Here is a 144,179-nt window from a genome sequence, read left to right on the forward strand (position 1 = left end):
TAGCAATAAGTCGTAACTCACAATAACAATGTTTACTCTATAGGTGCATACCTTTTAAAATAGTAAATGAGCAACATAGCAATGATAAATGACACGAATATACACCAATTTGTTAACATCTGACACTGGAAGATGAACTCACAAAAGTAAATAAATTAAAACAATACAACAAATACTTTGAGTTCGATATGATATGAATAAACTAAATTAAGGAAATGTTTACAACCAGTCAAAACAACCTTACCGAGTAAGAGCACTCTCTCTTCCTCAAGTTAATTTGAAAGTTTGTTTTTTCTTAAAACGTATATAAAAACCGCTTTCAACTCTACAAATCTTACTGTTTTAAAACATTGGTCTGAAAGACAAAATCAGAAAATTATTGACAAATATATTGCAAATTTCTTGCAAAATCAGCATTTCGGTTAGAGCTAATATTTTTTTTGGATGTTTTGAATTTAGATTTTCCAAGATTAAATCAGGTTAAAGATATGACAATGATATAATTATATTTTGTTTGCGGGGAAATATTGTCCACAGTTAATTTCGCTCTCATGCAAAATAAGTCTTGTTATATTTTTGTGAAATGTGTTTTGTCTTTTGTCCATTGCTTAAACATGAAAATTAAGACCCGATAGTCCTTTCGTCCTAATTGTAAAATACATGCAAGTATTGGAAAATAATAATTTTGCCAAACCTTTCACGAATATAGCATAACGTCATTTGCACGAATTTTTATCTAAAATGGACATATATTGTTTAAATCATGTATTTCATCCAATGGTGATCGAAAGATAAAAGACTAAAGGTGAATGGAAAATTACTTCCTTTGTGATAGCAATACGTTTGTTTTCACTATTGAATGAAAAACATATTCCCAGGACATGTACTATCAATTTCGTACTATAATGTATTATGATGTGATTACGTATTGAAGACGAACATCAAACCAGTACTATCTATCTTACGTAGATGCTGTGATATCTAAAAGCATGTTTCCTCTGTTGAATATATACATATCTACCACACTGTAAACTAGTATTATGATGCGGTGTTTCAACATGAAATTAGAACATTGACAGACGGTTAATTGGTTTTACTGACCGAGTCATCAAACTTTCAGTCTTTATTACACAATTATCCTACAACACTTGTGTAAAAGCATCGTTCTACAACAGCTTTATCTGCAGTACTTATTTCATGATAAAAACGTTATTAAGTATCCTGTCCATCAATGAAAAGAGTTTCAGAGAGATGAACACCGTCATATGAGTCGAATCTCTCTGTCGGTTTCAGTGTCAAACAAAAATATGTTATTGCACATTTCCATCAGACTGCGATCAATTTCAATATTTTATTTCCCTAGTAACAATTATCATTCATTGGAATACGGTATATGAAGAATATGACGTAAATGTATTTTTTTTGGTCTACGGCATCCAATTCATACTGTACAAAGATGGCGTTTATCTTAGTTACTGGTTTACAACCCACACTTGGAAAACAACACACAAAACCATTCCTTTGTCTTACAAAGTGTGAGGTTTTGGTATATAAACATGTCTATATCTATATAATGTGTTCTATTTCGTAACCAGAGTTGAATCAACAATCGACTTAAAGACCCTTTAAAAGGAACGAGTATATACAGCATGGGTGAGAAGATCCAACGCTCAGAAGTTCAAACGAACCATCAAATCACTTTCTAACATCTCCTTTTTTAACATAAGAAATATATAAGTCTTCCGCAAGTTTGTAAGGTATAGTAAAAATGTTTTCGCACGTTATGGTTCCAAAAGTGCATCATTTTCATTTCTTTATTTCTCGTGCTATTAATAGAAGTAGTGTTTCTGACTTGCAGTTATTCCCACAGCGCTAACCTCACGCTTCTCGTAACTATAGGTGCCTTTTTCTCCATTCAAAAGATGCTGTAGTAGAGAACCAGTTATGTTCTAAGGAAACGAGTTACCTTAGATGTCAATAGCTTTATAAACGACTCTGGCATCATCGTACGAGATGCGTTGGCGTATTTGAAATAGTGATAAGGTTGTGCGATCACTTCCATTAGCACGCTGAGCATCTTCCTGTCCTGTTAACAAATAGGACAACATATATTATGTAGAAGTCTATTGAAATCAAACCTTAGACACAAATAATGTTACAATGGATTATAAAAGTGCAAGTTCTTCTGAAAAAATGCAAAATATAATATGGAAAAATACTCTCAAATGTATGTATCGTCAACCCACAATGGTCTTACGCTTGAAAATTTACATATAAATTACGAATCTACCTTACCGAAACATGCATAGTTTCCCCTGACTATCGCTTGTCCCCAATCAATCTTAAATTAAATAATTATTGTTCTCATTATGATGAATAAGATTAAATTTATATTTAGAATATTTCACAGTTAAATTGATATTTTTAATGTATACACTTTTTAATTTATATGATATATATATATTACTGATGCGTAAATTGTTACACTTCCAAAAGCAACACATATTAGTCTAAAGCAGAACTTATAGTTATTTCCTAAAAGTTAGTTTAACTCGAATTTACACTTGTTTTCCCAAAACTGGATTGATATCATGATGATGATGATGATTCTATTTTAGTGTTGCAAACAACAACATTATGATGATAAATGTTCACAATACTGTTAACCAGCTTCAATTTTGTCATTAATGAATACATATTGCAGCTGGTGCTGCCATTGTCAGAACACCAATTCCTCATATATTTTGGCTATATAAGGCAGTGACGGAACACAACTGCATATTAGATCATGCATCAATTCGACAGAATTACTTTCTGAATTTACTGAAATATAATGTTTACCAATATAGATAACTGTTGAAAAAAGATTTTTTTTGTATCTTGTAATGAACAATGTTATTTACGAACATTCATATACTAGCTGTCATATCCGTTGAAGTTGGCAACTATATTACTGCGCGAAGCAATTATTTTGGGGTATATCATCAAACAAAATTCAGCGTAATGTCAACATCAGTTTAACAAAGATTGAACAACAAAACTATTGAAGTTTTGATGGTTTCATTTGCAATCAGTGTTACAGGATAAATAGAATACATGGTTAGTGTTTTTAGATATAAGCTGCATGACTCGCCAGATGCTCGCTTCTTTTTATTTCTTTACTGTCGCCAATATACAGCTTATATCTTTTAGAAAATGACCATGTATTCTCTATATATAGCCTTCCTAACTCCGATAGGTATTGTAGGTGAAATAAAAAGAAATAACTACCTAATCGATGCTCGGTAAATTTAATGAAAGACAACAGTGTAAGTCTAACAATAACAAACATTTTAGAAATAACCTTATTTGAGCGTTTTCCGCTAAAATATTATTGTTCTTCCTTCACGAGCAGCAACAACCTTGACCTATGATGGCTGTTTTATCAATAAGATAGTTAAGTGTATAACTGACCTTCAGGATTGACTGGTGCTGATAAGAATCGTAAAGTCGACCATCTCTGACAATGTCTTCTATTAACTGCTGATAATCCTCTGCAGAAAACAAAAGAGCATTTTACATTTTCACTTGTAAAAAAAAATACATATATTTAATACATAAAGTGTCCCATGTGGAACACCCATGGAGGATAAATCTATCCCACATGACTGCACTCGGTGACCTCAGTCGGCTATCACAACTTACTCAAACCGACGAGTGGATGCTTTGTTTGCAGGTTCCGTAATGCGCGACTGTAACATCACAGTTAACATTAACTATATCAATCCTTGTCCAGTGAACACAAATAACCGTCGGAGGATCATCTATGACTCTGATTCTGAATGAACACACGCGTGACACTCGCACCATTGCAATTTTTCGCGCGCATAAACAATTGACGTTATTATAAACTGGGAAATCCCCTTTTTATCCATGACATCGTGGCAAGCCTACCCTACCTTAATAAATGATACGGAGTTAAATGTTGTTCAATACAAGTATTTCCATGTAACTATCTCTAATTAAAATATTTAATTTCCACAAAATTAATATTTCTAATTGTTATTCATATTGCGTTTGTAGTCTGTCATTTTTGCTCTCGCGGAAGAATGTAGAATTTTGGAAACGTGAATGGTGATATTCATGCGCCATTCAGACACTTGTACCGTGGGATTTTTTTTTTTTACGTCGTGGCAGAAATAACGGGGTGGGAGAAAAATAATCAACCCCTACCCTCAGAGGATGTGACAGAGAAATCTCCAACCCTCGGGGTGATTTTTTTGTAGTCTAACCCTCGGCAGAGCCTCGGGTTAGACAACAACCAAAAAAAACCCCTCGGGTTGGAGATTTCTCTATCACACCCTCAGGGTAGGGGAAGATTCTATTAATCTCACATAGTGCAGGGAAACACAACTTGCACACTCTATGACGCTAATTACAATATGTTAGCATCATCATTTTATGTAATGTAACCGTGTCGAGAACTGAAAACGTTATCAATTTCATTTCAAATTCATGGGGAAATGATGATGGTGCGATTAGTAGATTTCATGAAAACTGTCTAATTTTTACTATTTGTTTGAAGTACGTGATATAAAATGATTAATATTGTCTGACCTGATTGTTGATACAACATCCTCATATTTCTCCATTAAAACTGAAAATCATTTTACCACATAAGCAGTGCTATTATCAAGGAGAAAGATTTATTAGCGCCCTCTATATACCTACCGTTATATGTAACAAACGGAATGGAGAATCCACCCGCCGAGTTTTGTCCATCTGATTTAAACTTTATCCAAAGTCTGTGTGTCTGTGAAGTAAATGCTATCGGCTTCTCCGTGCTCTCACATGCTTCATATGTTGTGAGAGAAGACGCTTTCTCTGGAACAAAGGAGAATTTAAATATTGATACAATGGCATTGTATAAACATATATCAGTTCACTTGTTGCTAATTGCTATATTCTTTGTAATACTCGGTATTCATGTATTGGGGTTTTCGAGAAGATAATTTGATGCGCTTTCTTCTTCAGAGGGGCTTTGGTTATTTCTCGCATTTTTATATTGTATAAAGGACAACTTATTAGCACTATTCAATATGAATTAGATACAGTTAAGGCATAGAGTGGAGAAAACTGTCCCGTACAGCAATTTCCTGATGTGCAGAGAGTCTAAATTAATGAAACCTATGAGGCCTCTCAAATGCTAATTGGTCTACAAAGATGTCAAAATAAAGATGACGCCAACTAAATGCAGTTTAATGCTTAAGTGTTATGCTTAAGTGGTGACTTGATGACAGGGAAGCGGTGTAGTTCGGAGGAACATTTGGTGTTGCAGTGTTGATTTTTGAAAGGAAGAGAACGTTCGTGTGTTTGTAAGCCCCTTAATGCGTTGATTGCTTTGTATGAGCATTCTTAAGTGTTTTGTGGTTTAAATGAACATTGTGTACTACAGTTGTGACGAATACCGTGTTGTGGCGTGTTTTGTTATTGGTGAAAAGAAGCTGTATGTCACCGTTAGGATCATTGTGACTTTTATTACCGTATTCGTTCTTCATCGTGAAAATCGCAAGGTTTTTGACAAACTTTCAAAAATCAATTTTACATTTTGAATCATTATTAGACACTTACTTGACTTTCTCATAACAAGGCTATCTCCACATTGGTCTTCTCTAGGTAAAAACACTTCAGGGATAATCACAAGAATCCTCCGTTTTTTACTTGGTTTAATCCTCCAAACACACTCAATATTGTTTGGATAATTTCCGGGATAGTTAGGACTTTGTATGAACCCTTGCAACCGCCCAATCATTCCACCACAGGTAGCATCTGCAATATAGGATAGTATAGGTCATATACAACTTATACTTTTTACACTTAATTGTGAAAGGAAAATATATTTATAATGGCAAGAGGTGTGTGCTAAATTAGCGTAATAAAAGAAAGTTTGGTGATATATTCTGTATTGCTTTCAAGAATATCTGCCTGTGAATATATTGCAGCTGCTATCCAATAAATATATGTGAAGATTGTACAAAAGAAGCACAAATGAATAACATCATTTAGTACAAATTTGGATAAGATACAGTAGAGTCAAACAATGAATCAAACTTTATCACACAGGCGTTTTGTCCCAAGACTCGTCAGTGATGCCAAGAGAATAAATGTTTAACCAAGGAGGCGAATTAGAAAAATTGAAATTAATCGATAGAAATGTAAAAAGATGGGGAGGTGCACTATCCCAACAATTCAGTTGATTTTGTAATTTTCATATATCTGATGAATAACTGACAATACATACAGCAATTTTCACGAAAAATACATAAATTTATATTCAAAACTAAATATAGAAAACAAAATATAATCATCCAGATTAGAAATTTAATAGAATATTTGCAGTGATATGAAAACGAATACAGATTGTACAGCATTTTGATGTACCATTAATGACTTTGTTCTCAGAAAGAGAAGACATTAATTGTAAGACGGATTTTACCTTTGCATTCGGAACTGTTGATAGTTGCTGGCGAATCCGTTACGGTAGATCCCGGGCATGCGTAACAGAATGATTGGCCTGAATCAGGCTGATAGCTCGCAGTTGGACATTGCTGACACGTATGACTCTGGACATCATAGAAATGACCAGGAGAGCACGTCACTACAAATCAAAAAAGAAAATTCCAAGTCGAGATAGTTAGGTGCATCACTGGTCCCATCCTTCAATAAATTTCACTTTTTTTTCATATATACATAACTTTAATATTCGACAATAACATCTGTATGAATCAATACCAAGGTTACCACAAACCTCGGGAACTAAATGTCCACTAGCAGTGTACACCATTGTAAATCGCATTTGATGTGACTTTGTAAGACCTTTTTCTTACCTCTTGGAGAACATTCAGCGAACGTCCTGGCTCCATTGCTGTCAGTGGTCAATCCGCCTCCACAGGGAAAACAGGATGTGCGACCGTACTCCGGTCCGTATGTTCCCGCTTGGCATGGCGCGCACGGTTTTAGACCATCGTGTGAGAATGTCCCCGGTTCACATAATACTGAAATCACATTGTATTTATTTTAGGTGTGAGGCAATAATAAAGACCACAGTCGGTGTTTTGGCGTGGTGTGATTTTGCTTGATTTTAAATTCCATCCTGTCGTCAGTATGAAATGTATGAATTTTACAACGTTTCATAATTTTTATTCAACATGACACTAACAACATCTCGGTGTTTCACCAATGTCGCTTCATCAAAGTTTCCTAGTGCATTTATGTGAAATTTTACCTGTACATTCCATTTCAGTTTTAGCTCCTCGGATGCCCACACCCGGTATACGATTTGGACATTTTACACATGATGTCTGACCCTCCTGGTCTTGGTACGACCCTCTTGAGCAAAGAGAGCAAACAGCTAACTTCCGCTTAAAGTACGAACCAACACTACAGGCAACTACAACAGAATCAGTCTATAGTGAGTACGTATTTCAATACATGTCAGTACGTTCGTTATAAGTACAGTAACAGAATTATGTGGAACAATAGATTAATAATTAAAATGTATTATTTATGAAGTAGATCTAAATGTACTTACCACACTGGTCACCAGCCATTACTTTGCCTTCTGGACAGACATATCCTACAGTTTTTTTGTATTTGAAGGACTTTTTTACCACTACACGACCTTCGCCATCGTAGCTGAAATCATTGTTAAGTTCTCATTACAAAAAAAAACAAACAAACAAACAAGAAACAGATAAATACATATTTTATTGCCTCCGAAGAGTTAATTTACGTGTTTAGATAAAACATATATGAAGACAGGAGTTAGCTGATGAACGAACACCTAAGAATAACCTTATTATTGATTAACGACTTCAGTTGTCATGTTTCCGACTTCCGCATTTCAGATTTGAGTTGAACAAACAGAAGTTCTATCGAACGCGGTTTCGTCTGTTTCCAATGTAAAACATGAAAAGACAATTCTTATGCATTTACCTCACTACAAACTGAGATCTATTTATAAATTTCTTCATCCTCTTCAATAATTTTTTCATGCGTCTTTCAGTCCGCTTTTTTGTGCACTTAAAATCACATTTTTCTGAAATAGAAATTAGTAATGCAATCATTTTCAGGAAATGTTAAATCAAATCTTTAACTCTTGAAATTAGTAATAAAACACAGTTTTATTGAAATTTTGATGGAAGACTTCGTGCCTTGAATTACGCAAAAATCAGAGAAATAGTCATATGAATTTACTTTTTGTCTTGAGCGGCGCCACCTCTATCTCGATATCCGCAGCTACGAGCGCCCCCTTCAGGTCTTGAACCAGTCGACGTGACTTTCGGGTATCACAATCAATGTTGACAGAACTAACACTACACTTTCGGCGACAGCGATACTTTTTCAACTCTGTTTAAAAAATACGATATTATAACAGTATGAAACTAGAACGTTGAAATAATAATCAAAATCATCACATCATCCGCTTGTTTCTAATTAATTCGCTCGTGTATATTTTCACATATGTCACCAATGTAATATACACTGGAGTTTTTTATGCGCTGGTTGCTCCAGTCAGAAATCGATTGATGGCATAAATATTGTGATATTTAAAACGACGTTACATTATAAATCGAAAATGATGCAACAAAGTGGCTGCCTCTATTTCATATTGTCATCCACATTTTGAATTTGAAAATTATCCAAAAGTTATATAAAGCTCATCACGAATTTTTAATTTCTGCTCGCCAAGGCTCGCAAACATAAAATAAAATACTCGTTTAAGGAAATCTCCTAAAAAATTGAAAACTTATCTGAAATTCTACATATACATGTATATATGCGATAGAATACATACATAAGATGCTTAAACATAAATGAACATCATTAAGCTTTAAAAAAAAACAGTGTCTAGGAATATTGAAAAAATCGTACCTAACTGCGCAGTAATATTCCGTCGAACTTCCTCTCGAATACTTCGTCGGACTCGACATTTGCTGGCCACGAATAAAATTCTTGCAGACTTCCTTACAACAGGGACCTCAGCTGATTCTAATGTACAAAGCAAAAGGAATTAAATACGGTTCAAGCAGGGGTTGAATTAAAATTGACATATTTGTATTTAATGTGAAAACAAATAATTCATTGAAACGTTTGTACAACTTTGATTCCATACCTGAACACGACGATAAAGTTTGATTCAAGAGTCTATGTAACCATTCATAGCCCGTGCTTGCACCACATCTGTAGACATTCTCAGCTTTCGGGCTGGTGGAGTAAGTCCGTGGATTACATTTTACAGTGCATACTTGATCTCCATCCTGCTGGACACACGTCATGCTTGATTTGGCAGGTGTCCGCAGAGGCAGACATGTCTGGTCAGCTAAATCAGATAGGCAAAATATTGAAGAGCTATTTGTGTTTCCTTTAATTACACGTTTGGTCAATTACGTCTTGTACAGAAAAAAATAACTAAGTACTCCATTTTTAGAAGGCAGCATATTTTAACCTGTGTTTTTTTTAGGAAATGTCTGTAACATAAGTTATATTCGGTACGCTGCATCATTATATATCTCCAACCCAAAAAGATGCATGCATGATTTATCATCATAATGCTTTACTTGACATGTAACACTAATTTCAAGCACTGTCAAATCATTTATTTTCGTAGGAGATGTCTTTTCGCTTAAGGTGTAGGTACTCTAAATTCAAGAAAATATATGTCCACGAAAAAATAAAGGTTTGAAAGTTGACATGAATTATTGTACTAGCACATATTTCAATATTTACCAAGGAAATCAAAATCCAATGAAAAATGAACCCCGTGAAAAAACATGATTTTACAGTAAATGCTAAAAAAATGAACCCGACCTTATGTTCCTATATACTTACACACACAGTCCTTCCGGTTGGTGTGTAGTTTGAAGCCAGACGGGCAGTGACACATGAAACCTCCCTCAGTATTTTCACACGTGTGTTGACATCCGCCATTATTGTGAGCGCATTCGTTTGCATCTAGAAATAAAAAAAACATTATGTTATGATATACATATCATATACACAGTAAAACGACAATTAAATTAGTACCTTTTTGATGGAATTTAATACTTATTTACAACCATCATCCCATTTCATGTTGTGCCGTTTCTGAAAAGTAACGTATATTTCACATCAATGATAAGGGCACAATTACAAAACAAATGTTATATAAGTATATTTGGTGTATATCTAAAATTTTGGTTTAGTTACGTATCTTTATATAGAATCAAAAAACACGAATTCCTCTTATTTTTATCTGTATTTTCTCACATATATACCCTTAAAGTCCTTAGTTTGTTACTTTCTTACCACATTGTAATTGAGGAAGGGAATCCATCTATTATTTTTTTCAGTTAAACAAGTTACCTGCGCAATGCGTGAGTCCATATAACTGGTATCCTGATTTACACGTGCAGTGGAACGTGCCAGGAGTGTTCACACACCTTTGGTCACATGTAGTGTTTAATTCACATTCGTCTACATCTGAAACAGTGATCATTTTGATAGAGGATGAGTAGTGGTGAATGCCCTTTTACCCTAAATAGGTATGTCATCAATTGTTTTCAGCGATGTGAGATTTCCTGGCTGTGTCGAAGGAATTTTATAGTTCATAATCATGACGACACATCGACAATGCATTGGAATTTCACTAATAACTGATAAGAGAGATATAACCGTGTTTGCAAACTTAATTACGTCTTCCCTGTCATATCCTCTATCTCGCCGCCAAGTGGCTGAAAGATAATGTTACTCCATACAATATCCATTGTCTACATCAAGCTACAGTTCAGTTAAGGCCGGACTCTTTTTGTTGTTTATCCATTCATTATTTAAACATAAACCTCAGCCATTCTTTGAAACGATTACCAATATTTTAGTGTATAAGCAATGAGTCAATAAGATATTTAAAGAAAAAAATATATAGGTATATGTCCCACCATGTCATTGCTGTCTGGTTTGAATAATCATAAATATTTAGTTGTACCAATGTTAACAGCATATTTGTTTTTTAAAGCATTTTATAGTACATTGTGTGTATATCTACGTTAAATACATACACATCTACTTCAACAAGTTTGTTATTAACCCAAACGACACCATGTACCTGACCTCATCACATTTACATCAACTGTTGTACTAATTACATTTGATCTTACCTGTACAGGTGCGATGGTCCACTTGTACCTTGAAGCCTTTAGGACATACACATTCATATCCACCCTTGGTATTAACACACTTGTTACTACAACCTCCGTTGCCGATTTGACATTCGTCTATATCTGTTATACGATACATGATACATAATAAACAGTACAATTATTTCCCTGAACCAGGAAACATGACAAGTATATTTTTTTCTTTTGACTCGTTTATTGTTATCAGAATTTTTACTTCATTTCAAATATTGATTATTTGTATCTAAACTAAAATTAAAAACGGTTATCAAAGCTCAATTTCATTTCAATAAACTGTTTCAAAGGTTAACAATTAGACTGTTGTATCAGTTATACACAACGGCAAATTCTCCTCACAACGATTGTTCATAAAGATATATTATGAAAGAAACAAATAATTCATAATGGATTGTACAAGATAAGATACGTTTCTTAATACATTTATATATATATATATACATATACTTAGTATAAACTTGTTTTTTCGCCTTTTTATCTAAGTTTTAATGCGAAAATTATGTGTCTCAATTGATTTTTAATGAATCAATTTATCGCAATATTTATTTACCCTCAAAATAATTAAATTCGCAAAAAAATTCATCCCTCTTATCCGTATATAGCTGTAAGTAACCTATCTTACCTAGACACGTCCTGTCATCCTGGTGTAGTTTGAAACCACGAGGACAGGAGCACTGAGGACCAGCCTTTGTGTCTATACATTTTCTGTCACAACCGCCGTTATTTACTTCACAAGATGCTGGGAAATACAATTACTCGATAATGAACCGATCCAAAAGAACACATGGCAAGACAGCAAATGCAAATGAATTGTACGGTTAAAGTTAGAGTTTTGTCCCTTTGACCACTATTAAGTAAACAGAAATCGCATGTATCTCGGAACGAAACGCAGTTTCAAACGCTTACAGTTTGAAATATGATATAAATGTTTCCTTATGTTCAATCTAATAAGATGTCTCACCTCACATGAAACAAAGCAACATGGGAGAAATGGTTAACAAAAACATAACAAAACATAAATATTAAGATGATTTATTTGTAATAACTTTAGATGATTTATTTCTCATAACTTTAAATTATTTATTTGTAATAACTTAAGATGATGTATTTGTAATAACACCGTGTTACTAACTATCTAAGAGAGGTAATTTATTTGCTTCGGACATTATTTTTCGTTTCCTTACTTAAAACCTTATCGTTATTTATCAGAAAACTCAACCATGATCACTTTCACTCCAAGTTTGTAAGACCATCTTAAAATTTATGTTTGATCTCTAATTCTCTATGAACCTAGACAAAATAAAGTGATTTGAATTGCATGTTTTGCTGATATTGATAAGAAATAGAATTAAATTTTAAATCCTATATCATGTTAATATTACTCGTGTACATGGATGTGATGAAATACATTTGAAGATAATCCCTGATATGTTTGAAGATATCGTCACCATGTAATACATCCTTAGTTGCTATCAGTACCGCTGTCGGACAGCAGTTATAACACTTACCAATACATGTATGGTTGTCGTCCCTCAGAATGTATTTAGGAGCGCAAGAACATATCGGGCCCAGCGGGCCATCCGTACAGTTATGTTGACATCCACCATTACCTGCTGCGCACGTCTCTGCGGTAGAAAAACAGTACAATGATACCCACAGTACAACAGTCAACATGTCGCCTTAACAATCAGGCGAGTACAAATTTACCCAGAATACCACAGTCAACATGTCGCCTTAAAGCCAGATGACACATCCCTCCCCACAGTATGCCATTCCACATGCAGGCACGGTCATATGTTTAGGATTTTTTCATAGTTTTTCCTCGAGAAAATTTTGTTTATACTTGTGTACTTGAAAAATAATCTGGGGTTTGGGTTTTGAAATGGTGCGGTCGTAAGTCTCGTCTCCAATAAAACACTTTTATTATGGCACGTCAGTGAAAAGGTTGATAAAAAGCAAGAACGAAATTGCTTGGCAAAGAAACAAAGGTTTTTTAAATGTGCACGTTTACTTAGAAGTCATGACAATTAAAGTGCCTATCCCATAAACACACATTCGCAGTTTAATAGGTGCGGAGAGTTAACTTCCCACACTGGTAACAAGTGTTTAAACTACACAGGACATGAACAAGTCTATTTCAAGTACAGTACAGTAAAGACATGTAACACCAAGAAGAAGGTTCAATCAATTTACGTTAAAACGACGTGACTTATCCATTCGATGCTTGCATATGCCACATTATAACATATGACAACAACAATACGAGTTCCAGTGGTTGGTACACCTCCCAATTTAGAGTTTTATATTTTTTGATCAAGTTTTCTTTTCATCAATCTCCTACAAGGTTTCATCACTGACGAGTCCGTGAGCTAAAAAACAGCGGTCTGATACAATTTATTACTTAATTATACAGTAATTAATTATAATTTTGTGTTGAAAGGTGGTATTTATAACTGTTGTACAACCTTCAAAGCATAACACAGCAAACCAACATATCTACCAAGGAATGCATTCGTTACTTATTCAAAGAAAAACAAGATTATACATAAAACTTTGCCACAACGATGATATGTCATCAGTTAAAGTGCCCAATATATGACAATCCAACATCTGTCAATTTCCACAAATACAAAACAACAGAGGTAAGAGAAAAAAAACCACCACTGTGAAGAGATTGTTGAACAATCGAACTGTGCTGAAGAGTTGTGACATCATCAACGAAATTTCCTATAAAGAGTAAAACAAGACGAGGACACAATAATCTACATACAAAGGTATGAAGTCAAATCCACTTAAAATCACAAAACAGAAAATTCCAATGTGTGAATAAAACCATTATAGCAACACGAAATGGATAAAACAAGAAAATTTCGGCAAAAATGACTGAGTTTGAGGCGAAATACAAAGAAAGGGGAAACGTAAGAAAGTCGCCTGCTTTATCGGGAACGTCTTCAATGTAAATTTCGGTAAAAATACTAGTAGTGTTACGCTCTCAAAATAAGAACTGGTGTAGTGATACATGACCGCAGCAACATAAACGACTAAGGCACTCTCTCAAATCTCGTATCGAAAAAAAGGTGCATGACTTTTCCTTGGTTCATTAGAATTTCTCAGAGAAATCTTCAACGTTTTAAATTTGTCAACGAATAGTCGACATGTACTATGTTAATCGTAATATTTAAAGGAAACCAAATTTACATTATGACAAGAGACCCCCAATGGGCCTGCAGCGCTCACCTGGTATATAAATACCAGCCTAATAGCATGCCTCTCGGTCTTTAGTTCATAGGGAATAGTCATTTAAATGTTTTCAAAAATTTGACTCCTGTGACCTTGAACACAGGTCAAGGTTATTTCTTTTTTCATCCCTAGGAACATATCAGCCAAATATCATGCTTCGAGACCTAATAGCTTCTGAAAAGAACTAGTTGAAAGGATTTAACACATTTGGCCCCTGTTACGTTGAATATCAGTCAAGGTCATTTCTAATCGCACACTTTGTCGCGCTTCATCCTGGGAACACACCAGCCAAATATCGTGCCTCTAGCAAATCTGACCTCTGTGAACTTGAATATAAGGCAAGGTTAATTCTTTTCGCAATCTTTGTGTAGGGTTTCATCCTCGGAACATGCCAGCCAAATATTCTTCTAAGCCTTGTAGTTCATGAGAATATGTCGTTTAAAGATTTTAACAAATTTTATCCCTGTGACCTTGAATATAGGACAAGGTCATTTAATTTTTAAAACCTTTTCATGCTCTATCTTAGGAACATACCAGCCAAATATCAATACATTTGGTCCATTGGTTATTGAATTTTTAGTTATTTAAAGGAAAATGTTGCGACGGACGGACGACGGACGCCGCGCCACAGTATAAGCGCACTTGGCCCTTTGTGGTAAGTGAGCTAAAAAACCATAAGATTAATGGACTAATTGTCAATAACGCTTTTCTAAAAGAATATTTTACATTACAGCAATTGTCGATGTTCAAGTATAGAACAATAAAGAGAGGTTCCATGCAGGTGAGGAAAAACAGTGAATATGGATCCAAGCACGTTAACATTCATGGAGAATTTCACAGAAACTATTTGTGAAATACGTTTATCGATGGTTGAAGCATCGACTGACCCTAGAAAGATCGAAACCTACGTACGAATACAGTCGAGGGCATTGTTATGTAATCTGTAGCCTTCCCGACATCCACAAACCAGTTTCCCAGCAGGGGTGTGACAGAAATGTTGACACTGGAAATTCTCCTGACAGTAAGTTCCATCTGAAAAATACATAACACAAATGGAAACATCTATTTAAAACATCAGTTAAAGAATTAATATATTTCACTGAGAATCTGATTTTACCACCTTTCATACTGAAATATTAGTCGAAGACATAACTGTGTTTTTTGTAATATCTGTTTTTTTTTCCAATTACTTAAGATATAGAAATTCATCGTTATGATCAGCTACAAAAAGTGACTATGCACTAAATTTCATACAGTCGCAGGAGGTTTAGACTTAAGATTTTATCACTCTTTATGATAATATCAATCTCTGTCTCTTTTTCCCGAGTTTCTAGGCACCAAAGATGTTTATGATAAAGTGTTTGTTTTATAACCTTTTTGTAAGGAAAACGTTAAATATTTGAATAGTATTATGTAATCTTACATAATTGCATTGTTAAGACGCTTTCACAATTTACTAACCTAGTCATCAAGTACTGTATAACTTTCGTTCTTTTCGACAGAAAATGAAAACACAATTAATCAAATAAGATCTTCAGATGAAGGAATTATGCAGAGCTACTATAGTACCCGTTGCCTGTATCAACAGTATTAAGCATGACCAGATGGTTCGGTGCATACTGTATGCTACACGAACAACCGTGGTGACAGTCGTAGATAATGTTGTTACTCTCTTAAGAAAAGAACTTATTCTCGAGACACTATTTCATTATGAAAAATGCATGATAACATTAACTAAGAGTTAAAATAAGCCTATTATATAAATATATCATTGAATTCCTTCATGCTTAGTCAACTATGTTGACCGCAGACGAGATGTAGCGATCCAGGCTATTTTGGGTGTTTCGTACCCTATATTTGTACTTTGAGGTCTTGAGTTAACCTCTGTGGACTTCTATTTTCAGCATATTTACAATTATTTAGTCGAGATTGCCTAGTGAGGTGTAATACTGTAGCCCTTTATCGATGGTGAGTAACGACGGGTATGTATGTGTTAAGTCTCCAAATTAATTCGCCGTGAAATTGATTACGATCCGACACCTGTACATACGAAGTGGTACGGCCTTGGTTTAACGATACCTTTAAAATATGTCGGTTATGTACAAGTCAATCCTAATTCAAGTATGTCTTTCTTGCTTAAACACTATAACTAATGTGAAGTAATTTTCAATAAAACACGAAGTCATTACTTACATCATGCATCCAAATAGCCATACTTAGTGACCTTTACCAGACCGGTAGACTTGTACAGTATACAGAACAATCGGCATTGGATGTCTGTCCGGGTCCAGGACAGCCGGTTGTAATTATTCACATCGCCCTATTTAACCAGCCTACTTCCCTATACTCTGTGTTTTTAGCACGCATTTCAAATCAAAATTGCATTAATTTTTACTTGTATATATGTTACCTTTAAAAAGTAACATTGCATAATTTTGCAAACAAGAATACAGCCTTGTATTGGCTTTACATTTTAATCATCATGATCCCACCACATTTTCCGGCATACAGGTAAATGAAAAATATGGAACTGACGAATTCTTGAAACTGTTCTTTTATTTGAAAGTAGTCTAGTGTTTTAGAATAAGGTACGGTTTCTTTGACATAGATTTTCACAGTAGGGACACGGTAGCAGCTTTCTTCTGACTGGGAAATAGTATATTTTCTATAGCATAATAAGGTTGCTTTGGCATGAATTTTCGCAGCAGGAATACAATGCTGCAATTTTCTTTTGGTAGAAAAACAACCTATTTTCTTTGGAATAATGTCACTTTGACAGATTTTGCGCAGTAAGCACATTGGCGTAGCTTTCTTTTGATTTTGGAAATAACCTTTTTCCTTGGGAAAAGAAGGTCAGTGCGCATGGATTTCTATTGCAGGCACAATCGATGTAGCAGAAGACATATATTTTTCCTATGTAAAATACTGCCGGTGTTTATATTTTATTGGTATTGCAGCAGTTTCAAGTTCGATAATGATTTTTTTTCTGTCGTTCGTTTGGATATCATTTTGTACCCTTACAGGATCGTATTGCCTTTTTTATCTGTGAATATTGCTTCTCACCTTTCATAAGATTTCACAATAGCGACGTTTAATCGGGCGATTGCATTGACGTTCATTTAACACTATAATTGTTTTCTAATGGTTTGAACTGAACAATAAGGAAGCGAAGATTAAATAAGTCCTCTTTGTAGCTTAAATGTTCCTAGACACATTCATCAGCCAAAATATAATTCAACCTATCTACATAACACGCCTTCATATATATACTTACACTGGCAAGATCGGCCATCTGGAGCCAACGAATACCCTTGATTACACCTACATTCATAGCTCCCTAGGGTATTCACACACTGAGCTGCACATCCGCCCAGATTTTCTAAACACTCATTTTTATCTGAAATAGAATCATCAGTAGTAAAAATAAAATCAAAGTTTCTTAACTAGACATACAGTTGTAGGTACATGAATTCATATTACCGAACATCCAATGAAATGTATCAGTCATCAAACCATTGACGTCACTTTTGATGACATCACCATTGTAGTATTAAATAGCAAAGTGCGAACTCTCAAAAGGGTGTTTGTTTTATTAAAAATTAATTTAGTCACCATAGCAATGTTCATAAAAACATAGATATAATGTACCGAACCGTTGACATTCGTATCCGACATGGTTTATCAACTGACAGTAGTTTACTGTTGAAATGATTGCAATCTCACTGCACAATATGATTGCTACCTCCCTTCCTCCCAACCCGAACATATATATCCCTCCCCATTGGAAATAAAGAGCGACCACGTAGGTTTTCCCCGGGTACTCCGGTTTCCTCCCACAATAAGACCCCTTGTTTCGCAACTGTTGTAAAATGAATAAAGTTTATATAAAGAGCGATATGGATATTTCGTAGTCTAGTGTCGGCACAACCAGTCTTAACAACGAAAATTTACTGGAATCACATGTCTCGCCTTTCCCGTTTTGGATTCTTGTAAATGCCGTTGATTCAAATATAAGTCCGACATTTGTCATAAAAAAGAAGCAGTGTTCATAATTTCTGTTACCGCTCTAATCATGATCTTAGTTACACATTCATTGATATATTTTAATAGGAAAGTGGTTGCTGAAAGCATTTTTTAAGAAAGTGATGCAAATGAAATCAGTTGATGTGCACGCCAATGGAAAAGTAACACAATGGTCTTTCATCGACTACAGAGTTGTAATTAGAATAAAGTCCATCAACCAGTTTTTGATATCATTTAGACATATTCTTGATCTCAGTTGCCTCAAAGTTTTGACAACGCTGATGAGTCCTAAAATGGACGAAAGAGGCATATGAAGCATTTTAATTCATCATAGGCTCTACTTATATGATGTACAGAAAATTGTTATTAAAATATGTGCCTTTTGTAAAATCTTGATGTAAAAATGAACGCAGAAGTCTGCATATATTGGATGGAGGCCAAAATTGTTTCCTTTGTTGAAACATCTAGCTCTTTATGTCGAAAAAAATAGCTCGTTTCAGATTTGCATAAAACTAACTGAGTATTGAACAAGACATATTTAGAAAAAAGGTTAAAAAACATTGTGTATAATATAGGTGACATCTTCGTTCATTCTTGGATACATAAAGTATTACCACATACGTACTATCGAAACACTTATTTGAATCAACATTCCTGAGTCTACATGAATTAAAGGAGTGTTAGACGCCCCTTTATATCAATTAACGTCATTAAGGGACACCATACCACACATCTTTACATTAGATGATATCTATATCTGTGAAATGTACATTATGACCTGTGTTATGTATTAGCGGTGTCGAAGTGACAGTCCGACACTTCATTGTGTTGTTTATTTGAGTGCCTTATTGATTCAGTCTTATGATTGGATATAAGCCCATATAGATAAAATAATAAGTAACTAAAAAACAAATTGATAAAATAAATGCAATGTGTGAAAAGATATATAGATCAACACACACAACCATACTAACCAACATGTATTATATTTCATTCGAAAGCTACGCGAATGAATTCCCTGTTTTGAAACAAAACAGAAGGAATGTATTTACTCAATGACGCGTGGATAATTTTTTAAGGAAGCTTAAATGTCACTGGCCGTCACACTACCAAAAGTCATCGTCATGGCGCAAATAAAAAATATCCATTTTTTCTTGTGTTATCTAATCAAGTTTGATAGCGATGATATGTCTCGGGTAATTAATGTCAGATTGATTAAAAGTGAAAAAAATCTAAGCGTCTGTATTTAATGAACCCTTAGTACTGAGCGACATTTCTTAATGTCGGCATCAATGGCATTCTTGCTTGTTTCAAAATAAACTTGATACATTAATAAACTACTGTAAGACTGAGAAAATCAGTATAATACACAATCCATACTGTAACAGCGTACATCTATACCCAGAACAAAATCACTCTATTTGGATCAATTTTCAAAGCGAAATAAATTATAAGAATTGAAGAAATTTGCTACAATGATGTATGTGTACATGTTCGTGGTTGTGAGATATTACATAACGGTGTGAAACATGTATATGTATCGTATATACACACAATGTTATTGACCTCGTCTTATATTCCAGATGTATTGCCCCTTAATACCAAATTTCACGGATATCATTGCCTGCAATCAACTAGGATCGGGACCTCGAATGCACCCATTTAATCGACAATACAAACTCTTCTAAATAGACTATATCTTTTAAAAGTTTCATTCTATATAGTGGAAACTGTAACAGGTTCACAGCTACGGTGTTAACGATTGATAATAACAAGCGTTTTGTGTAAGAAAAAGTCATGTTAAATTCAGAAAAGAACAATTTTTTATCATTTGTGTTATATCGTAATAGTTAAATCATAGTGATTATGTTCATCAATAATACTTTTAATGTTTTGGAAACATATGGTAGCATTGGGCTGGAATAGAACTGCAACTTTGGAGGTTTTGGAACCACAATCAGCCAATTTGATTTACCTGACAGGTGTAAAGCCAATAATGCCAACCCAGGTACAAGATCTATCGTTTCTTTCAAAACAGATATGATTATTTATGACCAACTACTACCACCTGTCTTGCCTATACAATGAAGTTTCACCCGAGTCAAAACTAAGCCTCCCCGTAGTTGTCCATCCATGTCTAACACAAATCATCCTTTTCTATACATTTGTGTCAACATCCCTGTCCAACACAAATCCTTCCTTATCTATACAGCTGTGTCCCCATCCCTGTCCAACACAAATCCTTCCTTATCTATACAGTTGTGTCCCCCATCCCTGTCCAACACAAATTCTTCCTTATCTATACAGTTGTGCCCCCATCCCTGTCCAACACAAATCCTTCCTTATCTATACAGTTGTGTCCCCCATCCCTGTCCAACACAAATCCTTCCTTATCTATACAGTTGTGTCCCCATCTCTGTCCAACACAAATCCTTCTTTATCTATACAGTTGTGTCCCCCATCCCTGTCCAACACAAATCCTTCCTTATCTATACAGTTGTGTCCCCACCCCTGTCCAACACAAATCCTTCCTTATCTATACAGTTGTGTCCCCACCCCTGTCCAACACAAATCCTTCCTTATCTATACAGTTGTGTCCCCCATCCCTGTCCAACACAAATCCTTCTTTATCTATACAGTTGTGTCCCCATCCCTATCCAACACAAATCCTTCTTTATCTATACAGTTGTGTCCCCCATCCTTGTCCAACACAAATCCTTCCTTATCTATACAGTTGTGTCCCCCATCCCTGTCCAACACAAATCCTTCCTTATCTATACAGTTGTGTCCCCATCCCTGTCCAACACAAATCCTTCCTTATCTATACAGTTGTGTCCCCCATCCCTGTCCAACACAAATCCTTCCTTATCTATACAGTTGTGTCCCCATCCCTGTCCAACACAAATCCTTCCTTATCTATACAGTTGTGTCCCCCATCCCTGTCCAACACAAATCCTTCCTTATCTATACAGTTGTGTCCCCCATCCCTGTCCAACACAAATCCTTCCTTATCAGTTGTGTCCCCCATCCCTGTCCAACACAAATCCTTCCTTATCTATACAGTTGTGTCCCCCATCCTATACAGTTGTGTCCCAATCCACTGTCCAATCTATACAGTTGTGTCCCCCATCCCTGTCCAACACAAATCCTTCCTTATCTATACAGTTGTGTCCCCATCCCTGTCCAACACAAATCCTTCCTTATCTATACAGTTGTGTCCCCCATCCCTGTCCAACACAAATCCTTCCTTATCTATACAGTTGTGTCCCCATCCCTGTCCAACACAAACCTTTACTTACCCATATTTTGTATCCAATCCTGCCATTTAAAACCCTTCCTTACCTATACAGTTGTGTCCATCCCTGTCCAACACAAACCCTTCCTTACAGCTACACGTGTAATTACCACTCTGGTTCTGACAGAAATGAACACATCCTCCATTTTCGTAATCACATTCGTTTTCATCTAAAAATAAAAAACAAAATTCATGTATACGTCATAAAAAAGGCAAGTGATCATCACATGCAATTGGCTCAACCTCGGTTAGTGTCTGACCATGAGCGAGAGTATACTGTATGCCGATTTTTTCGCCCCGGGTTATTTTGGACCTTGTACCATTATGCACGAATTCGCCTCATGTTCATTTCGCCCTATGCGGGTTACATAAATGGTTAATAACATTTTTACTCCTATCTAAAATTTGCCTTCCCCATTCAGTGACGAAGAGGGCGAATATTAAACAGGGGCGAAAATAGCCCGGTATATTCATTATGTTACGAAGAATGACAATGATCGAGTGTTTTTTGCCAAACCATTCAGTGCCAATGTACAGTTCGACTGTACGCGATTTGACAGTCATCTGGTACATTTCGCGATTTGACTGTCATCTGATACATTTCGCGATTTGACTGTCATCTGATACATTTCGCGATTTGACTGTCATCTGGTACATTTCGCGATTTGACTGTCATCTGATACATTTCGTGATTTGACTGTCATCTGGTACATTCGCGATTTGAATCATCGAGCACATTTCGACAGTCATTGAGTCATTGAGTGTACACGCGCTGAAAATACACTCAACTGGTCTATTGTCAGGTGAAAGTAGGTAAGAATTCAAACATCAACTATATCAATCTTATATGTTATTCTATATCAGCTTGTATACAATAGATGGATCCTCTAAGGTTTCTTCTATAATGATCAACTGATTATTTCTGCGTTACATGAACGTTACACTCAATTAAGAAATAGATATTCCAAGGTGAACTAAATTACTTGGCTAGCGCGCTTTCCCATTTCCTAATAAAAACAATCACTTCTTTGCTACCAAATTCCAGCCTGGTTAGATTGAAGTTTTCTGCATCCCTTTACACATCGAAAATTTGATGACATATGTTAGAATTCATTAAAACGAAATGCATGTTATATAACAAAGCAACCGAAACTATAGATATTATTTTGTATTCTTAAATATTGTTCTGTATTGCACCCTTTCGATTTTATTTTATTACAGAAACTTTGAATTCAAATACCAGTACTGAACAATACATATATTAGTAGCAAGCCAAAATGAGATAAGTGAGTGTTTATAGCGCTCATGACTTTCAGTGCTTTTAAACGTTTTTCCCCCGGGATCAAAACTTTCTTGGTGGAGAGAGGATACACGCATGCATTAATGTTTAAATTGTGTCATCATGGATACAATAGTTTTGAGTAAGAAATAATAGTTTGATTTTAAATCATCTATGCTATTCTAGATATATAAAATTTCAAACTCGATTGCCGCTCTGATAGAATTAGATACTTCGACCAAAGGTCATTGTTTTTGTTCCAAGGTCATTCTTAAAAATAGTGTTTACTACATATACGATAAGAAGAGAAATTGGATTAGAGTGTAATTTTAATGATCATCTTATTTTTTATTGTGGGGCGCTGGAAAGAATGAAGAACCTTTTTAAAAAGTGAAAATTCTTGATAAACATTATTTGCTCTAATTGTCTAAAAAGTCTTATGTGTATGTTCGCTAAAATTTTTGACATGTGTGTTTTGTACGCAGGACTTATCGTGACATGTGTCAGTAGTGTTTTTCTGTCGGACGATTATAAAAACATTAAACTCTGTTTTCTGTTATTTTCTCTTTCATGTAACGTCATTTAATCGCCCATGTTGTTTCCAGGCCATGTAAATGTAAACACGACCAAAACTTTGCGGTTACATTTACACGATGTTAGCATCTTGTAAATATTTCTGAATCTTTATTCATAGGATAATTTGGCATTTAACAACTCACAAAAATGTATACATCTGGAGTTCCTTTTTACATGCAATAAGGCTGTCTTAATTGTCTTCACGTGTGTTGCTATTTTAGAAAGGTTCATAATAATTTAAAATCGCTTTGATTCAAAACATCAATTACGATTTTACATTTTAATACGAATTCATTGCAATATTTGTCACGATTTGACGTCATTTCTATAAGTATGTATTTGTAGATATGTAGATGTACTTCCATATTAACGATACTTGATTGTTGTATTTACGGAACTCCATATGGAGTAACGATAGCCTAATATTTCCACGGTGACCGTTGGTCACAAGGTTGAGAAGTTTCGCAAATTGATTCATATCTAGCCTTGCCAGAAAGAACATAGATCAAGTTACACCGGATATAGGGATAGAAATCAGAAGCGGAAATCTGTTACATAATGATAATATTTATCAGCTGTCGTTTATACAATTAACACATTACAAATGTATTCAAACTTAGCCTGAAGGTTTTCTGTTCATAGCAAAGACCGGTTTATATAGGTCACCGATTACTTCCTTAATGACTGAACCTCTATATTAAGGTCACCTGCCTAAAACGGTCATATTTCTTTCAAATTCTGTGTGGCATTTACTTATTGTCTCCTTATACAAGGCATAATTTACAGTTAATTGTTGTCACTGGGTACATTATGCGTAATAAATGTAATTGTCGTCTCCCATTTTCGAGTGTGTTACGTTTAAAAGGTGTCGACTACTAATACAAAATGAAAATTACGTATATTTAATGTATTCTGAACATACATCATTACGCAGCCAACTCTACATACACCTATAGCTGATGTTAAACAACGAAGACAACAAAGGTAATGTCTATGAATCAACAACTAAACACCAACATGTCAATATGATTATAATTCCAAGTCCAATTCAATAAAACTAGGACAAAATATGAACAAAAACAAAAGATTAACACGGAGACTAGCTAAAAGGTTCAAGGAGAATAAGGACAGTTTTTTTTCGAAAGAGTAAGCGTCTTCTGCCTCATCGACGACACCTGCCAGGTGAATTTTGGTCAATCCAAGTAAATAATGTAAGTTTCTAAATTAAGATACAACAACGAACCAACACGCAAACTAACGAGCATCAAAAATGTCTACCTTCCTGTCGCACAAATACAACATGTCTCAACGTGAGAGGACATACACTGCTTGTTTACACAGAAAGAACACACACTACTTGTTTACACAGAAAGACATACACTGCTTGTTTACACAGAAAGACATACACTGCTTGTTTACACAGAAAGACATACACTGCTTGTTTACACAGAAAGACATACACTGCTTGTTTACACAGAAAGACATACACTGCTTGTTTACACAGAAAGACATACACTGCTTGTTTACACAGAAAGACATACACTGCTTGTTTACACAGAAAGACATACACTGCTTGTTTACATAGAAAGACATACACTGCTTGTTTACACAGAAAGACATACACTGCTTGTTTACACAGAAAGATATACACTGCTTGTTTACACAGAAAGACATACAGTGCTTGTTTACACAGAAAGACATACACTGCTTGTTTACACAGAAAGACATACACTGCTTGTTTACATAGAAAGACATACACTGCTTGTTTACACAGAAAGACATACACTGCTTGTTTACACAGAAAGACATACACTGCTTGTTTACACAGAAAGACATACACTGCTTGTTTACACAGAAAGACATACACTGCTTGTTTACACAGAAAGACATACACTGATTGTTTACACAGAAAGACATACACTGCTTGTTTACACAGAAACACACTGCTTGTTTACAAGACATACACTGCTTGTTTACACAGAAATACATACACTGCTTGTTTACACAGAAAGACATACACTGCTTGTTTACAAAGAAAGACATACACTGCTTGTTTACACAGAAAGACATACACTGCTTGTTTACACAGAAAGACATACACTGCTTGTTTACACAGAAAGACATACACTGCTTGTTTACACAGAAAGACATACACTGCTTGTTTACACAGAAAGACATACACTGCTTGTTTACACAGAAAGACATACACTGCTTGTTTACACAGAAAGACATACACTGCTTGTTTACACAGAAAGACATACACTACTTGTTTACACAGAAAGACATACACTGCTTGTTTACACAGAAAGACATACACTGCTTGTTTACACAGAAAGACATACACTGCTTGTTTACACAGAAAGACATACACACTGCTTGTCTACATAGAAAGACATACACTGCTTGTTTACACAGAAAGACATACACTGCTTGTTTACATAGAAACACATACACTGCTTATTTACACAGAAAGACATACACTGCTTGTTTACACAGAAAGACCTACACTGCTTGTTTACACAGAAAGACATACACTGCTTGTCTACATAGAAAGACATACACTGCTTGTTTACAAAGACAGACATACACTGCTTGTTTACATAGAAAGACATACACTGCTTGTTTACACAGAAAGACATACACTGCTTGTTTACACAGAAAGACATACACTGCTTGTTTACATAGAAAGACATACACTGCTTGTTTACATAGAAAGACATACACTGCTTGTTTACACAGAAAGACATACACTGCTTGTTTACATAGAAAGACATACACTGCTTGTTTACACAGAAAGACATATACTGCTTGTTTACACAGAAAGACATACATTGCTTGTTTACATAGAAAGACATACACTGCTTGTTTACACAGAAAGACATACACTGCTTGTTTACACAGAAAGACATACACTGCTTGTTTACACAGAAAGACATACACTGCTTGTTTACACAGAAAGACATAGAAAGACATACACTGCTTGTTTACACAGAAAGACATACACTGCTTGTTTACACAGAAAGACATACACTGCTTGTTTACACAGAAAGACATACAGTGCTTGTTTACACAGAAAGACATACACTGCTTGTTTACACAGAAAGACATACACTGCTTGTTTACACAGAAAGACATACACTGCTTGTTTACACAGAAAGACATACACTGCTTGTTTACACAGAAAGACATACACTGCTTGTTTACACAGAAACACATACACTGCTTGTTTACACAGAAAGACATACACTGCTTGTTTACACAGAAAGACATACACTGCTTGTTTACACAGAAAGACATACACTGCTTGTTTACACAGAAAGACATACACTGCTTGTTTACACAGAAAGACATATACTGCTTGTTTACACAGAAAGACATACACTGCTTGTTTACACAGAAAGACATATACTGCTTGTTTACACAGAAAGACATACACTGCTTGTTTACACAGAAAGACATACACTGCTTGTTTACACAGAAAGACATACACTGCTTGTTTACACAGAAAGACATACACTGCTTGTTTACACAGAAAGACATACACTGCTTGTTTACACAGAAAGACATACACTGCTTGTTTACACAGAAAGACATACACTGCTTGTTTACACAGAAAGACATACCTGCTTATTTACACACAAAGACATACAATGCTTGTTTACATAGAAAGACATACACTGCTTGTTTACACAGAAAGACATACACTGCTTGTTTACACAGAAAGACATACACTGCTTGTTTACACAGAAAGACATACACTGCTTGTTTACACAGAAAGACATACACTGCTTGTTTACACAGAAAGACATACACTGCTTGTTTACACAGAAAGACATACACTGCTTGTTTACAAAGACAGACATACACTGCTTGTTTACACAGAAAGACATACACTGCTTGTTTACATAGAAAGACATACACTGCTTGTTTACACAGAAAGACATACACTGCTTGTTTACACAGAAATACATACACTGCTTGTTTACACAGTAATACATACACTGCTTGTTTACACAGAAATACATACACTGCTTGTTTACATAGAAACACATACACTGCTTGTTTACACAGAAAGACATACACTGCTTGTTTACACAGAAAGACATACACTGCTTGTTTACACAGAAAGACATACACTGCTTGTTTACATACACTGCTTGTTTACACAGAAAGACATACACTGCTTGTTTACACAGAAAGACATACACTGCTTGTTTACACAGAAAGACATACACTGCTTGTTTACACAGAAAGACATACACTGCTTGTTTACACAGAAAGACATACACTGCTTGTTTACATAGAAAGACATACACTGCTTGTTTACACAGAAACACATACACTGCTTGTTTACATAGAAAGATATACACTGCTTGTTTACATAGAAAGATATACACTGCTTGTTTACATAGAAAGACATACAATGCTTGTTTACACAGAAAGACATACACTGCTTGTTTACACAGAAACACATACACTGCTTGTTTACACTGCTTGTTTACATAGAAAGACATAGAAAGACATACAGTGCTTGTTTACACAGAAAGACATACACTGCTTGTTTACACAGAAAGACATAGAAAGACATACACTGCTTTTTTACATAGAAAGACATACACTGCTTGTTTACACAGAAAGACATACAGTGCTTGTTTACACAGAAACACATACACTGCTTGTTTACACAGAAAGACATACACTGCTTGTTTACACAGAAAGACATACACTGCTTGTTTACACAGAAAGACATACACTGCTTGTTTACACAGAAAGACATACACTGCTTGTTTACACAGAAAGACATACACTGCTTGTTTACACAGAAAGACATACACTGCTTGTTTACACAGAAAGACATACACTGCTTGTTTACACAGAAAGACATACACTGCTGGTTTACACAGAAACACATACACTGCTTGTTTACATAGAAAGACCTACAGTGCTTGTTTACACAGAAAGACATACACTGCTTGTTTACACAGAAAGACATACACTACTTGTTTACACAGAAATACCTACACTGACAGTTGATACAATAGATAAAGATTATTAGGTTACAAAGTGAATAACAAATCAGTTGATAATAATATTGGTCGCTCACCTACACATATTTTCCCTGTCCCATAAAAACCTGGTTTACATCGACATTTGTAGCGCCGCCTTGTGTTGATACAGATGGCGTCTCTGTCACATGTATGTGTTCCTGTTTCACATGCGTTACCTGTAAACAGAGAACAGGAAACAGTTAGGACACGCTTACAAAAAAAACAATCTTCATCATACTCCTACACTGTTTGTTCATATATCTTTTCTAATCTCGCACAAAATAAGATCTGAACATCCTGGCAGCCTGTCCAAACAGATCAATTTAATGTACACGAAATGTTGTGTGAATCGAAGTATTTCTCTCCTTTCTGTTACAGTGTTGTTACCTGGAAAGTATTATAAAGTATTGAAGCCTTAATCAAAACTTTAATTACTGGTCTTTGTTAAAGGTTGTCCTTGGCATCAGCTGACGAGTCCTAGAGGGCCGAAACAACTGTATGATGACTTTTGTACAGTCGTTGTAATTACAAAATATATAAAAATACCAAATTTATAGAGATATGAAACTAGAGCACCGATAAATCTCGATTTTGACCATTCTTGCCATCATTTTGGATTTTCTTTCTTACGTGTCATAATTTTTGCATTGTGAGTCCTAGAAGGGCGAAACAGCTTTATAATACAGTGGACTGTCATGTTTATAATTTCACTCTTTTGCTTATATCGTATATATTATATATAAGGATTTGTACAATAGTCGAATTGCTTGGTTGAACAAAATAGAAAAAATTCATAGAAACATGTCATATCTGACCCTATCCATTAATATTCGTTGACGTTGTAATTATTCCTTTTCCAGAAGACACTCCCTCAGAAACGAAAAAAGAGACATATCATTAAACACAGATAATCATTGAGATATATGGAACTACATGTCACACATGATGGAAAGAAAGGGCTTGACGGCCCGGAAACCCCGCATCACCTTTGTATTATTATTGTTTTTATACTTAGTGTCCCGTCAGGTCTACAGAAATACATTTTACAAAATATAGTTACAGTTTATATACATCTAAGAAATACCAATACATACACTGACGATGAATTCCGACACATCAACAGAATGTTAATTAAAAGTGAAATTCCATCAAATCGCGGCAAAATGTAATAAAAATGTACACGGAGACTTCTGAAAATCCAAAATGATAAACTCACATCAAAGGGACATTTTTGCAAATATGAAATATCATAACAAAAATGTTTTCAATGATTATGATCAATCCGGTCAGAAAACAATTATTTTTGTGCACGAAAATGAGAATCTCCAATATCACACTATTAATGAAATTCTTCATGAAGCAGATTTTTAAACATCTATTTAGAAATATCTCATAATTTGATATATGCAAATTTTTACAGGTATTCCAAAGTACATAATACGATTCTTCAAACCTTAATACAATACTCTCTTCTTAGTCTATTTCATTTCATTTTATTAATTTATTTTTCCAACATATACGATAATATAAAAACTTATCCCCAACTAATTGTTACAGAAATGTACAAATATACCGGAGGGTTGATGTCTACGTTGTCTCTGTATAGTATTCATCTCATAAAAATCTTATATAACCAGAGAAAAACAACTACATATTTCCCCGTTATGTAATAAAGCAACTTATCACGTATTTTGTTCCTTGAGCCGTGCTTTTAAAAAAATAAAGGATTATAAAGATTTGAATTATTTTCCGATTGTTACCAGGATCTCGATAGAGACATAAATTGGTTCGGTAATACCATACTGAATTTGTCTTACAGAGTATTAAATTGGACAGTTTTCACAAGTTTTGTCCTAACACTATGAAATAAATAATGCCTTAAAACTCGTTTTAAAAAAATGTGAAAAGATTCAGATACCTTTATCTTACTAACTTGGCAATTATGAAATAGTAACATACAAATATTCGAAAACTACGCCATGAAAATAGAAAAATCGCATGCATTTTCACGGTTTTCACACATAAATATTTCACAAGGCTAATAAACTTGATAACTACAGGTTACATAAAATAGGTTCTTTAAAAAAAGAGGAACAATTATTGTAAGATTTTAGGCAGTAAAACAGGTGCGAGAGATAGATTTTTAGAATGACTGATTTAACCACCATGAACCCCTTCCATCTGTACATATTGACCCATTATACTCATTAAACACACTGACCAGTGAAGGCCGGATGCACCTGGCCCCATGTGACCTTAGCCAACACAACTCTTACTGTCTAGACATACATTGTCCAGATTTAAGTACGACCGACCTTTCTTGCCTTAGTACAAATCATAGTATTATCAGATATTTGTTACATCACCGCTTTTTATGTATCTCATGTAATTCAGTTACAGCATCATTAATTAGAAGTCATATGCTTTTAATGAGTTTATAATTAAGTACATTCATAACATGAAACGCTTTAAGACGATCATAATACTCCATCGCATACTGTCAAAGTGGTTGCTTCGTGTGTTATGAAAGCAGTTAAAATTCCTAATATATATCTTAAAACTTTAAAAACAGGCGAAAAAAACCCCACAGAAATTCTTATGTTAAAATTTCGATCATGAAACGTAGAAAACTGTAAAATAAAAAATAGAGGTACAGACGAGAGTAACAGTATCAGTTAGAGTAAAAAAAAATGAAAGCCATGTTTCTGTAGAAAAAAATCCGTTTTGGTTAAGTTTGCCCCTCAAATGTTTCACAAAATTATACTTTCAGTTAAAGAATTTGCAGTATTGTTGTACTGTGTCATATATGCATTCTGAAAAAAAGTTTCCACATTTATTGAACTTATTACGAGATACCGGTAATCAATAATGTATCAAATAAGAGAAATAGCCATCAGGTATATACGTTCTTTATACATACGTTCTGTTAGACATATAAGGTCAACAATACTCTCCATAAATCAACCCTCGAAATCTACATTATCACGAACAAAGATATCGATTCATACTTTTTTTTTTAACTATTATATTAATTGAACAGGGCACTTATTTTACATTTGATAAGTGTTATGGGCGTTTACTATCCCTTCTTTGAAAAAAAATATATTGACTACCTAAATTGTGTTTAGTATTCTACTTAAATATAAGTTATCGATTTTTTTTATATTTAATGTATATATCTAAATATGAAAAACATTAAAATAGTATTTTACAACACAGATATGATGAATAATGTACCACATGGCTTCTGATTCAGAGAATGGAAATTTGGGCTATGTAAAGACCCCGTCATCCTCAACCATATCCAAAAATGATGTCATCCTTACAGACTCGTCACTTAAACGTTATTAGTACTGGCAGTGGAGATGGTTCTATCTATGTGTATCTACATATGTAGGAGACTCTTAACCCACAATATATTGTAGATAAACTTCCGGTAACAGAAAGGTCAATTTAATGTGAAATCCATGTTTATCATAAATAATTAAAAAAAATACGTTGTGAGCAAATTACGCACAGGATAATGTATCTGTGAAAAAAAAACGTTTACAATTTTTCAGTGAAAATTTCATTAAAAATCCTTCTTACATTTTCAGTTATTTTCCTTTATTAAAGAAATAGTACAACATGTTATTTTAATATTTTACTAAATTTGTCTAGAACAGATCTAAAAATAGATTTTTGAATAGCATCATTTCTCTACGGACTGTAGGCATATGCTATATTCATTCGTGTACGTATGATATCTTATAATTATTTAATTACTTAATTCCAGACTTACAGATCTCCTTGCTAGATACATTGCCGGTCTTTCCACAGTCGTATTCCTGTTCCCAAGTTGTAGCTAACCGTACGCACAACGCCATATTGAGAATAAGACCAAGATACCCAGGTTGCATTGTTAAAGCACTTTCACACTGTCGACACTAATACATCTCATTCATTGTTTGAAGAATTTTAACTAATTAAGCAGAAATCAAAATCTGTATCAATATAACTGATTTGTTCAATACATGGCGTTTGCAGCGTTTGTATTTGAACATATATGCTAATAATATGTTTGATTGACAGATATGCATACTGATTGTACAGTGGAACCTGCAAGTGCAAGTGCATCAGAGGGCACCTGTTTGTGTATTTTAAGATTTAGAATGAGTTCTTTTATGACCGATTGAAATTGAAGTCAAAAAAACGCAATCCCACGTGTGAAACAGTGTGGTGTAGAAAATATGCATAATACGTCACTGTTTATTGTCGAGGGTCACGTGACCTGCACAATCATCGCAATTTATGTTTGCATATGTACTAGAAGAAAAGAAATTGTTTCCAATTAGTAAGTGCATTTTTCAACTTAAACTCACTGTGTCGTAGCGAATTCCGTAAGTTTAAATACATAACTTTATAATTCAATATGAAGTGAACATAACAAATATTAGTTTGTTAACAAACTAGACAGAGGTGATTTATATAAGTTTATTGTACTTACTAATATAGTAAATGCATTGGATACAGTTCTGGGTCGTATGAAACTCAATCTCGGGATCGGATTTATATTACCAGACATTGCGCCCATAAGTTGGTATAAATGTACCGCTAGGATTTTCCCAGTGTATAAAGTATTCTATACGACATATTTACAAAATACATACAAGTAATAGTATCTTGCAATAAAAAAAATTAGATACAGCGTGACCACATAATGAATATAACTGTATCATACAGCTGTTTCGTCCTTCTAGGGCTGGTCAGTGACCTAAAAGGAATTGAGAAGAGGAAAATGCAAATAGGTCGAAATGAGTATAAAAAACAGACGAGGAGGTGCGCTAATCCCAAAAACTTAACGCAATCATATCTTTCAAAGAATGTATGTTTCAAGTATGTTATATACTGACATATAAATTTTTGAAAATCTTTTTCTCGCTTGTCTATTCTAAAGGGATCATTTTGCTTTGTTTTTGACATATATTTGCAGATATTAAGATCAAAAATACTTTCCTTACAACACAATAATGGCATTGCTAGTCTCCGGCTTCAGAAGTCAGCACCTTATGATGTCATTAGTTTTTGCCCATAGGATATACAACAAGACTTTGAATAGGGATTTTATAGCAGTTGCTACGTCTGTAGTATCACACAATTCATCATCAAAATGCACGTCCTTTGCACGATGTACACTAAATGATGAATCAAGGAATAGCTTGGTGTTCATGAATTACACGTCAAAATTTTAGCCAATACAAATATACCTTTTTTTCAAGATTTTCACGCTACTACCGTTACTATGGTAATAAGAATATTTACAACATCGATATAATTCGAATATTCCATGTCTCAGAGTTGTGTTCAGTTATACATATAGTTACAATACAATTCAAGAATTCCACTCTGAACAATCAACATTGTTATAAATACACCTACGAGACTGTACAAGAACATCAGGCGAAACAGTCAACATTGTTATAAGTACACCTACGAGACTGTACAAGAACACCAGGCGAAACAGTCAACATTGTTATAAGTACACCTACGAGACTGTACAAGAACACCAGGCGAAACAGTCAACATTGTTATAAGTACACCTACGAGACTGTACAAGAACACCAGGCGAAACAGTCAACATTGTTATAAATACACCTACGAGACTGTACAAGAACACCAGGCGAAACAGTCAACATTGTTATAAATACACCTACGAGACTGTACAAGAACACCAGGCGAAACAGTCAACATTGTTATAAATACACCTACGAGACTGTACAAGAACACCAGGCGAAACAGTCAACATTGTTATAAATACACCTACGAAACAGTCAACATTGTTATAAATACAAGAACACCAGGCGAAACAGTCAACATTGTTATAAATACACCTACGAGACTGTACAAGAACACCAGGCGAAACAGTCAACATTGTTATAAATACACCTACGAGACTGTATTTATCTCATGTCCAATACATTTCAGTTTAAACAATTTCCTATGCTGACATAATTTTTCGTTGTCTAGAGTTAAACATTCATGAAGAATATATTCGGCCATAACACTTTAAATACATGAGAAAGGAAAAAACCGAATCAGCGAAAAATGAATTTTTATTCGGAATTACGTGAAAAGTTGTATGCATTAGTGAAAACACATAGTGAATAACGCTTTGAAGTACTTTTCCCTATCATTAGGTTTTAATTAATATCTAAAGTATTGCTGTGTGTTCCCAGGCTTTCATAGAGATAAGATAACAATAATTTAAATTCTAAATAAATCTTATTATCGGCTCCTTTGGCCTGGACAAAGTCTAGCCGTATCTGAAGGTTAAGTTGGTCCTGATGTTATATACGCTAGGGATAGACATTGCCAAGCCATTATCTTCTGTACATAACACTGCAAAATCTGACAATATCTTACAATAAACCAACATACGTTTTTAAAGGAAATTTGATATAATTTATAGAGTCCCAGTCCCGACCTGTTGATATGCTATCCTGATTAAATCGTTCAAAACGACCCATTCGCTACCTGTGTACTATCTTTATGTCTATTTACACAGCGGTGTAAATAGACAAAATCTGCATCGGCACTTGACTATCACAGCGGCACGCGCCATAGCAGCAGAGGCTGAACGCCGAGCCAGTCATCGCGGGAATTAGTACAACTATATAAACTCTCAATGAAAAAACAAAGTCTCAGTCACGTGACCTGGTGGTCTGGTTGATGTATAGTGGCTACCTGTCAGACATTAGGTAATCGGGGAGCCGAGCACCAGGTCTGCCATGATGTACCACATCACGTGTGTAGTCTCTGTACTACAGCGGTCTTACGTTGTGATAATGGATGTTCGACTTCTGTTTTAAAGTAGCTCCTCCAAAACGACCGAGATAATGATAAGTTATGAAATAGCTACTTAGTTATCTCTGTTCTATAGTAAGATATAGTAAGTGGTAAGTACTCCCCCTACAATACCACAGTTCTCAAAAAAGTAAAGCCTTGAAATGCCGACGTGCCACAGTAAAGAACTCCGTACAGTACAACAGTACTATAATTTCATATAGGCTACAGAATTGTTTTAATATGATTCTGATAATGAGATCATGATGGCGTGGTGTAAATAAGTCCTATATGTTACAATAGTTCTATTGTACTTTAGTAATGATTTCTCCCCGACCACTGCGCTGGTCCCTGGCTTAAAGATGTTAACAAGAAATAAAAAAAATCAGATCTCTGACATAGTTCTGATTCTGAGGTTCACGGGAGATGTATTGATAGACAAATACAGCGAGGTATTTCTGGTAGTCATTCTATCTACATGACTACACTTCCATTGTTTAAATGGCGATTTCGACTTAAGGTCGAGTTCATCCTTCAGGTCACGGTGAAAGGTTTCCTTCTCTTTCACACTCAGTCTCAGCAACGCTCCTACACATCAATCAAGATTCTTTCCTTAACCTGATCATACTCCTAGATGTATATTCAACACAATAGATTCATTTGTCAAACGAAAATTATACCTTACCCGTTCATTGTGTCTTGTGTTAAATATCTAGGTGATTTTATAGAGAACATTGCATTTCTTGGTTATGACTCAGATTTATTCACTATTTTTCAGAGCAAAAATATTACCTTTTCGGAAATCTGGTTTGATTTTCCTTCATTATTGAGGTTCTAATAGAAATCTAGATATTTGTTATTATTATTTCATTAAGATTTCATTGAAACATTTCGTTTACACTCTTTATTGTCTTTCCAAAACAAGGAAATGCTGTTGTTGTTGTTGTTGTTGTCGTCGTCTTTGTTTTTATTGTTGACCGTTTTAATTTACACAAAGTAGAGACGACCGGTCCTGTAATTTTGCATCAAATATGTCATATGGTCATAAACAGCTATCAGCACGGAGGTTGATATCATACTTAAGTCATTTTAAAAGCCATCCAACTGCTCTATCAAATGATAAAGAAGAATTTCCTGAATAAATCAATATTCATTTTAGTATGAAGAGATTAATATCCATCCATTTATTACCGCGTATATATCACACTACTATAAGAGTGTACTGTATGCTCTCTGTGATACCGTACATTAATTAATTGATTTAAAGTAGGATAGGAAGAGGCAGTGACGAGACTACAGCACAGCGTTGCTCGAATTGATGTATAGCATTGAAAACAACAACGCTAGCATCGTTGATGAAACAAAATAAGAAATGGTAATTTTGATCAACCATATATCCATGTAAAAAAACCAAAGACGTATACGACACGTCAGTATCACATAAGATTTCACATTACTCACTTAGATTGACCATGATTTACAAGTAGGGTGTTGTCGAAGAAGCAGAAGACGCTTACTCTTCCGAAACACCTGGTCTTATTCTTATTGTACTTTTTTAACGAGTCATCGCGTAAATCTTTCTTTTCTTTGTTAATTGCCCTTGTTTTATGGAATTTCATAGTGGATTATGGTTATGTTAACAGGTTTGTATTGTTTTTTTTCTCTCTCTCTCAATAAGATGGGTTTATCTTATCTAGGTCTTATGTAATGCTAATACCTAATGACGAATTAATTAGCCTATACTCAACAAATTAGCTTCCAGCACCGAAAACGAACGACAACAAGAACAGAGACGAAAACTTTAAAATATCATAAATCACTATCAACGAAGTGTTCAAATAGGGTAGTGGTATCTAAATTTTAAATCTATTGCCGAGTTCAGAAAAGAATCGAAGGGACAGCATAAACTTAAAAGGATTCCTTATCAATATTTGTAACTTCTCTTTCTATGGTTATCAGTTTTCTTTGTACTTGAAAGATGGTTAAATAAATTAATATCCGCTGCCAATTTAAATTCAATTTCAGTTCAATACCTTGTAAAGAGGTAACAAAATAACAGGTGCTAATTAACGTAGACTATTTCCATACTAATTAATAATTAATGTAGCACACAAATAAACAAACTACATTCCTTCATATTTTGAGTACACGAATGAATGACGCATAAATGTTCTTACGGTGATTACAAACTATTTCTTTGCTAAGGTCAGTGAATGATGGCGGACTGAAATGAAAACTGTACTAACAAGGTCAACTCATTATGAGGGGACGACACTAATAGAATTTCGTTTATGAAAGTCGAGATACGAGTTTGCTTTGACATGAAATAAAAGTTCACCACGTTCACGTATTTGAGATTTATTAAAAGATTACATCAGGGATGGTGTTATTTGATATCACAAATATTCAATTTTTCATGTAAGTTACACTCAATTTGAAATCACTTCACACATTCCGTGATATATCTGAAGTCGGTGCCTTTGATGTATTGCGCATTGTCAATTACATGCATGTAGCGGAGATAGCAGGCAATCACTCTGTCGGGTCTCTTTCGATTAAGCTTTTCAACATCCAATATATCGGGGTCGATATCTACTACACTATCATTCGTTTCATTTTAAATTACTCGTTCGATTCGTCTGTAGATTACGACGGTGGTGGCCAGCTAGAGACAGTCCCAATGAATAATATTTCAAAAGTGTTAGATAAAAGGTTCATTTGAGCTACAGAAGTATAATGACGTAACCTTATACGGATTTTTTTTTCTCAATTTTAGATAGTCAGATTTATTAACTCCAAAAGCTTACACTTAACAGTCTGAAATAATCTTTTTATATGGTAATATTATTCCTAACCTGTTTATGAACACTACCGACCGTACCTGCATTCATACAGCTATCAGTGTTTTCTAGAATAGAAGTTCTATAACACAACCTGTAAAAATCAGAATTTGACGTTTCGATGACTATATGGTCACCTTCATCTGACAAATGACCAGTGTTGAGCGTACTAGCACTGACATACGTAGTGTACTATACTATAACCTTTTGTACACAGAGGTTGAAAATATTGTGACGGGATGGTAAACATACTATAGTCCAAAACATACACAAGATGGTAACAATGTACTGTAGTCGATTCGGCCACGCTCTGTTTAAAGTTTGGTCATAAATATGCGAAAGGCTGTGGCCCCCTCGTCCCTGTTTAGTACTGACCCGCTAAAGCCTATTCAGATGGATTCCTTAAGCAACCGTTTGAAAAGGTTGCTTTCCCTGTCGACTATTTTGGAATTTTTCCAGTCAATGATATGATTTTGCTGAGTGAATGGATTTAAGAGTGGAGATTTATTGATTAGAGTCTGAGGTTGTTTCCGCTCTGATCTAGTGATTTTTTTCCTTATATCTCTTGTCTGTTTTTTTCAGTTCTTGCAGACGATATTGTATACGCATTCTGCGACATTTTGTGTTTTATCTTTTTGATTGAGCTTGCATAATACGGGATATGGCGTCTTTCTCCAAGAGCTCCATGCGTAAGTTGGCCACAATCGGAGACACCTGGCTGCCCATAGCTTTGCCAAACCGTTGCTGATAGAGGGTATCTCGGAAGGCAAAATATATTGCTGTAAGCACAAATTGTGGTAAATCCATGATGCCTTGGATCTGGAGGTTGGTGTTCTTTCGCTATAACCGGTCTTGATCTATCCGGCTCCGAATTGTATCAAGAAATTTCTCATTGGGAGTGTTGGTAAAAAGAGACACTTCATCGTGTGAAATAAATTCCTGATAGTTTTGGATAAGTACCGTGAATATACTTTTTGCAAAGTCTATCTCTCGAATATCTATGAACAAGCGTTAAACAGAGCGTAGTCGAATTGACTACAATACGTTGCTACCATCTCGTCACACTTATTTTCAACCGTAATGTATAAAGGGTTATAGTACAACCGACAAAAATTGACCGATTCCTTACCATCCCGTACACTTCCTACGTCAGTTGTAGCAGGCTCCACATTGGTCATTTGTCTGATGAAGGTGACCGTATAGTCATCGAAACGTCACATTCTAATCTTCTACTGGTTGTGTTATTAGTAAAGGTGACTGTGTAGTCATCGAAACGTCACATTCTAATCTTCTACTGGTTGTGTTATTAGTAAAGGTGACTGTGTAGTCATCGAAACATCACATTCTTATCTTCTACTGGTTGTGTTATTAGTAAAGGTGACTGTGTAGTCATCGAAACGTCACATTCTTATCTTCTACTGGTTGTGTTATAAGATGAAGGTGACCGTGTAGTCATCGAAACGTCACATTCTTATCTTCTACTGGTTGTGTTATAAGATGAAGGTGACCGTGTAGTCATCGAAACATCACATTCTAATCTTCTACTGGTTGTGGTATTAGTAAAGGTGACTGTGTAGTCATCGAAACGTCACATTCTTATTTTCTACTGGTTGTGTTATAAGATGAAGGTGACCGTGTAGTCATCGAAACATCACATTCTAATCTTCTACTGGTTGTGTTATGAGATGAAGGTGACCGTGTAGTCATCAAAACGTCACGCTCTAATCTTCTTCTGGTTGTGTTATAAGATGAAGGTGACTGTTAATCATCAAAACGTCACGCTCTAATCTTCTACTGGTTGTGTCGTAATATGAAGGTGACTGTGTAGTCATCGAAACGTCACATTCTAATCTTCTACTGGTTGTGTTGTAAGATGAAGTTGACCGTGTAGTCATCGAAACTCTAATCTTCTACTGGTTGTGTTGTAAGATGAAGGTGACCGTGTAGTCATCAAAACGTCATACTCTAATGTTCTACTGGTTGTGTTATAAGAACTTCTATTCTAATGACATTACCAACTTGAAGAAAATGAGCAAAATTGAAAAAAAAAGTCTATGTTTCTTTCTGGCCCTTTTACCTTAGGCAGTATGGTTAAAAGGCATTAATACATATACTTACATAACAATGGTGTCTTTTTCATTCGTCTTAAAGTTGAGTGTCTTAAGCCGATGTTATGAATAAGACCTGTGGTGATGGCCATCATGATAACAATTTCAATGTATAAGTGATACAAATATTGTTTTGAACACTTCTTTAACCTTTAATATGATTTCATTTATTAAATATGTTAGTCAAGAATACCATCGATCGTCTATCATGCACAAACTATCAACGGGAAATTGAAAGGCATTTTTCCGGCTATGTCGTCAGTGCAATAGCTATGCTTATGTTCAAAGTGTAATATGAAATTTCCCCTTTCAAATTTCAATTTTAACAAACCAGTGTTTTAATGAATAACATTCTGTGGCGTAAAGACGTTATTAAGAATCAAGACGTGTGTATTCCTTCGTATTCATTACTCTTAGAATATTAGAGAAGACGAAGATTAATTTTTTTAAATGACGCAAAACTGACGTTATCTAGTAATTATTGCCAACGGAATGCTATAAAATTGCTTTCAGACACTATTTACAGCTCTTTACAAACATTAACAGTAATTTATTGAAAATCGAAGTTTCCATAGTTATTTGCAGCATCAACATTTGCTCTTAATTACAACGCGTAAGGAAATTTGATAGCAATTTTAGTATTATGTAGGGACGAATTGATAGCAATTTTAGTATTGTGTATAAAGCATATTTTATCCGAGATGATTTTCAAAGAATTATAATTGTCTTTGAAGTACAGGACGAAACTCTTGAACATATCTGCACAAAACATGAACCAGTCATGATAACACAAGATGCTGTGTGATTTTTTGCAGTAAAACAACCACAGGCGTTAAAGCGCTTGTTGATTTATCAACTTCCATTGGTATCACGGATACGAAACAGACGAAAAGATGCAATATTGCATATTCACAGATAAAAAGCAGACGAAGTAATGCATATTCGTGTATGCGAAACAGACAAGATAACCCATATTCATTAACACGAAAAGACGAAATAATAAAAATGCATATTCATTAATACAAACCAGAAGAAAGAATGTATATTCATGTTTAGAAATGATTTATAATGCATATTTATTTATTCGAAAGGGACAAGTGATACAGATTCGTTGAATTAGATTTGATTGAAAAGAAAACACGCCCCTAATACATTTTTACAATTTTAACAGAAAAAAAAACATTAGAATTGAAAGTATGCAGGCGACGATAAACATTCCCAACATTTAATCAACCTGCATCTTTCAAAACTTTTTGAAGTATGGTGTCCCATTATATATCAAGATAACTCACAGACGGTTAGATACAATACAAAACTAACAGCTAAATGGGGAAGATAATTTAAGTAAATAAGTCGTGTTACAAACACAATAAATAATTCAACTGGTACTTGATATAATTTATGGTTTATCATTGCAATTCCGTTGAGGTATATAAATACTTAACTCACCTGAATCATATTTTATAACCTTGTATCAAGAACATGTTACTGAATAGAAAATACAATATTTATGTATTTGGTATTTATAATATATAAATAGGGTAGGCATATCATGGAATCCAATGTTCATCGGATGTCTAATACATACTTTGATAACATTCGGTCTTTTATCCAAATTACCTTAATTTAACAATATGTCACTAGAGTAACATACCCTGGAGCGTTTTTTATTTGTTGTCCCAGTCAGTAATTGATTATAATGTTGTAATATTGAAATATATATATTGAAACCTGTCAAAGCAAATTTTTGCTGACGTATATGATATAAACTATATGATTTATTATTATTATTTTTTTGCATTTTATATGAGATTTTGATCTGAAAACTTCTATAAGGTGCTATATACTTGTGATGGTCAGGTACTACTTATATATTTGTGTGTTTATTCAAATACACCGAGATATAACAGCGGCAGTGCTGGCAATGAAAAGTATCAAGATTGTGAAACAGTGTACCACCTGCGACACCAACATACACTTATTTGTTATAGGAAATTTGCTAAATGTAGCTAGACTGCATGTCTAATACGCACAACATGTAACATCCATTTTACGTAACAATCAAATGTATCCAGAAACATTACTAAAATTGTGTTCAAGCATTTATCTTTCCCATGTCAGCAGCAGCTTAAAACAGATTGGTAGTTAACTTATAAAGTTATCACGAGGCTTTTCTATTCAACCACGAAAGAAAGCCTAGCATAAGCTGTTTTACGGTGTTACTAGACACGATGATATAAAGCAAATGTTATACAGATTCATGGATATCAACGAAGGCTCAGGTAGTAACAGAAGAGAAAGAAATAAAAAAAAAACTGTCTCATAGTTTAGGGTATCTTTCATAAAATATCATTTTTTACGAATTGAACAATGAAATCATGTTCTCAAAAATTGAATATGTAGATTAAGGGAAGTCAAACATCCGTTGTTAAGGCAGAAGGATTTTTTTTACGTCGAGTCCATTATTGGAGTATTTCGTCCAAGTTGCAAGATTTCTAGCTGTACTGTACCTTTTGAGAACTCATTCTAATGAATGTAAAAACTATTGTTAGCATCAAAATACCTATGTTGTCAGTTTGACAGGCAAAATTGGTTGGAATACTACCAGCCAAACCGTCTAAATATACTGCATTGGAAAATCCGTAACTGAAATGTCAAAAAATGTGTATGATGGTCATTAAAATTTCTGCTGGGATTCCAATTTTCTTACTTCAGTAGACTTATTTTCTGTTCATTTAATAATTAACGTAAATATGTCATTCTGATCGGCTTATAACAAACACAAACCTGTCACGATGCAATCGGAGTCGCGCGATCGTTTGTAAATCTATACATAATTTCCGTAAATTTAATATCATATTTTTTATTTAATCGTCAATTGAGGTGTACGATTTCACATTTGTCTTCAAAGTATGAAATCCTAACTCATTCGAAATTCAGCACCAGTCAAGTTTGCTAATCCAATGCTAATTAGAAATTATGATTATTTATTTAAATAAACATTTCAATATCAATATTTGAAACTATTCTTCATTTCAGAAAAGTATGATTTTCGAAGTTGTGCCTGTAGCTAAACATTAATTTACAATATAGTTTATTTGTAATGCACAATTAATCAACGTTATAATGAAGCCACATACATATTGGCAGTTTTTCGGGTAAGGTGGTTACAGTAAACTTAAATCGTGTGAACAGTTCACTTAATCAGAAACCTTTAGTTGACATGCTAATTTCTCTCACATATCTTTAACGTAGGCATGAAGCTTATAAACGTTGAAATCTGTTTCGTGTCGTGTTAAATGCTATTAAGACGAGGAAAAACCCCGCATTGATGCCGTTACCTCCGCAACGCTTGCACTAATGGTTTGTGTGTCAAATAGATCATATTTACATGTACAACATATTTTTCGTTTACACATTAATGATAATAATACTTGGAATATTTATAGAGCGCTCTATAGTGTAAAAATAGGTCAGCTCTAAAGCGCTTTACAAGCCATGTTTTAAAAACTTATCTAAATATAAAAATATACAAAAACATCACCTATAGATCTATGGTGATACAAGTAAGTTTTGGGTAAATTTCGGAAGAGTGAAATACTAGCGTAAACTAATTAAAACAGAGTTAAAACACTATTATTCACATCACAGCAATGCTGTCAAAGCTCAAACTTGATACAGTAGTTGTTTATACATTCATTGACAGCAGAAATTCCATTATACACATCCGTAACATCCAAAACAAAATAAATATGTTTACAATCAAATAGGAGTGGTGACATTTTTTTTCTTTTCATTTCACGCTAGAGCAAGATATATCTGTTGCCCCTAAGGCTAACGAAGTCGAACCTAGTCGTTTTATTAAATGATTATTCGCGAGACGATGAAGACTGCAGAATTTCCGACGCGATCGTGTTTTGTGTCTATTGGTTTGACTATGTTGACATACGGGCAAACGAGCTCTGCCTGTTCGTGAGGTTGTGTATCCGTCAATTTGCTGTTGTTGATGCGCAGACGAGGATGCCCAGTCTGGTCGTGTATTGTATCTATCCGTCTGACGGTGATGACGTGTGGACTAATGAGGCCCGGCCTCGTCGTGTCGTTGTAGATCTATCGTCGGGACAGTCTTACACATGTTTATGTCATATATGACAGCCCTGATGTTGTTTGCCGTCAATCACGGATGGACCACCGTGTTGTGGTGGAGCTATGATTGATTCTTGTTTCCACTTCGTGTTTTGCCCTTTGATCTACCGTCTCGTCGGCTGTTTTATTTGTAATTTAATTTCAAAAACTCAACAAATATTTACGTACCATTTGCAAGGCTGTATTACTAACCAAATTATTGAAAGTTGTCGTCACCTCTTCGGTATTTATGCAATTGCAAAAATACGATTTTACCGTGACAGTACATGGAAAAACAAAAACAATATGAAACATCGGCTGTGACATTCTTCTGCAAAACACGGTTTCATTGCTATTTGATAATAGTGTGTTCATTATGTTTCCGCGTTACTGACAATAGCCTCTGTCAGTGATGTGTCAGTAATGTGTGTGCCCAGGGCATATATGTTGTGGGAGAACAAGCATTAAACATGAATTCATTCTCTCGGAACACACATCTTTGCATAATTTCAAAGCCCTTAACTTTATCAGTATTAATCATTTGAATTCATTCATTCTTCATTCAGTTAAATAATTCATTCATTCATTTAAATAATTAATTAATTAATTCAAGTCAATCAAAGCATTTATTCAATCATTCTATTCAATTCCATTCATTTATTCATTCATTCAATTAGAAAAAAATGATTCAGATATCTATTAATTCCATTTATTCATTCAACCCATTTGTATGTCGCTGTATTGTTGATGTTTTATGAGGTTGTACTTTTAAAAAAAATGTTTATTTTTCTTTCTGTATAATAATTGTACAGAGGTACAATATACAATGCTATACAATACTCTACAGTACTATGATATGCATGTACATTGCTGTATAATGCAAACGTTGCATTGTGAATTCCAGTAAAGTCTTAAACTGCACCACTAAATCTATAATATGTTTCAAAAAAGTATGTCAATATCTGATCTTATACTGACCAATTTTTTTTTATTATATTCCTCTGTTCGTTCTATGACATTAGATGCAATAAAGTCTTGATGTTGATAGTGTCTACATGTGACTACCATCTAATATAGTCCCGTCAATTTCGTTTGCAAGACGTCGTATGACGGAATTATTAATGGAAGAAAAGAGAGATGATATTAGACTCCGTCAAATAACGCTATGATAGTGAAATTTTTGCAACTTCGGAATCGTGATGAAGAAGCTGAGACTGCGCTTAGAGTATAATATACCTAACTAAAAGCCGGTATGATCCCTAAAATGTCATATAACACGTCATCATGTAGTGACGTTACGACAGTCGTCTTGCAATTGTGACGTCAGAAATTCCCTGCATTAAATGTGTAACAACAAATCCAGACGACACAGGAAAAATAAGTGAAAACTACGTAGCAAGACATCGAATATTTAGATATCGACGCTTTAAATTAATTTAAATAGTCAGTTTGAAGTGATATTTACATAAAATGGTTAAATCCTGTTGTAAATATTTAAGTCTTAATTAACAAAAATCCCTTCGTACATCGACATATTTCCATCAAGTTTTCAAAAGTTTCTATCGTTTTACCATACATCCGGAAATCGTCACCTGCACGCGTAAGAAGACGTATAGGAGAATCCCTAAGCTATATCAAGACTGTTAATCAAACAAAATCCGTGATATCAAGAATGTTTTCGACTGCAAATTCTAACAGCATGGCCGTTTAAATTATATGATATTGTGTACAAAATAGCTAACTGTTCAACGGTTCAAAACAACATGTTGTGTTTATTCTTTCGGATGAACTCTCTATTCATAGACATACAGATATATTGATAAATTTACAACTTTTAGCATACTCCTGGAACAAACAGTAACCCTTTGATAACAGGTTTGCAAGACATCTTTTCAGCAAGTTTTACTACATATACTACGCTCTAAGATAAGAATGAAGAGTCGAATAACATGTTTAGAAATTCCCATTTATCATAATAGCATTCCCGCTTCCTTCACTCGCGGTACACACCACTTCCTTCTCTTGCAGTACACAAGAATCGCTGTTGATTAGATATACGAGACATGGCTCCCATCTCAATATCCTCGTCGTGGATATGAAATGTTGGCTGATCAACTGATTGCACGATGTAAGACAATGGTCTTGTTTAACCATGCCGTCACTATTCGACAGTAAATACCTATGATTTTAACGTCATTTTTTTCAGCTTTTTCAAAGATATCATGAAAAGACATTTATTTTGGTTATGTATCATTGACGCTGTCAATCCTATTAAATACATTTTGATATAAAATTATTCTGATTACAAAAGTCCTTTGATATGTCCAGATTTACAAGTTATATGAGATTTTGTCATGACAATACGAACATTGCTGTTTAATTAGGCTGGCTGTCTACGTATATGTCTCCCTGGTATTACAGTAACATGTGGAACTGCTTTTTATCCTATCTCAGATATTTCAAGAACGCAAAAACCTGGGCATTTACAATGAATGTATGTTAAACGTCAAATCATTGTTATACAGAATATAAAAACAGTCATGTCCCAACTGTTCGTGATGATGGACGACAAGGGCTAACAAAAGAATCGTGGAGACATTTAATGCTACATCCTCAATTTAAAAGATAAATTCGGTTCATTAATATATAAATGTTAGTCGACAAATAAATCAAATAGGTTTCGGAAGACTTGGTATAAAATGTCATGATGTAGTGTCACATGGTACAACAAAAGCTAGAGTGTTTCAGCTCAGTATGAAACCTAAGTATATAAGACAATTAAAAAAGGGAGAAAGTTCAGTATAGATATAAGTGTATATGCAATACTATTTTAAAAGGGATATAGTTTGGTATGTAAATAAGTGTATGTGTAATAATAGTTTTAAAAGGAGTAAGCTCGGAACAGAGCTCATCATAATATAAGACAATTTTAGAAAAGAGAAAGTTCGGTACAGAGCTTAATTGAAATATAAGACAATTTTAAAAAGGAGTAAGTTCGGTAAAAAAATCCCTAAAATAATTATGTAAGAAAATTTTAAAACAAGAAGAAAATACAAACATAATCTAAACTCAATTTCAATCGAACAAAGGAAAATATAAAAAAAATTAACTACACAAAGACTCCTGAAAAAAAGTACCAGGAGAATAGGACTAGGTAATTCGAAAACGTAAGCTTCTCCTACTCAAGTGACGGCATTCGCCACGTAAATCTTGGTCAATCTAAGTAAGAAATATCACATTCTCAAATGAGAACTAGGTATAACACAAATGAACCAACAGGAAAACACATTCAACACGTTCAGCTTCATATCGCACAAAGAAATAGAATATTTCTCAATGAGATTACTATGACAACTGTACAACCTCCCATTAATTTTCAACAACCTGCATATCTCGAAGTCTCGAAATCTAGTGTTGTGAGTTTGTTTGTCCTTTGTTGAAATCTCGCCCGCAAATGGTGATAATGGGCTTCAGTATAGTTTACAACCACATACCTGTACCTCATAACAAGAGAACGAATAATATTCCTGTAAATCTTAAAGTGAGAGTTAAACATCAGGATTGAGGAATATCGACTTATGTTTTGTTTTCATTTAAAATTCCAAGCTTAAGATGATCAGCCGAATGGATTTAGCCCACTCTGAAAGCGAATCTCCAACTCACACATGCTCTAGTTTCACCCAATCCCCGGCAAAGTTTTCAGCAGAATCTACAAATATCTTGAAATTCATAATCCAATGAAATGGTAGTGTTTCATAATATCTAGGACCCTTGAATTAAAACTCTCGTAGGTTAATATTTTGGTAATGCTTAAATCGCCAGTTTGAAATGTATAAGTGATACACATGACTGAGGAAAGTAATCAGGCAAGAATTAAAACTGTATAGGTGATACAAGATTGGAAAAGAGACTGGCAGTAATAAGTTTATATGTTATATATATCATTCGGTGCTAGATCTTTCTTATGCAAACATTGAATAACTGCCTTGCAGCGATTTTGTCCATTTTACAAGTCACTTGCCTTGCTTACTTTAGAGTGCTACCTCTTTGACATAAACTGACCAAATGACAGCAGTCTTGGATAACACAGCCTTAAACAGTCAGGGAGTAGTAGATATGAAACAGGACACCCCTGCTTAACTTTTTCAATACAAGGCTCACAACTTATCAATCAGACCTTTGAATCAAGACTGAAAAGGGAAAAAGCATTATAAAACAGTTATAGATATATAAGACAAGACTGGAAAGGAAAAGGTTTGATATCAAACATTTATAGGTCTGTGAGACAAGACTGAAAAGGGACAAGTTTGATATCAAACATTTATAGATCTGTGAGACAAGATTGATAAGGGAAAAGTTTGATATCAAACATTTATAGATCTGTGAGACAAGACTGGAAAGGAAAAGGTTTGATATCAAACATTTATAGGTCTGTGAGACAAGACTGGAAAGGGAAAAGTTTGATATCAAGCATTTATAGATCTGTGAGACAAGATTGATAAGGGAAAAGTTTGATATCAAACATTTATAGATCTGTGAGACAAGACTGGAAAGGAAAAGGTTTGATATCAAACATTTATAGGTCTGTGAGACAAGACTGAAAAGGGACAAGTTTGATATCAAACATTTATAGATCTGTGAGACAAGACTGGAAAGGAAAAGGTTTGATATCAAACATTTATTGGTCTGTAAGACAAGATGGAAAAGATTTATAGGTCTGTGAGACAAGACTGAAAAGGGACAAGTTTGATATCAAACATTATTAGATCTGTAAGACAAGACTGAAAAGGGACAAGTTTGATATCAAGCATTTATTGGTCTGTAAGACAAGATGGAAAAGATTTATAGATCTGTGAGACAAGACTGAAAAGGGGAAAGTTTTACATCAAATATTTATAGATCAGTGAGACAAGACTGGAAAAGGGAAAAGTTTGATATCAAATATTTATAGCTTTGTGAGACAAGACTGGAAAGGGGAAAGTTTTACATCAAATATTTATAGATCTGTGAGACAAGACTGGAAAAGGAGGGAGAAAATTCGGTATAAAACAAGAGATTGAGAAAGAGAAAAGTTTGAAAGCGTTGTGAACCTGTGCGACGTGATTGCCAAGTTGTGATATTAAACTGTAATGAATCTGTAACACCAGACATTTGGTAACACTTTAATAAAAGTTGAGTATGTATATAATAGCTTCTGTGCAGACATCAGTTCGGCACAAAATCAAACCATTGGCGTGTAAAAGTCTCGTTTTCGGAATATGATTTACATTAGTTCGTCAACATCTTCCCGCTGTCAAACAACCCCATCTTCTTACAAACGTTGGCTACAATGATCAGGAGTAGTCAAGACAATGTTTCAATCCATCATGACGAGTTAGCTTGATTTACTTAACCCCGTCGTGTAATTAAAGTACATATGCAGGTGATTTCGTACCAAATAACCATTTCTGTAATTATCATCAAATTTACTTATTTAAATTTTTGCCTCTCGAAATTTCACCTTGCTCGTTGTACGTTGTATGAATTCGTTTGAATAGTACATAATACACCTGCACTATCCAAGTTATAGCGTTATGAAGCTGATGACGAAAACGCTAGGCCGCTACCTCTAAACCCCCTGGGGGTGAAACAGTGTTCTGCTAAGGGCTTTAATCTTGTCTATGAATTATTCATTTTGTAGACCGATCATGAGCGTCAGTACTATGTCTCATCTGCCCGACACTGAGGTAGGTCTTACACCTCAGTATTATGACTCTTCGTGTTTACACTTCCCCCTGTGGTCGCACTCTTTAGCTACTCTGATCCAGACGGACGTAATGGCAATCCCATTCGGCCTTGTCTGGCGGGAATCGGCACGTTTCGTTCGTCTGCTGTCCTCACGAGGTCAAATGAGTTCTTTTGGTGGGCTGATACCACCCTTGTGAAAAGCTATGGACTGTCAGAAACAATTGTTTGATAGTAAACGTAGCGTTTTTCCAATAGCCATGCATATGAGAGCAATACGTTATACAATCTTTAAAGATAGAGATTTCCTGATGGTTATACCATTTTAGTATAAAAAAAAATCTTATGGTTTCAGTACGATATCCATCATTATGCAATAATGACACTTTGCCAGCATTCACCTACATGATGCATACAAACTATAAAACATTAAAATCAGTGTACTGTATCTACCACGTAACCGCCCTGTTATCGGTATATCAACACCCATGACATTTTTATGACACCCGTGTGTTACGACTTAGCGAAACTGATTGGCTGTAGGTTTACAATGTTTGAGTTGTGACGTCATAACTTAATGACGTCATTTTATGAGCTGTCATCAAATAGAAAGGATATATATCATGAGAATATCGCCCATTTGGACTTTGTTATGTTATATAGATCAGTTGATAAACAGAACCTTACATTCGTTTCCAAATCAAATGAAATCGATTAAAACACGAAGACTGGTTTCATAATGGCATATCTAAAGAAATTCGTGTGAGATTATCGTCTACCTATTTTATTTATTGAACAACACGTGAAAATGTCATACACGTGACGTCGCTCTCTGAATAAAGTCATGAAAATCCGCATAATAACGAGGTGTTGATTAACATCATGGAAAAGTTTACGTTAATTTCTATCTCAGATGGATATCATGATTGCTATTTTATGTTTCTCCATAAATATCGATTTTTTGGCAGACATCTTTAAAATTGTCACGCATTACTGCTTTAATATTTCTAGAGTACTGAAACCAAGAGGAAGAAAAAGGACTTTAATAAAGTATACAGTTTCACTAAAAATGTTCATAGTTCGTTCTCATTTCGCGTTTAGTGATATAAACTTCGTAGGTGTTGCTGGCGTCTCGTGAAACTTGTTCCCTGAAATTGTCGGTAAATCACGCATTTATGGCAAACCTCATGTTTTCTCTTATAAAAACCAAATGTATATTACATTACATTTACTCTGGTGCATTTCAATAACAATAAGTTTTAACTGCATAAAGCTAAATATCACCACACTGAAAGCAAATATACCATTCATCACTTCAATGTGTGTTCATCACCAAAATATCCAATATACGTAAAAAAAAGTTGAAATATCTGTGTGTGTTCTCAGCTATTTGGATAGCGGCTTTACCACCATCAGGTGGGTATGTAAAGCTGTAGACGCCACAAATATTTTAAAGGTAGATAAGACAGAACTACAACTCAACAGAGCATCGACCGATCTGCCCGTATTCTAGCTAACGTTTTACTTTGTCTCTTTTTTTTTTCCTGTTGTGCATTCATGCAACTTAACGACAGATAACCGATGTCATCTATTAGATATTTGATACCGGAAAAGTTTTAATTATACGAAGAAAAAAAAACAACAATGAAAAAAAGATGTATAAATACACATCATAAAAGCAGATATAATAGAAAATTTCGTGAGGTTAAGAAAACGGTCGTATTATTTTCAATTACATCACGATGAAACGTATTCCGATTAGGGGTGGATTAGCCCATTTAATAAGGATATGGAGGGATTGCCCCTCCCATGTGAGGATTAGAGAGTTTGAAAGGGAGGGATTAATCGTGGAAATCATGTCGTCCATACAAGAGCCCACAGATCAACGATGTTCACACGATAACGTCAAAAATAACTTAAAGGGCTTCTTAATTACACCATATTTATGGGATTTTTTAAAAAACATCTTCCATCCTACTTTCCTTCTCCTCTACATAAAAACATTCCATGATACATGGGAAACCTTATAGCAAAACGTGATCCCTAAATCACGGCTTATCACCTGTTTTTTTTTCACTTTAAACCTTACACTCAAAGCCATCCATGTAACGCTAAACCCATGTCTAAAAACTTGTCACTGGCATTCATTATTCCTTTTGACCAAACGGGAGCCCAATAATGATCCGAACTCCACGGAATGACACGTATGCCCTTCATGCAGTAGAGATCATTACCTCACACAACGACAATACCCTTGGCTTGTAATACTTGTGTTGACCCAGTCCATTATATCTCTGTTCATGCTGCATTAACGATCCTGTCATGATTGACATCAGCACTTCATCTACTTATCATGCGGATGATAGTTAAACACAATTATGTATACCCTGCAATTGACACTCCAGCCGCATTGCTGCATAGTGTCCCGGTTAGGTTGACTTCCGCACTGAACACACCTCACGAAACGTATTTACAGTGACAATAACTTATACACCAACCACGGCTACCTTTTAAAATCACAGACTCATATAAATTTTTTTTTTTAAACACTGACAACAAAAACTGAAATACAATAACTACTACTAACCACAACTTCCTCTAAACTGTCACAGACTTGTATATATACGTATCACTTACAAGTCTATGCCTACATCACTATCCGAAAATCGTCAAATAACGGTTAAAAGCTTTAAAATGGCATAAAAAGTTGATAGCAACTTTTAGAATAAATACAGAATTAGATACAACAGAGCTAGATAATGAATTAAACTGGTATGAGTCAAAGTCTTGCAAAAATAATGTAACATAATGAATACTGAAAGTGCACTTACTGCTGAAGTTTTTTTTTTATCGATATTTAATCTTTGCGGTTTTTACCGATATCTTAATGTCAAAGGGATTTATTTTTCAAGTACGTCATGAACCAAACAGATGGTTTCTTTATCATGTCATTTGCAAGGTATCTGTATTCCTGATTTTACTCCCACCTCAAAAATCGCGATAAATTGAACCCTCAAAAATGACAACTTATATACAGTATATTTCAGTTTGTTTATGTAAGCATTGTACTGTTTTATTGAGATCGGTATACAATATGAAATTTACTGTACAAAAGACAATGCCAGAAAAAACAGTAGATGTATACTAAGAACAACATCTTCTGTTTCTCAAACAACTATTTCTCCTAAGATATTGGCGTTCTCGCAACATTTTTTGAAAATAGACACACTTGCAAAAAGCAATATCATATTTTATAACCCTCTATATAACGTTATTTAATATCCAGCTTATAAAAATGGTGACAATATGAGGCAAGGACAATTCCTTTTTAGGTTTTAGACTGTTTAAATTTTTTCTAGTATTCCCTCTAGCATAACTGAAAAATCCGTAACGGAAGTGAACAAAAGCATTATGTTTATGAGTTTTAACCGTTTTTTCGGCTTCCTGTAAAATTTTTACGGTACTTTTATTTTCTTTGTTTTCGTTGGTACTCTTAAATCATTGACTTTAAATGTCCACGAACTGTCAAAATTAGTAGAAATTATTGTACTGAGTTATATATATCCAGGAACTCAATTGTCTACGAGATAGTTTTTTTTATCATACGAAAATTGGCTACCACGAAAATATAGTACTTTGCAGTATATATTTAAACAACATCAAATTTTAAGCGAAAAAATATAGCAGAGAAAATGTCAGAAGAAAAAACAAAACAAAAATTCCACATGCAAATGAAAATAGATGTAAGCATGGAAAAAGGCAGTTTTTACCATTATATACTTCAATAAATGTAATGTTCTCCCAAATTGTATTCAATTCTGCTTCAAAATTGAAAATATCACATGAATCCCGTTTTATTCGAACCATTTTTTATCATTATCAACGTGCTATCGATACCGGTAAGTTAAATGTTTTTAGTAAAGAACACTTCCTTACTGTTATTATTTGGTATAGAGTAACTCGGAAACTATAATTAAATTTTAATAAAATTTAAATAAGAAAGGTATCAAATGGATTGATGATAGATATTTCAACCACCGCGATAACTATAAACTGAATATTGAAAACTGACATAAAAATCAGAACGGGTTACTACCGAGTATTACGGCTCGTATTATAATTACTAGTGTAATTACATGGATTGGTTATGATAAATTCAAGATGTGACTTCATGCATATGCACTGTCATTATTATGGCATGCGGTATAAAGACGGGTTCCTTTTTTTCGTTATAATGATTAAAATCTTATTCCAAAAGCATACAAGAAGAATACCGACATACAAACAAAACCAATTTTCTTACATGATCAAAGTTAGAACCTTGCAAATGCAAAGTAATGAGATCCGATGATCTCGAAGAAGAAAGTGTTATTTTATGTCACGGACAACACCTATTGTTGCAGTGTTTGCAACAGTATGTTACTGTAAAACCACTATTTTCGCGGGTTTTTCTAATTTTCGTGGATTTCTTTCTTATTCTTAATTGACAGCTTTATATATACACTGTTAAAATCATCAGATTTATTGATTTATTTTTTTAAATCACGCGGATTGACCTACAGCAGAATAGAATATGCAACTATAGCACTAATTACCTCCGGTATCTATATACCATACTGACATAACTACACCACTAATTTCACCCTGTATATATCATACTGACATACATATACCATTAATTACCTCCTGTATCTATATATCATACTGACATCCCTATACCACTTATTACCTCCGGTATCTATATACCATACTGACATAACTACACCACTAATATCACCCTGTATATATCATACTGACATACATACATACCATTAATTACCTCCTGTATCTATATACCATACTGACATAACTACACCACTAATTTCACCCTGTATATATCATACTGACATACATATACCATTAATTACCTCCTGTATCTATATACCATACTGACATAACTACACCACTAATTTCACCCTGTATATATCATACTGACATACATATACCATTAATTACCTCCTGTATCTATATATCATACTGACATACATATACCATTAATTACCTCCTGTATCTATATATCATACTGACATCCCTATACCACAAATTATCAACATGTATCTATCTATCATACTAAAATTACTACACCACTAATTACACCATGTAAAAATATATGATACTGACATACCTATACCACTAATTACCTCCCATATATATCATACCGACATACCTATACCACTAATTACCTCCTGTATCTATATATCATACTGACATACCTATACCACTAATTACCTCCTGTATCTATATCTCATACTGACATACCGTCACCACTAATTACACCCTGTACATATATATCATACTGACTTACCTATACCACTAATTATCACCTGTATCTATATATCATACTGACATACCTATACCACTAATTACCACCTGTATCTATATATCATACTGACTTACCTATACCACTAATTACCACCTGTATCTATATAACATACTGACCTACCTATACCACAAATTACCTCCTTTATCTATATATCATGCTGACCTACCTATACCATTAATTACCTGCTGTATATATCATACTGATATACTTATGCCATTTATTACCTCTTGTATCTACATACCATACTGACATACCTCTACCACTAATTACCTCCTGTATCTATATATCATACTGACATACCTATACCACTAATAACCTCCTGTATCTATATATCATACCGACATACCTATACCACTAATTACCTCCTGTATCTATATATCATACTGATATACCTATACCACTAATAACCTCCTGTATCTATATATCATACCGACATACCTATACCACTAATTACCTCCTGTATCTATATAACATACTGACATACCTATACCACTAATTACCTCCTGTATCTATATAACATACTGACATACCTATACCACTAATTACACCCTGTATCTATATATCATACTAACATACCTATACCACTAATTACCTCCCATATATATCATACTGATATACCTATACCACTAATAATTACCTCCCATATATATATATCATACTGACATACCTATACTATACATGTATCACTAATTACCTGACATACCATATACCACTAATTACCTCTATATATCATACTGACATACCTATACCACTAATAACCTCATGTATCTATATATCATACTGACATACCTATACCACTGATTACCACCTGTATCTATATATCATACTGACATACCTATACCACTAATTACCACCTGTATCTATATATCATACTGACATACCTCTACCACTAATTACCTCCCATATCTATCATACTGACATACTTATACCACTAATTACCTCCTGTATCTATATATCATACTGACATACCTATACCACTAATTACCTCCATTATCTATATAACATACTAACATACCTATACCATTACTATATATCCTGACATACCTACTACCTCCTGTATCTATATATCATATACCTATACCACTAATTACCTCCTGTATCTATATATCACATGACATACCTATACCACTACCTCCTGTATCTATATACCTCCTATACCACTAATTATATATCTATATATAACATACTAACATACCTATACCACTAATTACCTCCCATATCTATCATACTGACATACCTATACCACTAATTACATCCTGTATCTATATGACATACTAACATAGCCATATGACTAATTACCTCCCATATATATCATACTGACATACCTATACCACTAATAACCTCCTGTATCTATATATCATACTGACATACCTATACCACTAATTACCTCCTGTATCTATATAACATACTAACATACCTATACCACTAATTACCTCCCATATATATCATACTGACATACCTATACCACTAATTACCTCCTGTATCTATATATCATACTGACATACCTATACCACTAATTACCTCCTGTATATATATCATACGGACATACCTATACCACTAATTACCTCCTGTATCTATATATCATACTGACATACCTATACCACTATTGACCTCCTGTATCTATATAGCATACCGATATACCTATACCACTAATTACCCCCTGTATATAACATACTAAAGACCTATACCACTAATTACCTCCTGTATCTATATATCATACTGACATACCTATACCACTAATTACCTCCTGTATCTATATATCATACTGACATACCTATACCACTAATTACCTCCTGTATCTATATATCATACCGACATACCTATACCACTAATTACCTCCCATATATATCATACTGACATACCTATACCACTAATTATATCATACTAACATACCTATACCACTAATTACCTCCCATATCTATCATACTGACATACCTATACCACTAATTACATCCTGTATCTATATAACATACTAACATACCTATACCACTAATTACCTCCCATATCTATCATACTTTCATACCTATACCACTAATTACCTCTTTGTATATAGCATACCGATATACCTTTACTACTAATTAACTCCGGTATCTATATACCATACTGACATACCTATACCACTTATTACCCCTGTATATAACATACTGACATACATATACCACTAATTACCTCCGGTATCTATATACTATACTGACATACCTATACCACTAATTACTCCCTGTATATAACATACTGACAAACCTATACCACTAATCACCCCCGTATATAACATACTGACATACCTATACCACTACTTACGTGGTATATCTCTCCTATTTATACACCTACTAATGCTATCTTAATATATGTCACGTCACGTCATATTTTACCTGTTCTATATAATTACTACATTTACTATATGTATCACGTGTAGTCCCTACTGGCCACAAGTGCATATCACCCATCATGGTGCACCAGAGTAGAACAAGCACACCAGTATCCCCTAATCAATCCCCGCATACCCTACACACATAGACCTCACTTACCTGAGCGCTGCTTTTGTTTTTTCTTCTTCTTGCAATCCACACCTGTGATAGTTAGGAGCATGACAGTGACAAGTACACACCCCCAAATCAGCAAGGCGTGTCGTGAGGGTAGCATGTCCTCGTGGGACCCTCAGTCCGACTTAATTCCACGCACTATTATCACTCATAGACAAAATAGACGTAGTATTTGACAGATATGCTGTGATATTGTATGGCGAATTCCAGTAGTACACATGATGAATTTATTTCGTCTGTAAACGATGCACAACCGATTCTCATATCCCATAAATGTCATGAAAAGATTCCTCATGGGCGCCGAGAGCCGATTGGTCCCTTATCGACAAGCTGTACAATGACACTGCTTCCTCTAGTTGGATGACAGAACTCTCAATGCAAGTAAAATAATCCTTATACTCATCTGTAACGTCCAAATCCCTCCTCCCGTATGGATTAGATCGGAACATAAGAAACACATGCTTACTTCAACTTAGTTCAATAGTATAACACACGCTTCTTTCCTTACACTCCATCCCGCAAAGCCTAACCAGAAACCGCTCATTGGTAGACAAATTAAGTAGACAAATTCATCTCACTCTATGATAGCTCAAACAGGTAAATGGTTTCTCTTAAACTCTCATTTGTTTACTGTTAACTAAATTGCACAAATAACGTTTCTTTCGTTATATTGTGTCGAGACTGCAGTGTTTGGAATCAGCTTATCCCCATAACAGGATATTTATCCCGTGGTATATATAGTCTGTCACAATCTCGATAACAGGCAAGTTCGTTGATGCATGCCGCGAAACGTCTAAGTACGCGACAGGGCCCTGCCCGTCAAGTATATAGGTTTTAGCTAGTACGCAGCATATAGGGACAGATTACAGAGTCCGATATGAAAAAAATAACCTTTGACTGACTGAGAGGCTATAAAAATACTGTATTGGTAGGTGATCGTGTTTTAAGGGGAAAAGAGATGGGGGATAGACTGCCGTGCCGGGGCCAGCATGGCACTGGTATCGGCTCTTTGTAGCGGTGAATATTTTATTTGTCTTATTGGTTCCAAAACTAAAGAGTTATTCAAATGCGAGTTTAAATGGTAAAAGCATGACCTCGATTTAATGATGTGTATACATAATTTAAAGTAAATCACTTACTTAAGTAGGTTGAATTGAAATATGTGTTGTTTGAGTTCACACTGCTACAACAAATGCGCGTGCCTTATCGCTGTAATGACGAAGGACAACACGTGCGTGTTGCTCGGTGATTTTCCCCATGTTGATCTAATTCAAAATTAAACTTTACACGAGTCTCTTCTTACACATAGACGATATATATGTTATCAAATGCCATCATAATTTTTAAATGACCTCGTTACGCAATTTACGATAGTAAAAGAAATCGTACTTCTCATACGTGATAAAGGGGTAGACATGCTCAACCAGTTCCTATACAGCACAAAGGAGATACACCGCTTCTACAAAAAGCCGACGGAAAACCCCAAAAGTGTTCCCCTGTCCCCCTCGTGCCATTCAGCTATCTAAAGTGCATTACATTGATATTATTCAACAGAAATCAAACAAAATGTTAATATGTGTTTTTGCATTTAGGAGAAAAGGTATTGAATTAGTGACATGTAAATCATTTAGACCAATATTGTAAAACTTCCGTTTGCATGTGCCTGAATAGTGAGGCGCGTTCGTATACATTCACGTTTTCAAACCTTGTTTGATATACACAGTGCAATTGTCTGATTTCCTTCTAGGTCTATTGACACTAGCCAGTATTTAAACGATTTTAGAATACGGTCTTCAATATGAAGACCAGGTGTGAGATTTATATTACCTTTACTTCAATACACTAACATGTATATATGAAACGCTGGTGCAGAGAGTGTTTGCAGTTCTCATCAATCTAATCAAACACAATTTTAAACTCCTCTTTATTGAAGGAACTTGTGTGAGAAAGTTTCAAAATTTTATTCATACGAGTTTTTTTTATATAAATTACGATGGCATATTTCAATTATCATTATTACTGTTATTTTATCACTTGTTCACCTAGAGAAGGTGAACTAATACTGACTCTGATTATCAATCCGTTGTATCTGCTATCGTATCCTAATTCAGTTGGATGTGATATCTTATATCTTATTTGTCATTTGGACGAGTGTAGGATTTTTTTTATCCCATAACTAAATCCTTATTATTTCCCAAGAGCAAACATGTGACGTCATTCATTTAGGACGTAACCACACTGATTCCATTGTGTGACATCATTCATTTATGACGTCACCACATTTATTCCTTTGTGTGACATCATTCCTTTTTGAAGTCACCGTAGTGTTGCCTTCTAGTTGTGTGACCTTTTTGCAAGTACGAACTGTATAATTGAATTGTTTTTCGCATTAAACTGCTTTCAGTTGGCATTCATGAGCAAATGAATCCCAACTGGATAAGTGCAAATTTAATGAAGCGCATTTGGTGACTTTACCTGTATCCAGCTAGCATTCATATTGCCCATGAATGCCAAAGAAAAACAGTCCAAAGCTTATATTGACAATTTATAATTTTTGTTTTAACGAGAGGTACAATCTAACATCGCTGACAGCACATCAGCTGGTAATACACGACTCACTACTGGTAGGGTTACACAGTAGCAATTTCATACCATGGTAAATATTTTTATAAACATTTTATTTATTTATTTTTTATAAATATTTTGTGATGTTAAATGTGTCTTATCATAAACAAACAAATTTATATTTGACCGCTATAAACACAGAATATGATTTCGTTTTCCAATGACCTTTTATAAAGAAACTTGTATCAAATATACACTTTGTCTTTCATTCTTACGAAGGAAGGGCATTTTTCTTTTGTAATGATCCCCGAATCGTTCTGATATCCACAATGGTTGATTTGCACTTGAATGTATTTTCCGATTATATTTTTCGGAAACGCTTTACACAAACTTGTGACATTTCATGACCCAGTGGCTGCCAGGAGACATTTTAATGAATAATTGTATTTTTTATAATCAAAAGGACGCAATGACTTTCACAAATTCGTTCGAAAATCAACGAAACACTTAAAGATTCAAATTTACGGCCACAAGTGTCAAAGATAAGATTTCTGTCGTACCCGTAAAATATCTTTGAAGTCGTATAAAATTTCCGTGAAAGTCAAGCTGCCATCACTAGAAGTAGGGGGCTGAGGAGCTTGGCCGATTGTTGTACCGACAGCATAAATTGATTTTGGACAGGACACGCTAGAGTGAACAACTTAGACTGTACAAATGGCGCTGTTTTGTTTTTTGGGGTTTTTTTCATCGTAGCGACAAGACGAAAACGCGAAATAAGCCACAGTGGAGACGATGTATCATTGGTCCAGGAAAACGAGTGTTTGTAATTAAGTAAGGACGAAAACTGATTGAAATGGTTTCATTTGTGTGACTTAACTAGACATACAGATTTAGAACGGATAGCCATGCTTATCGTTATTGAATTTTTAAAAAATGCAGTGTCTATGAAAGTTTGTATAGAATAATACCACGTGTCGTGGGTGATATTTAAAGTGCAGCAAATGTGTTTTCAAATAAGCAAATAGATCTACCTTCGTTATATGTGAATAAATTATTAACGTTGGCCCGACCTTGTACTAGTCAGTAATCAAACACTAGAAGGAGGTCCATGGATCGAGAACAGAAAAAATAGAAGGAATGCAGGTACAGGTGATTATACATCTGATAAGGGCAAGTGCAGAAATTCTGCACACAGATCTACAAAGTGAAAAAAGTGACTGGATTATTTAGGTCTGGAAAACGTTTGAAACGACACGTGGCACCCTATTTATATCTGTACAACATTCGGCAGGGATTTTAGTTTTGTTGTACCGGAAGCCAAATTACCACCAGTCCCATCTCGTGCTCAGCAATGTTTCAAACGTGCTACTGATTATGATCACTCAATATTAATTTTGGGTCAATTAGCAATGAATTCCAAGCGTTTAAGGGTCCCAGGAGAATAATAGGTTTCCGACAGAGCACCATATACTTGACTTGCTAATGAGAAAGTTTTTCGTTCCAGCAGACTGTCCCGGCCGTCTGAGTGGATTCGTAAAACAGACAAATGAAAAAGTAATCTAAAACACCAGGAAACAGAGCTAGGAATCGGTAGGTCCTCCGTTCAGACGTGATCAGGCGTTGGAACCAGCTTGCGCAGGAGCGAGCACAATTGGACAGGGAACGCCAGGAACGTGTCTAGCAAGACCGACGCACGTCTTCACGTCATTGGGGAGGCTCTCTATAAATTTATCCCAAAGTAAAAACATGTAACGCTACATCTGTTTACTAAACTGTGTCTGTAGAGTTTGTTACAATGTTCTGAATTCATTGCTCAGTGTATGTACACGGCGTTATTAGCGAATGCCTTTTTCCTACCTGAGTATTACTGTCGTAATAATAAGTATTTCCGAAATTAAGAATCTACTATTGTTTTCTGGTGCATCAGTTAATTAAGAACCAAAGTCACTACTAAGTCTAACCTTATCAAAAACGTCATTTCATAAGATTCACCGTCGCGTGATGTATCGATAATTAAAGGTCAAGGTCACTATATTCTCAAATTTTACAAATGGCAATGTTATATCTCTCTCTGAAATCCTCAACCAAATGGCATGGCGCCAGATAACCTGAGACTAACCCCAAACATTGTCACAGTAAATATATGCAGGGCGAAATGGACACAAAGTCAGAAATTCTTTGATATTTACATGATCTCTTGCGCTATAGCATTATGGTTTGGAGTTGGCAACTGTCAGCCTTTCAATCCGAAGGATCACTCACAGATCACCAATCCTAACGTCAACTGACAATTCTCCAGTCAGAAGACAACTGCCAGGACAAAAACCATAAGACAGGTGAGAGTTCATCAGTCTGTGCGACAAAATGACCGCTAATCACTCTTAATGATAAATAACAGTCAACCAATCCTGACGACAATCGACAATCACAACGGCAGATAACAATCCTACAAATAAAACACTCTTAACTACGACTGACAGATCAGCAATCCTTACGGCCATTGCAACCGACCAAGTCGTACGAAAAATGACAGCCTATTTAACCTAGCGACAACTCAATGTAAAGCAAACCTAACGACAACTAACAGTGACCCAAACCTAAGAACAACTGACAGTATCTATTCTAACGACAAATGACAGTCCACCACTCTTAACGACCACTGACAGTCCACCACTCCTAACGACAACTGACAGTCCACCACTCCTAACGACCACTGACAGTCCACCACTTCTAACGACAACTGACAGCCCACCACTCCTAACGACAACTGACAGTCCACCACTCCTAACGACAACTGACAGTCCACCACTCCTAACGACAACTGACAGTCCACCATTTCTAACGACAAATGACAGTCCACCACTCCTAACGACAACTGACAGTCCACCACTCCTAACGACAACTGACAGTCCACCATTTCTAACGACAAATGACAGTCCACCACTCCTAACGACAACTGACAGTCCACCATTTCTAACGACAAATGACAGTCCACCACTTCACCACTCCTCCACCATTTCTGACAACTGACAGTCCACCACAGTCCACCATTTCTAACGACAAATGACAGTTCACCACTCCTAATGACAACTGACAGTCCACCACTCTAAAATACAACTGACAGTCCACCACTCTTAACGACAACTGACAGTTCACCAGTCATAACGATAATTGAGAGTCCACCAGTCCTTACGTAAACTGAAAGTCCATTAATCCTTACGACAATTGACAGTTCACCAGTCCTATCGACAACACATTTGTAACGACTCTACACATATATGTAATTATAACAACACAAAACAATATTATCCTAACGACACCTGACTGGATACCTATCCTAAGAAGAAATGAACGTCCACTAATCATAACGACAACTGACAATAAACCAATCCTAACGAAAACTAACAGTACAACAATCCTAGCCATAACTGACGTTACAACAATTCTAACGATAACTGACAGTACAGCAATCCTAACTATACATACAGCAATCCTAACGACAACTGACAGTACAACAATCCTAACGATAACTGACAGTACAACAATCCTAACGAGAACTGACAGTAAAACAATCCTAACGATAACTGACAGTACAACAGTCCTAACGATAACTGACAGTAAAACAATCCTAACGATAACTGACAGTGCAACAATCCTAATGATAACTGACAATACAACAATCCTAATGATAACTGACAGTACAACAATCCTAACGATAACTGACAGTACATCAATCCTAACGATAACTGAAAGTACAACAATCCTAACGATAACTGATAGTACAGAAATTATAACGATAACTTACAGTACAACAATCCTAACGATAACTAACAGTACAACAATCCTAATGATAACTGACAGTACAACAGTCCTAACGATAACTGACAGTACAACAATCCTAACGATAACTGAAAGTACATCAATCCTAACGATAACTGATAGTACAACAATCCTAACGATAACTGATAGTACAGAAATCATAACGATAACTTACAGTACAACAATCCTAACGATAACTAACAGTACAACAATCCTAATGATAACTGAAAGTACAACAATCCTAACGATAACTGATAGTACAGAAATTATAACGATAACTTACAGTACAACAATCCTAATGATAACTAACAGTACAGCAATCCTAACGATAACTGAAAGTACAACAATCCTAACGATAACTGATAGTACAACAATCCTAACGATAACTGATAGTACAACAATCCTAACGACAACTGATAGTACATAAATCCTAACGATACATCCAACAATCCTAACGACAACTGATAGTACAATAATCCTATAGACAACTGACAGTACAACAATCCTAACGATAACTGACAGTACAACAATCCTAACGATAACTGACAGTACAACAATCCTAACGATAACTGATAGTACAACAATCCTAACGATAACTGACAGTACAACAATCCTAACGATAACTGATAGTACAACAATCCTAACGATAACTGATAGTACAACAATCCTAACGATAACTGACAGTACATCAATCCTAACGATAACTGACAGTAAAACAGTACTAACGATAACTGACAGTACAGAATTCTAATTACTGACAGTAGCAATCCTACCGATACATACAACAATCCTGACGACAACTGACTGTACACCAATCCTAACAATAACTGACAGTACAACAATCCTAACGATTATTGACAGTACAACAATCCTAACGATAACTGACAGTACAACAATCCTAACGATAACTGATAGTACAACAATCCTAACGATAACTGACAGTACAACAGTCGGAACGATAACTGATAGTACAACAATCCTAACGATAACTGACAGTACATCAATCCTAACGATAACTGACATTACAACAATCCTAACGATAACTGACAGTACAACAGTCGGAACGATAACTGATAGTACAACAATCCTAACGATAACTGACAGTCCACCACTTCTAACGACAACTGACAGTCCACCACTCCTAACGACAACTGACAGTCCACCACTCCTAACGACAACTGACAGTCCACCACTCCTAACGACAACTGACAGTCCACCATTTCTAACGACAAATGACAGTCCACCACTCCTAACGACAACTGACAGTCCACCACTCCTAACGACAACTGACAGTCCACCATTTCTAACGACAAATGACAGTCCACCACTCCTAACGACAACTGACAGTCCACCATTTCTAACGACAAATGACAGTTCACCACTCCTAATGACAACTGACAGTCCACCACTCTTAAATACAACTGACAGTCCACCACTCTTAACGAAAACTGACAGTTCACCAGTCATAACGATAATTGAGAGTCCACCAGTCCTTACGTAAACTGAAAGTCCATTAATCCTTACGACAATTGACAGTTCACCAATCCTATCGACAACATATTTGTAACGACTCTACACATATATGTAATTATAACAACACAAAACAATATTATCCTAACGACACCTGACTGGATACCTATCCTAATAAGAAATGAACGTCCACTAACCATAACGACAACTGACAATAAACCAATCCTAACGAAAACTAACAGTACAACAATCCTAGCCATAACTGACGTTACAACAATTCTAACGATAACTGACAGTACAGCAATCCTAACTATACATACAGCAATCCTAACGACAACTGACAGTACAACAATCCTAACGACAACTGACAGTACAACAATCCTAACGACAACTGACATTACAACAATTCTAACGATAACTGACAGTAAAACAGTACTAACGATAACTGACAGTACAATACTCCTAACGATAACTGACAGTACAACAATCCTAACGATAACTGACAGTACAACAATCCTAACGATAACTGACAGTACAACAATCCTAACGATAACTGACAGTACAACAGTCCGAACGATAACTGACAGTACAACAATCCTAAAGACAACTGACAGTACAACAATCCTAACGATAACTGACAGTACAACAATCCTAACGATAACTGATAGTACAACAATCCTACCGATAACTGATAGTACAACAATCCTAACGATAACTGACAGTACATCAATCCTAACGATAACTGACAGTAAAACAGTACTAACGATAACTGACAGTACAGAATTCTAATTACTGACAGTAGCAATCCTACCGATAACTGACAGTAACGACACAGTAAAGTAAATAAATTATGTAGTCAAGTGATAGTCAACTAGTCCTAACAACAAATGACAGTCCATTTACCCTAATGACAATTGAACTCGGCGTACAACACCCAATTATGTTCAAAATCAGTTTAAACGTTCTCCGACGTTGAGACAATTATACCATAAGAAGACGGACTCACAGCTACACAATTTGTACAATTTAAATGACACTACAAAATCTCATACCATAACGACAACGTCAATCTGTCCTAGCGGCAAGTGACAGACCAAAAGCACTGAAAATGAAAATGGAATAATAGAGCTCTAACGATAACTGACAATTTCTCAAGCATAACAAAAACTTACAGAATAACAAACATAACAGCACCTTCCATGACACCAGTCCTGACAGCAACATCCAGGACACCTACCCTAACGGCAACTGACAGTGCACCAATCCTAACGGCAACTGACAGTCCACCAACCCTAACGGCAACTGACAGTCCACCAATCCTAACGGCAACTGACAGTCCACCAATCCTAACGGCAACTGACAGTCCACCAATCCTAACGGCAACTGACAGTCCACCAATCCTAACGGCAACTGACAGTCCACCAATCCTAACGGCAACTGACAGTCCACCAATCCTAACGGCAACTGACAGTCCACTAATCCTAACGGCAACTGACAGTCCACCAATCCTAACGGCAACTGACAGTCCACCAACCCTAACGGCAACTGACAGTCCATCAACCCTAACGGCAACTAAAAGATCACCAGTACTACCGGCAACTGACAGTCCACCAATCCTAACGGCAACTGACAGTCAACGAAACCTAACGGCAACTGACAATCTACCAGTCCTGATGGCCACTGACAGTCAAGCAATCCTAACGGCAATTGCCAGTCCACCAATCCTTACGGCAACTGAGAGCCAACGAAACCTAACGGCAACAGACAATCCACGAAACCTAACGGCAACTGACAGTCCACCAATCCTAAAGGGAATTGACAGTCCACCAATCCTAACGGCAATTGCCACTCCACCAATAGTAACGGCAACTTACAGTCAACGAAACCTAACGGCAACTGACAATCTACCAGTCCTGATGGCCACTGACAGTCCATAAGTCCTAATGGCAACTTACAGTTAACCACTTCCAATCGCAACTGAAAGTCTCACAATTTTCACGACACTAGACAGTCTAACAAAAATAACGACACTAGACAGTCTCACAAATATCACGACACTAAACAGTCTCACAAATATAACGACACTAGACAGTCTCACAAATATAGCGACACTAGACAGTCTCACAAATATAGCGACACTAGACAGTCTCACAAATATAGCGACACTAGACAGTCTCACAAATATAGCGACACTAGACAGTCTGACAACTATGAAGACACTAGACAGTCTAACAAAAGTATCGACACTAGAAAGTCTAACAAGAATAACGACACTAGACAGTCTCACAACTATAACGACACCAAACAGTCTAATAACTATAACGCCATTACACAGTCTCACAAATATAACGACACTAGATAGTCTTACAACTATAACGACACTAGACAGTCTCACAAATATACCGACACTAGACAGTCTCACAACAATAAGGACAATAGACATTATTACAGCTATAACGACACTTAACAGTCTCACAAATATAACGACACTAGACAGTCTTACAATTTTCGCGACACTAGACAGTCTAACAAATATAACGCCACCAGACATTCTCATAAATATAACGACACTAGACAGTCTCACAAATATAACGACACTAGACAGTCTCACAATTTTCATGACACTAGAGAGTCTAGTAAAAGTAACGACACTAGACAGTTTAACAAATATAACAATACTAGACAGCCTCACAATTTTCACGACACAAGACAGTCTCACAATTATAACGACACTAGACAGTCTCACAATTTTCACGACACTAGACAGTCTAACAAACATAACGACACTAGACAGTCTCACACTTATAACGACACTAGACAATCTCACAAATATAACGACACTAGACTGTCTCACAAATATAACGACACCAGACAGTCTAACAATTTTCATGACACTAGAGAGTCTAACAAAAGTAACAACACTAGACAGTGTAACAAATATAACGACACTAGACAGTCTTACAATTTTCAAGACACTAGACAGTCTCACAAATATATTGACACTAGACAGTTTTACAACTATAACGACACTAGACAGTCTTACAACTATAACGACACTAGACAGTCTTACAATTTTCAAGACATTAGACAGTCTAACAAAAGTATCGACACTAGAAAGTCTCACAACTATAACGACACTAGACAGTCTCACAAATATATTGACACTAGACAGTCTCACAACTATAACGACACTAGACAGTCTTACAACTATAACGACACTAGACAGTCTTACAATTTTCAAGACACTAGACAGTCTAACAAAAGTATCGACACTAGAAAGTCTCACAACTATAACGACACTAGACAGTCTCACAAATATCAAGACACTGGACAGTTTCACAACTATATCGACACTAGACAGTCTAACAAATATAACGACACTGGTCAGTGCAAAATTTTCACGACACTAGACAGTCTCACAACTATAACGACACTAAACAGTCTCACAAATATAACGACACTAGACAGTCTCACAAATATAGCGACACTAGACAGTCTCACAAATATAGCGACACTAGACAGTCTCACAAATATAGCGACACTAGACAGTCTGACAACTATGAAGACACTAGACAGTCTAACAAAAGTATCGACACTAGAAAGTCTAACAAGAATAACGACACTAGACAGTCTCACAACTATAACGACACCAAACAGTCTAATAACTATAACGCCATTACACAGTCTCACAAATATAACGACACTAGATAGTCTTACAACTATAACGACACTAGACAGTCTCACAAATATACCGACACTAGACAGTCTCACAACAATAAGGACAATAGACATTATTACAGCTATAACGACACTTAACAGTCTCACAAATATAACGACACTAGACAGTCTTACAATTTTCGCGACACTAGACAGTCTAACAAATATAACGCCACCAGACATTCTCATAAATATAACGACACTAGACAGTCTCACAAATATAACGACACTAGACAGTATCACAATTTTCATGACACTAGAGAGTCTAGTAAAAGTAACGACACTAGACAGTTTAACAAATATAACAATACTAGACAGCCTCACAATTTTCACGACACAAGACAGTCTCACAATTATAACGACACTAGACAGTCTCACAATTTTCACGACACTAGACAGTCTAACAAACATAACGACACTAGACAGTCTCACACTTATAACGACACTAGACAATCTCACAAATATAACGACACTAGACTGTCTCACAAATATAACGACACCAGACAGTCTAACAATTTTCATGACACTAGAGAGTCTAACAAAAGTAACAACACTAGACAGTGTAACAAATATAACGACACTAGACAGTCTTACAATTTTCAAGACACTAGACAGTCTCACAAATATATTGACACTAGACAGTCTTACAACTATAACGACACTAGACAGTCTTACAACTATAACGACACTAGACAGTCTTACAATTTTCAAGACACTAGACAGTCTAACAAAAGTATCGACACTAGAAAGTCTCACAACTATATTGACACTAGACAGTCTCACAAATATATTGACACTAGACAGTCTTACAATTTTCAAGACACTAGACAGTCTCACAAATATATTGACACTAGACAGTCTTACAAATATCACGACACTAGACAGTCTCACAAATATATTGACACTAGACAGTCTTACAAATATAGCGACACTAGACAGTCTCACAAATATAGCGACACTAGACAGTCTGACAACTATGAAGACACTAGACAGTCTAACAAAAGTATCGACACTAGAAAGTCTAACAAGAATAACGACACTAGACAGTCTCACAACTATAACGACACCAAACAGTCTAATAACTATAACGCCATTACACAGTCTCACAAATATAACGACACTAGATAGTCTTACAACTATAACGACACTAGACAGTCTCACAAATATACCGACACTAGACAGTCTCACAACAATAAGGACAATAGACATTATTACAGCTATAACGACACTTAACAGTCTCACAAATATAACGACACTAGACAGTCTTACAATTTTCGCGACACTAGACAGTCTAACAAATATAACGCCACCAGACATTCTCATAAATATAACGACACTAGACAGTCTCACAAATATAACGACACTAGACAGTCTCACAATTTTCATGACACTAGAGAGTCTAGTAAAAGTAACGACACTAGACAGTTTAACAAATATAACAATACTAGACAGCCTCACAATTTTCACGACACAAGACAGTCTCACAATTATAACGACACTAGACAGTCTCACAATTTTCACGACACTAGACAGTCTAACAAACATAACGACACTAGACAGTCTCACACTTATAACGACACTAGACAATCTCACAAATATAACGACACTAGACTGTCTTACAACTATAACGACACTAGACAGTCTTACAATTTTCAAGACACTAGACAGTCTAACAAAAGTATCGGCACTAGAAAGTCTCACAACTATATTGACACTAGACAGTCTCACAAATATATTGACACTAGACAGTCTCACAACTATAACGACACTAGACAGTCTTACAACTATAACGACACTAGACAGTCTTACAATTTTCAAGACACTAGACAGTCTAACAAAAGTATCGACACTAGAAAGTCTCACAACTATAACGACACTAGACAGTCTCACAAATATATTGACACTAGACAGTCTTACAATTTTCAAGACACTAGACAGTCTCACAAATATATTGACACTAGATAGACTTACAAATATCACGACACTAGACAGTCTCACAACTATAACGACACAACACAGTATCACAACTATAACGACACTAGACAGTCTTACAATTTTCAAGACACTAGACAGTCTAACAAAAGTATCGACACTAGAAAGTCTCACAACTATAACGACACTAGACAGTCTCACAAATATATTGACACTAGACAGTCTTACAATTTTCAAGACACTAGACAGTCTCACAAATATATTGACACTAGACAGTCTTACAAATATCACGACACTAGACAGTCTCACAACTATAACGACACAACACAGTATCACAACTATAACGACACTAGACAGTCTTACAATTTTCAAGACACTAGACAGTCTAACAAAAGTATCGACACTAGAAAGTCTCACAACTATAACGACACTAGACAGTCTCACAACTATATTGACACTAGAAAGTCTCACAACTATAACGACACTAGACAGTCTCACAACTATAACAACACTAGACACTCTCACAAATATAACGACACTAGACAGTCTTACAACTATAACGACACTAGAAAGTCTCAAAACTTAACGACACTAGACAGTCTCACAACTATAACGACACCAAACAGTCTCACAAATATAACAACACTAGACAGTCTAACAATTTTCAAGACACTAGACAGTCTCACAACTATAACGACACCAAACAGTCTCACAAATATAACAACACTAGACAGTCTAACAATTTTCAAGACACTAGACAGTCTCACAACTATAACGATACTAAACAGTCTCACAACTATAACGACACTAGACAGTCTTACAATTTTCAAGACACTAGACAGTCTAAGAAAAGTATCGACACTAGAAAGTCTCACAACTATAACGACACTAGAAAGTCTCAAAACTTAACGACACTAGACAGTCTCACAACTATAACGACACCAAACAGTCTCACAAATATAACAACACTAGACAGTCTAACAATTTTCAAGACACTAGACAGTCTCACAACTATAACGACACCAAACAGTCTCACAAATATAACAACACTAGACAGTCTAACAATTTTCAAGACACTAGACAGTCTCACAACTATAACGACACTAGACAGTCTAACAATTTTCAAGACACTAGACAGTCTCACAACTATAACGACACTAGACAGTCTTACAATTTTCAAGACACTAGACAGTCTAAGAAAAGTATCGACACTAGACAGTCTCACAACTATAACGACACTAGACATTCTTACAACTATAACGACACTAGACATTCTCACAACTATGTTGACACTAGACAGTCTCACAACTATAGCGACACTAGACATTCTCACAACTATAACGACACTAGACAGTCTTACAACTATAGTGACGTTTAACACTAGATGCTATAACGGAAGTCAAGTTTTCCTGTATGTGTGTCTTAGGAAGCCTGTTGGCAATTGGACAAAAACCAATATTCAAAACCACGTGACACTGTTAATGTTTCCGTCGAAAATTAATTCATTTACTTATTACCGGCATTTCACAAACGCTATTTTCCTGATATTGCAAGAGATTACATTTTATTTCATGTTTGAAAAATAAGGCCATTCGGAAGTCCAAAGTGTCTCGTCCCTCCCTCTAAATCTTCAATTTTCATCCCCACTTAAGTTTTATGGTGCAATGCGAATCAATTTATACCATCACGTAATTCCGTGTCATAATTAATGGGTCTGTTAATGAATTAATTAAATTACAGGGGGCGGTTACTAGGTGTAATAGTGGGTGTGTATATACTTATATCCGCCTTCTAAAGCTGCTCATTTTGATTATAACATTTAAAAACAGTCTGGCTTTTTTAGATCGTTCCGAGAAACATATCAATGAGAAAAACAGCTTGTGAAGTACGCATCAAAATTAGATTTAAACATCATCTTGTAACGACGGCAAAAAAAACCGGACCTCCATGAAGGTTGTGTCAAAAACGTAAACTGCTCAGCGAACAAAACACAATCAGGTATTTGCAGAAACGCGCTGTGGTAGGGAATCTCCCGCAGTTTGGAGATTTTCTTCTCTACTTTTCAATGTGCATACACACACGTTATGAACCAAGCATATCTACATATCAGTCCATCAAATCTAATACAGTCTCGAAATAAAAAGAGGGAGAAAAACCAAACCATGAATTCTTTTTCTTTGAAATCCGTATACAAGTCATAAAAAACGTTTCAGAAGATAAAGTCACAACAATGATCTTATAATTGGTGATATATTTACATATATATATATATGGAAAATCATCACTTACCAAGAATTAATTAATATGATGTCTCGTACTCAAAACTAGAGATATAGAGTTTGGATTACACAGCATGATCGCGCGAGAGACCACACTTGTCAACAGGCATGTAAATGACGTGTACATCTCTTTAAGCATACAAATCATATCTTCATTAGTTCACTTTTAACCATTTTTAACTTTGTCCGTCAACACACTAATTTCCTATTAAACAAGTTGGGTGACATTAGAGCCAATTAGGAAAATTCATCCAAAGTCGCGATATTACGAAGTTTTATTATTATTATGTATGTATGTGTATGTAATTTATTTATTTATCTATTTATTTATATATTTATTTATTTGTTTATCTTTTCTTTGCATGGTCCGTGACGATATTTCATATTTGAAATTAGAAAGCAAGCGAAATACAACCAACTTGGCTGGTAAAGGGATCTCGCATTCATGAAAAAATCGTCAGCAAATCCGAAACAAACCAAACATTCAATACCATATACATTTCTTAAATCATATACAATCATATAACTTTTGTTATTTATCAATCATTTCCATGTGACATTCATATTGGCAATAAATGCCAACAAAAAACCATTAAAATGATGTTTATTATTTCACAAATATCTTCATTTTAAAGAAAAGTTAGGCTATTGAAATTGAGCGTTTTTGACAATAATGTCATGAAATGACGAAGACACGGCATTGAAAGTATAGAAAGTGAGTACAAGTATCATGAGGAGTAACGACACCAAGTTGAGGTTTTGTCCCCGTACAAAATATTATCCATTCATTAGATATACCGTCACACTTGAGATTTGAAATTACAGTAAAGGAATAATGAAGATTTACTGTTAAGTCTCCAGAGTCTACATCATTACACTTGTAAAATGAAATTAGGACGTATTGAAATTAAGTTAGGCAAAGTTCGACAACATTTTCTAATATCTAAACCCATACTTGTCAGACGATAAATAACAGTTCTTCAAATGGCCTTCTGTCAATTTACTTTACTTTCTATCACGAAAGAAAATATAGCCATTGAACTGTCTTGGAATTTATAACCGATATAAATGATAGGGCACATCGAAACTGCCTGCCAAGATGTACTTCTAGTACTAACTTAAAATTCCGTATCAAAACAGTTAATAAATAAATATATTGTAAGATACGGATGAAGTTCCCTCTCGTCGTAACGGGTTTTCTTTTTATATAAACATTTTTGAACAGTTGTCGCAAAACTTTCGCCGATGTTGGCTGCGGAGTCAGCGACAACCGTTGAAAATAGACTAGCACTTCTTTAGAAGTTATAGCTGAAGCCACTTATGAACTCAAGTGACCTAGTGGTCTAACCACCAGACATTCTCCTCACCTTCCCAAATATATGACGTGCCATAAGCTATATTTCCTTTCCTAACACTCCTCTATAATCCCTGTGGTATTCATGCTAAGCACATATACTTTCATCGTTACCTTTCACACTTGTGTGTTTCAAAACGATCTAAATCTACCTAACACAACCATTGATGAGATTTTTTTCTGCTATCAGTTCTCCCAAAGGAACCTCTAGACTGACTTATGTTGGTTCATAAAAGCAATAAAAACCATCCGGCGTTTAACAGGGAAAAAATTCTGTAAACGGATAAAGTTATGATGAGGTCGCTTCATTGTCCACGGCCTCCGAGTTACGTCTGCATTGTCTAGGCTCCCGGCGACAATCTCACTCAAGCATTACTGCGACCGGAACACGTCCAAGGCGAGGAATGTGTCATTTACAGCCATTTCTCACTTTCTTTGCATTTTCTAAACAATGCGATATGATACGTCTCGGTAATAGCACAGCCGGGCGGTATTTATGTGAGCAGACTACCATCTCATGAAAAATAATTCATTGAATAATTTCAACAGAATATATCCATTATATATATGTATTATGTATTGGCATAGATCTGCGTTGGACATGAAAGACAGGACATCGATTTGAACAATTATTTCACTGTTTTAATCTGATTGCACTGGCAAAAATTATGAAAGGAGATAGTATTAGATAAATTGTAAATACAACTTATACGCGAAGATCATGTAAGGGTATATAGCATTCAGATAGAAAAAAACAAGACAAGAAAAAAAAGGCTGAGAAACGCAGACGGAAAGATACCCAAAGACAGATTTACACAGAAAAGATTAAAAATGGAGAAACAAAACGAAAAATGAAAAGTCGGTTAAATTTCATTTTAACAAAAGCAATTTCAAGTACCAATTTCTGTACGAGTTGCCTTAGGTCAAGACATATGTCACCCTAACCAGGGAAAGAGAGCGAGACACATCGCTGTAACGAGGGACACTGGGTCGGGTACACGTCGTTTCAACCAAGGAAATTAAGATAGCCGAGCACGTGTTGTCGTCACACACAGAAATATTGCCGTAAAGAGAAAATGACTCAGATGCGTGTTTAGTTTAAGACCTGTCACCTTCACCAGAAAGAAATGTGTTATACACGTGTCACCTTAACCACAGATAAAATGTAAGACACGTGTTGCCGTAACCGCAGAAAGCGAATACGCTGTGTCGACTGAAATACGAAAATAAAATAACTGGGGACGTGTTGCCTGAGTCTCGCAAAGCGAGACACATGTTGCTTTAACCACTGAAAGTACTTAAGAAACGTGTCGTCACAAAGAAGTGAGTTGGGCATGTGCAGAAAAAATCAAGACACGTGTCATCTTTCCAAGAAAATATAGGCTAGACACGTGTCAAAGTAACAAAAGAAAATATGGAAGACACGCATACTTTAATTTGTGAAAATAAACTGAAATAGACAGGTGTCGCTTTCATCTTGGGAAGTATATGAGACACAAGTCGCTTTGAAAAGATAAGTTGATCGAGGCAAATCTTGTTTTGTAAGGAAATATATTTAGGAATGCGTGTAGCTATTTTCTAATAATGTGAGTAAGACAGATTTGACTTTAACAAAAGATATTGATTTTTGCAGGTAGCCTCGAATGCAAATGTAAGATTCATGTCTCCTAAATGAGAAAATGTTTCAGACACATGTCGCTCTAACAACATAACCTATTAAATATGTTGGCAAACCATGTGATAAAAAGGAGCGAATACGACGCGTGTCGCCTTAACATGGGGAAATCATTTCCGGCATTCTAAAATGCAATAAAATCCTGAACGTGTTGCTTTAAAACAAGAGAATGCACTCGTAACATTTCACAGTGACAAGAACAAAAATATAATACGGAAACATTTTCTAGCAGCTTTAGGACGTTTCCCTCGAAGTGTCCTGGTCCGTGTCAATCTAACAGCCTACCGGTGTGGACGTGTACCTTTAAACCTATCCCTGTAGCTGTGAGGATGGGAGTTGCACAGCCTGACGCCGAACATCGACTACAACACGGTGCAAATAGAAAACAGCATGCTATGATTAGCAACAGCAAATGTCAGATCTTCCTTCAATGACGAAGGAGTATACTCTATTGAACAAGAAAAAGATATTTTAAAACATTGTTTCCCATTTTTTCCCCTCTCCTGTTTTCTATATACACTTTACTGATGAAGATAAAGCATAATGTTTCTTTGATAATTCAAAATGTTTTGAACGAATTTGTTTCTCAATACTATTCAGTTATTGACATTTTAAAAGTGAAAGCTCACAGATATTTAGACCACCCATGATACACTATATATGTTCCCTGTGTATATATTCGCCGTCTGTTGTGTAGACTTAACTGATAACTCACAACGATCTTCTGTCGCAATATTATTGACATTTTGATATCGCCATGAGTCTAGTTTAACTATTTGACTTTGATGTACATTTTTAATTTTTTTCCTCTAATGGGTAGGAAATTCTATATATTTCTCCCTAATACACTATTAATATAATCACAACTGATAATGGGAAAGAGACGAATATCGTGGCTATAAAAACAGGAATAATGATTTCATGTGTTCAGTTACACTGACGACGTAGCCACTAATAATAAAATGTCTACAGCTCCTCGCCATCAAGATTTTGACATCTTTTTTCGATAATCATTGATTTTTCTCACTCGCCTCCTAGGCTTCAAACTTTAGGCCCTTCGCATCACTGACGAGTTGTGAAAGGGCGGAACAGCTGAATACCGCAGTTCAATTCTTTATTTCGCGCATTTCTACATAATTCTTAAAATTTATTAATAGGTACCGTTCACTTGTGAGTTTTTCATATAATCTCTCTTTGGTGTTTACACACTATTCAGACTGAAGTGGATGCATCTCATGTTGCTATTAAAATACGAATTTTAAACATTTCAGATAGGAGAAGAAATATGTGTATCGAAATTCTGAAGTAGTTCATTTATACCGTGAAATATGTATACCTCGCCTCCATTTTCAAACTGTATCATGACTCCGCGGTGCGCTCTAGTTACATCATGCATATCTTTTTAAAAAAAAACAGATTATGGTCCATATTGAATTTAATGTTTTTTCTGTTCTTCAAATTTTACTTTGTAACAAAGATAAAACTTATTAATCGTCGCATTTTTTCGTTAATAATTCAAAGCAGCATCTGAATTCTCTTTGGTTCCGTCACAGGGAACATGAAACACACGTTACCCTTAAGTTTTAGACTGTCGACGTACTTGTAATGTTTCTTCGAGTGTGTTCTTCTCGTCCTTGCAGAATGGAATATAGCCACTTTAGTGCAAAGCATGCCAACCCCTTCAGTACATGTCTCTTTAACGAGCAGACAAACCTACCGCGAAGTCACTCGTTTATGTATCGGCCTCCGAAAATACACACCATCATCTTTGTAACGGGTCTATCTGGGTGTATAACACTTTAGGAGGCGTAGTACGTACCTGACAGCTCAGAACCATAGTTTCAACATGATTACCTGAATTTTATTAATCAACATTTATAATAAACACGCGACTTTTTTGTAATAAACATTTGCAAGGTGGTTTCGGTTAAGAAGTGCACAAGTGTAAGGGAGAATCACACAGTGGAGCATTTAGAGGTTTAATTAAATGTAACATAACGGTTTTACAAATGTGAGACATCATTTTCACCGCTGCACGTAGCACTATATTTCATACCCAATAAAAATAATGAAGTTGATGAAAATAAATATACAATTTCATTAAAGTCAGAAATCATGTGTGGCATAATTATTTCAACCACAATGCCTCAAGTTCCCTTAGCGCAAACGTTTTATTATCTATTACATTCAAACTAATGTTATCTCCATTCACTAAAGTCAAGCAGTATATTTCGTCATCAAATCGTCACATCTCAACAATATTGGATATTGAAAGACATGGTATTTCATCGATGAAAACATTTTATTTCACCAATGAAAGACTTACGATTTCATGAATGAAAGACATTATATTTCACCAACTAAATACATTACATTTCACAAATGAAGTACATTATGTTTTACAGATGAAAGACATTATATTTCACATCGTATTTTACCATGTAAAGCATTGTATTTCACTAATGGAAGACATTAGATAAAATTAATACAGGGTTTCATAAATACGGCGTGCGACACTAAAGATAGGGGTATTTGAGGACAACTTACTAGAATGGAAAATTGTAAGAAAAACGGATTTCACGATGTAGAACATTCCATCTCACCAACCTAATACTTTGCATTACATCATGCATGTATGACTTTTTCTATTTCGCCCAAGAAGGACATTTTATTTCACCAATAAGACGTATACCACCGATGTAGAACCTGAGATTTCACTTATTCAATACATTCTATTTCACTTACGTAAACCACATTTCGCAGACGTGGAACTCATAAAAGACTTTTTTCAATAGCCTTGAACAGCCGATCCTAAAAATCAAAACAATCCACATTCTACACCACCAGACTGCATTCCCAAATCATTGAACGCCTTCATTCTTTGGTTAATGGACTTTTACTTGCAAAGAAATAATGACGATAGTACAAAGAAGACATATTTAGATTGATTGAAAATCCGGTTAGCAATAACTTCACTGACTTTGGTGGAAAGATTTACCTACTAACTACTGGCAACCCCATGCGAACTCCGCCCATCTCCTGGCTGTCACGATATGTATTTTCCTACGAGGCCAGATTTGCCGTAAAAAAAATACCTATCAAATCAGTTTCGCAAGACTTCTTCAAGGTTTTGCTATTTCACATACATTGATGATATATTTTCTTTAAAGAACATGAAATATTGAACTCATCAACCTTCTTCAATAACTACTTTCCTCTATCGTTTACCTCCAACGCAACCAACGAGGACAGCCGCTTCCCCAACCTAGGATTCTACATACCGCTGTCGATTCGATGTTCAAAGGCTTGTTAATAATATCCAGATTTACGTCCTTGATGCAGACATTTAAGAGAAAATATATGTTTACACATAATTATTTATCTAAATTTATATACGAACAAAACCGAAACTCGAGATATGCATCAATATGTGGGTGGTCGATTGACCCAGTGGTAACGCTCTCGTCTTTCACCTAGCCGTCCGGGGTTCGATTCCCGGAATGGATGTGAAAAGGTGCGTTGTCACCTGCCGGATCAAATGAGTTTTCCCCAGGTATTCCGGTTTCCTCCCACAGTCCAACCCCTTCGCGCTTCCATCCGAGCCAACAAGGGTGATTAATATAAGCTTTAAATTGTTTTAGGAGTTGTTGTACAATAAATAAAGATTATTTATTTATGACTCCATATAATGAGGAGTTTTTAGGGTCGCCATCATGATCTCATTGCAAATTTACGTCAACGATACGAAGTAAGTTGTTTTCGACGTTCATTAACGATGAATCTTCGGACGTTTACTCCTTCGGAACGCTTGGTTTCATTGTCCTTGTACTTACTCAAGGCCTTCATTTACACGTTTTTCTTTGTTTTGTGTTTGAATTATATTATTATACGTTATAAATCCTACTGCAATATATGATATTTTATCATAGTACACAGATATAGCAATACCTTTCCAAATATTTCGAAAGATGCAGGTTGATGATGGTGAAGCTCTACTGTCGCCATAATGATCATTGAGAAATATCCTATTGTCTTATACGGTATGTTGTTGGGCGTGTTTGGTGTTTGTTAGTGTACCTGTTGGTTTCGTTGTTGTTTACCGTGTTCTCGTTTGAGAACATTACATTACTTACTTGGATTGACCACGATTTACATGGCGGACGTTGTCTATGAAGCGAGAAGACGCTTACTCTTCCGGAACCTGGTCCATTTCGGAAAATCAACCGCGATAAACCACTATACTATAATTAATTTTGTATGTGGATGGATTTTAAAGCGCAAATAGCACGTTAATACCGAACAATACGTAAACAAAAGATCAACGGAAGAAAATCAGAAAACGCACATATTCACACATTAATTAGCAAAGTAATTTCAACAGAATTTTACGTAATTAGAAATCGCGATCAGCATTGAAATGATATTAAACTATTTTTCTTATACACATGCATGTTATGTCAACAAACCTCAAAATTACCTTAGATAAAAACTTAACTCAAATTTGTACAAAAAGTGATTTATCATATCCCTTCAACGTCTCTAAAATTATCATTTGTGGCGCTATATCAACTCAACTTAATATACTAAATACATTATCCTAAATTTCATTCTTAAGGCCTCTTCAGCATGAATCTCATCCCCCTTGTTGTACAATACCATGATTGTAAGAAAAAAGACAGAAATAACCCCGTCATGAACCATTCAAAATACTGTAAAATTTACATAAAGTTGTATCATCGTTTAATTCGGAGGTATTCTTAATTCACAAATTTATTATTATCGTGTCCAAGAATTAGTACATTGGTAAAAATGTATGAAAATATTTAACAACTGGTCATTCCGTTAGTACTAATATCCACGAAATCAAGTGACATATTTTTCTAACAACTACGAAATTTGAGCCCCAAGAGAAAATCACTCCTTAGGCAAAGACAATATCATCAAAAATACCTAGGTAGAGGAACTGGCGAGCAGCTTCAGAGGCTGACAGAGTTACCGCCGCATGCACAGCAGTGGCACCAGCAAACAGCGTGGCTTCTGAATAGTGATTATCTCTCTTCTACCAAACTCATAGAACCATTTACACGCCTACAGGAAGCGACCTGGCATTTAATAAAAACACGAGTTTGGTATTTATCTAGGGCGTTCTTTTTAAACTGTCGTTGTAAATTACATAGTATTTGTGTATTACCTTCTTGAGAAGGATTTAAAGGACGAATTCATAATATCAAAATATAAGATCTGAAGTATTCAATTTTTTTTTTTTTTTTTTGTAATTTTATACAGGAAAAGTGGTCGACCCGTCAAACTCATAGCAATTTCAATTTGAAAGTTGTTAAAATGTTTTATATGAAAATACTTGGGACAACTTATCAAAAATAAAACATCGTTAAGTTAAGACACCTTTAGTAGTAGTAGTCAAACCAGACATAATTTTACTTATTACGGATTAAAATACCCCTACTTATTCAAATCATTAGAAAAATTATTGAATCAAATGTCGTATGAACCGACTCACCTCCATGTTTTATTTCATATGTTTGAGATTTAGGACGTTTCAAATATTATACGTGAAGATACTAATAATATAGTGGCCATAATCTACCTATCACGTGACATATGATGTGATGAACTTTTTACCATTCATGTTTTTCTGAAGATTTTAACTCTTTATACTCAGTCATATGAATTTGTAATTCCAATGGCTGTCGATGCCTTGAAGCCAAATGAAAAATAGATTAAGTTTAACCAAGAGACGAATTGTATGGTGTAGAACTCTACTCTAAGGGATATTGACGTCACAGCCAGTTCGTGGAGGGCTGTCATTTTTGTGGGTTGATTTGTTTCCGACAAATATGAGAGGAGGATAATTGGAAATACTTTCATTCGAACTTAAGGACTAGTTGTAATATCTATGCCTGAGTGTCATGGAGTTATCTTACATGTATGCCTCTGCTGAGCTATTTACATATGGAGTCTGTTTCCATGGTGTTATCAGTAATTGGATAAGTTAAAAATTTTAAGACAGTTTCAGAATTAACCCATGATCCTGGGGCCAGATTTTAGAACACAATGAATATGAAACACAAGAGTGAGAGGATGGTATCATAAATGCCTACCATGTTTACATGTTGCAGTGATTCGATATACAAGGATATCGCGATTTCTGTGAAAGATATCGACAGCTGATTTATAAAATTACAACCCTCGATATTGAAAGGTGAAAAAGTCAAAGTATATTATTTACTTATCCTATATGAAGTTAAATATGTACGATACTTGTTAGTATGGCTTGTTGTTCACATTTGATATTGTAGCATCGCTTGCTTCAATTAACCAATATTTATTTACATGGCGGATTTTGGGGATGAAGTATTTTTGCCATAGATACATCGGTTCTGAGTTTGAAGGGAAAAATTCGTAAAATGTATTTTCTTGTCTTTATTTCATTGCCATTGTGACGTCAGAAGCTGGTGTTGGTTTCTACAATCAGTATGGTCTTCATGTATGTAGGTAACGTTTGTATCATTTCCTCCATATAATGAGAATAGCATAGTCTTTTTGATATCATCAATTAGTGTTAATGTATAGAACAGCATCCTGATATTACACATACGCCTGTTGTATTGGGAACAATATTCCTGCCTCTGTACGGATTCGTACACAGGCCTACTACATTGTGCCAATTCAACACTGGTAGTTGATATCAAAAACCAGTACTACAAAACAAACTACATAGAACAGTCAACACAGAATTAATCATGATAGTGTATAGGAATATCTAATTAAATAACTGTGTGCCTTTAAAAATAATACTGTAAAGTCATGATTTTTCGAGGGACATTATTTTCATTGGTTTCGAGTATGCTCTTCATCCACGAATTCATGTCCACGAACTGTTAGAAGAAGTACAAGTAGAATTATTGAGCTACATGTATACTTATCCAAAAAATCAAGGGTCCGCGAAATCGTTTGTTTGTTTTTTATGGGTTTTTTTTTTTTTTTTTTTTTGGGGGGGGGGGGTTAAAACAACGAAAAGTGAGCCCCATGGAAAAATATGATTTTATAGTAATAAAATGAGAAATATCAAACACTAACAGAACTGACCACCCAAGTAACTTTTAATAACACTTTTTAATGTATCATATCATTATTACTTGTTAGTGTACAGGTTAAATCTATAAACTAACTCCTACTGATGATATGTTGTCGTTGTCTTTTAGGAATATTTAGTGATATCAAAGTGTAAAACGTGGATATTCTGAAGACAAATTACTGAAATCTAAATCAGAAATCACAATTCTTAATACCACGTTTAAAGCAAAATTGTTGTGTTGTTAAAAAAAAACAAAAAAACAAAACAAAAACAAAAACAAACAAAAAACAAAAGCGGAAGTCACAGATGCAAATCTATTGTATAAATGTAGCGAATTCGACAATTGTGGATACGGGATCATTTTAAAGAAAATAATTAATTATCCGCCACGAATAATGTTTTAAATTAGAATCCAGTACCGAGTTTATTAGAACAATCCCTCGAGGACAAAACGTTAATAAAAATCTAGATATTTCGGCATTACCTTTATTAGAACTGATGTCATTAAGTCTTTTAGATATTTTCAAAAAAAATAAAATCCACGGAGCAGTTAACAGGAAATTCAAACAATGTGCTTTGGTATTGTATACAATTTGTTTCCCCTTTAAAAGAAATTGATATATCCGACCGTCAAACATTGATATGTCATATTAATTAATGGGAACCTATATACGAGAAAACGCAAAAATTAAATTCATAATGTAAATCATGAATAAACGTTTGCATCATTTAGAATTAGTTTACAAAACCTAAACTCATAATTTAATCTTCTGTGAAACAAACATTTAATTTATTGGTAATATTTTATCATGTTATCGGCATAACATACTAAAATCGACGTCACTTTGTAACGTCACGTTTGATTAACCAATGCCACGATGAAAGAAATTATCAAAGTAAATAGTATATTATAAATATCAAAAGTATTATAATGTGTGATTTATCATAGGGATTGTCTTATCTTTTATATGTCATTGATCCATAACACGGAAATCGGAGTATTGCTTTATTAAGAGTACATCTTGTTTTTTAAGGCTCAATAACCCAAAAAATAATTTAACTTAATCCTTAAATGATATCATTACATTAGATAAGGAAATGGATATACATATGAATAATTGTCAGAAATCATCATAATGTATATCCGTTGGCATTATCATTATGTGAGGCACCTTCATGTCCGACAGCTGCATTTCATGTCCTGAATATCTTAATCATCAGAAGCCATGTTCAGATCTGTGCATAATGCAGTCTGACATTATCCACTAAATCAAAAAGTTTCTTCACATTAATATTGTATGGCGCCTTTAAACGACAAAATTGTTTCATAGTTATCTTTTTAAGTGGAAAACATCAATGAATGTTTTTTAATATCGGTATGACTTGATGGCTTCGTATTATTGTATATGTAGCCAGGTACATAGCGTCGTATCAAATATATATCCATGTCAGGTATGCACAGAAGACGTACAACTGAGTGGTAGGTTTCAATACAGATATAGAATAGGATAAAGTAGAGCCTATTATTTAAGTAAACTGTATCATACAGCTGTTTCGTCCTTCTATGATCCGCCAGAATTGTAAAGGAGTAAAGTGTTGTCTGGACAAGAAATGTGATGATATATGGTTTTAACGTACAAAATAAAACATATAATATTATCAGGAGACACCGGCATAATAATTTTATAGGTTTATCTAATCAATATTATCAATGAATGACAGTATGGGTGAAGTCACAACCATTTTTCCGCATTTCAAAGTTCGAGGGAATTTTCTTGGTTAGAGTTACTTCCCCTCTTGGAGTGCAATCACCGTTTCTGGCTAACAAGTTTAATATCTAAGAAGGAAAACGAAAACGTTCAACCTTGAAATTCTGTTGCTTTGCATTTCCATATTCTTTGTTTACTTTTTTGGCTTCATATGCCATCAAAGTTGTAGCAAAGCAAATAAACACATGTAAATATATAGGTAAAACCTTATATTTGTAGAAGTGTTGTTAATTGTGATTCTTATTCTAATCACTCTTACCAATCATTTCCATTACTCCGTTCATATACTAGATATTAGATACAGATTCCCGATGTCAAATAAAGAAATTGTTTTTTATTCTGTTGTCGTCCTACAATTTGTAGGGCTGACCAAAATATCCCGATCATAACAAAAAAAGTAAGTAGTTTAGTAAACAGTTTAAGAATCATATCGATCTACTACAAATTAAACATGGCGGATCTACTTTGTACCTAACGTTAATGCCGCGTGATACATTTTTCGGTGTGTAAACGATATCTCATTACAAGATAAGAAGATACCTTAGCACGACAGTGAAGGAAATTTATCCATTCTGTCACCACATTTATTTCTTTACTTTGATGAACGGAAGCAGGCTTGTGCAGTCTATTGGCAAGCTATTGAAAGAAAACTCGACCTGTAGACTAAACACTAAACTACTCCAAAGATATTGTTTACACTCTGGTTCGGGAGTTGGATGTTCTCCATTCTACAGTAAGAGGAGTATATACACATAGCGATTTATACAAATATTACAGGTTGTTGTAACACAAGTATTACAATGAGTTCGTGGATTTCAAACATTTCAAAATGTACAAAAGAGCAAATTTGATACATTTTGCAGTTCAAACACATAGAAAATGACTTGAGAAAGAAACTTATTGTTAACGTAACATTATTTACACTATAATCACAGGTAACAGACAGCATTATCAGGTAAATACACCGGAGGTGATATTATTACAAATATCGGCCCTAATAATCACATTATACGTCACAGTAGACATAAAATATGGACTTTTAGAACACAATCATATGATATAGTTATATACCAAAGTATATTGAATATTACAGATATATACCAAAGGCAGCGAAATATTACAGATATATACCAAAGTAGATTAAATATTACAGATATATACCAAAGTCAGTGAAATATTACAGATATATACCAAAGTCAGTGAAATATTACAGATATATACCAAAGTGGATGGAATATTACCGATATATACCAAAGTAGATGAAATATTACAGATATATACCAAAGTCAGTGAAATATTATAGATATATACCAAAGTCAGCGAAATATTACAGATATATACCAAAGTCAATGAAATATTACAGATATATACCAAAGTCAGTGAAATATTACAGATATACCAAAGTCAGTGAAATATTACAATTATATACCAAAGGCAGCGAAATATTACAGTTATATACCAAAGTGGATGGAATATCACAGTTATATACCAAAGACAGTGAAATATTACAGTTATATACCAAAGTGAATGGAATATTACAGTGATATACCAAAGTGGATGGAATATTACAGATATATACCAAAGTGGATGAAATATTACAGTTATATACCAAAGACAGTGAAATATTACAGTTATATACCAAAGTGGATGAAATATTACAGATATATACCAAAGTCAGTGAAATATTACAGATATATACCAAAGTCAGTGAAATATTACAGATATATACCAAAGTGGATGGAATACCGATATATACCAAAGTAGATGAAATATTACAGATATATACCAAAGTCAGTGAAATATTATAGATATATACCAAAGTCAGCGAAATATTACAGATATATACCAAAGTCAATGAAATATTACAGATATATACCAAAGTCAGTGAAATATTACAGATATATACCAAAGTCAGTGAAATATTACAATTATATACCAAAGGCAGCGAAATATTACAGTTATATACCAAAGTGGACGAAATATTACAATTATATACCAAAGACAGTGAAATATTACAATTATATACCAAAGTCAGTGAAATATTATTACAATTATATACCAAAGTGGATGAAATATTACAGATATATACCAAAGTGGATGAAATATTACAGTTATATACCAAAGTGGATGGAATATTACAGTTATATACCAAAGTGGATGAAATATTACAGATATATACCAAAGTCAGTGAAATATTACAGATATATACCAAAGTCAGTGAAATATTACAGATATATACCAAAGTGGAATGGAATATATACAAAGTAGATGAAATAGATATATTATATATACCAAAGTCAGGAAATATTACAATATATACCAAAGTCAGATATATACCAAAGTCAGTGAAATATTACAGATATATACCAAAGTCAGTGAAATATTACAATATATACCAAACAGAAATATTATATACCAAAGTGGATATTACAATTATATACCAAAGACAGAAATATTACAATTATATACCAAAGTCAGTGAAATATTACAATTATATACCAAAGTCAATGAAATATTACAGATATATACCAAAGTGGATGAAATATTACAGATATATACCAAAGTGGATGAAATAAATATTACAGAGTTATATACCAAAGTGGATGAAATATTACAGTTATATACCAAAGTGGATGGAATATTACAGTTATAAACCAAAGTGGATGAAATATTACAGATATATACCAAAGTGGATGAAATATTACAGATATATACCAAAGTGGATGAAATATTACAGATATATACCAAAGTCAGTGAAATATTACAGTTATATACCAAAGTCAGTGAAATATTACAATTATATACCAAAGTGGATGAAATATTACAGATATATACCAAAGTGAATGGAATATTACAGTTATATACCAAAGTGGATGAAATATTACAGATATATACCAAAGTGGATGAAATATTACAGTTATATACCAAAGTGGATGGAATATTACAGTTATATACCAAAGTGGATGGAATAACAGTGGATGGAATATTACAGTTATATACCAAAGTGGATGGAATATCACAGTTATATACCAAAGTGGATGGAATATTACAGTTATATACCAAAGTGAATGGAATATTACAGTGATATACCAAAGTGGATGGAATATTACAGTGATATACCAAAGTGGATGGAATATCACAGTTATATACCAAAGTGGATGGAATATTACAGTTATATACCAAAGTGGATGGAATATTACAGTTATATACCAAAGTCCATGAATATTACACTTATATACCAAAGTGGATGAAATATAACAGTTATCTTTTACCAGAGGCAATGATGTATTACAATTTAAATGCCACCCACATTCGACACTGGAACACTCATACACCAACGTCGACGAAGGAACACTGTTACTTCCTGCTGTCGACGTAAACCCACTTTCGTCGACATAATTCAAAAGCCTATTTAAAACACAGCAGACCAATAAACTATATTCTACTGTCGACGTGAGCATGTTTTCACATAAATCGCAATCACAAAAACAGCACATTCAAAGTTACAATGCAACACTTATTTCATAGGCTACATCAAACAAGATGATTTACGGTCCGCATTGAATTTATTAACGTCGATCGTTAAAAGTTCACTCCCACACAACAATCAAAAAGTACAACTACAGACCGGTCGGCATTAAAATGAACTTGCATATACTATTAAGTGCTAGATTACTTCTATAGATATGACCAACCCACGCAGATTGAATAGGGATAAAAAATATGGTTAAACGAAAGCATTTTCTCATTGAACATAGATTGTGTTCCAGAGTACTGTAAATGGTAAAATCAGTCGATTAATGATTCCGGCGATGCACATATATATAGGACTTGGACTGATATTTCAACATCTACAGATTGATATATCAGCTTTCTTGTCTCCAATTCAAACAGTTTATTGTTTAGATCATTTCGCTTTTAATTTTATAATTACTATTTCTATGACACAAAATGAGATTTTTTCCGCTAAGAGAATCGATTCCTCATAGCATTTTACAATCCTAGGCACCACGAGTACTAAATCACACTCTTAATTGATGGGGTGATGGTGCAACTGATTTCCCTCAGTCGCCTACCAAGGGTTTAAAATTTAGGCCCTTTGTAACACTGACGAGTTCTAGAAGGACGAAACACATGTATGGTACAGTTTAATTCATTATTTAGCTCTATTGTATCTAACGCTAAACTTTTTTTGTGTGTGTTAAAGTGTGCTGTTCATTTGTGTGTCTTCTGCACAATCTTAATCCTGTAATGATATCGATAGTTGTAAACGCCTTGACAAATCTTCGGCTATACTGAAGAATGTAACCATTATATAGACGGTATATAGACACGTTGAATTTGCTGGAAAGGTTAATTGATTTCAAGAGCAGTAAAATCAAAATTTTCCAAAACAAAGTTAAAAACATAGAATGAGGGAGATGTAATTACCCCATACTAGTATAAATATAGTAAATTATACACTGGACACTTCCAAAAGAACAAGCACGGAATCAATTTTTAACGAACTTAAACTAGACATGTATATGTACTTGTATCATTACGAAGTGATACAGTTTATTAACCTACAACCTTAAAGGTTTGTACAGAAAGACATACAACTGAACACATTTCAATACCATCCAAATATACTGCATATGACGGTAAATGAAATATACAATTTTCTATAGCTGTTTTAATTTAAAGGACTCCTCGTTGATGCAAGTGACCAAGAGTTTGGAATACTTGTCGGGCAAATGAATCGTTTTTTTTTTAATTTACATATCTTAATCACTTTTTGTCTAAATCTACAAGTCTTATTAAAACGCTTTTCATCTTTAAAGTTACAATTTTGCCAGAACATGTTTGATTTGTACCGTTTTTGAAATGTAACCAAACCAAACGTCTATAGAGGATGGACCATAAACGAACTATCTAAATGAAACTCTACAGCATTAGATTTAAATCTGTAGATAAAATAGGTTGTGTTAAATAGCGATCCAATTAAGCTTTGTGGTTTATGTAGCCCGCCACCGTGTTACTCATATGTTAAAGTTTCAGATAAGGAAATTAATACAATAGATAGCTGGTAAGGAATTTTGATATTTTGTGAATATTTTTAAAATGAAAAGTTTTTTTCAGATAGTTATTGGAAAATGATATTGTTAGGTACGGGAATTTCCCACCGTCCGACTGTCAATCTGTTATCTCAGTTTTTTTTATATATTTTTTTTCCACAGTTCTGAAATACCCACCGCAATGGGAATTTACCAACCCAAACTATTACACAACTACACAATTGTTTCCTAAGTTGTATCAGTGCTTTTTTAAAGTTTCGTAATCAGGCGAAATTGTCTTTGCGTGAATACAAAGTTATTTTCTGTGCTCCGACATTTTATATTGCTAGAGCACTGCCGTGTAGGTAATTCTCTCGTACTTCCATAGAACCTTCATATGATTGGATAATTAAAACACAGCAGTAAGAAACAACAAACATGAATTATACAAAATAATATGTACAAAATGATAGAATGTAATTATGTTAGTCACATAATTTGTTCCACAGAGTTATCCATCGCACCCTCCGTAACTAAGATTTTATACATCCTGAAAATAATTCAATGGTTGCTTATATAGCGATTAATTTTGGCATTTAAGTAGCATTGATTGTAAACAATGACGTTGTTAATAAATAAACGTAATTTAAATAAGTATTATAATACGAGATATCTAATGCCACACTTACCTGACGAATACATAGTTATCGTGGCGCTACATAAACCACTTCCGCTCCTGAAGTTTCCCGCCACCACCCGGTTGAGTCCAACATACACACTATAATCGACTGCTCCATAGAGAGGCTGTTGCCCTCGCAAAGTGTACAAGAAGCGAGATTTGATGTTATCCTTGTGCGGTCCAGATTTCCATTCTATTCGCTCATCACTGATGCTTATTTTTGTATTACTTCCTCTCCTAATAAAATTATCCACCGTCGTTATTAATAATCCACCGTTCGCTGAAGCATCCATGTGCCCGGGCAGATTATTTCCATAAATTCTAAATTGTTTATTATGAATTTGAGTTTCCGCCATATTGCTTGTTGTTCCGTTATCACCGCCATATCCATCTCCGGTTGGTGAGTCTGATATATCAAGTGTCCACAGCCTTGGAGGTTCTGAATAGTCCAATAAAATTTTTGCCTCTTTATATGGACCAGAAAAATCTAATTTAAGAACAACTTGTTTATCACATGACCTCCCTGGCCTCGTTGTGGGTTTATGTATGAATGAGATATGATTGCTAAATCCCCTGACAACACCACGACGAAGATCCAGATGTACTACATTGTCTTCTAAACGCTTGGCAAAACTTTCAATAATGGCAAAAACTGAAACAGAAAACGAGAAAAAAGAAAAACTGAAAAAAGTCCCGATATTTTTTTTTTATTATTATCATTATTATTAATTCGTTGACTTGATATAAATATGATCCATAAAAATACAAGAATCACATCCTACTCGGATATAAAACAAAAAGATCGATAGATATGACAGAATAAAGTAAACCCCATAAGACTTAAACATTCTGTATAGATGGTAATATTGGTGGGTTCGCGAGGAATTTAACTTAACGATATTCACAGTGATCAGAGATAAGACTAAACCATATACTCTGCAGACATTTTCACAATGTATCAATACATCAGGATATAAATATCATAAGTCTGACTAGTGTAATCTCAAACCAGCACAATTGCGAAATATTAGCCCGCGAAAATTTAAAGAAAAAGTATACGACACTTTCTATTTGTATAAGAATAGAAAAGGTAGCTTTGTGAAGTTACCAAGACGTTAAATGATTTCCTATATTCAATTCTGGGTCAATAGAGTCTCTCACTGGACCATACTTCCGGTCAGTTATCTTTATCTCTTTCAGGTAATCGATGGATAAATCACAGATTGATTACATACAAAGGGAAGCAGAGTTGTTGACGACTACACCAGATGGTACAAAAACAATGCTTGAATGTTTATTATGTAACACGTGATCGATTTCTGTCGTAAACAATGAATTATATTGCTGTACAGACTCAGAATGGTTTTATTTGTTTATTACTTGTTTTGTTTGTTTGTTTTATCGCCCCGTGAACAGTTAGGAATATTTCGAGGTGTGATCTCCTTGTCGAAGCTGATGGCTACCTCACCAAGGCCTATCACATCATCCTGAGCAATCAGAGTATTTTGCTCAAAAACACAATTACATAAGTACATTGTTAGAGAGAAAGCATTCCATTTTTGTAAACATGGCGACAAAGTAATGATGCATATGTAAAAAAAATATGTAATTGTTCTTGAAAGTTCTTTTATTGTAGGTAAAAGAAAACGACATTAACATATGCACCCTTGTCGCTATGGAACATTGAAAATATAAGAAAAGTATATAGATGATATGGATCAGATATATTACGTCACCTTTAAATACATAATAACACCAGACAGGGTTCACATCATGGTCACTGATGATAGACACAGGCTAAATGTATATGATCAAATGACATAATTCCCGGTGAAATTAACCCAATTCGGTGTGTAAATGGGAAGATCGGATCGACAGTGCAGTAAAGTTAGGTCGATTTCGTGGTCAAATCAACCACTTCCGGTGTGTAATGGGGAAGATCGGATCGACAGTGCAGTAAAGTTAGGTCGATTTCGTGGTCAAATCAACCACTTCCGGTGTGTAATGGGGAAGATCGGATCGACAGTGCAGTAAAGTTAGGTCGATTTCGTGGTCAAATCAACCACTTCCGGTGTGTAATTGGGAAGATCGGATCGACAGTGCAGTAAAGTTAGGTCGATTTCGTGGTCAAATCAACCACTTCCGGTGTGTAATTGGGAAGATCGGATCGACAGTGCAGTAAAGCTTGGTCGCTTTCGTGGTCAAATCAACCACTTCCGATGTGTAATTGGGAAGATTAAATTGACAGTGCAGTAAAGCTTGGTCGCTTTCGTGGTCAAATCAACCACTTCCGATGTGTAAGCGGGAAGATCGGATCGACAGTGCAGTAAAGCTTGGTCGCTTTCGTGGTCAAATCAACCACTTCCGATGTGAAAGTGCAAAGATTGACAGAAAAGGTAGGTTGTTTCTTTGCATTCAACCAGAAGGAAAAACGACTTTGGAATATTGCCAAAAATAGCAATAAAAACAAATAAGATGATGATTTGAAGGCGTCACTATCAGTAGTGATTGGCACCTGTATTATATATTAGTTTGAGCATCCGGTAAAATCAAGTTTTCAGGTTTTATTTCATTTTTTAATTTGTTAACGCTGATGATTTGAACCAAAACAAAAGCTAACAAACCACTGAAATGTAATATAGTAGATTACATTCCACTGTTTTTAGAGAAGTCTTGACGTTTCCTATCAATACGAGTATCCAGGACTTGTGCCACTCGTATCATTTTTTACTTAAAGCCTGACCTATCTTCCTCGTCATATAACACTAGTTCGCTGATGTGTACAGTATCATTGAAAACAATTGTCCTTCAAAGGGAGCCCTACACCAGCTTACAAGTGCACGTGTATGTCATAAAATGTAACAGAAAGCATATGGGTTGATAAATAATAGAAAAAAGTGTGTTTTTTCCTTCCAGACACGTGTTCAAGCGAACTACGATCTCATCAAAGCAAAACACACAAAGGGTAAGGATATGTGGAAAACTTCGACTGGATTTCGCGATCTGTTCCGGTCAATACACGCTGAACCTTATTAACTTTTATATATTGTTCCGTCTTGTATAATATGACAGTTACAATTTTCTTTTTGATTTCTTTTAAGATAAAGATTATACAAACCATACGGTGAAAGATTAGAATTGGCAACGTGTTAAGTTAAAAAATTTAGGACTTTGCCTATCTTCGTTTTATCCTGTTTCAAGTGCTTCTCGTAAATCACAAAACGGCATAAACAATGGTTGAGATTTCCTACAGCACTGCGTAAACAGGGGCTGTGAGGGGCTAAATTTGTTTCTAAACAAAAATTCCAACATCTTGATAAATTATGGGCCAGATGAAGATTTCTGACACAGTTTGTGTGTTTGTTAAAATCGTCTGTATGAGGACCAGTTATTTATAGCACTGTGCAGCAAATAAGTCATATACATGAATTGGTCGCAAACACAACTTTAAAGTGTAAAGTTACATGCTTAAGTTCTTTCTTTCTGTCTCTTCGGCTGATGTTAAGTAAGTATCTAAATATGTTTGAATATTTCTTTATACGAAAACATAGTACATTATACATAGCACTTTTTTATCGATATTTTGTATCTTGATAGTATAACCAAGGAAGCGTTTGTTAGTAGTGATTTCAGTGTGACTATGTCAAATAAATTATCCGTATTATGAAGAATTTAAGCGTATTACTTTGCTTTAATCAGTTCAAATCCACGCTCTTTCTTTGCTTTAATTAATAAAAACACACTATCTCTTCTTCTTTTTTTTCTTAAAAATTAATGAAAGCCCACTTTCTGTTTTGCTTTAAACATTAAAGGCAAGGCTCTACCTCGTTTTAATTGGTTAAAACCCATTCTGTACCTTGGTTTTATTGGTTAAAACCATTCTGTAAACCCATTTTGTACCTTGATTTAATGGTTAAACCCCATTCTTTACCTTGGCTTTATTGGTTAAAACCCATTCTGTACCTTGGTTTTATTGGTTAAAACCATTCTGTAAAGCCATTTTGTACCTTGATTTAATGGTTAAACCCCATTCTGTACCTTGGCTTTATTGGTTAAAACCCATTCTGTACCTTGGCTTTATTGGTTAAAACCCATTCTGTACCTTGATTTATTGGTTAAATCCTATGTTGTATCTTGGTTTTAATGGTTAAATCCTATGTTGTACCTTGGTTTTATTGGTTAAAACCCATTCTGTACCTTGGTTTTAATTAATTAAAAATCACACTTCATGTTTCCAGTGGCCGGAATACTCTTTAATATGTGATTTTTTATAATCCTGAAGATACGTTGAACTTTGAGATGACATTCTATCATGTCTCCTACGATATTAATTAGGACTTTTGTTAAGAGTACCATAGTGTATCTCATAGGATTAATTCATTATCGCCAAATATATTTTGGCCAATAGTGCCGCGATGAAGGTCAATATGAGTAATTAAATTAAAGGACACTCGCCACAAGAATTGCTTTATGAATAATGTGTATTGTAAAAACTAGTACAGCATGATGTCAGCAGTTGAGATCGAACGTGCGACAATATGTAAATTCGACTAACGTGATAATACATGTAACAATCTGATGTAGGACTAACGTCTTATCGTGTGTGCTATAGACACTGATGTAGGACTAATGTCTTATCGTGTGTGCTATAGACACTGATGTAGGACTAACGTCTTACCGTGTGTGCTATAGACACTACACTGATGTAGGACTAACGTCTTACCGTGTGTGCTATAGACACTGATGTAGGACTAACGTCTTATCGTGTGTGCTATAGACACTAATGTAGGACTAACGTCTTAACGTGTGTGCTATAGACACTGATGTAGTACTAACGTCTTATCGTGTGTGCTATAGACACTGATGTAGGACTAAAGTCTTATCGTGTGTGCTATAGACACTGATGTAGGACTAGCGTCTTATCGTGTGTGCTATAGACACTGATGTAGGACTAACGTCTTACCGTGTGTGCTATAGACACTGATGTAGGACTAACGTCTTACCGTGTGTGCTATAGACACTGATGTAGGACTAACGTCTTACCGTGTGTGCTGTAGACACTGATGTAGGACTAACCTCTTACCGTGTGTGCTATAGACACTGATGTAGGACTTACGTTTTACCATTTGTGTTATAGACACTGATGTAGGACTAACGTCTTACCGTGTGTGCTGTAGACACTGATGTAGGACTAACGTCTTACCGTGTGTGCTGTAGACACTTTTGTAGGACTAACGTCTTACCGTGTGTGCTATAGACACTGATGTAGGACTAACGTCTTACCGTGTGTGCTGTAGACATTGATGTAGGACTAACATCTTACCGTGTGTGCTGTAGACACTGATGTAGGACTAACGTCTTGCCGTGTGTTATAGACACTGATGTAATACTAGCGTCTTATCGTGTGTGCTATAGACACTGATGTAGGACTAACGTCTTACCATGTGTGCTATAGACACTGATGTAGGACTAACGTCTTATCGTGTGTGCTATAGACACTGATGTAGGACTAAAGTCTTACCGTGTGTGCTGTAGACACTGATGTAGGACTAACCTCTTACCGTGTGTGCTATAGACACTGATGTAGGACTAACGTTTTACCATTTGTGTTATAGACACTGATGTAGGACTAACGTCTTACCGTGTGTGCTATAGACACTGATGTAGGACTAACGTCTTACCGTGTGTGCTGTAGACACTTTTGTAGGACTAACGTCTTACCGTGTGTGCTATAGACACTGATGTAGGACTAACGTCTTACCGTGTGTGCTGTAGACAATGATGTAGGACTAGCGTCCTGCCGTATGTGTTATAGACACTGATGTAGGACTAACGTCTTACCATGTGTGCTATAGACACTGATGTAGGACTAACGTCTTACCGTGTGTGCTGTAGACACTGATGTAGGACGAACGTCTTACCGTGTGTGCTGTAGACACTGATGTAGGACTAACGTCTTACCGTGTGTGCTATAGACACTGATGTAGGACTAACATCTTACCGTGTGTGCTGTAGACACTGATGTAGGACTAACGTCTTACCGTGTGTGCTGTAGACATTGATGTAGGACTAACGTCTTACCGTGTGTGTTATAGACACTGATGTAGGACTAACATCTTACCGTCTATAGTCAATGATGTACAAATCGTTGAAATTTCTTTCATAAATGCAATATTGAAAGTTTAAGCACTGAACCTTTCTGATGTAACCGGATTTTTTTTCAATTTTTGGTTATCAGTGCACGCTTGTAAGTAAACCGTTTTCGAGGACAAGATTCAAGGCACATCTGACGTGCAGTTATACCAATATTTTCAGTCCAGATTTTCCACAAAACAAGAACAAACAGGTCAGAATAAAAAAAAAAGAACATAACTTGAAATAAAGTCTAGTACCGTACATTTTCTATGTTCTGCCTGTCAACACACAAGAAACTTCATTGGTGAGTTGTCTCTACTTTTTACGCGTCTGGTTAGAAAAAGTGACTTGTCTGTGTATTCTGACTGACGGAACACCATGTTTCTTAAACCATTTGAACACCTTTAAAACTACCTTTATCTGTGTTTCTACAGAATCAAGTTTCCGCTTTACACGAGTAGTGCATATACAACGCTCTAACAATCTTTCTTAGGAATTTCGATCTGGATCATGTTGACGCTTATCATCAAATATATTTAGAGTTGTCACTCACACTGGGTGAAAGTTTTAGTCATGCATCGCAATATCTTTTATCAAGATATTCTTTGTAAGTCTAATCAGAATGGGATGATTGATGAATGCTACGGCAATCCTCGGTCTAATCCATGATCGTCATCCTTCAACTCATACCGCCAAATGGAAGGGTTTTTTTTCTCTGAGAACTGATTTAAACGTATTGTCTCTGTTTGAATTATTATTTTTTAAAAATGGTGTTTCGTCGTATTTCTTTTTACAACTTAACATCATTTTACATATCATTTGATCAAATGGTCAAAATGAAATAAAAAAAAAAAAAAAAAACGAAACACAATCGGGTATTTAATCTAACTGTAAGGAGGAACCAAAGGAAATGCCCAGTCTTATGGAAATTACGGAAGGTACTGAATTAAAGGGTTAGTACACCTCCCCGTCTAGATTTTGAAATTTCTTTTGACTAACTTTTCCTTAGTCGTGACCTATGCTTCAAAATTTAGTTCCTTAGTATCACTGACAATTCCTAGAAGGACGAAACACCCGAACGATGTAGTTTTATTCAGTGTTTGGTTTTACCGTATCTAACTCTAAATTTGTATGTTAAAAAAAGGTGTTACTCAACCACATCCTCAGAACACTATCGTTCGTCGGCGAGACAACGCCTCGTCAGAGTCATAGAGACAGACAACTGTAACCAACCAACTGATATTTTGTCCAGTTTTGTAGGCTTTGTCCGTTTACTATCAAATTCTGAAGGACAAAAAACATTCTAGTTCCTATGGTTTATAGTCAATAAATTTATACTGCCGGTATTTATAGTCGAGTACATGTGCGTTCTCATGTGTATGCCAGTATCTTCCAAGATTTATATGTAAAATCCTGCGAACCGTTACAAATCGTTTTTTAGCAAGCTATGGAGATCAATAATTTTTTGACGAAAGAGGTTTTCCAAATCATTAACTGCAAAATTCACAATTCAATAATATTCAAAGTAATTCAAATATAATTTCTATGGAAGCTTTATACATTTTTATTTTACCTTTTTCACGGGAAATACTCTGAAGATAGCGAGCTGTGGTACCAGTTGGTTAAATTCACAAAGAAGGAGGCACATATCTTCAAGAACGTGTGATAATTGAAGATACTTGATAATAGAAGATATTTGGAAATAGTATCCTTCATTAAATCGATAAGCCCTGATGACGTCATAAAACGTATATTAATTGGGTTTTTTCTTTAATTAATTAGTTATATGGCTATCAAATACAAGACACCAAACATGTTCTATGTCCCGGCATTAAAAAGGAGAAATGAAATCAGAAAAGAAATTCATTTTTCAGTTTTTCCTTCAGTGTTGGTAACGTTTCTCTTTCACCCTAGAAATACCTCTACACGTGTGGATTTTGCAAAGGAAATTATGACAAAATGAAATAAAAGGGTATCAAATACCGAAATTTAGTTAAATAACATGCCATTTTATTGACTATACTTTCCTATGCTACCACTGATAATATAATGAAGAACATTTACACCAATTGGTAAACATATAAAGCGTCTTGTTCTTCTCTCGTTTTCTTGTCTTATAAATTAACGATATAAACAGCTTTTTCAGAAATGTTTATTTCCTTTTCAATATACTGTAAAATCATACATTTTCATGGGGCTCATTTTTGCGGGTTTTTTCAAGAAATCACTTTTTGGCGGATACTTGTTTTCGTGGATTGATATAGCTTACTAAATCTACTAATTTCAACAGTTCGAGGACAAATAAATCGTTGATTATGAATACACAAGAAACCATGGAAACACATCCACGACGAAAATGGATGATTTCACAGTAACGTAAATATAAATTAAATATTTTTATGTCACAATTTTCATTTCACTTATGCTCCGTAGTAAATTTAAATAATCTTTATGTAAGTTTGAAAATATACCGAGAAATAAGGACAGTTTTTATTCCTTTTACACTTAATTTTAGACATTTGAAATTTCTTTAAAATCTAATAACTATGAACGTTTACCAGTGAACCTGCGAGAATTTTTACGTAATATATTTTATTCCTCAAAACGTGCATCGATGTACACACACATATATATATATACACATACATCAAATATATTATTTATTGTTTTGCTTTTTGACTAAATCCGTTTTCTTTTCACACAATAAAACAGCCAGTAAAACGTGTTGGTGTTATTGTAAATCAATTTTCGAGTTGGGAGGTACGATTTTATTATAGGAACATCTGGGTGGTATCAGCAAGGTCGCATGTGATTATTAGTACAGTAACACAGCCCTGGGGATACACATAATTTATACATTACAGAACACGGTTACCTCTCCTTTAGTTTAAATATCAATGTTAGCCCTAGTAAAATGCCAAATGTAAGATAAAAGCGAAAAAATCCTTGATTGTCCTAAAATGTCAGACGAACAGGTTTGTGTTAAGTAGGTAGGGAGGCCTATAAAACTGTCAACAACACTTCAAACGATTATTTATCTTAAACAAATCGAGTTTTTCCCCAACATTAAACTTGAGGTTTTCTTGTGAATAATAACACTATGAGGAATGAGATAATCAATACTTGTAACCCCATCTTATGATAATTATTATGTGATTAAATCTTATCTAAAACCGTGTGACAATACTCTACCATTGCTATCGGAATCACAAGCTATTGCCATATCGTCATGCAAAATACACAAAGACCAGTCTGTCTGGCCACCTAACCCGCTCCGGTACGATCCGATAAAGAACACGAGCGGAATTGTATTTAAGACACCGCAAGCCTTTGGTCCATTGAAGGCAAGCATAGTAAGCTTACTGATATGTAAAACAGAAAACCCCTATTATACCATGCTTGTAAATCTACTGAAACAAAGAAGAAGAGAATGACGTCTTATTTATTTAATAAAAACAAAACGCAACGACATATCTGATGAGCCATACTTGTGACAAGAACATGCTTATATCTATCAGCTCCGCGGTTATAAACAAATAAACAGTTACTCCGTCGAGAAAAAAAACAAAATAAACAAACAAACAAAAAAATCGTCAACGATTTTGTCGAGGTTAGTATGCTTTAAATACTGAAGGGTCGATTGTTATTGATTCACGTTAAAATCGTCTTGTGATGTATCTGGGGAAGGCTTGGGGGAATTTAGATCCTATCAACGTAACACGTGTTCTCAGTGTTATTTCAATTTCGCAAGGGGAGGTCGAACGTACCTCCGAAAAAATAGGATAGCATAGTAAAACCAGGTAAAGAAGGGCGAAGGGGAAGTAAACAGACGGTGTACAGAGGGGTGAACATAAAGTAAACAGGCAGCGTACAGGGGGGCGACAATAAAGTACACGGTGTACAGAGGGGCGACTATAAAGTACACGGTGTACAGAGGGGCGACTATAAAGTACACGGTGTACAGAGGGGCGACTATAAAATACACGATGTACAGAGGGGCGACAATAAATTACATAGACGGTGTACAGAGGAGCGACTATAAAGTACACAGTGTACAGAGGGGCGACTATAAAGTACACAGTGTACAGAGGGTGAGTATAAAGTACACGGTGTACAGAAGGGCGACTATAAAGTACACGGTGTACAGAGGGGCGACTATAAAGTACACAGTGTACAGAGGGGCGACTATAAAGTACACGGTGTACAGAGGGGCGACTATAAATTACACAGACGGTGTACAGAGGAGCGACTATAAAGTACACGGTGTACAGAGGGGCAAAACTGAAGTAAACAGACAGTGTATAGAGGGGCGACTATAAAGTAAACAGACGGTGTACAGAGGGGCGACTATAAAGTACACAGTGTACAGAGGGTGAGTATAAAGTACACGGTGTACAGAAGGGCGACTATAAAGTACACGGTGTACAGAGGGCGACTATAAAGTACACGATGTACAGAGAGGCGACTCTAAAGTACACGATGTACAGAGAGGCGACTCTAAAGTACACGGTGTACAGAGGGGCGACTATAAAGTACACGGTGTACAGAGGGGCGACTATAAAGTACACAGTGTACAGAGGGGCGACTATAAAGTACACGGTGTACAGAGGGGCGACGATAAAGTACACAGTGTACAAATGGGCGACTAGAAAATACACGGTGTACAGAGGGGCAAAAATGAAGTAAACAGACAGTGTACAGAGGGGCGACTATAAAGTACACAGACGGTGTACAGAGGGGCGACTATAAAGTACACAGCGTACAGAGGGTGAGTATAAAGTACACGGTGTACAGAAGGGCGACTATAAGGTACACGGTGTACAGATGGGCGACTATAAAGTACACGGTGTACAGATGGGCGACTATAAAGTACACGGTGTACAGAGGGGCGACAATAAAGTACACGGTGTACAGAGGTGCGACTATAAAATACACGGTATACAGAGGGGCGACAATAAAGTACACGGTGTACAGAGGGGCGACAATAAAGTACACGATATACAGAGGGGCGACTATAAAGTACACGGTGTACAGAGGGGCGACAATAAAGTACACGGTGTACAGAGGGGCGACTATAAAGTACACGGTGTACAGAGGGGCGACTATACGGTGTACAGAGGGGCGACGATAAAGTACACAGTGTACAGAGGGGCGACTATACGGTGTACAGAGGGGCGACGATAAAGTACACAGTGTACAAATGGGCGACTATAAAGTACACGGTGTGCAGAGGGGCAAAAAATGAAGTAAACAGACAGTTTACAGAGGGGCGACTATAAAGTACACAGACGGTGTACAGAGGGGCGACTATCAAGTACACGGTGTACAGAGGGGCGACTATAAAGTACACGGTGTACAGAGGGGCGACTGTTAAGTACAAGGTGTGCAGAGGGGGCGACTATAAAGTACACGGTGTACAGAGGGGCGAACATAAAGTACACGATGTACAGAGGTGCGGCTATAAGGTACACGGTGTACAGAGGGGCGAACATAAAGTACACGATGTACAGAGGTGCGGCTATAAGGTACACGGTGTACAAAGGGGCGAACATAAAGTACACGATGTACAGAGGGGCGACTATAAGGTACACGGTGTACAAAGGGGCGAAAATGAAGTAAACAGGCGGTGTACAGAGGGGCGACATCAAAGTAAAGAGAAGGTGTAAAGAGAGGTGACAATTAAGTAATTAGACTGTGTAGAAAGGTACGAAAATGAATTAAATAGAATGTGTACAGAGGGACAAAAATATAGTAATGAGCTGGTGCAGAGATAGGCAAAGTAAACAGACGGTGTATAGAGGGGGAAAACAAAGTAAACAGAAAGTGAAAAAAGGGTAAAAATAAAGTAAACATACAGTGAACAGAGTGACGACAATAAAGTAAAGAGACTAGGTACAAAGGGCCGACAATAAAGTAACGAGACTAGGTACAGAGGGCTGACAATAAAGTAAAGAGCCTAGGTACAGAGGGCCGGCAATAAAGTAAAGAGACTAGGTATAGAGGGCCGACAATAAAGTAAAGAGACTAGGTACAGAGGGCCGGCAATAAAGTAAAGAGCCTAGGTACAGAGGACCGGCAATAAAGTAAAGAGACCACGTACAGAGGGCCGGCAATAAAGGAAAGAGACTAGATACAGAGGGCCGGCAATAAGGTAAAGAGACTACGTACAGAGGGCCGGCAATAAAGGAAAGAGACAAGATACAGAGGGCCGACAATAAAGTAAAGAGCCTAGGTACAAAGGGCCGGCAATAAAATAACGAGACTAGGTACAGAGGGCCGACAATAAAGTAAAGAGCCTGGTGACAATAAAATAACGACACTAGGTACAGAGGGCCGGCAATAAAGTAAAGAGACTACGTACAGAAGGCCGACAATAAAGTAAAGAGCCTAGGTACAGAGGACCGGCAATAAAGTAAAGAGACTAGGTACAGAGGGCCGGCAATAAAGTAAAGAGCCTTGGCACAGAGGGCCGACAATAAAATAACGAGACTAGGTACAGAGGGCCGACAATAAAGTGAAGAGCCTAGGTACAGAGGGCCGGCAATAAAGTAAAGAGCCTAGGTACAGAGGGCCGGCAATAAAATAAAGAGACTAGGTACAGAGGGCCGACAATAAAGTAAAGAGACTAGGTACAGAGGGCCGACAATAAAATAACGACACTAGGTACAGACGGCCGGCAATAAAGTAAAGAGACTACGTACAGAAGGCCGACAACAAAGTAAAGAGCCCAGGTACAGAGGGCCGGCAATAAAGTAAAGAGCCTTGGCACAGAAGGCCGACAATAAAATAACGAGACTAGGTACAGAGGGCCGACAATAAAGTAAAGAGACTAGGTACAGAGGGCCGGCAATAAAGTAAAGAGACTAGGTACAGAGGGCCGGCAATAAAGTAAAGAGACTAGGTACAGAGGGCCGACAATAAAATAACGACACTAGGTACAGAGGGCTGGCAATAAAGTAAAGAGACTAGGTACAGAAGGCCGACATTAAAGTAAAGAGCCTAGGTACAGAGGGCCGACAATAAAGTAAAGAGCCTAGGTACAGAGGGTCGGCAATAAAGTAAAGAGCCTAGGTACAGAGGGCCGGCAATAAAGTAAAGAGACTAGGTACAGAGGGCCGGCAATAAAGTAAAGAGACTAGGTACAGAGGGCCGGCAATTAAGTAAAGAGACTAGATACAGAGGGCCGACAGAAGGTCGACAGAAGGTGTACAGAACGATGACAATAAAACAAACAAACTGTATCCAGAGCTACGACGATATAGCGATAAGTCGATATAGCGAAAGGCAGCAATATATTTAACAGATACTGTACAACGCGTCCATTATAAAGTCAGCTGAGAGTGAGATCGGTGACGATATAGTGAATAGTCGTTTTATAGAAAGGCACTAATATAGTTAACAGTATATAGAATAGAGACAATAAAGTCAGCAGACTGTATACAAAGGGACGATGATATAGTGAGGTTTTAAGAGAAAGATAACGATATCTTTACTAGATTGTGTACAGAGGGACGACGATAAAGTGAACAGTCGAAGTAGAGAGAGTTAACGATATGGTCAGCAAACAGTGTATAAAACGGAGACAGCATAGTGAACATACAGAGTACAGAAGGGAGACAGTTTAGTGAACATACAGTGAATAGTAGGGAGACAGTTTAGTGAACATACAGTGAATAGTAGGGAGACAGTATAGTGAACATACAGAGTAAAGAAGGGAGATAGTATAGTGAACATACAGTGTATAGAAGGGAGACAGTATAGTGAACATAGAAGGGAGACAGTATAGTGAACATACAGTGTATAGAAGGGAGACAGTATAGTGAACATACAGTGTATAGAAGGGAGACAGTATAGTGAACATACAGAGTATAGAAGGGAGACAGTATAGTGAACATACAGTGTATAGAAGGGAGACAGTATAGTGAACATACAGTGTATAGAAGGGAGACAGTATAGTGAACATACAGAGTATAAAAGGGAGACAGTATAGTGAACATACAGAGTATAAAACAGAGACAGTATAGCGAACATACAGTGTATAGAAGGGAGACAGTATAGTGAACATACAGTGTATAGAAGGGAGACAGTATAGTGAACATACAGAGTATAGAAGGGAGACAGTATAGTGAACATACAGTCAATAGTAGGGAGACAGTATAATGAACATACAGTGTATAGAAGGGAGACAGTATAGTGAACATACAGTGTATAGAAGGGAGACAGTATAGTGAACATACAGTCAATAGTAGGGAGACAGTATAATGAACATACAGTGTATAGAAGGGAGACAGTATAGTGAACATACAGAGTATAAAAGGGAGACAGTATAGTGAACATACAGAGTGTAAAACAGAGACAGTATAGCGAACATACAGTGTATAGAAGGGAGACAGTATAGTGAACATACAGTGTATAGAAGGGAGACAGTATAGTGAACATATATAGAAGGGTATAGTGAACATACAGTCAATAGTAGGGAGACAGTATAATGAACATACAGTGTATAGAAGGGAGACAGTATAGTGAACATACAGTGTATAGAAGGGAGACAGTATAGTGAACATACAGTGTATAGAAGGGAGACAGTATAATTTACATACAGTGTATAGAAGGGAGACAGTATAGTGAACATACAGAGTATAAAAGAGAAACAGTATAGTGAACATACAGAGTATAAAAGAGAGACAGTATAGTGAACATACAGAGTATAAAAGAGAGACAGTATAGTGAACATACAGTGTATAGAAGGGAGATAGTATAGTGAACATACCGTGTATAGAAGGGAGACAGTATAGTGAATGTAGATGGGAGACAGTATAGTGAACATACCATGTATAGAAGGGAGACAGTATAGTGAACATACAGAGTATAGAAGGGAGACAGTATAGTGAACATACCGTGTATAGAAGGGAGACAGTATAGTGAACATACATTGTATAGATGGGAGACAGTATAGTGAACATACATTGTATAGAAGGGATACAGTATAGTGAACATACAGAGTAAAGATGGGAGACAGTATAGTGAACATGCAGAGTATATAAGTAAACATACAGAGTATAAAAGGGAGACAGTTTAGTGAACATACAGAGTATAGAAGGGAGGCAGTATAGTGAACATACAGAGTATAGAAGGGAGACAGCATAGTGAACATACCGTGTATAGAAGGGAGAAAGTATAGTGAACAAACGTGTATAGAAGGGAGACAGTTTAGTGATCATACCGTGTATAGAAGGGAGACAGTTCAGTGAATGTAGAAGGGAGACAGTATAGTGAACATACAGAGTATAGAAGGGAGACAGTATAGTGAACATACCGTGTATAGAAGGGAGACAGTATAGTGAACATACCGTGTATAGAAGGGAGACAGTATAGTGAACATACCGTGTATAGAAGGGAGACAGTATAGTGAACATACCGTGTATAGAAGGGAGACAGTATAGTGAACATACCGTGTATAGAAGGGAGACAGTATAGTGAACATACCGTGTATAGAAGGGAGACATTATAGTGAACATACAGAGTATAGAAGGGAGACATTATAGTGAACATACAGAGTATAGAAGGGAGACAGTATAGTGAACATACCGTGTATAGAAGGGAGACATTATAGTGAACATACAGAGTATAGAAGGGAGACAGGATAGTGAACATACAGAGTATAGAAGGGAGACAGTATAGTGAACATACCATGTATAGAAGGGAGACAGTATAGTGAACATACAGAGTATAGAAGGGAGACAGTATAGTGAACATACCGTGTATAGAAGGGAGACAGTATAGTGAACATACCGTGTATAGAAGGGAGACAGTATAGTGAACATACAGAGTATAGAAGGGAGACAGTATAGTGAACATACAGGGTATAGAAGGGAGACAGTATAGTGAACATAGAGTGTATAGAAGGGATACAGTATAGTGAACATACAAGGTATAGAAGGGGGACAGTATAGTGAACATACAGAGTATAGAAGGGAGACAGTATAGTGAACATAGAGTGTATAGAAGGGAGACAGTATAGTGAACATACAGAGTATAGAAGGGAGACAGTATAGTGAACATACAGAGTATAGAAGGGGGACAGTATAGTGAACATACAGAGTATAGAAGGGAGACAGTATAGTGAACACACAGAGTATAGAAGGGAGACAGTATAGTGAACATACAGAGTATAGAAGGGGGACAGTATAGTGAACATACAGAGTATAGAAGGGGGACAGTATAGTGAACATACAGTGTATAGAAGGGAGACAGTATAGTGAACATACAGAGTATAGAAGGGGGACAGTATAGTGAACATACAGAGTATTGAAAGGAAACAGTGTAATGAACAGACAGTGTAGAAAAATGATTTCAATCAAAACCGATCTGAAACCTGAAAATAGAATAATTGAAATTTCTCCAGTCTATTGCTACTTAAAACATAGAGATTGATTGGTGTAATTTCCAGTACAATACAATCGCCTGACAGACGTATTTCAAGCATTGTAAATGGAGACCTAACGTCATGACTAATTATAAACAGGTTATCTATTTGACGTATCTTGGCACTTACTGACAACACGGCCATCATTTCATGTTAACAAGATACGGAAGTATAGTCTCCAACAATTTAACAGTTGTCTTTGAAGTTTTATAATAACATCTGTACACGTGAACCGTAATACGTGCCCCCTTTTAAACAAGTGCGTTCCCAGCAGAAAACCAATCTTCTTTCTCTAAAGTTGTTAATGAACATTTTCAAATAAAGTCGCGTATAAAAATAGTACAGAGGGGTAAAAAAACAGACATTGTACAGAGGGACGACCATTACGTACAATGACAGTGTTAGAGGAGCGAAAGTGAAAACACACAGTGTACAGAGGGAAAAATAAAGTTAACAGACAGTGTACAGCGGGAAAAAAACTAGTTAACAGACAGTGTACAGCGGGACAAAAACAAGTTAACAGACAGTGTACAGCGGGACAAAAACAAAGTTAATAGACAGTGTACAGCGGAACAAAAACAAAGTTAACAGGTAGTGTACAGAGGGACAAAAACAAAGTTAACAGACAATGTACAGAGGGACAAAAACAAAGTTAAGAAGTAGTGTACAGTGGGACAAAAACAAAGTTAACAGACAATGTTCAGAGGGACAAAAACAAAGTTAACAGACAGCGTACAGAGGGACAAAAACAAAGTTAACAGACAGTGTACAGAGGGGCGAAAATAAACTAAACAGACGGTGTACAAAAGGCGGTGGAATGAGATGAACTTATAAAGGATCGACAATAAAGTGTACTGAAGGCGACAATATAGTGAAAATGCGGTGTAGAGAGGCCTTCTTGTGGTCTTCATGTTAGGAATATGACCTATTGGGACTGTTATTGGCAAATTTCCCTCAATCTCTAATAAAATGTTCTATTTTACTTAAGTTTTTTTTCCAAATTATAAATGTATACTACATCTTATGTAGGAATGCCTTTGATCCTATATTATCTACGATGAGTCTGGAAAGCATAACATGGTCACTCGATGACTTATATTCAATTTATTTCACTTCATAAAAGAACCGCGTGTGATAAGGACCCCGTGAACAAGATGGTTAAGTGTGTTTGTATGTTTGTTTGCACAAGAGGCCCTTGCTGTCAACCCGATAAAGATATGAGTACCTATCAATGTCTCGTTTGCTTTGAATAAAACAAATAAAAAGGTAAACAGAATAGCACGGTGACAATAAGTGTTATTTTTACAATAACAGATTACACTTTTCGATATCGGTTGATTCGGAAATTATTCGTAGAATCAAATGGAAATTTGTTGGTCTAAATTAGGATTAGTTAAACATCCTCTGCATGGCGTGACCGTGTCATCTAAACTCATATCAAATTCATTTCTACATTTTTCTTAATATAACCCATCTGCAATTTAGGATATAAGAAATGTAGAATGATCTATTGTTTCTGTATAAATACATATGTGTCAGCATAGTGTACAGGACCAAGGTCACAATGACAATATCCTAAAGTCTTGATTTCAAATCAATTTCAAAACCGATGTCGTGAAATTGATCTAAAGGAAATCAACAAGCATGTTATGTATGTTTCATATATCTCTCATACATGAGAAGATAGTATGTCTAATTTCTAAAACAAATATATACGACGGCATATGATGCGAGTTAGTGAAGAATATGTGAAAATATCCCCATCACATTAATTTCACTAAATTGACAACAGGCGCGTCAGACAAAACCTGATACTTGAGATAACACTCGTCAGTAACAATTGAACAATTTACTTTACAAATAATAGTGTGGAAAGGTATTGATTATCACTTGTAAAGCATATAATAATAAAAGAGTTAACTCGATATTGGTTAGGTGGTGTTAATATTAAATTAGTGTGTAGGAGTATGTCTATGTTAGCTGATTCCGTTACTGGTTTACTGGGGTTATTTCGTTTGTTTTACAAAACCTCGTGTTTTTTAACATAAAGCATTTGTCAATTACATGATGCCCAAAAGCTTATTAAAGATATTCTTCTTAAATAGTACAATGCTGCATGATAATACATTTAAATGTAAACAATTACAAAATGTGTTTTCATATAAAAGACTCGGTTTGATTAAGATCTTTTTGATAAAATAGAAATTGATCAAGCGTTTTCAGATCTATTACCACGTGATAGAGCTCTTCACGTTAACTATATATCTAGATAAAATGATACTTCCGGAAACTTCTTTAAAGCAGTTACTGTCAGATAAATGGTTTATAGATAAACCATTAACCGGTAACGGGTTTAAGGAATAAAGTATCGCTATTTAAAATCTTAAAGTTTAACTAATTTTCTGATACAAAACTGTTTTAAAAGCCTATCAAGATGCATAAGATAAGAGTTTCAAGGATATGCGTCGACAGACGATGCTTTTTGAGTCAAGTAATGAGGTACTATGAGGGAATATGTTGAAGGATAGAATATACAATGTATTTAAGATAAAGAACTGTTCGATAAAACATTTTAGATAGAGTATTTATCTGATAAAGTGAGTTCATACCATAAAACAGTATCAAACGCATTAATTGTATATAACATCTAGGTTTATCAATTGAAAGAACAAATGTCAGCAGATAGAATTATAAACAATATTTTCAGATAAAGTCAAATTAAATTTAGCAGATAAAATATTGTCTGATTAAGTACATTTTGATAAATAGAACTCTTATTGGTTTGACAATTTCGTTGTTGTTAGACTAATCATTGGAATATAAAGTATGAAAGATCAAGTTTATGAAGTGAAGAATTGTATAAAAAAACATTGGCGGATAAACCTCTGTATTATAGAACATTGTAAAACAAGCAACTATTTGTCAGATAAAAAGGTAAAGCTATGTCAGACAAAGTGCCCAGATAAAGTATGATCTGATAAAGGCGGGTCAAATAAAAAACCAGCTGAAGTATGGTCTGATAAAGGTGAGTCAAACAAAATACCAGATAAAGTATGGCTTGATAAAGGTGAGTCAAATAAAATACAAGATAAACTATGGCCTGGTACAGCTGTGTTAAACAAAACGTCAGATAAAATATTGTCTCATTATGGTGGGCCAGATGGGTTGTCGGATAAAGTGTTGCTCGATAAAGCTTTATCAATAAATTATCTGATATATCTGATAAAAACATTGACAAATCAAGCACTTTTAGATAAACTACTATCTGATTAACCTTCGAATTATGTCACATATTTTACATTTGTTATGAAATTTAAGTCTAGGTCTTGCCCAATATCAAATTAAGAAGATAAGACCTGATCACGTGATAGTTAAGATACTAGTATAATATCCATTGGTGGGTTAGAAAAACATTTTATATCTCATCAAGTAGTTAAACTACAAATGTATTTAACATTGTTTCGCTATATGTACATGGATAGTTATGTTATGGATATATAACTATGATATAAGGCACATAACTAACAAAAGTAGATAAATAATTGATTGTTCAAGTAAAAATGCATATAAATCAAAGCAAAATGCTAATGTGATTTTTTCATGCTTATTTCTAAAAGTTTACCTTTTTTAATGCACAATCAGGACTTTTCACGTGGTAATTGCTGTCTCTTCAGTTACGGATCACTGAACCTTATTCCTACTCATTATGGTTATTTTTATAGATGATGATTAACAATTCCATATAAGTCTCCCAATGTAAGTAAACTAGTTTGACACTGGTGCGAATTATTGACCGAGATTTGTAACACGATGCTATTTCAGATTTTTGTACAAAATTACCTAAATTGTTTTACATTTTAACTAAACAATGCAGCAAATTTTGTCAGTTTCCAATGTCAAACATTGACAGCTGATATTTTTTGTATCGGAATAATATCATTATATTAATTATGCTAATGTTTTTAAGTGGCACCATTAAATGAATGGTTTGACTACATGCTGAACCACTGAAAATAGCAAACACATTGAATGTTTTACATGTATCTCGTATCAGACTTGTTGAATGACTTAACTGGTGGCCAACGTATTGAATGGTTACAAATTCATTGAATGATTCAATTAGTTGCAAACTATTGCATGTTTTCACTTGGCAAAATATTTTAACAGGTGATATATTTTAATATGTGGCAAGCTCATTGAACGATTAAGATGGCGATAAGTTTACTGAATGTTTAAACTATAGTCAAACTTAGAGAATTTTTAACTAGTGGCAAACTTAATGAGTATTTTAAGTCGTAGCAAAAATATTGGATGATTAAGCAGTGGTAAGCTTACTGAATAATTAAGTTCTGGTCAGCTTACGAAATGATTAAGCAGTGGTGTTCTTATTGAATGATTAAGCTAGTGGTAAGTTCACTGACTGATTTAGGAGTGGTAAGCTTGCTAACTGATTAAGCAGTGGTAAGCTTACTGACTGATTTAGATGTGGTAAGCATACTGACTGATTCAGCAGTAGTAAGCTTACTGAATGATTTAGCAGTGGTAAGCTTGTTGACTGATTTAGAAGTGGTAAGCTTGTTGACTGATTTAGATGTGGTAAGCATACTGACTGATTCAGCAGTAGTAAGCTTACTGACTGATTTAGCAGTGGTAAGCTTACTGACTGATTTAGATGTGGTAAGCTTACTGAATGATTTAGCAGTGGTAAGCTTACTGACTGATTTAGATGTGGTAAGCTTACTGACTGATTTAGATGTGGTAAGCTTACTGACTGATTTAGCAGTAGTAAGCTTACTGACTGATTCAGCAGTAGTAAGCTTACTGACTGATTTAGCAGTGGTAAGCTTGTTGACTGATTTGGTAGTGGTATGCGTGTTGACTGATTTAATAGTGGTAAGCTTTCTGACTGATTTAGCAGCGGTAAGCTTACTGACTGATTTAGTAGTGCTAAGCTTACTGAATGATTTAGATCTGTTCAGCTTACTAAATGATTAAGCTAGTGGTAACCTTATTCAGTGATTTAGCAATTGTAACCTTATTCAATGATTAAGCTAGTGGTAACCTTATTCAATGATTTAGCGGTGGTAAGCTTATTGAATGTTTAAGCTAGTGGTAAGCTTATTGAATGTTTAAGCTAGTGGTAAGCTTATTGAATGTTTAAGCTAGTGGTAAGCTTACTGAATGTTTAAGCTAGTGGTAAGCTTATTGAATATTTAAGCTAGTGGTAAGCTTACTGAATGTTTAAGCTAGTGGTAAGCTTACTGAATGTTTAAGCTAGTGGTAAGCTTATTGAATGTTTAAGCTAGTGGTAAGCTTACTGAATGTTTAAGCTAGTGGTAAGCTTATTGAATGTTTAAGCTAGTGGTAAGCTTACTGAATGTTTAAGCTAGTGGTAAGCTTATTGAATGTTTAAGCTAGAGTGAAATGCAAATCTTTGTCAATCCAAATAAATAATGTCAGGTTCACAAATGAGAACAAGGTTTACAATAACGGATTCCTTATGCAAACTAACGAGTATTTAACGCGTCCAGCTTCATGTCGTATAAAGAAATATAATCTTTATCAATAAGATCACTATGACAACCGTAACACTACCCCACAATTTTCATCAACCTGCATCTTTTGGAACCTTGTGTTACGATTTTGTCCGTCAGTTGACGACTTCTTGCACAAAAAATAAAGACACATCCAAAAGATACATCCAGATAGCAATTACAGCAGTCAGGAAATAGTTTTAGCATCTCTGAACATTTACTGAATTGACTTCTTACACAAATATAATACCAACTGCATTTCAATAAAGAAACATGTGTCGTGACGTCATTGTAATTATGACGTCATATCATATATTCTTTCGAGGTCAAATCTAAAATATATTGAAAAGTGTAAAATCATATGACATAAAAACCTATGATCTTATTCAACATATTGAATTGCATGCTATGAATATTGTCTTTTGAATTGTAGCATTCATGCAATGTTGTGCAACATCAAAGATAAAACATACGACTGATAATATAGTTTACATTCTACCAACAGATAATGATTGTCCTCTAATTGCTTTCATAAAATATCATAAATCAAATTTTATATTCTACATTAATTAACAAATACGGTGTCTTCTCGACAAAAACATGCTTAAAAATATACGGTATTTTAATAGTATTACAATCTCAACAAACCCATTCGTGAACGTGAATATTACCTAACCCCGTAAGAAGAACCAATTAGCGGAATATGAAGACAGATTAAAGGGACATTTCAGAGCTTAAATCGCTATCGTTTAATTCATTCAAGCAAAATGTTGCCGTCAACCATCAGTATAGAATTAAGGAGTAGAAGATAAAAGTAACCTTTGAAATCCAAAACGATACATGTAGACATACTTTTGATACTTAGAAACACTACAAAACATTCACAGCATGACCCGGGAGGAACCATCACAAGAGATTTATTAAAGATACGAGGCGTTATCAGAGGAGTCACTACCAGTCAAAACATACTAAGTGTTATCTGTGAAGTCACCAATAGCCAGAACATACAGAGTGTTATCTGAGGAGTCACCAATAGCCAGAACATACACAGCGTTATCTGTGAAGCCACCAATAGCCAGAACATACACAGCGTTATCTGAGGAGTCACCAATAGCCAAAACATACACAGCGTTATCTGAGGAGTCACCAATAGCCAAAACATACACAGCGTTAACTGAGGAGTCACCAATAGCCAAAACATACACAGCGTTATCTGAGGAGTCACCAATAGCCAAAACATACACAGCGTTATCTGAGGAGTCACCAATAGCCAGAACATACACAGCGTTATCTGAGGAGTCACCAATAGCCAACACATACACAGCGTTATCTGAGGATTCACCAATAGCCAAAACATACACAGCGTTATCTGAGGAGTCACCAATAGCCAAAACATACACAACGTTATCTGAGGAGTTACCAATAGCCAAAACATACACAGCGTTATCTGAGGAGTCACCAATAGCCAGAACAAATACACAGCGTTATCTGAGGAGTCACCAATAGCCAAAACATACACAGCGTTATCTGAGGAGTCAACGATAAACAAGAACATACACGGCGTCATCTGTGAAGTCACCAATAATTAGAACATACACAGCGTTTTCTGAGGAGTCAACGATAACCAGAACATACACAGCGTTATCTGAGGAGTCAGCAATAGCCAGAACATACACAGCGTTATCTGAGGAGTTAACGATAAAATACATAACGTTATCTGTGTAGTCACCAATAGCCAAAACATGCACAGCGTTATCTGAGGAGTCACCAATAACCAGAACATACACAGCGTTATCTGAGGAGTCAACGATAAACCAGATCATACACAGCGTTATCTGAGGAGTCACCAATAACCAGAACATACACAGCGTTATCTGAGGAGTCAACAATAACCAAAACATACACAGTAAGATACACACCGGGATTTGGAAGTCACCAAAACCAAAAGACACTAAGTAACATTTGGGGAATCACCAAGCCCAAAAAGATACTCAGTATAATTTGAGATGTCACCAAAACCAAAATATACACTTTTTAAGTCGAAGCGTCAAAAAAGCAAAAGATACACAGCATGATTTTAGGAGTCACCAAAACCAAAGATATAAAGGATAATTTGAAGAGTCACCAAACCCAAAAGATGTCATGTTTAATCACCTTACCAAAAGATACACACATGATCCGAGGACACCCAAAACCAGAAAGATGCAAATCTGGATCCGAACGGACTCGACACAAATATTTCTTCGGAATATTCTGAGGTCACAAAACCGAAAGGTTAGCCAACATTAAAAAATAGGCAAGAAAACCAAAAGGGAAATATGACTATCTATTATTAAGTTATATAATTGACAGATTGAAATAACTTTTAACAACGATAATTTACATTTTGTAAGACTATAGCGCCAGTTCTCACTATACATTTGTAAAATGTATATGGGAAGTATTTTACTCAACCAGTAGGGAACACTTTATAGGAAGTCATGGAAATAACATATTTCGGAAGTATAAACAAAATAAATTGAAGTATAATTTACAAATTAAATTAGCTGAAATTTTAATTTCTGTCATGACATACGACTGTTTTAGGAACATTTCAAGTCGCACTACCAGAGAAGATACAACTGTTTAACATTCCGTTATCAGAAACTATGCGAGAAGTGTGTTATGTGTACGACAACAAGATATACTAATTGAGATAAAGTGTTAAAACATGATTATTATCAAGTCAAATCCCGAAGCCAAACAAACATAGTATTAACTGTAGGCTTGTTCGTGTCATATTTTATTTTTTATTTTGTTTTCATAGTTTTGTTTTGTTGGGTTACACCAGAACTACAACGTATGAAGTGACAATATAAAAGTCCTTGATTGAAGTGTTTACAGACATACAAAGAACAAAAAATTGGGGGAGTTGACATTGAAGTCTTTAGACATTTATCATCCTATACTTACAATTTTAACAAACCTGTGATAATGGTCAAATAATACACTGATGACGTATGGAGAATTAATGGTGAAAGATATCATTATTTCATGTGTACAGTTATTAACCCGGTATGAGGAAACGGCAATCACCTACGCGTATTTTGTCACTATGACATCGTTTTTCCAATAATTACTGAATCATCCGTTTAAAGGAAATAGGAGTGCGAACATAAACGCACAGTGTCGGTGTTATATCCTTAGTTCAGACGAGGGATTCTCCATTAAAATTAATTTAAACATCTTAACCAATTAAAATCCTATAAAAAGATAATTACTCTGTTTCCTTCTTTGAAACATCAAATGCAAACGTCAAATTTCATATTTTATCTAATAGGGAATCGAACAGAAAAAGTACTTGAAAAATATCATTCTCTCAAACATTGTCTTTGAAATCAAATATATAAGGGTAAAGGGCAATCTGCTATGCCATGGCATAAACGCTTAAATGTGATGAACTTTGGCCAAATATCTAAACTGGATACTAATTATCCGTGCTGGATTTTTTCCACCGATTTTTAATATTTTTTGATAGAATGGACGTAAATAAATTAAGATAAAGACACGTTCTTACTATACAGCACAACTCAAATATCCTTCATAGATATTTATATGATATCAGAAGTATTCGGCAAGTTTACCAATAGCTACTCTTAATTGTATAGGTTATCTGTTGAGAAAGAAAGGTTTATAACAATGATAACATTGAACAAATGAAATATTATATTGTTTCAGACACTGTGTATTGGATCCTCTGAAATGAGATAATTTTAGTGATATTGCAAAATTAAATTCACAACATTTATAACAAGTGTTCGGTTTAGGATAATTGTTTATCAGCAAACACAAATCCAGGATATCATAACAGCAAATCTCTGAGCCCTCAACAACTATACGCGAAGAATACAAATAATTATGTAGGTTAATATAGACAAAAATAATACACATGTTTTGTAAACAAAAATTATTAGGAAGGTATTTTATGTGGTCATCTGCGTCATAAAGAAAACAATTTAAGATATGTTTCGTCATTATATACGATGTTATAAATATATATTTCAATGACGTCGAAACCATAATTGTCATCTTTCTTCAATCAACGATTAAGATAACTTTTTTGTGTGTGATCTGTTGCTATCTATACGATCCTGTTCCAATAATACTACACTGTCGTGTCCCAACACTTTATGAGATGACAGGGCCATTAGTAAGCTCTCCAGACCGTTTGACAGTAATTGTCACGGCAAAGTCATCCAGAAAAGTCTAAAACACCTAAACAATACTAAGAATCACATTCCTATAACATGACAATTAAAGTAGAAATAAACATCCCGGTAGATAGTTTTATTCCGGATATATAAATTGTAAAGAACAAAAACTCACCTGAAATGATCAGAGTCCACTTCATGCTTGTTTTCATTCTGCACTTTTTAATATTAGCTCATGTGGAATTAATTACCCGCCAAACAAACTGTCGTCTGCTGACTTTCGTCCTGTTCGCTAAGGATGATGGGCTATGTCCATCAATGACTCGTCTTCTTCTGTTATCAATCGCTGAATGGCCTAGGGGGTGCTCAGAAGGAAAAAAACGATGATGACTGCAGGTATATTTCCTTTTTGTGTGTGACAGAAAGGGAATTGACATCAGTGGTTCGTTGAAACGTTCAACACTTTTTTCCTAATAATATTCCTTAGAGTTTATCGGAAGCTGAACTAAACACACTCAATTATTTTATTTCCTTACTGCCGCCTGTGTCGACCACAAACTTTCCCGCCCTCCATTTGTTTATCCAAAGTAGCTTCACAGACATTGACTTACTCTGCACCTGAAGTGTAAGAGTGTATCCCGGACGAATTGGAGGAAAGAAACATACACCGTTTCTTTTTCTGACTTAATTTTCCCTTTGATGTACAGTCGTTTCTAAGTTGTTACTGTCAAATACTGACACCTAAACACAAACATAGAAGCTATCGATGCTGAACAGTTTTTTTCTTTTTTTTTCGTTTGCGATGGAATTTATCTAACTGAGTATTAGGATATCTTTTGTAAAATAGAGGGAAGCCAATTTACTTGCGTGAATGCGACTAGCTGCCTTAGTGTCTCCTGGATAAGACCAAAATAATAGTCGCCGCCGGTGTCCTTAAACCGTATTGTTGGTTGGCTGTGGCCACGTGCTGGCGCTGAACAGACAGCGATGAATGTTAAGTTTATTTTCAATTGACAGAAATCTCTAGGATGTGTTCGGATAAATGACTACCGATTTATGAAAATTTGTTACATCAAAAAAAAATGTTTTCCATTCACGAAAAAAAATCATGCAAAACTATAGTTATTTTTCAGTATCAAACACTTTGACCGTTTGTTAGTATTTATTTCAAAGGAGTGAAACTTGGGACGCCTACAGTACATCAGGCGCTAGTAAAGACAGACGGGTTTATAAACGCGGCTTTGAATCTTAAAATCTTTCCCCTTAATGGGCCGATACCATCTACAATTACGCTGATCATAGCCCTTAATCTGCCGACTAACACGCCAGCGCACAGCTACACTTGTACATAGTAGCCATACCATGGGTCATCAGCTCAGCTAAAGGTAAGCTTAGAAATCAATTCTTTACGGCTAAGTGTTTTACCGTCTTTTTAATCTATAAAACCTAAAAATATACTATTTGCAACGTAAATTCATTTCATACCACGTTGATTGACGCTGTTTTAATCGAGAAGAAATTTATTCAACCATTTATCATATACTTGTAAAAATTGCGCTAAAACATAAAGTATTGAATAGCCGGAGTTAAGGGGGCCAGCAAACTATCACTGTCACATAAATCGCTTTGAAACCAGTCATATATTTCAAGTTTAAATTCCGTTTGTATGTTAACGGTAAATCTAAACTACTTTACAAAGACTTAGAAACATCACCCACCTAGTGTCTTGGGATAGTTTTAATAGGGACAGATAGCATTTCATTGTTTTCACTTGTAGTTAATTTTCACAAACTTTAGTTCGGAAATGAAAAACAATTTAAAGATCCGTTATTGTTAACCATATCTTTCATCTCCAGATTCGACTGCCTGTAGCCATGTTTTTATGTACAAACGGCTTAGACACTAGTAGACAATGATAGTGGGATGAGTATACAAGCCTCTTATTCCGTTTATACGTTATTTTTAAATGTTCATTTTCAATTTGCTTCTTTCCCGAACGAATTAGAATGTCGATAGATGCTCTCTCTCAAAATTATGCTGTTCATATTGAATTACGAAAAACCAACATGTAGGTAGAAGATTTTTTACGTAAAACATAATTAGCCACTGCCATAAAAACGTTTACCGCGACTGGATATGTTAAAACAGAATTAATTCATAGCAAAGAAAAAACAAACGTATTTATAAACTAACGTTCCACTTCTGAATTAGTTTTCTTACCTTTTATAAGTTCAGGGATTTAGTCTCCAACAGAACCATACACACATTTAGCTTTGTAGTATTTTTACAAAGCGATAATTACCAATAATTAGAGGTTTGGTGATCTTGTTCACGAATAACTGTTTTCCATGCCAACCAATACATGTAGTAGTAAAAATAAAGTTTTCTGTAGATATCCATCTGTCATCCAAATATTCCAGGTTGCAAACAAATCACATTATACATATATATCAATCATTTACACCACTATATTTGAATGTCCGTGTCCATGGCGTCTTCCTTTCAGTAACATCCTGGAGAAACACGCACAAATATCACAGTTTGAAAAGACTTTTTTAATTAATTAAAACTATTTTAGACGAACATACATGTATTCCATTGTCCTTTTTATATGTCAATCATAGATTGATGGTATATGAATATCATTTACCATTAAATAAGTCAAAACTGAGGATTCCGTGTTAAAATGCTTTAGGCGGACACTAGATCCCTGAACAAAAGCACTGCTACTTGCATGCGATGTTCCTCCGTGCGTCCGTTTGAACCTTTTGAAAAATCTATATATAATACAACTGTTTGACATAAGAAGTAAAATTTAGGTTCACCCTGGTATGTTTCGTAAAATGGTCTGACCTATTGGCCCCTTACGGTGTAGTCGTTCGTGTACCCTCGATACTTGGGAATGGCCAAAAGCGACAAGATATGTCCACGATAGTACTGAAGTCTTCAACTGATCAGTGATTGACTAATCGCCTCATCGTGCTAGCATTGTCAGCTTGGTGGATAGACAGTGATGCGTCACCACATGTTTTCACATTTGATAAATAGATATACAAGTAAATATTTGATTTGTATATGTATTAAGATGATTACAGAAATACAAATGATTTCAATATCACAGGTGAAGTTTAAATAAAAAGGATAAAGAGACGAGTTTGTTTCGCTAACAGGACAGGCGTCCGTAATTGATCCAGAGATGATCTGAATCTGTTGGTGGTAATTACAAAAGTAAGTCGACCCAGCCATATAACGGAACGCTTATTTCACATGAATACAGAAACTTTAATTCATGATACAACTGGCCGATTACACACTTCAGAATAACGGGCGAGGAAAACATCTCAGTGTTTTTGTCTTTTTGTCTCGGAATAATTTGTATAATGTCAACATAACTATTCAAACATTTAACTGTGGAGGTTCTTCATGGATACTTTGTGAGCGAGCATTATGTTAACAAAGTTTAAATGGACTTGAGAGATGAAAGTGACTAATTCGTGATAGCATATCTCAGTATCTAGAAGTACGGTTCACAGTGGATCATACTCAACTTTCCCAGGCATTCAAAGGCGAGACGTATCTTAGACCTAGCAGTTCCCGATACACAGAATAGTGACACCGGGGTGAAATATAATATATGTTATCTCTCTAGTATAACTTTGTTTTTATGCCTCTTAAAACATTTGAAATGAACTAATCTACGCTGTTTAGATAGGGTTTTTTTCCTCAAGGATAGCGGTAATAATGTGCATCCCCATCTGCATTGTGTGGTAAAAAAAATCAAATAAAATCATCGATACACGGAAATATCTTAACACATATGTGATATTGTTACTCATAAAAAAATCCTTAGAATCGATGTCAGAAGGTTCATCTATATTTAAATGAACAATTAATCATTTCTCTCACCCTCTCTCTCTCTCTCTCTCTCTCTCTCTCTCTCTCTCTCTCTCTCGTTGTAAGTTGTTGCCGTTAAAACAAATTTAATATTAATCCTTGTTAATTCATTCTGACCGACCAGAATACTTACAAAATATTTATTATATTGCCGATTGATTTCGTTTTGTTGCCGTAAACCTAATTCGAATTGATCACACTGAAATACATTATAACCGCATTATCAAAGACAAACATGAAAATTAAACTTTCTATTTCTTTTATGTATCACTCTATCACACCTTTTATCACCCCTACAACCTTTATTACTTGGAATATGTTGTTCGCAGTATATTATCCTACAAACCGACGACAAAGTTAGGACCTGTTCTAATCATCTTCTTCTGTTACAATAACATCGACTTCTTTGGAAACCTATATTCTGGAAACATTTAAAGATACAGAAAAAAAGTCTTATCGGTGACTATGCTGTTTAAAATGGCCAAGGAGCGTAAGTTCAGCAAGTGTTAGAATATTGGTGGTCGGGTGGCACATTGGTAACGCGGTGGTAACTCACTCGTCCGGGGTTCGATTTCCGGAACGGATGTGAATAGGTATGGGGGTTACTTGTCTGACCAGGTGGGCTTTCCCGGGTACTCTAATTTCTCCTTCGAACACTTCCATCCGGGTCAGCAAGAGTGGTAAATATATGTTGGAAAAAGCTGTTTCGCAATTGATCAAATGATTTCATCTTCTTGCCTGCTACAAAGTTTGCGGAAAATTAAGAATTTAAGGATTGTCAATCAAAACATTCCAGACAATAAATCTGGAAAAGAATTTCATTGTTGTACAGAAAATCATATTAGAGTGATATTAGAATAGATATTGATAATTATTTTCCAAATAGAATTTTCAATATCAGAATATTGCAAAATTACTCCAAATGAGTTATCTTTGTTATTTGAGTTAAATTATAATTTCTCTGCACAATTTAAGGTAACTCACATATACCTGATAAAGTGACTCACGCGCAACTCGAACTTAACATTCTGATATACATCACCCATTATATTAAATTATCTCACTTCAACATACTCGGGTATTCAGACTTGGTATTCTGATATACCTCACCCGAATATATTCGATTTTCTTCAGGCGCCTCCTATACTTCACAATTTAGGCACTTAGTATCACTGACGAGCCTTAGAAGGACGAAACAGGTGTACACATATTTTGAATTCATTATTTGGCTCCATCCAATTCTTATCTTTTATCGAAAGATGTTGAAATGGTATGTTTGTTGTACAATTATCAACATGCTCACAATATTTATATTCCATATGCTAACTAGTTATTTATATTCCACACGCTAACTAGCTATCTACATTCTATAATACGTAATGCAATCTCCGAATATCACGTATGCTTGAACAACTCACTCTATGTCCAAACATGGCGCTCTCCACAAACACCCGTAACTGCGATCTACAAATGTTCGTACAACTAGTAGTTTACTTGATGGACATACTCACCTAATCACAAGAACATACCAACAAGTAAACAAAACGACAATCCAGACTCAAAATCTATGAAAACAAGTTAAAACAATAACAAAAGAAAGCTTTAGATGAGAACTTCTAAAAAGCGCAAGGAGAAAAAGACCAGGCGTTCCAGAGGTGTAAGCATCTTTTGCTTCATCGACAACGTCCGTCATGTAAATTTTGGTTAATCTCAACAAGGTTTTGTCACGTTCACAACTAAGAACACAGTAAACAACAACAGAACTACCAGACATACTAACAAACATCAAAATTTATATCGCACAATTATATAGAGTATAATTTTGACGACCGTAGAACTTCCAAATGATCATTAACAACCGTAATATCTGGAATTCCCCTGTTTATCTGTCAGCTGTCTATATCATTTACGAAAATGATGATATTAGGAACGAGCCTTTAAATATCGAATCATGTGACATGTAAACATCATATAAGTTGGTTTGGGAAACAGAGGTTTTCACGATTTAAAAATAGAAAATTCAGAATAGGGAGATTGCAATCACCACACTTATTATAAAGCTTAATAGAATCTGTTGTTTTCGCTGTATTGAATTGAAATACTTGACAAAATCATTTTGTTCTGGTTCTTTAAAATTAGTCTTGTATGCAAACAAAATCTTGTATGCAAACAAAATCAAGTCAGTTAAGACGGGAATAAAGTGTCTATGTGAATTAGACAATAGTTTATAGACGACCTTGCTACCAAACTCAAAGAAGATATTGTCATCTAGAAATTGGGTCTATTTCACGATTTACCACCACATTCTTGTTCATCTTTGTGGCGGATTCTCTCCTAACCTAAGAATGAAGACGTTCTTGTAGTTTGAAGCGTGGTCTTGGTAGTGTGGAAAAATCAAATGGGCATAATATATACATACATATATATATTCATTAGAGACTGTCTTATTTAGATTGTCGATTGTACATTTCATAATTGATCAACCCAAATAATATGTCATTTTATTAACCGAAGAACAAGGTTGAAAACTCACTCTCATGCTCACGTGCCTCCTTTTTTCGGAGGCTTAAAGCGAAATACATTATAACTCTTTAAATACGAAGGTGTGTTCCCGCTACAAGTTCGTGTAATCCTCTTGGCATACCCACGTATCTCGATCTTCCAGAAGTCTTAGATCTCCACAAACTGATCTTCATGCACTACTAACGTTGTTCAAGCTTGCAGCACATTAATGGGAATAGTTTTGTTTAATTATATATCTTGAAGACCAAACAATGTAAGGAAGTGCAAACCACTTGATCACAGAGAATGTTTAAATCGACTTATTTTTTAGCTTAACTTACGTTGTTATTTAGAGCGGCGCACTATTATAACAGAGACTATATTGACACAACCTTTAAGAGAGGAGCGAGCTTTACACAAGGCATGGTGCTTGATTTACTTCAACTGTCTCTCGCAAACAATAGCGGCTGTCACTCCTGGACTGGGCGCACCTGTTAAAAGGCTGAATCCGAAATTGTTGGCCCTAATGAATTATCAATAATTAACAGCGAAGGAAATTAGACGGGCAGCTAATCATGAAGAGGACCTATCTAGCGCCGACCCGTATTGACACTACCATTGGTCCGACCCTAGTTTGTGGTTACCATTCTGAGAGTGGATGGGTTCAATTGATCACATGCGAGGTGTCGATAGGTGCAGACTTTGTTAAATAGTTTTACAAAGTGTTGTACGTGTGTGTGGGTACCAGTTTGTACATCACGTTACAACGAAAGCGCTCTCCATTGTTAGGTAGTACAATCTACATCGAGGTCATATCCGTTTTTGGAAAAGAATGTTGAAATATCACCATGATTTTCCATACGTAAACTGGTTCCATTGTTTCATTGTTTGATCAACAAAACAAGTGTTAGAAGGATACGATTTTTATTCTTACAAAAAGTCGTGATTGACAGATTCATTCATTCATTCATATATTCATTCATTCAGCCAGTCAGTCAGTCATTTAGTCATTCATTCAATAATAAGATATTATGTATATAGAAAAATCCCGAAACCTCTATATATATGTCGGATAATTCCTCTATATCTAATAGATATCCAGTTTGTGGGAAAACGCCTTCTCATTTAATAGATATCCAGTAAGTTGGACAACACCTCTTCATTTAATAGATATCCAGTATGTGGGAAAACTCCTCTTCATTTAATAGATATCGAGTATGTGGGAAAACTCGTTTTCATTTAATAGATCTTCAGTATGTGGGAAAACACGTCTTTATTTAATAGATATTCAGTATGTGGGAAAACTCGTCTTCATTTAATAGATATCCAGTATGTGGGAAAACTCGTCTTCATTTAATAGATATCCAGTACGTGGGAAAACTCGTCTTCATTTAATAGATATCGAGTAAGTAGGAAAACTCGTCTTCATTTAATATCCAGTAAGTTGGACAACATCTCTTCATTTAATAGATATCTAGTATGTGGGAAAACTCCTCTTCATTTAATAGATATCCAGTATGTGGGAAAACTTGTTTTCATTTAATAGATCTTCAGTATGTGGGAAAACACGTCTTTATTTAATAGATATTCAGTATGTGGGAAAACTCGTCTTCATTTAATAGATATCCAGTATGTGGGAAAACTCGTCTTCATTTAATAGATATTCAGTATGTGGGAAAACTCGTCTTCATTTAATAGATATCCAGTATGTGGGAAAACTCGTCTTCATTTAATAGATATCCAGTATGTGGGAAAACTCGTCTTCATTTAATAGATATTCAGTATGTGGGAAAACACGTCTTTATTTAATAGATATTCAGTATGTGGGAAAACTCGTCTTCATTTAATAGATATCCAGTATGTGGGAAAACACGTCTTCATTTAATAGATATTCAGTATGTGGGAAAACTCGTCTTCATTTAATAGATATCCAGTATGTGGGAAAACTCGTCTTCATTTAATAGATATCCAGTATGTGGGAAAACTCGTCTTCATTTAATAGATATTCAGTATGTGGGAAAACTCGTCTTCATTTAATAGATATCCAGTATGTGGGAAAACTCGTCTTCATTTAATAGATATTCAGTATGTGGGAAAACTCGTCTTCATTTAATAGATATTCAGTATGTGGGAAAACTCGTCTTCTTTTAATAGATATCCAGTATGTGGGAAAACTCGTCTTCATTTAATAGATATTCAGTATGTGGGAAAACTCGTCTTCATTTAATAGATATCGAGTATGTGGGAAAACTCGTCTTCATTGAATAGATATCGAGTAAGTGGGAAAACTCGTCTTCATTTAATAGATATCCAGTATGTGGGAAAACTTGTTTTCATTTAATAGATCTTCAGTATGTGGGAAAACACGTCTTTATTTAATAGATATTCAGTATGTGGGAAAACTCGTCTTCATTTAATAGATACCCAGTATGTGGGAAAACTCGTCTTCATTTAATAGATATTCAGTATGTGGGAAAACTCGTCTTCATTTAATAGATATCCAGTATGTGGGAAAACTCGTCTTCATTTAATAGATATCCAGTATGTGGGAAAACTCGTCTTCATTTAATAGATATCCAGTATGTGGGAAAACTCGTCTTCATTTAATAGATATTCAGTATGTGGGAAAACTCGTCTTCATTTAATAGATATCCAGTATGTGGGAAAACTCGTCTTCATTTAATAGATATTCAGTATGTGGGAAAACTCGTCTTCATTTAATAGATATTCAGTATGTGGGAAAACTCGTCTTCTTTTAATAGATATCCAGTATGTGGGAAAACTCGTCTTCATTTAATAGATATTCAGTATGTGGGAAAACTCGTCTTCATTGAATAGATATCGAGTATGTGGGAAAACTCGTCTTCATTTAATAGATATCCAGTATGTGGGAAAACTTGTTTTCATTTAATAGATCTTCAGTATGTGGGAAAACACGTCTTTATTTAATAGATATTCAGTATGTGGGAAAACTCGTCTTCATTTAATAGATATCCAGTATGTGGGAAAACTCGTCTTCATTTAATAGATATTCAGTATGTGGGAAAACTCGTCTTCATTTAATAGATATCCAGTATGTGGGAAAACTCGTCTTCATTTAATAGATATCCAGTATGTGGGAAAACTCGTCTTCATTTAATAGATATTCAGTATGTGGGAAAACTCGTCTTCATTTAATAGATATCCAGTATGTGGGTAAACTCGTCTTCATGTAATAGATATTCAGTATGTGGGAAAACACGTCTTCATTTAATAGATATCCAGTATGTGGGAAAACTAGTCTTCATTTAATAGATATCGAGTAAGTGGGAAATCTCGTCTTCATTTAATAGATATTCAGTAAGTTGGACAACACCTCTTCATTTAATAGATATTCAGTAAGTTGGACAACACCTCTTCATTTAATAGATATTCAGTATGTGGGAAAACTCGTCTTCATTTAATAGATATCCAGTATGTGGGTAAACTCGTCTTCATGTAATAGATATTCAGTATGTGGGAAAACACGTCTTCATTTAATAGATATCCAGTATGTGGGAAAACTCGTCTTCTTTTAATAGATATCCAGTATGTGGGAAAACTCGTCTTCATTTAATAGATATTCAGTATGTGGGAAAACTCGTCTTCATTTAATAGATATCGAGTAAGTGGGAAAACTCGTCTTCATTTAATAGATATCCAGTATGTGGGAAAACTTGTTTTCATTTAATAGATCTTCAGTATGTGGGAAAACACGTCTTTATTTAATAGATATTCAGTATGTGGGAAAACTCGTCTTCATTTAATAGATATCCAGTATGTGGGAAAACTCGTCTTCATTTAATAGATATTCAGTATGTGGGAAAACTCGTCTTCATTTAATAGATATTCAGTATGTGGGAAAACTCGTCTTCATTTAATAGATATCCAGTATGTGGGAAAACTCGTCTTCATTTAATAGATATCCAGTATGTGGGAAAACTCGTCTTCATTTAATAGATATTCAGTATGTGGGAAAACTCGTCTTCATTTAATAGATATCCAGTATATGGGAAAACTCGTCTTCATTTAATAGATATTCAGTATGTGGGAAAACTCGTCTTCATTTAATAGATATTCAGTATGTGGGAAAACTCGTCTTCATTTAATAGATATTCAGTATGTGGGAAAACTCGTCTTCATTTAATAGATATTCAGTATGTGGGAAAACTCGTCTTCTTTTAATAGATATCCAGTATGTGGGAAAACTCGTCTTCATTTAATAGATATTCAGTATGTGGGAAAACTCGTCTTCTTTTAATAGATATCGAGTAAGTGGGAAAACTCGTCTTCATTTAATAGATATCCAGTAAGTTGGACAACACCTCTTCATTTAATAGATATCCAGTATGTGGGAAAACTCGTTTTCATTTAATAGATATTCAGTATGTGGGAAAACTCGTCTTCATTTAATAGATATCCAGTATGTGGGAAAACTCGTCTTCATTTAATAGATATTCAGTATGTGGGAAAACTCGTCTTCATTTAATAGATATCCAGTATGTGGGAAAACTCGTCTTCATTTAATAGATATCCAGTATGTGGGAAAACTCGTCTTCATTTAATAGATATTCAGTATGTGGGAAAACTCGTCTTCATTTAATAGATATCCAGTATGTGGGTAAACTCGTCTTCATGTAATAGATATTCAGTATGTGGGAAAACACGTCTTCATTTAATAGATATCCAGTATGTGGGAAAACTAGTCTTCATTTAATAGATATCGAGTAAGTGGGAAATCTCGTCTTCATTTAATAGATATTCAGTAAGTTGGACAACACCTCTTCATTTAATAGATATTCAGTAAGTTGGACAACACCTCTTCATTTAATAGATATTCAGTATGTGGGAAAACTCGTCTTCATTTAATAGATATCCAGTATGTGGGTAAACTCGTCTTCATGTAATAGATATTCAGTATGTGGGAAAACACGTCTTCATTTAATAGATATCCAGTATGTGGGAAAACTCGTCTTCATTTAATAGATATCGAGTAAGTGGGAAATCTCGTCTTCATTTAATAGATATCCAGTATGTGGGAAAACTTGTTTTCATTTAATAGATCTTCAGTATGTGGGAAAACACGTCTTTATTTAATAGATATTCAGTATGTGGGAAAACTCGTCTTCATTTAATAGATATCCAGTATGTGGGAAAACTCGTCTTCATTTAATAGATATTCAGTATGTGGGAAAACTCGTCTTCATTTAATAGATATCCAGTATGTGGGAAAACTCGTCTTCATTTAATAGATATCCAGTATGTGGGAAAACTCGTCTTCATTTAATAGATATTCAGTATGTGGGAAAACTCGTCTTCATTTAATAGATATCCAGTATGTGGGTAAACTCGTCTTCATGTAATAGATATTCAGTATGTGGGAAAACACGTCTTCATTTAATAGATATCCAGTATGTGGGAAAACTCGTCTTCATTTAATAGATATCGAGTAAGTGGGAAATCTCGTCTTCATTTAATAGATATTCAGTAAGTTGGACACACCTCTTCATTTAATAGATATTCAGTAAGTTGGACAACACCTCTTCATTTAATAGATATTCAGTAAGTTGGACAACACCTCTTCATTTAATAGATATTCAGTATGTGGGAAAACTCGTCTTCATTTAATAGATATCCAGTATGTGGGTAAACTCGTCTTCATGTAATAGATATTCAGTATGTGGGAAAACAAGTCTTCATTTAATAGATATCCAGTATGTGGGAAAACTCGTCTTCATTTAATAGATATTCAGTAAGTTGGACAACACCTCTTCATTTAATAGATATTCAGTAAGTTGGACAACACCTCTTCATTTAATAGATATTCAGTAAGTTGGACAACACCTCTTCATTTAATAGATCTTCAGTATGTGGGAAAACTCGTCTTTATTTAATAGATATTCAGTAAGTTGGACAACACCTCTTCATTAAATAGATATCAAGTATATGTTACAACAACTCTTCATTTAATAGATATCCAGTATGTGGGAAAACTTGTTTTCATTTAATAGATCTTCAGTATGTGGGAAAACACGTCTTTATTTAATAGATATTCAGTATGTGGGAAAACTCGTCTTCATTTAATAGATATCCAGTATGTGGGAAAACTCGTCTTCATTTAATAGATATTCAGTATGTGGGAAAACTCGTCTTCATTTAATAGATATCCAGTATGTGGGAAAACTCGTCTTCATTTAATAGATATCCAGTATGTGGGAAAACTCGTCTTCATTTAATAGATATTCAGTATGTGGGAAAACTCGTCTTCATTTAATAGATATCCAGTATGTGGGTAAACTCGTCTTCATGTAATAGATATTCAGTATGTGGGAAAACACGTCTTCATTTAATAGATAGCCAGTATGTGGGAAAACTAGTCTTCATTTAATAGATATCGAGTAAGTGGGAAATCTCGTCTTCATTTAATAGATATTCAGTAAGTTGGACAACACCTCTTCATTTAATAGATATTCAGTAAGTTGGACAACACCTCTTCATTTAATAGATATTCAGTATGTGGGAAAACTCGTCTTCATTTAATAGATATCCAGTATGTGGGTAAACTCGTCTTCATGTAATAGATATTCAGTATGTGGGAAAACACGTCTTCATTTAATAGATATCCAGTATGTGGGAAAACTCGTCTTCTTTTAATAGATATCCAGTATGTGGGAAAACTCGTCTTCATTTAATAGATATTCAGTATGTGGGAAAACTCGTCTTCATTTAATAGATATCGAGTATGTGGGAAAACTCGTCTTCATTGAATAGATATCGAGTAAGTGGGAAAACTCGTCTTCATTTAATAGATATCCAGTATGTGGGAAAACTTGTTTTCATTTAATAGATCTTCAGTATGTGGGAAAACACGTCTTTATTTAATAGATATTCAGTATGTGGGAAAACTCGTCTTCATTTAATAGATATCCAGTATGTGGGAAAACTCGTCTTCATTTAATAGATATTCAGTATGTGGGAAAACTCGTCTTCATTTAATAGATATCCAGTATGTGGGAAAACTCGTCTTCATTTAATAGATATCCAGTATGTGGGAAAACTCGTCTTCATTTAATAGATATCCAGTATGTGGGAAAACTCGTCTTCATTTAATAGATATTCAGTATGTGGGAAAACTCGTCTTCATTTAATAGATATCCAGTATATGGGAAAACTCGTCTTCATTTAATAGATATTCAGTATGTGGGAAAACTCGTCTTCATTTAATAGATATTCAGTATGTGGGAAAACTCGTCTTCATTTAATAGATATTCAGTATGTGGGAAAACTCGTCTTCATTTAATAGATATTCAGTATGTGGGAAAACTCGTCTTCTTTTAATAGATATCCAGTATGTGGGAAAACTCGTCTTCATTTAATAGATATTCAGTATGTGGGAAAACTCGTCTTCATTGAATAGATATCGAGTAAGTGGGAAAACTCGTCTTCATTTAATAGATATCCAGTATGTGGGAAAACTTGTTTTCATTTAATAGATCTTCAGTATGTGGGAAAACACGTCTTTATTTAATAGATATTCGGTATGTGGGAAAACTCGTCTTCATTTAATAGATATCCAGTATGTGGGAAAACTCGTCTTCATTTAATAGATATTCAGTATGTGGGAAAACTCGTCTTCATTTAATAGATATCCAGTATGTGGGAAAACTCGTCTTCATTTAATAGATATCCAGTATGTGGGAAAACTCGTCTTCATTTAATAGATATTCAGTATGTGGGAAAACTCGTCTTCATTTAATAGATATCCAGTATGTGGGTAAACTCGTCTTCATGTAATAGATATTCAGTATGTGGGAAAACACGTCTTCATTTAATAGATATCCAGTATGTGGGAAAACTAGTCTTCATTTAATAGATATCGAGTAAGTGGGAAATCATTTAATAGATATTCAGTAAGTTGGTCTTCATTTAATAGATATTCAGTAAGTTGGACAACACCTCTTCATTTAATAGATATTCAGTATGTGGGAAAACTCGTCTTCATTTAATAGATATCCAGTATGTGGGTAAACTCGTCTTCATGTAATAGATATTCAGTATGTGGGAAAACACGTCTTCATTTAATAGATATCCAGTATGTGGGAAAACTCGTCTTCATTTAATAGATATCGAGTAAGTGGGAAATCTCGTCTTCATTTAATAGATATCCAGTATGTGGGAAAACTTGTTTTCATTTAATAGATCTTCAGTATGTGGGAAAACACGTCTTTATTTAATAGATATTCAGTATGTGGGAAAACTCGTCTTCATTTAATAGATATCCAGTATGTGGGAAAACTCGTCTTCATTTAATAGATATTCAGTATGTGGGAAAACTCGTCTTCATTTAATAGATATCCAGTATGTGGGAAAACTCGTCTTCATTTAATAGATATCCAGTATGTGGGAAAACTCGTCTTCATTTAATAGATATTCAGTATGTGGGAAAACTCGTCTTCATTTAATAGATATCCAGTATGTGGGTAAACTCGTCTTCATGTAATAGATATTCAGTATGTGGGAAAACACGTCTTCATTTAATAGATATCCAGTATGTGGGAAAACTCGTCTTCATTTAATAGATATCGAGTAAGTGGGAAATCTCGTCTTCATTTAATAGATATTCAGTAAGTTGGACAACACCTCTTCATTTAATAGATATTCAGTAAGTTGGACAACACCTCTTCATTTAATAGATATTCAGTAAGTTGGACAACACCTCTTCATTTAATAGATATTCAGTATGTGGGAAAACTCGTCTTCAGTTAATAGATATCCAGTATGTGGGTAAACTCGTCTTCATGTAATAGATATTCAGTATGTGGGAAAACAAGTCTTCATTTAATAGATATCCAGTATGTGGGAAAACTCGTCTTCATTTAATAGATATCGAGTAAGTGGGAAATCTCGTCTTCATTTAATAGATATTCAGTAAGTTGGACAACACCTCTTCATTTAATAGATATTCAGTAAGTTGGACAACACCTCTTCATTTAATAGATATTCAGTAAGTTGGACAACACCTCTTCATTTAATAGATCTTCAGTATGTGGGAAAACTCGTCTTTATTTAATAGATATTCAGTAAGTTGGACAACACCTCTTCATTAAATAGATATCAAGTATATGTTACAACAACTCTTCATTTAATATATCTTCAGTGTGGGTATACCAAACGGTAATTAACGATGTATTCAATTGTTTTGCCTACGTCTCCACTGATGTAACAGTTATCAGTACATGATCTCACACTCGTCTGTATATTAACAAAACACGGCACATTAGATGATCACACACTCCACAACAGATGGTCTCACTCTCCTCCGTAGTAAAGTGTACAATTGTCAGTAGATGACCTTACACTCGCCAGTAGATAACCTAACTCTCCTAAGTAGATTATTTAACACTCCTCAGTAAATTAATTCACACACACACACCCAAATAATGTTATACTCCTTAGTAAATTGTCTTACACTCCACACAAGGTGATCTCACACTCCCTTATAGAGGATCTCACAATCCATAGTTGATTATCACACAAGCCTTAGTAGATTGTCACCAACCTCTGGGCAGATGATTTAATACTCCCTAATAGATTATCACACACGTCCTAATAGATGTTCTCTCTCTTAACAGTAGATGATCACATACTGCACAGTAAATGTTCCCACACTCTTCATCATATAATATCACACTTCTCAGTAGATCATGTCAAACTCCTTAGTAGATGATCTCACAATCCTCAGTACGTGGTCTTTCAATCGTCAATAGATGATCACAAACTCCTCAATATGTTATCTCAATCTTCTCAGTAGATAATCTTATTATCTTCAGTAGATGGACTTGCACTCCTCTGTAGATGATCTCACTCTTCAAAGTAGATAATCACATACTGCATATTAAATGATCTCACACTCCTCCGTAGTTAAGTTGACACATATCAGTAGGTGATCTCACACTCGTCAGAAGATAATTTTACACTCCTAAGTAGGTGATCTCACACTCGTCAGAAGATAATTTTACACTCCTAAGTAGGTGATCTCACACTCGTCAGAAGATAGTCTCACACTCCTAAGTAGGTTATTTCACAATTCTCAGTGCATGGTCTTACACTCGTCAGCAGATGATCTCACACTCCTCAGTATGTTATCTCAAACTATCAGTAAATGATCCCTCGCCCATCAGTAGATGTTCTCTCACGCCATGGGTACATAATCTCATTCTCTTCGGTAGATTATCTCACACTCCTCTGATACTCCTAGGTAGATGATGTCACACTCCCCGATAGATGATGTCCCACTCCCCAATAGATGATGTCACACTCCCCGATAGATGATGTCACACTCCCCGATAGATGATGTCACACTCCCCATTAGATGATGTCACACTCCCCGATAGATGATGTCACACTCCCCGATAGATGATGTCCCACTCCCCGATAGATGATGTCACACTCCCCGATAGATGATGTCACACTCCCCGATAGATGATGTCACACTCCCCAATAGATGATGTCACACTCCCCGATAGATGATGTCCCACTCCCCAATAGATGATGTCACACTCCCCGATAGATGATGTCACACTCCCCGATAGATGATGTCACACTCCCCGATAGATGATGTCACACTCCCCGATAGATGATGTCCCACTCCCCGATAGATGATGTCACACTCCCCGATAGATGATGTCACACTCCCCGATAGATGATGTCACACTCCCCAATAGATGATGTCACACTCCCCGATAGATGATGTCCCACTCCCCAATAGATGATGTCACACTCCCCAATAGATGATGTCCCACTCCCCAATAGATGATGTCACACTCCCCAATAGATGATGTTACACTCCCCGATAGATGATGTCACACTCCCCGATAGATGATGTCACACTCCCCAATAGATGATGTCACACTCCCCGATAGATGATGTCCCACTCCCCAATAGATGATGTCACACTCCCCAATAGATGATGTCCCACTCCCCAATAGATGATGTCCCACTCCCCAATAGATGATGTCACACTCCCCAATAGATGATGTCACACTCCCCAATAGATGATGTTACACTCCCCGATAGATGATGTCACACTCCCCGATAGATGATGTCACACTCCCCGATAGATGATGTCACACTCCCCAATAGATGATGTCACACTCCCCGATAGATGATGTCACACTCCCCAATAGATGATGTCACACTCCCCGATAGATGATGTCACACTCCCCAATAGATGATGTCACACTCCCCGATAGATGATGTCCCACTCCCCAATAGATGATGTCTCACTCCCCAATAGATGATGTCTCACTCCCCAATAGATGATTTAACATTCTCCAGTAGATAATGTCGAACTCCTCTCTAGATAATATCAAACTTCTCAATAATTATCTCACACTCCAGTGTAGATGATCTCACTCTCCTCAGTAAATGATCACACACAGAACAATATATTCTCACACTCCTAAATAAATGATTTCACACTTCTCAGTAACTTATATTAAATATTTCCTAACGAGATAATATTTTATTTCATTTTATCGCAAATAACTTGTAATTATGCTCCCATCGCCATCCCACTTAACAAATATCACTACCAGAAACCCAACACTCCCTCCTACTCCATAATATTTCTACCGCGGTCGTCGAGGGACGATCGCGAGAAATTTCTCGCTTGCACTTACATCGTTAACGGACTACTCGCAGTTTTCAACACTAACTATTTAATAATATCATCACAGGTATGACTAAATGGGGTGGTCTTTAATCTATCATGTTTAAAAAAAATACACAAGTCGTCCTTAGAGCGTGAGAGTTAACAAAAACATACTTAAAAGTCTATATACGTGTTTGTACATTTGACTTCGGCGAAACTGACACCGGGTAGATAGCGACTGGCTGCAGTGTCGTGTAAATTATCGCAAATATTTATTGTGACGGGATAAACACAAGACCACCCGTGTTACATTGCACTATACATTGTATATACAATATCCCGATGATAAATGTTTTAAACCTTTATACACCAGTCCGAGTCATCCTGACTATAAGAGGAAATTTACATGCTACATGTATATCCAATTTGTTTATAAATTTTGATTGTTATGCTTATTTCACGATAACATTTGACATCTAAAAGATCTAAAGCTAGCAATTTAATAGGTCTACCTGCAGAATCATGTATACCCCAGTTATTCGCCCACATTAATAAGCTATTATCTCCTCATACATAATTCTTCTTCTAGCAAACGTTTAATATCATTTGTTCAAATTCTAGTCTAGTTTTTAACCATTTACTAACATCAGCCAACATCAATTTAAACAGAATTGTACGCTGTAAGTTTTATTCGATTAAACAATGTGCAGTGTCTGATTTGTTCAACACCTGTGAATAATGTCTGCGTCTATTAAGTACGATTGTAGGAGCGGTCCGGACATAGCATCACTGATGAGTCCTGGAAGGATGAAACAGTTGTTTTATGCAGTTTAATTCAATATTTGTCTCTACTTTGTTTAATCTTACGTATTTTCATATACTTCTACAAAATCTTTTTAATTAGATCAAAATTTGATTATATAAGAATGAAAATGAATATCAACGTCATAATGAGAAAATGATTTCCTGGCTAATTAGTAACATGTGTCTCGTCCCAGGAAGTAACTTACAGATTCTTTGTAATATTAGGATGAATGTCTGTCATAGCGAACGGTATGAAAACCTTGGAGCAGTGCAGTAACACGGGATACTCCCACGCGATAACCTTTTACGGGAGAGGACTGGTCGATATGGTTTTCTAACCAGCCGGACAGGTCACTTCAATCATAGATTAACTGCCGATAACAATCCTGCGTCATTATCGTCTCTTAGTGTCTGTCGGTAAAATGACTTTGATTAAACTAGCATGAAGATTTTTTGGATATGAAAGCCGTTCTTTTCCTATATACAACTTCCAGTATGTGTAAAGTACACTAACAAGCCATACTAATATATCTCTATCTATAAATGGTTGTTTAAATTGTTTTTGTTTTGAGATATAATCAACATCTGAAAGAGAAAACGCTGACGTCAGTTAGGGTTTTAACATATAGCAGATAATTACGATACTTTTACAACAGAATGAAATAGAAACGCCGACGCACTGCTTTTTATCTGTCATAAATATCTCTCCTTGTCCTAACAGGTCTGCTTTGTTGGTTTCTTTTTAACTTATTATGATAATAAACTAAATCGAACATTTATATTTCATTTTTCCTGTAATTTTAATATTGTTTACGGTATTTCAGATACAATCTCTAGGTTGTATTCTTGTTTGTGGACGTCACTGTGTTGAGTCCCCTGTTTCCGCTGTATAATTAGTTCTAGGTATATACTGTATAAACTATTGTCGAAATTATACAGTGACATTTACGGGAGATGCCTGTCCGTGTTTTCTTATGATTCCGGGGACAGAATTATAAGTTCTGACTTGTTGGAATAGCAATTCAAATGTAGCAAAAGGGAGACAATCAAATGTATTTCTGTGACTGAGTTTTCTGGTAAGGAAAATAAACAAGAAAAATAAACAACCCTACATGTGATAATTAAGAATAATTTCAGATGCTACATTTTTGGTTTTTTTTTTTTTAAGAATCGTTTAGCTTCGTTTTTTATCTTCTGTCAATAATAACCATGCTACACCGACACAGATTCATTTCCCGTAACAGTCTGTAGCCAATTCGCTCCTTCTAAAATGGACAAGTTTTTTTTTAACGGGATGTATTCGAACTACTGGCTAAAAGTTTTCGATAAGGGGGAACTGACCTAGTAAATAAGGATATTCTACCCCTAAGTGTGTACTGTGTTCTCCTTGTCGGATCTAAACACCGATTCCCAGTTTATAATTAATAATATGCTTCAGTTACGAATATTCAAAGTTCTTTTATTTGTGTCTGTCTTTTTATTATTTTCTTATGAGCTAGTTGTTACAATGTGTTTGTATTTCTAATTAGATACTACACAGTTCTTAGAACACAGCCAATAGAAAATTTAAACGTGATGCTTGGTGACGACACGGTCATATGCATCAAACAAATGACCAGTGTGGAGCGTCTTAGCATTGGCGTAAGTAGATACGAGGTAAGGAATCGACCAACCTTTTTCACACTAAGGGCGAAAATAGTGTGACGAAATGGTAAACAGATTGCCGACCAAAACATGTACCAGATAGTAACAATGTACTGTAGTCAATTCGGCCACGATTAAAAAGAATACCAAACAAGATATAAGATAAAATAATGATAAGAAATTCGTTGCAATCCTTTTTTTTTTATCTTATCTTTGTATGTGACATGCATATATAAGATACAAGATTATAAGTAACTGAATATAAAAGAAGCTATGTCACAGAGGAAAATTAAAACGGTCCAACACTCGCCGATCTCGATATTTCTCAAAACACATGCATTAACCCTTTTCGTCATTGCAGCACGTGCTCACGCTGATCAGATATATCAAGCAGATGACAAACGGTAAGTACAAAAAGACTGTAATAATCATGATTTGTAAATTTAAAATAGGTCAATAAATGTTTTAGAATACAACCATATGTTGTATGTATGTGTCACTTATATTTGAGAGAGAAATGAACCAGTTGAGATAAATGAGAAAAAAGTAAGATATCAAAAATGGTTGCCATATTGTCATTACATGTTTTGAGAACACAATTATCAGAATGTCGTTGCTCTGAAATCTGGCAAAGCTAACATCCAACCATACTTCACGTACAGAAATGTCCTTGTTTTTCCTACAGTCACTCCAAGCCCATTGCGTCCAACTTTTTTAATTACAAAAATACACTGCTATAACTGAATGTAGCTGACCATGTTTATGTTCTCTGCCTCCTCTTACAACTACATGTATGGTTCAACTGAGCACATAGAAGCTTGAGATATAAACATTATCTACAACGCTAAGCTACGAGAGCTTTTCACGATTTCCCAAATATCGTGAATAACCCCTTTTATTAATTATATATAGATTCGATTCCGTTGAAAACCAGAGAGCAAGTGAAACGAGAGCATACTGCGTTTGATCCACATTCTGAATGGAATAATTTAATTAGGTCTATCTTTTTAAAAGAATTAGCAATTTTTTTAATCAAACGAAATAAAGTCCCTTCAATCTTAATGTTAAATGAACACTTCACGTTTTACATGTTAGGTTTGTTATTGTACCCAGAGGAAAGGTACCCAAAAACTGTATCCTTGTCTGTAGACATCATTACATTTTCTGAATACAGAAAGAATCAGGCTTGGAGGAAGCCCTACTTCACCATTATCCAATCTTTCCGAAAACTGGGCAATCATGCTTCAGTATTTCAATTATTAAGAATGCCTATTGAATTGTGGACCTCCCTCGTTTCTATTGTATTCCTGAACTTCATAAAAAATCTATATAAACAACGTTTTAATGCTGGCTCGTCTGCTTGCACCAAACTTTTATCAAACCTTCTTACATTTATTTTATAAATATCAAACTCTAAAAGAGCTTTTGACAAATCCTCTACAAAAACACTTCTTCTATAAGAATATTTGTATTTTCCACTCTGTATACTTTAAATATAGTATATAGATATAAATAAGTTATATGATAAGCGTGGTGGCTTTAATTTCCCTGTTGTAAATTTTCATATCTGGATAGCAACATACCTGCGTCCCCAACCTATGATGCTCAATGGCTTGCTACAAATGTATCAATATTATAATTTTGCGGCAAGATGTCAGCGACTGACAGATAAACTCCTAACACAAGGTTTCGGGAGAAGCAGGTTGATGAGGATTATGGTGGAGTTTTTCAGACGGCATACTGATCACATTGTGAAATATTGTATTCCTTGTGCGATATAGAGTTCGGGGTGTTTGATGCTCGTCAGTATGTCTAGTGGTCCTGTTGTCGCTAACATCACTAGTCAGTAAAATTGTAAATGAAATTAAAAATTGGTTAGAAACAAGGGCATATTATTCACAACGGAAGGGTTTAAACAGAGATACGGAGAAATAGTTGGAAATAAAAGTTAGATACTCCAAGGATTAGTGTCTCTTAACTAAATACCAGCACAAATGCTTCTAATCAAATTTTACTAACACGTGTTATATTTCATAGACATTCATCTCCAGATGACTCAGCGCTTGACTATGTTTCCCTGATGGACAGACTGGAGCGACAGGAAGAATCCATTCGACAACTGCAGGCAGCAGTAGCAGAAAAAGCAGAGCGTATAGAAAGACTAGAAAATAGATTGCAGGATAACAAAACCGATATTGAATTCCGACACCGTCAAGATCTTCCTGCTACAACTGTTACGGATCATCTACAACCGTTGTCGCATTTCCCTCCAAATCGACATCAGGCTGGAAACGTCAAGAATGCTAACACAAAAACTTTCTTCACTGAAGATTATACAGGAGCGAGGATAGACAAGAGACAATCGACCAACACAAGTGTGTATTTCTCACCAAATTGCTTATAGAACAAAAACAAATCAAATCCAATTAAATTGAATCATCAATTGAAAATTAAATAAAAAAAACCGTATCAGTTGCGAGCAAAAGTCACAATGGTTACGAAACAAGCATTCATCTCAATGTTTCTTACTTTTCATATTATTATCCCCTTGCGGCGACCACGGAGGGGATATAGCGTTCTGTTCGTACGTCCATTATCCCCTTGCGGCGACCACGGAGGGAATATAGCGTTCTGTTCGTACGTCCATTATCCCCTTGCGGCGACCACGGAGGGGATATAGCGTTCTGTTCGTACGTCCGTACGTTCACTTTTTGTCCTCAACAGATTTTGATCAAGCTATACATATCGGGCGAGTATCGTATTGCTTTGGAAGAGTTTGTGTTTCATTGTGCTAGGGTCAGTATTAAGGTCACGGTTACTATTTATAGGAAATCTTTGTCATCGCCCTAGCAACTTGGGAGTGAGGGGAATTGTATCGTTTGCGATACCTTGTTATTTGCAGACGTCGCCTTCAGTGCATCCATGACGAATAGTGTAAGCGTCCACCAACATGAGACACTGGTATTTGGTCACGTGTTGTTGAATGAAGGTAACGGGTACAACGGTGCAGACGGTATCTTTATCGTTCCACGAGGCGGTGTCTACGTCTTCACGTGGTCCATTACTTCAGCAAAGAATAACGATGGTACCTATGATATCCATACCAGCTTGTTAATTAACGGATCGCCTGTTGGGGCAATAGATTCGGACGCAGATTCAAATAACTGGGGAAGCGCAACTGGTATTGTCGTAGTGGCTGTTGAAAATGGAGATCATGTATTCGTTCGCATGGCTACCGGCTCGTCGGGAAGTATCATAAGCCAAAGCGAGACAAAATCAACGTTTTCTGGATGGTTTTTGTTCTAACCTAGGATCGTGGTCTTTAAAATGACACCTTTGGTAAAGATTGGATTGCGTGCCTTGTATAGTGCCAAATAAAGAAAGTGACAATGTGTATTGTTATTTTGTTGTTTATGATGACACTTAAAGTAACTTTTCGCAAGACTTTTGTCATTCAGATCAGTCGCCCTCCCAGAACGATTTTGATGCAAAAGCTCAAAATTCGAAGCCGATATTTCCTGAAAGTACAAGAAATTTCGTGACGTTATCTTGGACAGATTTAGAACTATGTCATGAAAACAAGATGAAAGATTATGTCGTTTGATTATCATTTCTTTTGTTATAACTAGAGTGAAAATTAGGGGAAATAAAAACATCAGAACAAGCGATACATATCCTGTTCTGTGTAGTTGTTTTGAGCTGTTTGGAGATTTTCTCTTCGGTACCGGAGAAATATGACGGACAAAAATCTTCATTTGCTAAGCCGGTAGGTCGTACGAACAGTGCCAACTGTCTTCATTATAGGATTGTAAAGGTGGAATAAACTTTGGATCTTTATATCTTCTAATGTTTTAAAAGTTTCAGAATTACTTTAAATAAAACGTTTAATTCTCTAAGTGAAAACAATAATACCGCTGGCTAAACAATCAGTGGTTTCATTTGACCTTTGTTGGAATGTTATCTTACTCACTTCAAACATCAAAATGAGATACAAGTATCGAGCAAGCTTAATATATTACCCAGGAATAATATTCCTTCAGAGGAAAGGAACTTGCAAGAGACTTAAAACAAAACTAAGGCCAATCAGTAGAGCAAACCTACTACCTTTTGATATCAGCATCCCACTGACCAAGTCTCATGACCCTACTGTAGATTACTGAATGATTCAAAAGTCCCATATATGTAAAAGAAAAGAGAGCCTGAAGATATTAAAAACGAAGAAAAGGTTATTCGTTAGGACATCATGCCCATTCATCAAGCAGAAAGAGTTATATAAGGCCTGTATCTACCCCCGTATGATCCGCACTGTTTCTGATAGCGATTACGTCAGTTATACTGTCAATGAATGACACAGCAATATCGCCAACGACTCCTGGAGGCGTGTCCGAATAAGTAACACTACATCTAGACGAAGACTTGGAGGCTTCATTTAACGTAGACCTCCTGTGTTTGCCTAAAGTGCTTTCCTTGTAAGGATTAGTTATCTACATTTTTATTTTCATATTCTGTGCAAATCATAGCTTGCAGTATTATGGAGTTTTTAAAATATCTTTTGGTTGTAGAACTTGAATTTATTTCTGCTAGCAATTTGGAGCGTTAGAATAAAATTGAATGGTATAGATATGGCAAAATATGTTGCCGAACCATTAAAGTACAATAAATATTTACTTACTACAACAGAGAGTAGGTTGTCGCCATCTCACAGTTAGGTCCTTAATTAATTCTTAAAATCAATTAATGATATTGATTACTGGAAATGCAGGATTATCAGAATCGTCGAGTTTAACACAAAACATGATATCATTCATGGTCATGCCCGACCATATTTCACAAAGTTTATCACCTGGGTGTGTTCCATCTCGGTAGACTTTAGTGTTCACAGATAACGTTTTTTGTTCCTACCCTCTGTACTAGTGGGACACAGTTGTTTCGTTACACGGGTAAGTTAAGACGGTAGATATGTTCAAACTTTCCTCTCGCTACTGCCTCCCGTTACACTATCATCAATCGAATATTGAGAACGTTATGTCAAAAGCCTCACTAGGGATATATCTATTGATAAAACTGTCCACAGAGTTATCCCAACAGACTTGCGAAATGTCCACAACTTTTCACATATCACAAATATATGGTAATTACATGTCTTTTGATGGTCTGGTGTCTTTTAATTCCATAAGCTTTTGATTCTTACTCCTTGGTAACAGCATGATTCGGAAGGGAATTTTTACTGTACTCTGTGTGTCGGTTTAGATACGTGATTCCAAGCGTAACCCCCTTACTGTCGGATACTAGTTTTCGTTTCCGACAGACTGAACTGTCGTCAAACCACAGAACTGAGTTCACGTTTTTCTCAGTCTTCCTGTACTTATTACCAATCATAGGTATTAATCGTTGTACAATATCAGCAACAACTATTTATTTTTGATTTAATGTCATTTAAGACGACAAAGAGTTAAAAACATTAGATATGAATGACCCGTCTGCCGTCCGACAGGCCGTCCACGGACGAACACATGCGTTACGTACAAAAATGTATATACAGTTACATGTGGCAAAGCGAGTGGGCCACAGTGAGTTTGGTTTACTTATCATTTCCAAAATAAAAGTCCCTTATCGCTTCATATTTTCGAATAATGTGGAAAATTAGATCAATAATCAATTTTGTTTAATTTTCTCAGCCCTGAAAACCTTTATAATTCTTACCCGATCGGGAAGCCATCGATTTGATATTGATTTCTCTTTTTTTATTTTCTTGTGTGTACTAGTATTAACAATTTAGTCACATGAATAGATAAA

The 144,179-nt window shown here is 35.3% G+C and overlaps 2 protein-coding genes across 2 annotated transcripts; one reads left to right on the forward strand and one right to left on the reverse strand.

The window, feature by feature from the left end:
• Positions 1-1,169: 1,169 nt before the first annotated feature.
• Positions 1,170-118,068, reverse strand: LOC132554264 (signal peptide, CUB and EGF-like domain-containing protein 1). Its single transcript, XM_060218575.1, has 25 exons — positions 118,044-118,068; positions 114,670-115,125; positions 91,599-92,235; positions 76,306-76,313; positions 28,728-28,847; positions 21,816-21,938; positions 17,725-17,847; positions 15,363-15,482; positions 12,719-12,835; positions 11,833-11,949; positions 11,175-11,297; positions 10,384-10,500; positions 9,871-9,993; positions 9,155-9,361; positions 8,914-9,030; positions 8,236-8,388; positions 7,975-8,077; positions 7,571-7,674; positions 7,265-7,429; positions 6,867-7,034; positions 6,476-6,637; positions 5,611-5,808; positions 4,711-4,863; positions 3,454-3,533; positions 1,170-2,086 (listed from the first exon to the last, which is right to left on the reverse strand). Exons 1-25 carry the CDS (start codon positions 118,066-118,068, stop codon positions 1,943-1,945), a joined length of 3,963 nt encoding a protein of 1,320 aa, XP_060074558.1. The 3' UTR covers positions 1,170-1,942.
• Positions 118,069-138,656: 20,588 nt separating this feature from the next.
• LOC132554276 (uncharacterized) lies at positions 138,657-141,689 on the forward strand. The gene is made up of 3 exons (XM_060218586.1): positions 138,657-138,787; positions 140,421-140,758; positions 141,286-141,689. Exons 1-3 carry the CDS (start codon positions 138,657-138,659, stop codon positions 141,687-141,689), a joined length of 873 nt encoding a protein of 290 aa, XP_060074569.1.
• The last annotated feature ends 2,490 nt before the right edge of the window (positions 141,690-144,179 follow it).

The sequence above is a fragment of the Ylistrum balloti genome, unplaced genomic scaffold, assembly GCF_031769215.1.
Source record: "Ylistrum balloti isolate Yb309-2 unplaced genomic scaffold, AGI_CSIRO_Ybal_v1 Utg369640, whole genome shotgun sequence".
Classification (NCBI taxonomy): domain Eukaryota; kingdom Metazoa; phylum Mollusca; class Bivalvia; order Pectinida; family Pectinidae; genus Ylistrum; species Ylistrum balloti.

Coding starts and splice junctions, on each gene's coding strand:
- LOC132554264 (XM_060218575.1), bottom strand. CDS start 118,068: ATGAAGTGGACTCTGATCATTTCAG. Junction 7,430..7,570: donor AATGGCTGGTGACCAGTGTG/GTAAGTACATTT, acceptor ATTCTGTTGTAG/TTGCCTGTAGTGTTGGTTCG. Junction 3,534..4,710: donor TCCGTTTGTTACATATAACG/GTAGGTATATAG, acceptor TGTTTTCTGCAG/AGGATTATCAGCAGTTAATA.
- LOC132554276 (XM_060218586.1), top strand. CDS start 138,657: ATGTCACAGAGGAAAATTAAAACGGTCCAACACTCGCCGATCTCGATA. Junction 138,788..140,420: donor TATCAAGCAGATGACAAACG/GTAAGTACAAAA, acceptor TATATTTCATAG/ACATTCATCTCCAGATGACT. Junction 140,759..141,285: donor GAGACAATCGACCAACACAA/GTGTGTATTTCT, acceptor TGTTATTTGCAG/ACGTCGCCTTCAGTGCATCC.